Source organism: Camellia sinensis, chromosome 8 (assembly GCF_055761805.1).
Source record: "Camellia sinensis isolate YWXY chromosome 8, ASM5576180v1, whole genome shotgun sequence".
NCBI lineage: Eukaryota > Viridiplantae > Streptophyta > Magnoliopsida > Ericales > Theaceae > Camellia > Camellia sinensis.
In genome coordinates, this window is record NC_138968.1 from 134,055,180 (window position 1) to 134,199,358 (window position 144,179).

General features: G+C 37.8%; 2 protein-coding genes and 1 pseudogene across 2 annotated transcripts; 2 read left to right on the forward strand and 1 right to left on the reverse strand.

Moving 5' to 3' along the window:
* The first annotated feature begins 41,557 nt into the window (after window positions 1-41,557).
* On the forward strand, window positions 41,558-43,483 carry LOC114258233 (putative receptor-like protein kinase At5g20050). Its single transcript, XM_082883530.1, has one exon. It carries the CDS (start codon window positions 41,719-41,721, stop codon window positions 43,192-43,194), a length of 1,476 nt encoding a protein of 491 aa, XP_082739656.1. The 5' UTR covers window positions 41,558-41,718; the 3' UTR covers window positions 43,195-43,483.
* A 2,869-nt stretch (window positions 43,484-46,352) lies between these two features.
* Window positions 46,353-46,856, forward strand: LOC145798067 (uncharacterized). The gene has a single exon (XM_082885532.1). The coding sequence runs from the start codon at window positions 46,353-46,355 to the stop codon at window positions 46,854-46,856; it is 504 nt and encodes a 167-aa protein (XP_082741658.1).
* A 35,173-nt stretch (window positions 46,857-82,029) lies between these two features.
* On the reverse strand, window positions 82,030-82,728 carry LOC145798068 (putative receptor-like protein kinase At5g20050 pseudogene; annotated as a pseudogene).
* Between the last annotated feature and the right edge of the window lie 61,451 nt (window positions 82,729-144,179).

Below are 144,179 nucleotides of genomic sequence, written 5' to 3' on the forward strand. Positions count from 1 at the left end.
AAATCAATGGAAGTTAGAGTGGGCGGAAATGCTTGATAAATATGATGCGCATGAAAATCATTGGTTGAAATTGACTTTTGCGGTAAAAAAAAAATGGGGCTGGCCATATCTTAGATCAACATGGGCTGCGGGAATGAGTACCACATAACTTAGTAAATCTTTTAATGCTTTTTTGAATGATTACATTCGTTTTAATTTTAACTTAAATGAATTCTTCATGCATTTCGAAAAGGTACTTTACGAGAAGCGATACAAGGAGTTAGAAGCAGGATACGCTTTATGCCAAAGGTTGCCAAAGGTGAAAGCAACAATAAGAATGTTAATTCAAATGGGTAATGTCTACACAAAAAAGATCTTTGAGGAATTTCAAAATGAGTACTTTCGATCCATTGAATCGGACATAGAAAGCAATTGAATATGGTGAGGCTAGTACCATTTACACAGTTGTTGATGTTGGTAACAAACATGCAAGGAAAGTGAAGATGGAGAGGGATGGTGTAGACGTCCCCGAACGCCCCCGGGAGGAACGAGTCCCCCCGTTCCGTTCGATATTGGGCTCACTACAGTTCAGGACTCTAAAATTGTCACAGTTCTAAATCTGAACCAAAGAGTCCAAATCCGGCAAATCGTTTTGAGAAAACAGATTTTGAAAGAAGTGCCAAACATGGACTGCTTTGCCAGATCCAGAGTCGCCAGCTAAATATTTTATTTTGGGGGGAATTTAGGAAACCCTGACTCGTTGCCTAAGGCCACGTGTCCGTCATCACCAAAGTTGCCTCGGCTCGGGAACTTGGGTACGATTGGGGAAGGTCACTTTGTGAGCACCCCCGCTCGCCCGATCAAAGATCGGCCTCTACTAACCATGATATCTATTTTTGAAAAACATTGTGTGTTCTTATTCCGGTTATTAGCCTAGATTTACTATGTGATGCGCACAGCATACAAGTATAGACTGGATCGCCTGAATTAGAACAAAACATTTCATGTTTGTTTGTTTGAAAATGGTTTGATGGTGCTACCCGCAAGTAGGCTAAGATGTGGATTTGCCACCCTCAGGTGGGCTTAGAAAACATGATTTTGTCACTATCTAGTGGGCTTAAAACACACATTTGATGAATTGTTCCAATTCAAATAACCCAACCTTCACCTACAGGCATTCAAACAGTTATATCACATAAGCATATAGCCTCATGGTAAGCATGCTATTCATGGCAGTCACTCACACGCATGCAAGGATGCTAAAGCATGAAAACTTACCGAGTACTCCAAGCCAAAACAGAAGCTAATTAAAAATCCATGCATGATCCTGATTATACGGAAATGCCTAATGCAACACATGCAAAAATGCAACTATAGCAGGCTCGGCTATTCTAAACATGGCATATGAAATGCTACAGCTAACATGTATTCAACTTGGAATTGAAAATACGATGCAGTTAGTGTGATGCACCGAGCCCGGTGCATGCAAAACAGATGAATGAATGCAAACATGCTATCATACTGTATGCTAATTGAAACATGCCCTAATCTAACCATCATAAGCGGGTAAATAAAAGAGAGAAAGACGTGGGGTTGGAAGACATACATCACACACACGCACACTTATTACAGTTGTGCCCTCGCTCGGAGGGTCCGAATAAATAATATACAGTCCCAAATAATTACAGTCCAAATATGTACAAAACCCTAATTAATTAACAAATTAAACTAGGTAAGCTGTAAACTAGCATGCAAGCTAGGGACTGCCTCGACGCTGCTTCGGATGATGAATGATGCATGTCCGGGTTGCTTTGGCGCAGAAATCCATCGCGATGCCCCAGTTTGCCTCTGTTTGCAATTGTTCTTGGAATGCGTGCCGAACTCCGGAAGGCTGCTGATTTCTGATTTGCTGCAACAGAGAGCAACAAAGGGGCATGGCAAAGTATTTTCACATATGTATGCATGACTACTCTTCAGGGAGTGTAGTCCTCGATCCTCGTGCCACCAATCACGCATATCGATGCATAATGGCCGAGGAGTCGAATTGCACGACTCAATATGAAATGAATGCACATATAAACACAACAAGACCTAAACTCCATCATGGATAATCCGGAGTGTCGGTGACTGGGAATTGAGACACGTTCCGTCACTCGAAGTACGAAACGTCCCTCGTTTCCCGTGCTCGGGCTAACTTCTATCCCAAGCACAATGCAATATGCATGACATGCATGAATGCAATTCTAACATGCAACCTAGCATACACAATGCTATGAAATGGCATACACAATGCGCGATGTAACATGGCATACACGACGCTCTAACATACAACCTAGCATACGCAATGCTATGAATTGAAATGGCATACACAATGCATGATGGACTTACACCAACACGAGTGGACCTCAGCCACACTTACGTCAGTAGCCATGAGATGAAAATGAGACACTAGAAATGCGTGCACACATGCACGCAAACCGAGGACCGATCCTAAGGCACAAATGCCACTCTAACAAGGCATGGCAGGGCATGGAACATGGTATGCAAACATGCAAGTTTCAGCACTGAAATGTGATGCAAAATGATCCCGAAACATGGAAACATGGCACCCGATGCATGGAATGGCCCCGAAACACAAAACTAGGCATACGCATTGGCCTATAGCTATACAAAACATGCATTATTTGATCATGAAGCATGAAGACAGATGCAAGACAGTCCCAAAACATGCATATTTCCAGTTTATAACAAGTCCCAAAAATGAATGCAAATAGGGCTAATCTATCATACAAGAAAATGCCTAAAATAGAGATTAAACACAAAGGGACAGCAGATGGCCCCAAAAAATGAAGATCCCTTCAACAAAGTTGAAGAGGGGCTCAAAATAATGCACTTTACAGTTTATGACCAAGTCCAAAACAGTGCACAAGTAAGCTTAAAACACTATGCAAAAATAGGCCTAAAAGAAGGTTTAAACACAAAGAGCAAAAAGGGAGCCTCAAACAGCAAAGGACCCTTGATCAAACATGAAGAGGGGGTCAAAATATGACTCTTTACAGTTCAGGTAGGAGCCCAAAAATACAAGCACAAGGAGCTAAAAAAACATGCAAACAAAGGGGCCAAAGGGGGATAAAGAGGCAAGTGATAGAAGGAAGTCCAAAACAGTGAAGATCCCTTCAAAAAAGTTGAAGAGGGGTTCAAAATAAGGCAACTCACAATTTATAGAAAAGCTCGAAATAGTTTACAAATAGGCCTAAAATACTATGCAAGAAAGAGGCCTAAAAAAGGCTTTTAACACAAAGTGTAAAAAAAAAGCCTCAAACAGGGAGAAGCCCTTAATCAAACATGAAATAGAGCTTAAAATAAGACTGTTTTCAGTTAGGGTCGGAGCCCAAATATGCGAGCACAAGGGGCTAGAATATAGATCAAAATAAAGCAAGAAAAGAGGAAAAGAAGACCTACCCTTGAAGAACCAATCTTTGATAGCCTTTGGACCAAGTTTGGGGACTCTTAAGCTCTGGAAATGGCCTTCAAGCTGCTGGAATGGAGTGAGGAGAAGGGGTACTATGGGTTGTAGAGTAAAGGGTGTAGGAATGGTCCAAGAACAAAAGGGTTTTGATGTTTGGAATAGAAGGGAAGAGGGATTGAATGCAAGAGACTTAGAACCAATTTTTGTAATCCTTAAAACTAAAGGGGAGGGGTTGGTTTTATAGGCAAAGGAGTGGAGAAAAGGGGGGAAATTTCAAATTCAAGTTTCCCCCCCAAAAGGCCAAACCCTCGGACATGGGTGAAGTGCAAAACAAAATACATGGCTGGAATGCACTTGGGACAAGGATCATGGCCGGCCAGCTCAAAAGGGCAAAAAAGGCCATTCACCAAATAGGTGGCCGGCCTGCTAGATTTTCTGGCCGGCCTGCTACTTTTCAGAACAAAAAATGATTCTGCCGGAAAAAAAGGTGGCCGGCCGGTGATTGGGAAGTCCAATGGTGGCCATTCAAATGTCCAAATTGAAGCCCCGGAAGTTATCTTTCCAATGGCGTAAACCTTACATTAAAATTCCTCATGTGGAAAAAGTTATGCTAGTTTCTGTGAAGCGGCGCAGATTCGGTCCTACCCGGATCCATGCCGAATTTCTCCCAACCTTGTTTTCTTCTCTCCTCTCCTCTTTTCTTCAAATCCAAACCCCTAAAAAAGGTGTTTTGAAAGATTTTTCAAAAGAGTTCATCTCTCCTTCATTCATTTCCACTTTGTCCTCTCTCGGTTTACCGAAAAGCGCGACATTTAACAAAATACGAGCGTCGGGACATCGTAGAAACTTTATTTCAAAAACGTTTTTGAAAGAGAGGGTTTTAAGGTCTAAAATATTTTGATCAAGATTGTTTTGGTCCAAAAGGGGGTATGAAGTTGAGATTTGACTCTCTCTCCTTGCCGAAGAAATTGAACATTTGCCCTGCACATCTTTCAAAACCATCAGTCGCGTCCAAGTCTTAAAGGCGGTCAAAAATGGGGTGTCTACAGTTGCCCCTCTTTGACAGAACTCGGAAGTCAAGAAGTGACGGGAGTGAATGTCAAAGCCTAGAGACGACCCATTTTTGACAAGGCCGAAGACTTTGGACAAACAAACAAAGTACAGACAAATAAATGGTTGCGCCCGCAAGCTGCCTACGTAGCCCTTTGCAAGGAATCAAACCAGCGTAGTTCAGGGGCAGGATGCAAAATGATATGCAGAAATATTTTGAAGATTGGACTTATATGCTACGCGAAGCCGGTTTGATAATTGGACTTATACGCTACGCGAAGCCGAACATCACTCATGACCATGCAAAGAGAGCTGTAATAAAGTAATTATGTGAAATAAATGCAATATTTTAAGCAAATGCTAGGCAAACAAGTAAACTCGAGCCAAACTACACCTCGTGTAGAAAGGATGTAAGAAAATTATGGAATTCTCACTGCGAATACGGTGTGCATGTGTGATAGATACACAGAGCGAACATGTGATTGACACACAAAAAAGTGAGCACAAAGTGTGATAGATGCACTAAGTGAACAAGTATGATAGATACACAAAGCGAGAGTGTGTGATTGATACACAGTGCGAACGCGTGTGATTGATATACAAAAAGGTGAGCACAAAGTGTGATAGATGCACTAAGTGAACAAGTATGATAGATACACAAAGCAGGAGTGTGTGATTGATACACAGTGCGAACACGTGTGATTGATACACAAAAAGGTGAGCACAAAGTGTGATAGATGCACTAAGTGAACAAGTATGATAGATACACAAAGCGAGAGTGTGTGATAGATACAAAGCGAACAGGTGTGATGGATACACGAAGTGAACGTGTGACAGGTACACAAAGTGTGATAGATGCACTGAGTGAACAAGTATGACAGATATACTGAAGGTGAACACAAAGTGTGATAAATGCACTGAGTGAACAAATATGATAGATATACTGAAGGTGAACACAAAGTGTGATAGATGCACTGAGTGAACAAGAATGATAGATATACTGAAGGTGAACACAAAGTGTGATAGATGCACTGAGTGAACAAGTATGATTGATATACTAAATGTGAATACGAAGTGTGATAGATGCACTTAGTGAACAAGTATGATAGATATACTGAAGGTGAACACAAAGTGTGATAGATGCACTGAGTGAACAAGTATGATAGATATACTGAAGGTGAACACAAAGTGTGATAGATGCACAGAGTGAACAAGTGTGATAGATACACTAAAGGTGAACACAAAGTGTGATATTGCACTAAGTGAACAAGTATGATAGATACACAAAGCGGGAGTGTGTGATGGATACAAAGCGAACGTGTGTGATGGATACACGAAGTGAACGTATGACAAATACACAAAGTGTCATAGACGCACTGAGTGAACAAGTATGATAGATATACTGAAGGTGAACACAAAGTGTGATAGATGCACTGAGTGAACAAGTATGATAGATATACTGAAGGTGAACACAAAGTGTGATAGATGCATTGAGTGAACAAGTATGATAGATATACTGAAGGTGAACACAAAGTGTGATAGATGCACTGAGTGAACAAGTATGATTGATATACTCAATGTGAACACAAAGTGTGATAGATGCACTGAGTGAACAAGTATGATTGATATACTAAATGTGAACACGAAGTGTGATAGATGCACTTAGTGAACAAGTATGATAGATATAGTGAAGGTGAACACAAAGTGTGATAGATGCACTGAGTGAACTAGTATGATAGATATACTGAAGGTGAACACAAAGTGTGATAGATACACTGAGTGAACAAGTATGATAGATACACAAAGCGAGAGTGTGTGATTGATACACAGTGCGAATGTGTGTGATGGATACACGAAGTGAACGTGTGACAAATACACAAAGTGTGATAGATGCACTGAGTGAACAAGTATGATAGATATACAGAAGGTGAACACAAAGTGTGATAGATGCACTGAGTGAACAAGTATGATTGATATACTAAATGTGAACACAAAGTGTGATAGATGCACTGAGTGAACAAGTATGATTGATATACTAAATGTGAACACGAAGTGTGATAGATGCACTGAGTGAACAAGTATGATAGATATACTGAAGGTGAACACAAAGTGTGATAGATGCACTGAGTGAACAAGTGTGATAGATACACTAGAGGTGAACACAAAGTGTGATAGATGCACTAAGTGAACAAGTATGATAGATACACAAAGCGGGAGTGTGTGATGGATACAAAGGGAACGTGTGTGATGGATACACGAAGTGAACGTGTGAAAAATACACAAAGTGTCATAGATGCACTGGGTGAACAAGTATGATAGATATACTGAAGGTGAACACAAAGTGTGATAGGTGCACTGAGTGAACAACTATGATAGATATACTGAAGGTGAACACAAAGTGTGATAGATGCATTGAGTGAACAAGTATGATAGATATACTGAAGGTGAACACAAAGTGTGATAGATACACTGAGTGAACAAGTATGATTGATATACTCAATGTGAACACAAAGTGTGATAGATGCACTGAGTGAACAAGTATGATTGATATACTAAATGTGAACACGAAGTGTGATAGATGCACTTAGTGAACAAGTATGATAGATATACTGAAGGTGAACACAAAGTGTGATAGATGCACTGAGTGAACAATTATGATATATATACTGAAGGTGAACACAAAGTGTGATAGATGCACTGAGTGAACAAGTATGATAGATACACAAAGCGAGAGTGTGTGATTGATACACAGTGCGAACGTGTGTAATGGATACACGAAGTGAACGTGTGACAAATACACAAAGTGTGATAGATGCACTGAGTGAAGAAGTATGATAGATATACTGAAGGTGAACACAAAGTGTGATAGATGCACTGAGTGAACAAGTATGATTGATATACTGAAGGTGAACACAAAGTGTGATAGATGCACTGAGTGAACAAGTATGATAGATATACTGAATGTGAACACAAAGTGTGATAGATGCACTTAGTGAACAAGTATGATTGATATACTAAATGTGAACACAAAATGTGATAGATGCACTGAGTGAACAAGTATGATTGATATACTAAATGTGAACACGAAGTGTGATAGATGCACTTGGTGAACAAGTATGATAGATATACTGAAGGTGAACACAAAGTGTGATAGATGCATTGAGTGAACAAGTATGATAGATATACTAAAGGTGAACACAAAGTGTGATAGATGCACTGAGTGAACAAATGTGATATATACACTAAAGGTGAACACAAAGTGTGATAGATGCACTAAGTGAACAAGTATGATAGATACACAAAGCGGGAGTGTGTGATGGATACAAAGAGAACGTGTGTGATGGATACACGAAGTGAACGTGTGACAAATACACAAAGTGTGATAGATGCACTGAGTGAACAAGTATGATAGATATACTGAAGGTGAACACAAAGTGTGATAGATGCACTGAGTGAACAAGTATGATAGATATACTGAAGAAGAACACAAAGTGTGATAGATGCACTGAGTGAACAAGTATGATAGATATACTGAAGGTGAACACAAAGTGTGATAGATGCACTGAGTGAACAAGTATGATTGATATACTAAATATGAACACGAAGTGTGATAGATGCACTGAGTGAACAAGTATGATAGATATACTGAAGGTGATCACAAAGTGTGATAGATGCACTGAGTGAACAAGTATGATAGATATACTGAAGGTGAACACAAAGTGTGATAGATGCACTGAGTGAACAAGTGTGATAGATACACTAAAGGTGAACACAAAGTGTGATAGATGCACTATGTGAACTGAGTATGATTGATATACTAAATGTGAACACGAAGTGTGATAGATGCACTTAGTGAACGGAGTATGATTGATATACTAAAAATGAACACAAAGTGTGATAGAAGCACTATGTGAACAGAGTATGATAGATATACTAAAGGTGAACACAAAGTGTGATAGATGCACTTAGTGAACAAGTGTGATGGATACACTAAAAGTGGGTACAAAGTGTGATAGATGCACTATGTTAATGAAGTGTGATTGATACACTAAATAAATGAAGTGTGATTGATACACTAAATAAATGATCTTAAAACGGAACTTCTTTGAATGAACCGTACATATAATATCGTGTGTGATTGAGGAAGAAACTTGATAGGTACAATGCATTACAATGCATGATGCTTAAGGAAAGCAATAAATGGACAAAGCGGCGCTTTAGAAAGCACCTCATGAGGTGAGTGGGGATGAACCGCTCTACTCTGATGGGGATCTCCCCTCGTGCTCTTCGAACACTTACCTTCAACTTACAGTACAAAGGCTCTGAAATGCTAACAAGGGTCCTTCACGTAGAACACTTGGGATGCCACTTTTCTTCCTGACCACATTCACAACTTTCCCTATTCTCTAACGGGGTGACAGACTAGGTTGGTTCAGTATCCAGAATTGAGGTGCATACATGCTATCTCAACCTATGGGGCTTCCATACAGATTTCAAGCCGGGGATACACCCTTGGGTATTTAAACCAGACTTTAGTCCCGGAAATCCCGAACCTTTATGTTCTAGGCATCAGCCATTCGAACTCTAGTTTCCACCGTCGCAGCTGGTCTCTTAGGAACTCATTGCAAACACGGCCAAGATGTCCCTGGCACGAAACGGTCCTCAAGGAGAGCACTTCTGATTGCCTATTCTGGCTTGAAGCAGACTTGATCTTGAGCTTGAGGTAAAGGTACATTCATACTTCGGAACATTGGCAAGACCTGAAGAGATACACACGGAATGTAGTCCTGGAACTTACTGAAGTTGAAACAAACTCAGATACTCGACATTTTTCTCTTTTGCTTTTGCTTTGCAGTCCGGAACCATATATAGCTTCAGATAGGTCCTGGTTCTATTGTTCTCACATGACCTGGGTTGAATCCTGTGATTTTATGAAAGAACAAATTCTGTTTTGTACAAATGTGGAGAACGGCACGGCACTCGGAGCACAAAACGATTTTATTTTTGAAATTGAGAGATGAGTTTTCGACCAAGTATTGAGCCTACGATTGAACACAGCAAAACGACTCAACAAGGAAATAAAAGGCACACAACCTAGACACATCGAGTAACACTCGAAACGACTCAAAACAAGAATCGAGATAAAACAAAAAGACACGACACTCAGACGTGCACAGGGAGCCTGTTTCACCAGGTAGTGTTTTCCACCCTTTCTCATTTGTGGTTCTCACATCACTCGGCCCTCAAACTCTGTTTTTTTGAAAAAGCCCTCTTCTCACTTTTCCTCTCATTGCACATCTCTCTATTCTTCAATCTCTCATTTTTCATCCCTCCTCTGGGTGGTTGATGGATAAACAGCAAATTGTGGGCTCGTGCCCCTAGCATTCTGCTAGATTCTCTTTCTTCCGCTCACAGCTAGTGAATTCCTCCCACGGAAAGGTTGTGCTACAACTAGGTGTGTAGCAAATCTGCAGCTAACATCAGTTGATGATGCTTTGCTGGGGAGTTTGGATGTGATAAGATCTGTCCAGATGATGGAGTGGAATATCTTGCCCCATTCTAGTTCATGCTTCACACTTTGCTTGATACCTCGTTGCTTGGAGGATGTGAGAGCTTTCTGCCCTTTGTTGTGCCCTTTTTTGGCGAATACGGTGCCCTTTCCGACAAGTAGAATGCCCTTTCTGGAAAGTATTTTGACAAAGGGGAAAAGACAGAACGCCTGACTCAACTGTGCCCCTAGTTCATCATTTTGACCATTTTTTTGTTTTTGCTTTCTACTATAACAGTTTTGACCAACATGAGAGTTAGATTAACGCGCTTGTTCGATTTTCTAATTTAAAATCATGCAAGTTAGGCCGTGAGCACTGAGAGTTTTCCCTTTTTGGGTCCAAGAAATGGTCCAGTTTTGAAAAATGGAGTACTTTTTGAGAAGATTAGTCAACCTTAGTAAAAATTCTCAAAAACTATTTTTGCAAACGACCATTGCTCAACGAGCACGGAACCTACTCTTGAGATGCACAACCTCGGACCCATAGCAATGGAAAATTGCCCTTTATCTGAAGGACACTGCATGGCAACGGAAAGTTGCCCCTTGTTTGAAATGACACTGCGGCGTTTTGAATGGCGACGGAAAGTTGCCCCTTGTTTGGATAGCACCGCAGCGCATTGTAGTCAGTCCTCAGAGCAACAAGCACAACCAAACTCCCAGATACAGAGAAGACAAAGATGACCAAAACCATCGCATGGACACAATCGAATTTGAAGTGTTTTACGGCTGGACTTCAAAATGAAGTTGCCTACGTATCCCAAAGATGGGAATCAAGCCTCACGTAGTTCGGGGTTAAGGTACACTCGGGTATTTAACCTTCACTTTTTAGGCTCTAACTTTTGCCAAGGCGCCCGTTGCGGGTTTTCGACCTTGCGAGCTTTGTTCTTCTTTTTTCTTTTTCTCAATTTTTTTCTTTCTTTTTTTTGATATTCTTTTTTTCATTCTTTTCTTTTATATATTTTTTGCATTTTTTTGTATATATATATATATTTTTTTTGCCTGGGTCGCCCTTCTGGGTTTTCGGCCCAGCGAGCCTCTCAAAGGGTAAAAGTATAATAAGTCCATGCCAAATGGTTTTGAGATCCCGAAATTATCTGAATCTAGGAGAATGGCTGCTGTTCTAGCTTCGCAAGCTTCTTCTGATGAGATCTAATCTTCTTGACCTGACTTTGGGTGCCTCTTGTTCGAGGGTTGCTTCAAATCTGGCCACACAGGTCTTACATGGCGGTTGATCGTTGAACGTTCTGAATGGGTCCAAGGTTCGAAAACAAATGGATTGAATCTTGAGGCTGAGAACGATCCTAGGCTGCACAATCTCAAGAGCGATTCCACACAAGTCTTCACAGGACTGCGCAAAACATTTTGTTTTTGAAAGTTTTTAAGAAAGTGACAAATCGCTCGCGCCGAAGATAGTGTGGAACCAATCTGGATCAAAGCTAGGGTCCTTCTCAGTACTCACACTAACAAGCATGATTTCATTCATTAAGGGCTTAGCACGCCTCTCTTTCTCTTAGTTTGATCAAAGGTTTGCAAATCCCGAGGAATTCCTTCATCTTTGTTTTCATCGCAACGTTCAAAAAGTTTTGAAAAACTCAGGTCATTACAATGACTTCAAGGCACAGAAAAGGCAGAGTTCTTAGTCAAATACTTCCATCTCATTCAGAACTTCTGGCATAACTGGCATAAGGCAGAAGCAAATACGAGAGCGTGAAAATCACTGCTGTTTCATTCAAAATCTGTCAGCACAACTGGTTCCCTGGCAGAAATAGACTCAAAACAAAATGAAAAGATAAACACAAAACAAAATGGTGACGCCCGAGGTAACACCCCCCGGAATCACCCGACTCCTATACAACAGGACTGACTCGATACAACAAGACAGACCCAAAACAAAAAGAGACTGACTCAAAACAAAAAGACAGACTCAAAACAAAACAACAAGATTGACCCAATACCCAAGTCAGAAAGCATAAAAGCTAGCATTGGCAAATGCTCAAAACAGTGGATGCCATACACCATATCTGAAATAAACTGAACGCCACCCGCAGGTGGTTCATCCATCGATCACATCACATTATCCCCCACAGGTTCACTGGTCGAGTGCCGATAGACTTTGCTGGACTGGCGCGGGGATGACGCTGTTGTCAAACAGATCTTGTACATCATGGCGCAGACGAAAGCAACTGTCAGTGTCATGACCGGTTTGTTGATGGTACGCACAGTACCTAGTATGGTCATGCTTTGAAGGGAGAGGATCAGGTAAAGGCCGTTGTTCCAATGGTTTCAGATGTCCTTTCCGGATTAAGGCCTCTAGAGCCTTTGACAAAGGCATATAAAGTAGAGTGAAAACCCTCTTGACTCGGGGTGGATATTTGGCCGTCTGTGAGCTACTTCCGGATGCACCGGTGAATGGGGTAGCTTTTTTTGATGTGGTGGTGGTGACCATGCCCACTTCAGAAGATCTTGCAGCTGCATCACCACTGGTGGTCGCATTCGAACTGCGGGTAAACGCCCTCCTGGCTGCTCCTTCTCCTGGTCAATGAGGCCCTACTTCATAGCATCCTTGATCTGTACTCCCATCTCATGCAAATCTGAAAAGGTAGGGAAGGGGAGCACGATCATTTTCTGCATTAGTTTGGGTTGGAGGTTGCGCACAACCATCCGTATTTGATCTTTATCCGTTGGCCTAATGGTCATCATTGAGGCTTTGGCCCTCCAGCGGGCCACGAATTCTAAGAAGCTCTCCTTAGGCTCCTGTCTCGTCGTCTCAAGATCACGGGTCGTAATCTCGATTTGGGTATTGTATGAATATTGTGCGACGAAGGCCTCGGCCATCTCCTCCCAGCTTCATTTCACTGAATCCTCCAATTTGGCGTACCAGATGGCCGCAATACCCGACAGGGTCCTGCCAAAAAGGGAAAGCTTCTGTATTCTTGTCAAGCCCATCGGGCGCAGAACATCTGAAAACAAACTCAGGTGGACCATGGGATCTCCTGACCCGTCAAAACGGTCGATGTGAGGCATCTTGAACCTGTCCGGCAGTGTCACAGCTGCGTCGGTGTACCCGTCCTCAATGTCCGGGATGGACTTTACCCCCTGGGATTTCTTGAACAACTTTTCAAGCTTGCTCAACTTCAACGCTGTATGGTCTACCTCGAACTCAAAGGGAGAGTCTGATGGGTTGATTGGTGCTTTAGACAGCTGGGGTAAGATTGGGGGCGGAGCCGGCCCTGTCGGAATGTCCGTACCTTCTTGGACATTTGGCATCTCCCCGGGTATTGGATCTACTGGTGGGGGGGGGAGCTTGATGCGAAGCAGATGCTCCGTTTTGCTGTTGCAATCTGGTGATTAGCTCTGCCTGTTGGGCCATGACTGCAGCCTGCTGTTTGGCAGATTCAGCTTGGCGGACAGCATCTTGCTGCATGAGTTTCATACTTTCTTGCATCTGGCGCATTATTGCCTCCATCCCTGATGTGTTATGCTGATCCATCTAACTGACTGGTATCTATCCCTGCAGTAGAAACTGAGACCTCAGCCTGATTGTTCACTGGTAGGGTGGATAAGGGCCACTGATCTGGTAACTGCTGAACTGGTGATTTGTGCCTGACTGGCCCTTTTACCCTGCCTCTGGCAAAGGAACACTGATTGCCCTTGAACTAAATCTCTGACCTGACAAAGTCTATCAGCACAAGTTCGATGAACCTTGAGGGATATCAGAGCCTTCTGAAGCTATGGTTCCTAGACTACCTAGTAAAAGGAAAAACAGAGAGCATCACAGCCTGATTTCACGATAACCCATATGAGCAGAGCTGAATGACTGTGCCTCTACAGAATTCTGCCCGTAAACTGATACCCTCAGGTAAACTGAATCCCAAAATACTGAACTGGTGCCCAAACTTGCAAACTGATACATGCATTCCTGTAGAGACGCACTCTAAAAGCACATAATAGATAAGTGAGAGCCAAAACACCCCTATGTTGGGGTAGGGTTTCCCTGTCCTATTTTGTCAGGAGCTAGGGTTTCACTACGCACACAGCGGTTTCAAACAACCTATGATCGGGTAAGCAACCTGTCCTAGTTTGGAATGGTCACTATGGATTCCGAATATGCACTAGGTCGAATGGTCAAAAGGGTGCCCCGGTAAAACCGGGGTTTGTGTTCCCATACTGGCAGAGCCCACAACCGGTCAGCCTTATGGTCATGCCTTGACAAGACAAGCCTCCAGCAAACCGTTCAGGAATAGCAGATGGCAAACACGGTGTCCTAGGCGCACCAGTGCAAATGCAATGCAAAGAAACACATAAGTGTAATCAAAACAAGATATCATGAGTTCGAGTCAAGTTCTCTAAATCCCCAGCGGAGTTGCCAGAAACTGTAGACGTCCCTGAACGCCCTCGGGATGAACAAGTCCCCCCGTTCCGTTCGATATTGGGCTCACTACAGTTCAGGACTCTAAAATTGTCACGGTTCTAAATCTGAACCAAAGAGTTCAAATCCGGCAAATCGTTTTGAGAAAACAGATTTTGAAAGAAGTGCCAAACATGGACTACTTTGCTAGATCCAGAGTCGCCACCTAAATATTTTATTTTGGGGGGAATTTAGGAAACCCTGACTCGTTGCCTAAGGCCACGTGTCCGTCATCACCAAAGTTGCCTCGGCTCGGGAACTTGGGTACGATTGGGGAAGGTCACTTTGTGAGCACCCCCGCTCGCCCGATCAAAGATCAGCCTCTACTAACCATGATATCTATTTTTGAAAAACATTGTGTGTTCTTATTCTGGTTATTAGCCTAGATTTACTATGTGATGCGCACAGCATACAAGTATAGACTGGATCGCCTGAATTAGAACAAAACATTTCATGTTTGTTTGTTTGAAAATGGTTTGATGGTGCTACCCGCAAGTAGGCTAAGATGTGGATTTGCCACCCTCAGGTGGGCTTAGAAAACATTATTTTGCCACTATCTAGTGGGCTTAAAACACACATTTGATGAATTGTTCCAATTCAAATAACCCAACCTTCACCCACAGGCATTCAGGCAGTTATATCACATAAGCATATAGCCTCATGGTAAGCATGCTATTCATGGCAGTCACTCATACGCATGCAAGGATGCTAAAGCATGAAAACTTACCGAGTACTCCAAGCCAAAACAGAAGCTAATTAAAAATCCATGCATGATCCTGATTATACGGAAATGCCTAATGCAACACATGCAAAAATGCAACTATAGCAGGCTCGGCTATTCTAAACATGGCATATGAAATGCTACAGCTAACATGTATTCAACTTGGAATTGAAAATACGATGCAGTTAGTGTGATGCACCGAGCCCGGTGCATGCAAAACAGATGAATGAATACAAACATGCTATCATACTGTATGCTAATTGAAACATGCCCTAATCTAACCATCATAAGCGGGTAAATAAAAGAGAGAAAGACGTGGGGTTGGAAGACATACATCACACACACGCACACTTATTACAGTTGTGCCCTCGCTCGGAGGGTCCGAATAAATAATATACAGTCCCAAATAATTACAGTCCAAATATGTACAAAACCCTAATTAATTAACAAATTAAACTAGGTAAGCTGTAAACTAGCATGCAAGCTAGGGACTGCCTCGACGCTGCTTCGGATGATGAATGATGCATGTCCGGGTTGCTTTGGCGCAGAAATCCATCGCGATGCCCCAGTTTGCCTCTATTTGCAATTGTTCTTGGAATGCGTGCCGAACTCCGGAAGGCTGCTGATTTCTGATTTGCTGCAACAGAGAGCAACAAAGGGGCATGGCAAAGTATTTTCACATATGTATGCATGACTACTCTTCAGGGAGTGTAGTCCTCGATCCTCGTGCCACCAATCACGCATATCGATGCATAATGGCCGAGGAGTTGAATTGCACGAATCAATATGAAATGAATGCACATATAAACACAACAAGACCTAAACTCCATCATGGATAATCCGGAGTGTCGTGACTGGGAATTGAGACACGTTCCGTCACTCGAAGTACGAAACGTCCCTCGTTTCTCGTGCTCGGGCTAACTCCTATCCCAAGCACAATGCAATATGCATGACATGCATGAATGCAATTCTAACATGCAACCTAGCATACACAATGCTATGAAATGGCATACACAATGCGCGATGTAACATGGCATACACGACGCTCTAACATACAACCTAGTATACGCAATGTTATAAATTGAAATGGCATACACAATGCATGATGGACTTACACCAACACGAGTGGACCTCAGCCACACTCACGTCAGTAGCCATGAGATGAAAATGAGACACTCGAAATGCGTGCACACATGCACGCAAACCGAGGACCGATCCTAACGCACAAATGCCACTCTAACAAGGCATGGCAGGGCATGGAACATGGTATGCAAACATGCAAGTTTCAGCACTAAAATGTGATGCAAAATGATCCCGAAACATGGAAACATGGCACCCGATGCATGGAATGGCCCCGAAACACAAAACTAGGCATACGCATTGGCCTATAGCTATACAAAACATGCATTATTTGATCATGAAGCATGAAGACAGATGCAAGACAATCCCAAAACATACATATTTCCAGTTTATAACAAGTCCCAAAAACGAATGAAAATAGGGCTAATCTGTCATACAAGAAAAGGCCTAAAATAGAGATTAAACACAAAGGGACAGCAGCTGGCCCCAAACAATGAATAGCCCTTCAACAAAGTTGAAGAAGGACTCAAAATAATGTACTTTACAGTTTATGATCAAGTCCAAAACAGTGCACAAGTAAGCTTAAAACACTATGCAAAAATAGGCCTAAGAGAAGGTTTAAACACAAAGAGCAAAAAGGGAGCCTCAAACAGCAAAGGACCCTTGATCAAAAATGAAGAGGGGGTCAAAATATGACTCTTTACAGTTTGGTTCGGAGCCCAAAAATACAAGCACAATGAGCTAAAAAAACATACAAACAAAGGGGCCAAAAGGGGGATAAAGAGGCAAGTGATAGAAGGAAGTCTCAAACAGTGAAGAGCCCTTCAACAAAGTTGAAGAGGGGCTCAAAATAAGGCAACTCACAGTTTATGGCAAAGCTCAAAACAGTTTACAAATAGGCCTAAAATACTATGCAAGAAAGAGGCCTAAAAGAGGCTTTTAACACAAAGTGTAAAAAAGAAGGCTCAAACAGGGAGAAACCCTTAATCAAACATGAAATAAAGCTTAAAATAAGACTATTTTCAGTTAGGGTCGGAGCCCAAATATGCGAGCACAAGGGGCTAGAATATAGATCAAAACAAAGCAAGAAAAGAGGAAAAGAAGACTTACCATTGAAGAACCAATATTTGACAGCCTTTGGACCAAGTTTGGGGACTCTTAAGCTCTGGAAATGGCCTTCAAGCTGCTGGAATGGAGTGAGGAGAAGGGGTGCTATGGGTTGTAGAGTAAAGGGTGTAGGAATGGTCCAAGAACAAAAGGGTTTTGATGTTTGGAATAGAAGGGAAGAGGGATTGAATGCAAGAGGCTTAGAACCAATTTTTGTAACCCTTAAAACTAAAGGGGAGGGGCTGGTTTTATAGGCAAAGGAGTGGAAAAAATGGGGGAAATTTCAAATTCAAGTTTCCCCCCCAAAAGGCCAAACCCTCGGACATGGGTGAAGTGCAAAATAAAATACATGGCTGGAATGCACTTGGGACAAGGATCATGGCCGGCCAGCTCAAAAGGGCAAAAAAGGCCATTCACCAAATAGGTGGCCGGCCTGCTAGATTTTCTGGCCGGCCTGCTACTTTTTAGAACAAAAAATGATTCTGCCGGAAAGAAAGGTGGCCGGCCGGTGATTGGGAAGTCCAATGGTGGCCATTAAAGTGTCCAAATTGAAGCCCCGGAAGTTATCTTTCCAATGGTGCAAACCTTGCATTAAAATTCCTCCTGTAGAAAAAGTTATGCTAGTTTCCGTGAAGCCGCGCAGATTCGGTCCTACTCGGATCCATGCCGAACTTCTCCCAACCTTGTTTTCTTCTCTCCTCTCCTCTTTTCTTCAACTCCAAACCCCTAAACAAGGTGTTTTGAAAGATTTTTCAAAAGAGTTCATCTCTCCTTCATTCATTTTCACTTTGTCCTCGCTCGGTTTACCGAAAAGCGCGACATTTAACAAAATGCGAGCGTCGGGACATCGTAGAAACTTTATTTCAAAAACGTTTTTGAAAGAGAGGGTTTCAAGGTCTAAAATCTTTTGATCAAGATTGTTTTGGTCCAAAAAGGGGTATGAAGTTGAGATTTGACTCTCTCTCCTTGCCGAAGAAAATGAACCTTTGCCCTGCACATCTTTCAAAACCATCAGTCGCGCCCAAGTCTTAAAGGCGGTCAAAAATGGGGTGTCTACAGATGGCTCTTTGGGCTGTAATTGTACAAAGTTTGAAAGTGAAGGAATCTTGTGTTGTCACTCATTGAAGGTTATTAGAGACATATTGAAGATGAAAGAGGTTCCTCCACAATACATTCTAAAGAGGTGGACCAAACAAACAAGAGCCGAAACTGTGAAAGACATGAAGGGGAATGACATTCAAGTAGATGTGAAATTTCAACAAGCCTCGCGGTATAAGACATTGATGATCGCATTTAGAGCACTAGCAAGTAGAGCTGTTGAAAACTGAAGAAACTTATGATTTTTGTATTGCACACCTTGCTACATTAGGTGCAAATGTTGAAGGCAAGTTAAGTGCTCATTTTGGTGTTGGAAATGAAGTAGGTAATGATGATGACACCCAAAGCTTTGAAGTGGATTGCGAAGATGTGAATGATGTTGTGCAACCAAAGGGATTGAAGAAAAATGTGGCAACTAGTAAGGGCAAAAGGAGGGTAAAAAGTGGATTCGAAGTGGCGTTGGTAGGGAACTCCAAAAAAAAATCCCGTGCTAACAGCTTGGCTTCGTCACAATCTATTGCAAGTCCAACAGTTGCACCTTCTCCATTATCTGTTGGAGGAGATATCTATGTTCGTCAACATGTTCCTCTTCTTCAACCTCTTCCTCCCCTTCATTTTCTTCCTCTATCTTTGCCCATGGGTGGTAATTATATTCCTCCGCCATTGATGTATCCCACATATCATGTAAGTGTTAGTTTAACATTGTATTATTTGTGTGGATATAATATGTAAGTCAATCCATGATTGCGAAGCCTAATATATGACATTGTTGTAGGCGAACAATTTGCGGGAGATGTATGTAGTACTAAATTCTTTGCGAAATTCAATGCCTCAACGGTATTCTGCTCAACCAATATTCCAGTCACTACTTCAACGTTCATGTGGATATGACATTGAGTTTCCATATTTTCAAGAATCAAACAGTCCAATGTGTAGTCAGGTTCGTCGTCGTTGTCTTCTTATTTTGTAGTTGATGAAAATTGTGGCTTTTTAGTTGCTGAAATTTATATTTAAAGTATGTATTTACTTGCTGAAAATTGTGAAAAATTCTGTCTTTTTCTGTTTCAAGCTATGGACAAGCAGAAACACAAGCAAATTGAAGCTAAAATTGGCATTCAAAGTGAAGTCATAGCAGCTCAAATTGTGAACCAAACTGTGTTCAAATGGCTTGTGAAGGAATGGCTTGCTGGAAAGCCAAGCAAACTTTGTGTTCAAATTGTGAAGCACAAAGACCAGCAAACTGTGTGTTAAAATTGTGAAGCAAACTCTATGTACCTGTGTTCATGGCTTGTATTCAAACTGTGTTCAAACTCTATGTACTAAAGTAATGGCTTGTATGTGTGGACCAATGTGTTAATTTAGATGGACCAATGTGAGCATAACATGTTGAATCTTTTAATGTTGGATCTGCTGCTAATGATAGCATAACATATTGCTAATGATGTTAATTTTCACTTAATGTTAATTTACACATCTTTTTCATTTGTTATTAAAAATTATCCCATCTGTTGTGCTGCTGTCCATTTTTTGATTATGTTGGAACTGAATTTAACTGTGTATTGGTTTTGCTGGAACTGAATTTAACTTCTTGTGTTGCTGTCCACATTTTGGTTCTATGCTGGTTCTGGTATGCTAATGACAGCACCGTACATGGTGCCAATGTTGGATATGCTGGTCCTGGTATGCTAAGGACAGAACCATACATGTTGGTGCCAATGTTGGATCTGCTGCCATAGTCATAGAACCTAAATGTGAGAGTGAAACCATACATGTTGGTGCCGTCGGGACTGGTTGCCGGTTCGCCGGTGAGGGTGGGTTCGATGGACGAGCGGCTGAGTGAAAGTGAGAGTGAGAGTGAATGTATAGCCTCACAGAGCTGTGTCTTGTTTGGGCGGGAAATCACCAAAATTTCAATTATTTATTTATTTATTTATTTATTTATTATCTCAGCCGTTGGATGTGCAACGGCTGATCAACCGTTGCAAGTAGGATGTCAAGGAGGCTCCTCAAGGAGGGGATCCGGACTCTTACACTTTAGGATAAATTAGGGATGTTTGGAAAGAGGTCGAGTGTTAAAAAATAAAATATGTTAAAATAATTAATAAAATAAAATGTTATATCTAATTTATAATTATTTTATAATTATAAAATTTATTAAAAAAATTAATTTACTTTCCAAATATAATTATTTTAATCAAGTTAAAATAGTTAAAAAGTCAACTAAAATAATCAACTTCCTAAATAAGGCCTTAATAAATTTTCTTAAATTAAAATTTATTTCACTTACTTCTTTAAATTTCAAACTTCAACAACTAATTATTTTAAACTATTATTGGGTTACATATATCACTTTCTATTAGGATTCTATTATAAATTTAAACAAAATGAGGTCATGAAAGACATAACTCACTTATTCATTTTTTAGGACAACAATACTCATTATCTAATAATCTTATTTGGATTTTATCTCTCTTAACTTAAAAAAAAATTACAAATGGAGTCATTAAATAAGAACATTATTGACGTATAAATTTAATAAATGTGTCACGTATTTTACACTGAAATAGGTTATTTTAATAATTTTTTAATTTTTCACAAAAAAATTTGTAAAAAAATAAAAAGAGTGATTTGATAATTTATAATAACTCTTTGACTTTTTAATTAAAATATGTAGTGTTTAAATTAGGCATTAATTTAGGCTTTGTTTGGGTTAAACTATATAAGTGCATTTTTTTTTGTAAAAATATACTTATTTAAATCACATCAATCAATATTTCATTTATACTTTTCTACACATTTTTTTTATATGTATAAAAAATCAAAAAATCTCAAATCACCCCTTAATTTTTTATTTTTGTTAACCGTTAAATCTTAAAGTTAAAAGTGACACAATATAATAATGATTGAGACATTTTTTTTTTTGAAAACTCCCACAACTTCCTTTTGATCTAAACTATTGATGGTGTATACCCCACACATATATGAATGAATCCTATAAATATATCAATGTGGGAGTCTTAAAAATAAAAAAATGCAGCCTCAAGTATTTTTCGGCAAAATATGAGTTACCCTTTTTAATCGTGAATCGGACGGTCTTGGTCAAATTTTGCTTATCTCGGTGAATGTACAGCCGTACATCCAATAACCATTCAAGTAAGAGTGAAAACAAACAATCACGCATGATTTGATTGGATTGGATTGGATTGAATTGGATTGGATGTTCATGATTCAAATGATTAATTAACGTTTCACATCAGATCACTCCTCATTATTCTACTCAACAAAATGGTGGCCCCTGTTCAATCAGATCCGACAGATCCAGCCGTGCAATGCGAATCATGAGATTCCCTTACACCATTTTCGTATATAATAATCGCATTTTAACATAATCCCTTAATTTCAATTTATCACTGTAAATTAATATCTATCTCGCGACATATATATTTTTTAATTCAATTACAATTTAACCCCTTTATATTTGGACATTTTTCTGCTTGACTCTTGAATATTTTTTTTTTTCATTTTAACTATTCATGTTTTAATTTTTTTCATTGTGCTCTTGAAAGCAATTTTCATTCAAAATTAAACAAAAAATAATATATTAATTGATACATAAAATAAAAATCATATTATTATATTGGAATTTATATTTGTGTCAGAAATATGAATTATCTTATGTCATATGATTGTCAATATACCATTTTATATTTAATTTTGAATATAAGTTTACCTATGCAGTAAATTAAAAAAAAAATCCGAAACATGCAAAACTAAAGTTTAAAAACAAAATAAAAACAAACTTCAACAGTCAAAAAAAAAAAAAAGGAAAAAAAAATTGTTAGGGATATAAAATTATCTATCAAACAATACTCAAGTAAGTGTTTGATAGAAATTTTGATAAAAAAAATTAATTCCTCTAAGTTTTTTGAAAAAATAAGCAAACATGGAAGGAGTAAAATGTAACCTTTGTTTGGGATTTTTTTTTTAAAATTAATTTTTTGACTATTTGATTATTTTTTCCTGATTAAAAAAAGTTATATTTGAGCTGATAAATAATTTTTTATAGTTGATTTGATAATTGTGAAGAAAATTATGATTTATCTATAATATTTTATCTTATTAGCTAAAATATCGGATTTTATTTTTATTGACTAAAAAGTTGTTTGAGAAATGTTAAATTAATATATTTTTAACTTTTTATGAAAAAAATATAAAATGTGAGTTGAGATTGATGTGATAGTAATGTGATATAACTTAAATAAAAGATAATATAACTCAAATAAAATAATTATAATCCCAATAAAATAAAATACAAAAATAATATATACTATCTTAATACATATCAAGCTCTAAATTAGTCTCAACTTTACCTGCCAAGCAACACTTAATATATTCATTTAACATAGAGTTTTTTTTTTTAATATTCTAAAAAAAATAATTTAGAGAATTAACTTACTTTTCAAACTATTTGAGAAATTAACTTATTTTTTAAAATCGCATTTTAAAAATACAATTTTAAATGAAAATTACATTTTTAATATGCAATTTCATCTTAAAATCACATATTGAAAATGTAATTTATGATAACATAGATTTCATTAAGATATATTGCATTTTCAACATGCAATTTCAAGGTGAAATTGCATGTTAAAAATGCAATTTCAATTTTAAAATATAATTTTAAAAAATAAGTTAGTTTTTCAAATAATTGAAAAAGTTAATTAATTTTTTAAATTATTTTTTTTTATAGAATATTAATAAATAAATAAAAAAACTCCTTTAACATAACCCCTTGGATTTGTACTTATCACCGTAATTTGTATCTCGCAATTTCAATTTCTCGCAACGGCGGCGTTGGGGTTGGGCTTGGAGATAGAGAGACACTTATATCATATGTAGTAGAACCCGTTTTCTGCGGTTGCGCTTCGTCGCAAACGGATAAGATTGGCTTGTCTACTGGTCTCTCCGCCGTCGATCCAACGGTTCACAATTTTAACTTCAGATGTGTCATTCCTTTAAACCATCGATTACAATTATTACACAAGACGATTTAACATCACGATCTCTCACATAAAAACCCTTATCAACTCCACAACACTCATCACCCCCACTTTCTCTCTCTTCTGTAACTAAGAACTTGGATATAAGTGTTGAAAAAATTGGTTTATAAAAATTTATTTTGAGTCATCTTTAAACTTAAAATTGAGTGGATCCTGAACATTTTTTGGAGTGAGTTCGAAGAGGTGAAGTGTTTCTTGTCGCGTGGCAAGTCACACGGTAAAGACGATATGTCAAAACCATTTATAAGTGAATGTGAAGTTAACGTCGTTTTCGGATTCGTGGAATTGAACATTTAAGTTTTAAATGTGGGTTTCTTTGTAAGGCTTGTCCCACATTGAAATTTTAAGAGAGTTTTGTTGAGTATATAAGCTCTAGTTTACAACACTTGAGTTAGGCTCCAAGGGGCACCCCAAGTTTGTAGAAGGGAGGAGTTATGGACAAAGTGAACCTTCGCCCAAACCACCGTGCGCTGCCGTCCGGGTGTGGGTGGTGGGTTGGGTTGGGTCTAACATTAGTTTTTTGGACAAATTTTATTTGAATGTTTTCAATAAATTCTTGCAGGAAAAATTAATTTAAATTTTAAAATTTGAATTTGATTTCAAATTGTTGTCCAACAATTATGTCTCTTCCTTTTATTCCATAACAGATTTTTGAACCCGAACCGAACAGCTTACAGATTCAAAAACAACTAGACAGTTAATAGATCTGTTTGAATTGGTTTGCACCTGTTCATTTACTTCTTCAACAAATTTATTTTCCAAACAGATTTAAACTGTTTTGACAGGTTTTTTAACTGCCAGAAATTGCCCAGCAGTTACCAACGGTTTACAGATTAATCTGTGTCTAGTTTTGTTCAAATTTTGAATCTACATCTGTTGAAACAGTGCATTATCTGTTCAGTTGACAAGCTGCACCTGTTGGATTCAAAATAACACCTGTTCAGTCCTATTTATACCTGGGCTGTTCCAGTATTTGATCTTACCCGAAATTCAGTCTGCATTTTTGATATTGCTGTCCAGAATTTTCTCTTTTGCATTTTATTCTTCATTCTAGTTTTAGAAAAAAAATTAAAGAGAGTATTAGAACACAAGGTTCTAGTTCGCCGTACAAATTTGTGTGGAGTGCTACTAAAAATTTGTGAAGATCATTGTATCTTGGGAGATAGACGACACTCAACCGTAAGCACCGTAGCAGGGCGAATATGTTTTAAAGATAGAGTGTCACACACTCGACTTGGTCTTTTATTTTTCATTTGGTTCGACAAAATAAATTCTGTAAGTTTTTATTTTATTTTGTTTGATTTTGTTTCAATTTATTTTATTTACACAGAAGATTGTTCCAACAATCTTAAGACAGAATCGAATTATTCTGTTTAAAGAATTTTTCGTTTGTTTCTTTTTCTCTTTCTTCTTTTAAGAAAATTATTTTATGTGGATTTACAAAATAATATTCTGGTTGGAAAAACAAATAGTGATTATATGTTATTTGACAGGTAGTAGTAATATATTGTCTATTTTCTTTGACAACTAGTAGTAATATACTGGTGTCATTAACAATTCAGAATATATTTTTGTGAAATTTTTTCAGAAATTAATTTTGGTTTTTAGAAATTATTTTATGAGTTTTCATTAATTAAAATTCTATTTTAGTATTTTAATTATTGAAGTGTTACAGAAATTTAATTTTCTGTATGGGATTAATTTGGTTAAATAAAATTTTATTTTATTTCCAAATTAATTGAAAAATAAAAGTTACATTCTTGTTTTTTTTATTTTTACAGAATTTAATTCTGTGAATTTGGATTAATTTTCTGTGTAGTATAAATTCTAATTCTAATTTTGTTTTATAAATTAGAATTAATGGCTACTGAAACAAATGCTCAAACAAGTACTATTGTGGTGGCTGTAATGACGCTGACCCCCTCTCCTGTTGTGACAGTACCGGTAAATCACGATGAAATGCCAGAGAAGTTCTGAGGAACTGATTTTAAAAGATGGCAACAGAAAATGTTGTTCTATCTTACAACTCTGAACTTGGCTCGTTTCCTCCGTGAGGATGCTCCTATTTTGAAAGAGGATGAAACCGATCGGTAAGTGGTTGCTGCGGTTGATGCTTGGAAACATGCCGATTTCCTTTGCCGGAACTACATCTTGAACGGACTTGACAACACATTATACAACGTCTACAGTCCTATCAAGACAGCAAAGGAACTTTGGGAGTCTTTGGAGAAAAAGTACAAAACGGAAGATGTCGGCTCAAAGAAATTTGTGGTTGACAAATTTTTGGATTTTGTAATGGTTGATTCTAAAACTGTGATCAGCCAAGTTCAAGATCTCCAACTCATTCTACATGACATTCATACAGAAGGCATGTCTCTTAGTGAATCCTTACAAGTTGCAGTCTTAATTGAGAAATTACCACAAGGCTGGAAGGATTTCAAGAACTACCTCAAACATAAACGCAAAGCGATGTCTTTAGAAGAATTAATTGTGCGTTTGAGGATTGAGGAGGACAACCGTAATTCTGAAAAGCGGACTGATAAGCATCCTATGGAGTCTAAGGCAAATGTGGTGAAACATGCTTCAAAAACCAAGAAACGGAAGTCTTCTGGAGAAAGTTCATCACAAGGCTCTAAAGGGAGAGAAAATAAAAAGTACAAGTTTAATGACAAATATTACATCTGTGACAAAGAGGGACATCGGGCCAAAGATTGCCCTAGCAAAGGCAAAAACAAAGAAGAACAAGCAAGAAGCCTGCTCAAGGCCATATGACCGAAATGGACAATATTTCCAATGGTGTAGATGACATCAATCTTTCTGCAGTTGTTTTCGAGGCAAATCTTATCGAAAATCCTAAAGAATGGTGGGTAAACACTGGTGCTACTCGCCATATCTGTGCCAACAAAAAGATGTTCACATCTTATTCTACAATGGACAATGGTGAATAAGTTTGTATAGGCAACTCCTCAACTTCCAAAGTTGATGGATAAGGGAAGATTGTTCTCAAGATAACATCTGGAAAGGAACTCACTCTCAACAATGTGCTGCATGTACAGGACATTCGCAGGAATCTTGTTTCCGGATCTTTGTTGATTAAGAATGGGTTTATGCTAGTGTTCGAGAGTGATAAATTTGTACTTACTAAGAATGAGATGTATGTAGGAAAATGTTACATGTCTGATGGCTTTTTCAAGATGAATGTAATAACCATTGTACCCTCAGTTATTAATAAAAATACATCTTCTTCTTACTTGCTTGAGTCTTCAAATTTATGGCATGATAGACTATGACATGTTAATTATGGATCTTTGCGTAGATTAATTAATATGGAATGTTTACCTAAATTTGACATTGATTCAAATCATAAATGTGAAATTTGCGTTGAGGCAAAATGATCTAAAACTCCTTTTCATTCAATTGAAAGAAGTACAGAATCACTTGAATTAATTCATAGTGACATATGTGATTTTAAATCAATTCAAACAAGAGGTGGGAAAAAATATTTTATCACTTTTATAGATGACTATACTAGATATAGTTATATTTATTTAATTCGAACCAATGATAAAACTTTGGAAACTTTCATTCAATATAAGAATGAAGTTGAAAAACAACTTGGTAAGAAAATCAAGAAACTTAGAAGTGATAGAGGTAGTGAATATGAATCACCTTTTGGTGAATTTTGTAAAGAACATGGAATAATTCATCAAACCGCCGCTCCGTACTCACCTTAACAAAATGGAATTGCTGAAAGGAAAAATAGGACTTTAAAAGAAATGATGAATGACATGTTAATCAGTTCTGGATTACCTCAGAACTTGTGGGGGGAAGCAATACTTTCTGCTAATTATATACTTAATAAAGTACCCCGAAAGAAAGTGAATCAAACACTTTATGAAATGTGGCATGGAAGAGTACCATCCTACAAATACTTAAAAGTGTGGGAGTGTTTGGCTAAAGTGGCTATTCCTAGTCCTAAAAAGACTAAGATAGGTCCTAAGACCATTGATTGCATTTTCATTGGTTATGCCAAGAATAGTAGTGCATATCGATTTTTGATTCATAAATCAGAACATTCTGAAATGCATGTAAATACTATTATTGAATCTCGGAATGCATCTTTCTTTGAACATGTATTTCCAAATAAGACTGGACAAGACACTAGTAACAATAAAAGATTTGATGATGCTATTACTAGTCAGGATCAAGAACATGATCAAGAACAAGAGTTAGATCAAAATGAGGAAGATGAACTTAGGCGTAGTAAATGTGTTAGAACCTCAAAATCTTTTGGTCTAGATTTTCTAACATATTTGTTAAAAAATGAGCCTTTAATTTTTAAAGAGGCTATGTCCAGTCCTGAAGCTCCTTCATGGAAAGAAGCTGTCAATAGTGAAGTTGAATCCATCTTGCAAAATCACACTTGGGAATTGGTGGATTTGCTACCAGGTTGTAAACCTCTTGGGTACAAGTGGATTTTCAAAAGAAAAATGAAAGCGGATGGATCAATTGACAAATATAAGACAAGACTCGTGGTCAAAGGTTTTAGACAAAAAGAAGGTCTTGATTATTTTGACACATACTCACCGGTTACTAGAATAACATCCATTAGAATGCTAATTGCCATTGCATCTCTATACATTCTAGAAATTCATCAAATGGATGTGAAAATCGCTTTCTTAAATGGTGAGTCAGATGAAGAAATTTATATGGAACAACTGGAAGGGTTTTCTGTTACAAGAAAAGAAAAGAAAGTGTGTAAATTGGTTAAATCATTATATGGTTTAAAATAAGTGCCAAAACAATGGCATGAAAAATTTGACAAGGCAATGATGTCAAATGGTTTTAAAATTAATGAGTGTGACAAATGTGTTTATATTAAAAACACAGACAAAGGTTATGTCATTGTATGTCTTTATGTAGATGATATGCTTATCATAGGTAGTAATAATGATATGATTAAAACTACCAAGAAAATGTTGAATAAACATTTTGACATGAAGGACATGGGCATTGTTGATGTAATTCTTGGTATGAAAATTACCAAAACATCAGAAGGTTATGCTTTGTCACAATCTCATTACATTGAGAAAATACTTGACAAATTCAGCAAAGATGATGACCATCTTGCTAGAACACCTGTAGATGTTAATTTGTTTCCTTCTAAGAATGTACAGGAAAGTATTTCTCAATGAGAGTATGCCCAAATTATTGGAAGCTTAATGTACTTGATGAACTGCACTTGCCCGGATATAGCTTATGCAGTAAGTAAATTAAGTAGATATACGAGTATCCCAAGAGTAGAACACTGGAAAGCAATTATAAGGGTTCTAAGATATCTTCGATTTACTCGTAACATTGGGATGAATTATACTAAATATCCAGCAGTACTTGAAGGTTACTGTGATGCAAACTGGATATCGGATACAAGAGACTCAAAGTCCACCAGTGGGTATGTCTTTACTCTTGGTGGGGCGGCTGTATCTTGGAAATCTTCCAAACAGACTTGCATTGCTAGGTCTACTATGGAATCAGAATTCATAGCTTTAGACAAAACTGGAGAAGAAGCAGAATGACTTCGCCACTTCCTTGAAGATATTCTAATATGGCCAAAACCGGTGCTTGCTTTATGCATACATTGCGATAGTCAATCAGCGATAGGTAGAGCACAGAGTCATATGTATAACGGTAAGTCACGACACATTCGTCGTCGACATAACACCGTGAGACAACTACTCTCTAATGGAATTATTTCTATTGAATATGTGAAGTCTAAAGACAACATAGCGGATCCACTAACCAAAGGGTTAGCAAGAGAGCTAGTTGAGAATTCATCGAGGGAAATGGGACTTAAGCCTATTAAATAACAGTTACCATAATGGCAACCCAACCTAGTTGACTGGAGATCCCGAGATTTAGGTTCAAAGGGACAACCGAGTTGTGATTGACTCAGAAAGATCACTGGGGAGTCCAACTCCTACCCATTTCTATGATGAAATAGTGATGCATGCAGCGTTTTAAGTTAAGTAATACTTTTAATGATTCTTATATCTAGGTATACCTAGTGGAGTATGGCAGGATACTCTTCATAAGAATCACCTATATGAGTGTGAACTGGGCCGGTTCTATGAGATTTGTGAAGGGCTACAATTCTCTAGAGCACTCATGAAAGACCAGGATGTTCAGGGCCAAAATGAACACAATAGTAAGAACTAAGCTGTGTCTGGGGATATACTGTGTGAGTTCTATTGTCCTGGTTTACACAAACAGCTGAACAGTTCAAGACATTATGTTCACTGGTTAGTTAGTAAATCCGATAGTGTCTCACAAGGGAAGGTTCAAAGCCAAAAGCTACAGATCCTTTGCAGAATATTTCTAATTTCTATACTCTCTGTAATTAGATCATGTTGTTGTATTTTCTCTACGTCAAATTCCATTCATGTGGAGGATTGTTGGAAAAATTGGTTTATAAAGGCTTATTTTGGACCATCTTTGAGCACAAAATTGAGTGGATCCCGAACATCTTTTGGGGCGGGTCCGAAGAGGTGAAGTGTTCCTTGCTGCGTGGTAAGTCACACGGTAAAAACGGTACGTCAAAACCATTTATGAGTGAATGGGAAGTTGAGGTCTTTTTCGGGTTCGTGGAATTGAACATTTAAGTTTTAAATGTGGGTTTCTTTGTAAGGCTTGTCCCACATTGAAACTTTAAGAGAGTTTTGTTGAGTATATAAGCTCTAGCCTACAACACTTGGGTTGGGCCCCAAGGGGCACCCCAAGTTTGTAGAAGGGAGAAGTTATGGACAAAGTGAACCTTAGCCCAAACCACCACACGCGCGCGCGCCGCTGTTGCCGTTCGTCTGGGTGTGGGTGGTGGGTTGGATCGGGTTTAACATTAATTTTTTGGACAAAATTTATTTGAATGTTTTCAATAAATTCTTGCAGGAAAAATTAATTTAAATTTTGAATTTTGAATTTGAATTTCAAATTGTTGTCCAACAATTATGTCTCTTCCTTTTATTTCATAACAGATTTTTGAACCCGAATAGCCTTCTCAAATCTGTTCAAATTTGAACAGTTTACAGATTAAAAAACAACTGGACAGTTAACAGATCTGTTTGAATTGGTTTGCACTTGTTCATTTACTTCTTCAACAGATTTATTTTCCAAACAGATTTAAACTGTTTGGACAGGTGTTTTAACTGCCAGAAACTGCCCAGCAGTTACCAACGGTTTATAGATTAATCTGTGTCTAGTTTTGTTCAAATTTTGAATCTGCATATGTTGAAACAGTGCAGTATCTGTTCAGTTGACAAGCTGCACCTGTTGGATTCAAAATAACACCTGTTCAGTCCTATTTATACCTGGGCTGTTCCAGCATTTGATCTTACCCGAAATTCAGTCTGCATTTTTGATATTGCTGTCCAGAATTTTCTCCCTTGCATTTTATTCTTCATTCTAGTTTTAGAAAAAAACAATTAAAGAGAGTATTAGAACACAAGGTTCTAGTTCACCGTACAAATTTGTGTGGAGTGCTACTACAAATTTGTGAAGACCATTGTATCATGAGAAATAGACGCCACTCAACCGTAAGCACCGTAGCAGGGTGAATCTGTCTTAAGGACAGAGTATCACACACTCGACTTGGTCTTTTATTTTTCATTTGGTTTGACAAAATAAATTCTGTAAGTTTTTATTTTATTTTGTTTGATTTAGTTTCAATTTATTTTATTTACACAGAAGATTGTTCCAACAATCTTAAGACATAATCGAATTATTCTGTTTACAGAATTTTTCGTTTGTTTCCTTTTCTTTTTCTTCTTTTAAGAAAATTATTTTCTGTGGATTTACAAAATAATATTCTGGTTGGAAAAATAAATAGTGATTATATGTTATTTGACAGAAAGTAGTAATATACTGTCTATTTTCTTTGACAACTAGTAGTAATATACTGGTGTCATTAACAATTCAGAATATATTTTTGTGGAATTTTTTCAGAAATTAATTTTGGTTTTTAGAAATTATTTTCTGAGTTTTCATTAATTAAAATTCTGTTTTAGTATTTTAATTATTGAAGTGTTACAGAAATTTAATTTTCTGTGTGGAATTAATTTGGTTAAATAAACTTTTATTTTATTTCCAAATTAATTGAAAAATAAAAGTTACATTCTTGTTTCTTTTATTTTTACAGAATTTAATTCTGTGAATTTGGATTAATTTTCTGTGTAGTATAAATTCTAATTCTAATTTTGTTTTATAAATTAGAATTAATCGCTACTGAAACAAATGCTCAAACAAGTACTACTGTGGTGGCTGCAATGACGCCGACCCCCTCTCTTGTTGTGGCAGTACCTGTAAATCACGGTGAAAAGTCAGAGAAGTTCTCAGGAACTGATTTTAAAAGATGGCAACAGAAAATGTTGTTCTATCTTACAACTCTGAACCTGGCTCATTTCCTCCGTGAGGATGCTCCTATTTTGAAAGAGGATGAAACTGACCGGCAAGTGGTTGCTGCGGTTGATGCCTGGAAACATGCCGATTTCCTTTGTCGGAACTACATCCTTTCCTTTGCCGATTTCCAAGATGCTGGGGGAAATTTTATACAATAAACCATCAATATTACTATACAAAAATCAATACATGTACTATAACTATGTAAATTAAAAGTAAAATAAATAATTCTTAGCTTCTCATTATGGGAGACATGTAATCACTTTTTCAAAAAACTTATTACCTACCCGCGCGATGTATTAAGGAATAATGGATTACTCCAAAATCCAACATATATTACTATTAGTCTTTATGACATTTGCACACATTGAAAAAGGTTTAATAAACCATTTATGATCAAAAAAATATATATGAAAATAATAAATAAATAAACAAACCTAAATTAACATGTTTAAAATTAAAGAGCTTAATGTCTTCTATAGACATTGTAGTGTGTTTCTATTAGTGACACATCCTTAGTTTTAAAAGAACACAATTATTCGTTTGGATTTGAAACTTTTAAAATATTTTCTACAAAAGAAACTTAAAATTTTAGAAACACTTACTTGAACTTTACCATTGAAATAAATTGATGATGATTAAGTTTGAATGACGTCTCCTTAATTAATCTTGAAAAAAAAGAGGATTAATATTTGCACCTATCTTTTTATTTTCACCACCTAATTCTTTGAACTCCCACCCAACAAAATGAGTCCTCACCATTTTCTCTTTGAATCCTAACCTTAATACCAACTATACCTCTAACCCCAAACCCAAACCCAAACCCAAATCTTAGCCCCTACTCCCAATCACCACCTTTGGCACCACTACTATTGCCTCCGGCAGCCAATCTACGGCCCACCTCCGACCATTTTTCTTCTTTTTTTTCTTCTTCACCCCTCTGTCTCAGCTTCGACAAACCACTATCTTACCACCACAATCTGAATCCACTGTCATTTCCATAACCACCCACCCCATCTGTCTCCCCCTCTTCTTCTTCTTCTTCTTCTTCTTCTTCCGCAGATCACGACCTAGATCGTGATCCAGCCGCCATCAGTCCTTCCATTCTTATACCTCCAGTCTCCCATTCCCTTTCCCATCAACTCTTTCTTTGACTTCCTCTCCTCTTCTTCTTTTTCTTTCCTTAAAACCTTAGATATGAAAATGGAAATCGGGTTGCGACGGTGGTGACGGTGATGATAAGGTAGATCGCGATGGCTTGTAGATGTAGGGTCTGTGATGGCAATGGTCAGCGATCTCTTTCTTTTTCTTCTTCTTTTTCTTCTCCCTCTCTTTCTCTCTCTCTCTCTCTCACACACACACACAGACACACAGACACACAGACACATAGACACACACACATACACACACACACACACACACACACACACACACACACACACACACACACACACACACATACATCTTCTGTGATCGATGATGGCGGCGATAATAGCGATGTCGGAGGTGGAATGGTGATCAAAACTTGATTTTGAGCTTACAGTGGCACCGACAATGATGGGTGGTGACAACAACGCTGGTGGAATTAGGGTTAGGGTTTGGGAAATTATGAGAATGAGTGTAGAATGGAATTTTATGTTTGGACAAAATTGGAATTAAAAAAAATAGAGGTAGGGGTCCCTAAGAAAATAGATAGGTGCTAATAACAGTCCTAAAAGAAAGGGAAATTCTATTTTCACATACCAAATTATCTCTATGTACATCTTTTCTCAATTCACACATTTAGTAATTTGATTTTTACTTTTTTATCTCAGTCCACACACTTCACATTCCAAATATACCCTAATCTTCTTTGTATACATCCTCTCCTTACATCCTCACTACAAGGTACGCTGCGATCTGAATGTACTTGTTATCCTCTTTCTCATTTTGGTGGACTTGACTTGATGGTTTCATATTTTTGTTGTTTGATTTTAATTTTAGATGGAAATCTGTCGATGTTTATGTACAGATCTGAAAAGTTAATGAAAAAAGTTCTGATTTGCTTGGATTGATTATGTTTGTGCGTAAAAGATCGATCTTCTTATATTTCGTTTCATATTTCTCCGATCTATTGTTTTGGTTTAGATTTGTGTTTGATTAAATTCAGTTACTACACAGCCCCTCTGTTTTGAATGGACTCATGGTTGAGCTTTCTATTTTATCAATTTATGAGTGATAAGTGTATTGTAACCTTTTCTTCGTGATTAATCAATTCAATTGTCTGATCTGTGTTCCCCGCTTTGTATGGTTGAGGTTTGGGCATGGGAGGCGATGGCTGGCGGTGAAGTAGCTGGTGAGATGGTGGTGGGTGAGCTGCATATGGAAAAATTGTGAGATGTGTGAGTGAGATGGTAATTTTGTTAAAGGATAAAATTGTGATTATGAAAAAATTCATTAAGTGTGTGGAATAAGGAAACTTGGTGTGTGGAAGTAGAATTTCCCTAAAAAAAGTTTAAGTTCCAAACAAAATAGGGTAAATTACATTGATCCCCCTGAGAGAATTAGAAATAATATAGCAAGTTTTATATTTTTGGGATAATTACACCGACTTCCATTTGAATTTGGGACAAGAGACCGAAATGTTACGGATGGTATAAAGACAAAAAGATAAATAAAATAAAATTTGTATTTAGTGCAAAAGATGTGACAATAATATTTTTATTTTAGTTATATGATTAACATATTATTGACAAAAAGAAAAAAGAAAAAGAAACTGAATTAAAATCTTAGAAATGTCCAATATAATTATGTCAAATTTATTTCATTTATTATGTTATTTTCAAATGGTACGAGAGATCCATGAATTGATAATTGGCTAAAATAGCAAAAAATAAAAAAGTTAATACAAAAACTCAACTCATTCTTGTTATTTTTTTATATATCTTTTCGTAATAAGTTAAAAAATTATCAAAAAATTCAATTTCCAAATAAATTCGTACTAAAAAAATCAAATTTGAAAAAAAATTCATGTATGACACGGGTAGAAAATTAGTACGGACAAGTAGACCATAGACATTATCATAGAAACTGCATAGTTGGAAAAAGTTTTGCCACCATGACTTGTTAACATAGTTCTAAATATCGGTCGATACGCTACGTATCAGCTGATACGTATCGGAAAAATAGGACACCGCGACAGACAGGCCGGTGTAACACTGAGATTGAAAGTCGCAAGCATATCGGCCGAGTCCCGGTACGTATGGTCTGTAACCGTTACACATGCCGTTACACAAGCTGCGACGGGCCGATACTCACCGGTTCGGGAAAAAAAAAGCTGAAAAACTTGTGAAATGATTTTTAAATTTCACCGCCGCGACACTCGATTCCTGATACGTACCGATCAATACTACCGATACCGATACTTCGCGATCGATACCATTACGTTACCCGATACCAAAATTTAGAAGTATGCTTGTTAATCGGTGGGTCAACATGTAAAGAAGAATTAATAAATATTTAAAAAGATTAATTTGTCGTGTGCTTCTGTGCATCATACATGGTCGACTTATGACTTACTCTGATTTTTTGTGGGGCTTGGTTAAAAAAAAAATATTATCATTTAAAAAAAAAAATACAATTTTTAATTGGATGGTAACTTATTATATTGGCTTATTTTGAGAAGATGATTAAAAGTTGATTTTTTAATTTTCTTTGACTTTTTTTTTTAAAAAAAAAAAACTTAAAAAAAATGTGAGAAGTGATGATATAACCCAAAATAGGTTAAAAGCTAATTTTTAACTTTTTTAGCTCTTCCCAAAAGATTCAATTTTTAACTTAGTAAAGTGTCAACATTGAGTGAAATCTTACATCATGCATTGTTTGAAAAGTGCAAAATCCAAAGGTGACTTGACCATTAAATCAATTAGACTGTCCACTAAGATCTATAAGAAAATTTTAAAAAAATGGGTAAATTACATTGACACCTCCTGAGGTTCATGTTTATTATAGTTCTTCTCTCACCTTTTAGAAATTACATCCTACTCCCTAAGGTTTAAAGTTTCATTGCAGATTGTTTCCTCAGTTAATTGATTGTTAAGTAAACTAACAGATTTTGCTGATCTCAACAATTTAATTTTTTTAAATACCAATTTTTCCCTCACTAGGTAAATTACATTGACACCCCTCACATTTTAGAAATTACAATCCTCTCCCCAAGGTTTAAAGTAGCATTACCAATTGCCCCCTCGGTTAGTATTAGTTGAAAAAAAAAATTGTTACTTAAAATTTTAAATTTCTATTTAAAAACCAACCTAAACTCATTTTTTGAATTTACATTTTTTCCTCAAATTTACAAACTGAGACAACCATTTATAAACCAAAAAAATTATCAAACAAGTTTTTATGACAGTTTTTAAATTTCTGTAAATATAAATTGAAAACTGAAAACGAAATGGTTATCAAACAGGCCTCAGATGATAAAAATGTCGTAAAATTAACAAATAATTAAATAAGGTACCAACGTAAGAAATGACTTAGTAAAAGATTCTTAGGCTATGTATAATTTGATTTTTAGATTTTTTTTTTAAAAATTAAAAATTAATTTGGTTAAGAAATAAAAAATAAAAAATAATTATCATTTTTATATAATTTTTATATTTCGAGTGGTTAGAAATATTTTTTTACAAATTTAATATATTTCTTCATATTTATTTTTATTAAATTAGTTTTTTTTTTTAAATGTCAGAGGAGGATCCGTATTAAATTGAAACCTCAGGGGGTGTCAATGTAATTTACCCTTTAAAATATATGTAAAGGTTAAGGATAAATATGTCATTTTAATTTAGAAGTTAAGACCGTCAAATAATTATACTGATAACGGAGTTAGTGTAATTTCCTAAATGCAAGTAGTGAATTATAATAAGCATAAACCTCAATGAGTGTCAATGTAATTTATCCTAAAAAAATTTAGTGTTAAAGGCCCTAACCTTTTAAAGACTTATTTAGATAGAGTCTCATTTTGATATTTTATGGCATCTAATAATCTTGAGCCGCTAGTGGTAATATCATAAAATTTCTCAAATTGGCATTTACAAAAGGAAAATGATTTAGAGCCCTAAAATCCCTCCCCCTAATCCCCCTAATTTCCTTTTCTGGAAACTGTTTTCTTTTTTTTTTCTTTTTTTTTTTTTTTTTTTTTACTTAAAATGGATTTTCGGGGGATTCGGGGTCCCCCTTTCGGGGGATGAATCACTTCCCTTTACAAAAATAGGATAATTTTAACTAGTGTGGAATGATTTTTATCATGCGGCCGGTCAAACTCAAAAGAAAATAATGATAAAAAGTTAAATGTTATGTCTGTGCAAGTGCAGTGGACCATAACTTTCCCAAAAAAAGTGCAGTAGACCATAGAAATTCTAGAGTTGGAAAAAAAAAAATTAATGCCATGACTTTTATAACTTTGTTCGCACACTCTTTTTTTAGTGGTTGAATAATACACAAAATAAAATTAGTATACAAATTTAAAATTCATATTTAAAGCAATGTAATGCTTTTATCTTCTACTCATTTATTTGAGAACACTACAATAAGAAAGACCTTTGGTGATAGACTGATTTTATCTCCAAATATCAAAGTTTCATCACTAAAGTGATTTGTGATGAAAAAAATTTGTCACCGCGTTTGTTGCCTATATGTTGTTGCTGAAAGTACCTGGTGACGAAAAACAGTTTCATCGCCTATTTTTTATTTTTGGCGACGAAATATTTCGTCTCCAAATGTTACATTTTTTCGTCCTCTATAACATCAATTTCGTCACCAAAACTAAATAATATTTTATTTTTGTTTTTTGCGACGAAATATTTCGTCACCAAATAGATTTTAGTGACGAAAGTTTTCCTCACTAATGATATAGATTAAGGTGACAAAAAAATTCGTCACTAAAATGAGCAGAAAAGAAAATTCTTCAATAACAAAAAACATTTTGTCACCAAATATTTCAATTTAGCGACGAAATATTCAGCAAATGTGACGAAATTATTTGTTTGGTACTATATCATTAGTAACAAAATTATTCGTCATGTTTTTTGAAAACTAATAGCAAAATTTTTTATTTCGTCACTGTAGACACCCCATTTTGACTGTCCTCAAGACTTGAATGTTCTTGCAGGTACATCCAGTGACAAGTTTGATTATTCGTCGAGCGCTCGAATTTTGCGACGGAATGTCACAGGTTTGAGCTTTCCAAACCCTGTATCCATTCTGCCCCTTTTTTATTATGTTTTTCTTGGTGCACTGCCGGCCATGATAAGGCACTGCTGGCCATGGATTTTAGCCTGCCAGCCATTGATGTGCCCTGCCGACCCTGGCCACCAGTGCATCAGTAGATATTTTCTAATATTTTGGTGCCAGTTGGTTGCACAGATTGGGGCATCTACTTGCACGCGGATGGTTAGATCTTTTCAAGAGGATTTTGTATCTTCTATATATAGGAGTCATCCTCTTGCATGTGGGTGGTTACAAAATTTTTTGAGCAAAATTTCCTCTCTCTCTCTTTAGAATTCTCTCTCTCTCTCTCTCTTTAGAATTCTCTCTCTCTCTCTCTCTCTCTCTCTCTCTCTCTTCCTATTTTGTGCTTGAAAGTGGGAATTCTCTACACATTTGCACTAAGACCTTTGACCAAACACCTTCACCTTGGAGTTGAGGTTCTTGGAGGCCTTGTTTGAGCTTCTATGAGTGGTTTTAGCTCAGAATTTTTGCTGTTTGTTGCTGTGTTTCAAAGGTATAAGGTTTACTCCTTTTAAGCTTTGTCTTAGTTACTTGCTTGGCCACCTTTGTGCTATTTTGAGGCTGGTTTTGGCATGTAAAAAGTTATGTTTTTCAGTCCTAAACGAGGTGGTTTGAGCCTTTGTGAGTTAGGGGGTTGTCCCCTCTTTTTGCTTTTTAGCTTGTTAAGTTTTTTGCACCATTTCTCATCACCTTCAAATCAAAATTTTTGGGCCTTTTTACCATTGAAACTTAGAGGTTTTTCAATGACAAAAACCATGTTTTAAGGTCCAAAATAGGAGGGGTTGGCCTCCCCTCCTTGTCTCTTATTTGCAAGTGTAGATAGCCTAACATATGAGCATGTTTTTCTACCCTTTTGTGATTTGATCTCAGCATGATTTAGCCACTGATTTGGCATGCTTTAAACCTATTTTGAGTTGCCTTGGCCATATGAGCCTAGTTTTGTATGGTTGTAGTGCAAATGTCTTCACTAGCTTTGTGCTTTAAGGCTTCTAACATGTTTTGCATGAGATGATTGCATGATATAGCATCATTTTACATGTGATTTCAGTGCATATACCTCTGTCACACTCTCACTTAGTTCACTCTTTCATTGCTTTTTGAGAGTTGTGTTTTGAGCCTTGTTTGCAAGCTAACATGTGCGCATGATTTTCTTGCCTTTTATGCTGCTATCTTAGCATGTTTTAGCCACTATTTTGGCATGTTTAAGCTTTGTCCAGAGCTGGTTTGGTCATTTAAGCTTGATATTGCATGCCTCTACTGTAGTGTTCTTCACTAGTTTAATGCTTTTGGCTTTTGAGCATATCTTGCATGTGTTGCTTGCATGATTTAGTGTCTTTTGCATACCATTTTAGCACTAAAAGTTTGCAACCTCCCTTATTTCTTCATTTTTCTATTTGTTTTGAGGGTTGGTTAACCTTATGATTGTGTTTAAGCTTGAGATAGAGCTTGTGCTCTATGATTGTGTTTAAGCTTGAGATAGAGCTCGCGCTTAATGGCTTTAACCCTTTTTTGAGGGTTCCTCTTAGCTAAAAGCATGATCTCTCTCATGTCTTGAACCATCCTTTGGTTGATCCCTCTCTCATTAGAGGACACTCATCTTGGACAAATTGACTAAGGAATGACTTGGTAATGCTAAAATGAATAAATAAAATGAATCAAATAAAACATGACCAAGATAAACATATATTGTGTTTGCATTGCATTGTGTTCAACTGGACGTTATGTTGAACACAAGGTGGATTGGTCCATTTCATATTCAAAGTGATGAAATGAGCCAATCTCCTTTGGTCTCCATCACCCTTGATCATGCATGATACGGGGGTGGTCCTTTGAGTCTTTGTTTTGTTTTATTGAAAGTGTACAACTTGGATCTTTGGCCATTATGCATTGAAAATGCTTAATTGGTGGTTTTGGATCCAAGAGTGCCCCTTCTTTGATGTTTTGAGATGATAATGAGAGGTACAGTACAAACATACCCTTGGAAAACCTTCCATTTTCCTCTGTTTGTGTTCTGTTGCAGTGTGGTGATTCAGCACACCAGTGGCCGGCAGTGGCTCACTGATGGCTGGCAGTGGCCCTATCCTTGGCCGGCAGCAAGCACTCATGGCCGGCAGGCCACTGGTGCACTCCTCAGTAGTGATTTAGTAAGATGGTGCAGAAAGTTCTTGGAGAAACCTTGCAAATAGAGCCTCTCAAGAGCAAGCCGGAGAGCTTTTCGAGGCGAAAACCGAATGCATGCATGTTCAACTTCTCAAGGCAGAGCTGTGGCAGTGTGGTTAATGTATTGCATGCCTAGTTAGTGTACACTTGGTGTTGTAGTTTAATTAATTAGTTGTTAATTAGTTTCAGTGTTGTAAGAATTAAGTAGCTTAGCTTAGTTATTTCCTTATTCTGGCTTGTAATAATTAGTCTAATTAGTTTAATTAGATTAGTTAGCTTAGCTTAGCTTAGATTAGTTTAGCTTATTCATTCGGACCCTCGTTCGCGAGGGCACAATATTGTAATAAGTGTGCGTGCGTATGTGCATGTTTTCCAACCCCATGTCTTTCTCCCTTTTATTTATCCTCTTTGATGGTTATAAGTATACATTTCTATTTCATAGTCATTACCTATATAATAAAAATCTTTTGTTATAAACTTGTAATAGAGACTATCAGAGTCCCGATCATTTTTAGCATGTGGGACCCGTTTATTTTTAGAGGTGGAAGGAAAGAGATTCGTAGTGAGGGCATTGAAAGTAAGGGGATTAAGTAAAATTGTGTTTATTTTGATGATAGTTGTTGGTGTAGGGATTATTAAATTATTTTTATATTAAACAATAAAACAAATAAAAAAATACAAAAACATTGAACATTAATGTTCAAAACAAATCCCCAACATGTAAAAAAATAAAAAATAAAATAAAATAAAATAAATAAAACAATAATTTTTACTTAAAAAAATATAAAAAATTAAACATTAATGCTAAAAAATAAGCCCAACATGTAAAAAAATATAAAATAAATAAATAAAAAATAGTCTGACACACTATTTCCTAATACTAAGTCCTAATCCCCTCCTCAAGCGCCATCCTAATTCGGAAGGGATTATAAATCCCCTCTTCATCTTCCAAAACAAATATAATATTAATGAATCTCACCCCCACCTCCACCTCCACCTCCACCTACATCTCATTCTCAATCTCAATCTTAATCCTCTCTCTATCTCCTCAAAACAAACCGTCTGAGTCAAGGAATGTGTGCGCCTGTTTTTGACGTAACAAAAGGAGTGGGGACCGTAAACAACATTTCAAGGACTCTTGCAATAATTCTTGTAATAGTGATTTAAGAGTGATTTGAAATGCATCACTTTCCTCGCTGTTCTGCATTTGCCGGACACTAAAGCTGGAGTTTACAACTCACCTTTCTTCTTCAACCTTCTTCTCCTAACAAAAGAAAACCAAAAACTAGTAGTCAAGAAGAAGAAACAGAGTTCTAAATTCTAATGGATCTGTGTTGTTGTTGCACTATTTATTATTATATCACTGCTGCTGCTATCATCACCTTTTTATTGTCCTCTTCACCTTTCAGCAATGCCCAACCTCCACCTCCTGCTTCTGCTTTACCTTCACCTCCACCTCCAACTCCACCTCTACCTCCAGTTCCATCTCCATCTCCTACTCTTGTTACAAAAAATGCTTCTGCATCTGTTGTTGTTAATAGTCCATCTCCACGTCTATCTTCTCCTTTTGTACTTCTACCTCCATCTCCATCTCCATCTCGATCTCCTGCTATTGTTGTTCCTTCACCTCGAGCTCCATCTCCATCTTCACCAGCAGATTCTTCTCAAAGAAAACCAAGGCAACTCATAATAATCATACTTGGGTCCATTCTCGGAGCTTTCTTTGTTGTTTTTGTTGTGGTTGCCTTCTGCTTTTATCTTTTTAGAAATAAAGGAGAATCCAAGGAACTTGATGAATCCTCTGTCAATCAAGTACCAGGGATTCTTACCAGGTTCTCTTACAAAGACTTGAGAGACATGACATGCAATTTCAACGATGAGATCGGGAAAGGAGGATTTGGGTCAGTGTTTCAAGGGAAATTAAACAATGGCACCAAAATAGCAGTGAAGCATCTCAATGGTTTTGATCATGTTAAGAAGTCATTCTTAGCTGAAGTTAAGACAATAGGCAGCATTCACCATGTCAATTTGGTAAGATTAATTGGATTTTGTGATGAAAAATCAAATCGTCTTCTAGTTTACGAGTATATGTCCAAGGGATCCTTGGATACATGGATCTTCCACAGGCACCAAGACCTTGGGTGGCAATCCAGAAAGAAGATCATCATGGATATAGCCAAGGGACTAACCTATCTCCATGAGGAATGCAGGCAGAAAATACTTCACTTGGATATCAAACCCCAAAACATCCTCTTAGATGAAGACTTCAATGCGAAAATTTCTGATTTTGGATTGTCAAAACTAATTGATAAGGACAAAAGTCAAGTTGTAACAATAATGAAGGGAATCCTAGGCTATTTGCCTCCCGAATGCTTGAAATCAATTTTCTCTGAGAAAGTAGATGTTTATAGCTTTGGTGTCGTGGTCTTAGAAATGTTGTGTGGGCGCAAAAATTTGGATAGTTCTCAACCTGAGGATTTACTAGATCTATTTAAGAGGAAAGCAGAAGAGGAACACCTTATGGATATCGTTGATAAATACAATGATGACATGCAGATACATAGAGAAGAAGTTGTGAAGATGATGAGGGTTGCTGTGTGGTGTCTACAAAGTGATTTTTCTAGGAGGCCTTCAATGTCAGTGGTGGTTAAGGTCCTGGAGGGTTCTGTAGAAGTTGAAAGCAATTTGGGTTATGACTTCACAACTCCTGTGGTACGAAGAGCAAACAGAGTTGCTGGAAACCAAGAGGATGCCACTGGTGCTACTGCTAGCCCATCAGTTTTATCAGGACCAAGATAAGGCAAGTAGTTTTCAACAAACAAATTACAGTTGATTGTTTGAAGTATTGAGTATTTCTTTCTCGACCTTTTTTCTTTTCTACTTTTTTTTTTGGACTAATAAGTATGTACAGTTCTCTGTTCACATCACTCTTGCCTGGATGTGGTTGAAATTTGTACAAGACTTATCTAAGAGTTGTATGTCTGCTTAATTTTGTGAAAGGTCTCGTCAAATACCCTGTTCACACACCCAGAGCCTCGAATGCCTAAATATGTGGTGAACTATAATTCAAGAGTTTTATTTGTGAAAATCACTCCCCATGGTACCAGGATTAATGCTGTTTTAGGTAGCGCATTTTTCACTGATAAAATTTTGACTCTCCCAATAATATTCTTCCTTTTTGGTTTTTCTTCAAGTTCTTCCTTCAAACATTCTGATCAAGTTCTGTAGTAAAAGGGAAAAGTATTGATATTCCGTGAGACGATGTGAGTTTCCCATGATTCAAGTAACAATTCAAGTAAAACAAGAGAATATCAATTATTGGGTTTTTCAAACTTCCTTTCCAAAAGATGTGTAGGACGGAACAAAGCCGGCTTATAGTTTGGAGAAACTCAGAGACATTTTATCACTAAAATTAATTTAATTGATGAAATATGTTCTTGAATTGCCTGGAAAGAAAACATTTTGTACATCTCTTAGTCTGCAGAATGTGCTTTTTATTGTTTTTTTCTTTTGTTTTTGTCTCAACTTGAGCTTGACTGGGAACACAAAAAGTGTGACACATGAACAAAAAATTCACTTTCACTTGCCATGTTTTTCATCTTTGCTTTCCCAGATACTGATCAGTAACAGGGGAAAAAAAAAAAAAAAAAAAAACCCAAAAACCGAATCTGTGTTGTACTATTTTTGTTTCTATCACATTTTATATCATTCTGCACATTTGAACAATTCCCAACCTGTCGAGCATTCAGTGGCCAAACTGTCCACTACATAGATAAAGTGCCTGGAATGCACATTTGATTCTCTTGCTATGAGCTCAAAGTCACTACTGATAATTTCAAAAGTAAACTTTGGCAAGGACGATATGGATTGGTTTTTGAAGGGACTCTTCTATGCATTGGCACCAAAGTTGCAGTGAAGCATCTTGATGGCCTAGGCCATGTCAAGAGTCTTTCGTATTCACCATCTAAACTTCGTAATAAGATTGGTCAGATGTTGAGCAGAGAAATCGCATACATTTAGTTTATGAATATATGTGTAATGGTGGATTTTTAACAGGAAACAAGAGGTTTCTCTGGCTTGGCTAACCAGAAGAAAGATCATCCTTTGACTAGTATATCTCCATGAAGAGTTCCAATAGAAAACTGTTCACTTAGATTTTAAACCCCCAAATATCATTATAAAAATTTGTCACCTTTGTGTCATTTTAATTATTATTTTTTAACAATTAACGCCTTAAATCAGTAAAATTAGTTCACTTTGTTCCAAAATCACATGAATTGATAACTGGTACAAGGAGCAATGAAGGGATATGTAGTCCCTCTCTAGTCCAATTAATACCAATTTTGTAAATGAGATTTGCATATGTAATTGAACTCCGTCCTTAAATGGCCTGATAGCAAGCTAAACAAGCTTGAACAAAAAACAAAAAACAAAAAACAAAAACAAAAACAAAAACAAGAGAAAAGAAAAGGGAATGAAAGCAAAGTCATTTTGAGTTTAAAATGAAATCATTCCACAAAATCCAAGAAATCGTATCATTACACTTTTCCTTGTAGTTGATGTAGATATTATCGGAGAATGATAGTGCCACCTTGATTTGTTCATGTGAGCTTCCATAAAGATTTGTTAACGTCATTAATAATTTGTTACAGAACAAATTAATGCCTTAATTGTTAAACTAGATAGTCCAAAAGATTAATATACTACACGCATCAAATAATGTAAGAAAATGTATCAGTCTGATTTCATGAAAAAAATAAAATGAAATTAGCACAAAAAAATATTAATTTTGTTCTCATTTTCTCCAAACCTAAATTACATTAAAATATAAAATACAATAAATGATTGATCTAAAATAAAATTAGATAAAAAAGTTAGGAATTATAATAAATTATTAAGAATAATTGTAGTTTAACTGAATTAATGTTAGAAATTATAAATTATAGGGTATAACGCCACTTGGCCACAAGCAGCATGCCCTCTAGGGGAACGCAAACATTATAAATTATTGGGTATGTTGTGAAGTAATCTTGATTGTTTGTCAAAAATGGAGGCTGAAATTCAATGCGTTGGTTGCTAACCGTATACGTATTAAATGCTTTCATACTGATAGCTGTATTTGCAATAAATATGTTCACACTGCTAGTTTATCTATATATATAGCTATGTGTGTTGAAAAATTCAAAGTGTGGGAGAAAGAAAGGAAGAGTGCTCTGTTTGTATGTTTTTCCTCAGAATTATTTTGAGTGAATTTAAATTTCAGTTTGGTTCAGTTTTAAACCTCTCATTGTGAATCACCAATAGTGGTTTGCACCCCACTCCCACCAACAATGGTATCAAAGCCGAAGGTAGCTTGAATTTGCAGACATTCTGCAAATTTTTCAAGAACAGAGTGTGTTTTCAAAAATTGCCCAGAAATCAAAGTGGTCGAAATCCATTTTTGATCACATCAGCTTGAAGCTCCCAACGAGACGAGAACAACCGTGAAAACTGCGGCGAAAACGGATCTCGGACGACTCCACACGCGCTACCAGAGGAAGAAGACATGTGATCCCACGCGCAAGCACGTGCCACATGCGCGCGCACCAGAGACCTAACGTCATCAACTGACGTCATCTAAGCCGCTGACCAGCTTTGACCAAGTCGAGCCAAGCCGCCGTTGACCTGAGCCGCTGACTGAGCTGAGCTTGAGTCGCGCCGCTAACCAAGCCGCGTTGACTGGGTTGTTGACTGAGCCGCTGATATCAGCACGCCGAGGATTAATCCAATGTGACGCAGCTAAGGTGCAGCCGCAGATCTGAAGCATCAAAACTATTTTGGCTTGATCTGAGCCATTCGGAGTCTGTTTCTGGTGATCCAATAGTACTTTCCAACTATTTGAAGTATTCCGGACACATCTGTGCGGTCAGAATTTGGAAATTCCATCCTAAAAATTTACCGCTTTTTAAAGACAATCAATGGCCAACACAAACAACTTCTTTCAACCCCAGTTTCCAAAACTCAACAAGGAGAACTATGAAAATTGGAGTATTCAAATGCAAGTCCTACTAGCCTCACAAGATTTGTGGGAGTTAGTGGATCGAGGATATGACGAGCCAGCTACTCTCAAAGATGAGGGAAATTTAAATGACGCTCAGAAAACGGCGTTAAAAGATTCAAGGAGGAGAGATGAAAAGGACTTGTATCTACTCTATCAAGGCATTGATGAGTCAAGTTTTGGGAAGATTTCAGCAGCGACAACCTCTAAAGAGGCATGGAGTATTCTTCGCAATTCACACCGTGGAATTGAGAAGACGATCAGAGTTCGACTCGAGGTGTTATGTGGCGAATTTGAGATATTGCACATGAATGAGAATGAGTCAATTTCTGAGTACTTTAACAAAACATTGACCATTATTAATCAGATGAGAAGATATGGAAAGAAGATGGAATCTCTTCAAGTGATAGAGAAGATTCTCTGATCACTCAGTCCCAAGTTCGAGCACGTAGTTGTAGCAATAGAAGAGTTCAAGGATCTCAGTGCCATGACCACCGATGAGTTGATGGGCACACTTGAGATTCATGAACAAAAGATCAACAAGAAGACTCCCTCAAGTTCTCTAGAGCAAGTTCTTCAATCAAAGCTGTCTTTCAGAGATGATAGAAACGAGCAAGGGGGGACATCACAAAGAAGCCGAGGAAGAGGTCGTGGTTACAATAACCGAACTTCTGGTTTTCGAGGAAGAGGTGGAAGAGGTCCAGCAAGAGGAGGAAAAAGTCAACCACACTTTGCTCCAAGAGGAAGAGCAAGAGGTAGAGGAGGTGGTTACAACAACCGACCAAGATTTGACAACAGTAATGTTCAGTGCTACTAGTGCCACAAGTTCGGGCATTACAGCAATGAATGCCAAAGTAGAGCAACAACAAAAGCCGGAGAGCAAGAAAATTTTTAAAGAGGAGGAAACAAACAAAGTTGGACCTACAGTCCTGTTTGTCCACCATGGAGACACTGAAAACCAAAAAATGTTTGGTATCTAGATTCGGGAGCCAGTAATCACATGTGTGGTAAAAGAGAGTTGTTCATTAAGCTTGACGAGACTGTACAAGCACAAGTCTCATTTGGTGATTCTTCAAAGACTCGAGTGAAAGGAAGAGGTAATATTTTGATCAAGCTCAAGAATGGAGATCATGATTACGTCTCCAATGTTTTATTATGTTCCTGCCATGAAGAACAATATTTTGAGTATGGGACAACTCCTAGAGAAAGGATACGACATCAGCATGAAAGATTGTCATCTTACCATCAAAGACAATCATGGTAATTTGATCGCTCGGGTGAGAATGTCCAAGAATTGGATGTTTGCATTGAACATCCAACATGATGCTGCGAAGTGTTTAAGTGCCATCATCGAAGACAAAGACTGGCTATGGCATTTGAGTTTTGGACATCTCAACTTTGGAAGCTTGAAGCTCTTGTCAAGCAAGAATATGGTGAAAGGGCTCCCTCATATTGCTCATACTAATGAAGTCTGTGAAAGCTGCATTCTTGGCAAGCATCACAGAACTACCTTTGCCAAAGAAATGAAGTGGAGAGCAACAAAGCCGCTAGAGCTAGTGCACACTAATGTGTGTGGTCCATTGAAGCCAATGTCAAATGGACATAATATATATTTTCTCACCTTCATTGATGATTATAGCCAGAAGACATGGGTGTATTTTCTTAAAAGAAAGTCAGAGGTGTTCAGTATCTTCAAAGAATTCAAAGCTTTTGTAGAGAAGCAAAGCGGCTACTACATCAAGACATTGCGATCAGATCAAGGTGGAGAATATACATCAGATGCTTTCGAGAATTATTTCAAAGAGCATGGAATCAAGCATCAAACAACATCATCCTATATGCCATAGCTAAATGGTGTTGTTGAAAAGAAGAATCGCACAATCTTAGATATGGCAAGAAGCATGTTGAAAGGAAAGGGACTGCCCAAGAAATTTTGGGCAGAAGCTATAGCGATCCCGGTTTTCCTTTTTGTATTTGTTGTACTCTGGAACTTTGGTTCCATGGAGTTAGTAGTTGTGTATCTTGTTGTTGTCCTTTAATTCCCTATGTTTGAATTTTAGGATGTGTTGGGCGTGTTTCGAGCAGATAGGTTGAGTTTTGGTCTCAAGTGTTGTTTCCCAGAGTTTTGGTGTTATGCTTGAGCGAGACATTCTGCGCTCGAGCGGAGTTTGCTTTTGGTTGACCGCTCGAGCGGGTCTTCTTGCACTCGAGCGGAGTTTACACACTCCCAGTATTTCGTGCCTCTGCAAAACTTCTGCAGATGTGTTTTTCACGCTCGAGCGTGTTTTCTTACGCTCGAGCGGGCTGTGCTCGAGCGGACCTATTGGCGCTCGAGCGGGTAGTGTTTTGTCTGTGAAAGTTCTGGGAGAGGGAAATCTATGCTCGAGCGGACTGGTTTTCGCGCTCGAGCAGATGTGCTTTATCTCTTTGTCTTGGAGCTCGAGCGGGCCTTCTTGCGCTCGAGCGGACCATGCTTTTTGTTCTGGACGCTCGAGCGCTGTGTTTTCCGCTCGAGCGGACCTGTCGTATATCAGATAGCAGTTGGGGATTTTTGAATCACTTTTCTCTTTTATTCTCTCTCTCTAACTTTTCCAAAATTGATTTTGAGAGCTTCTCTCTCTAGAAACTCCCTTCTCTCTAGGGTTTGATCTAGACAGAGTGCTTCCTTTCCCTTCGGCCTTTGTAAAAGTTGCGTTGATCGTCAAGGGCGTCGTTTTGATCCGAAAAGTTTGGAGTTTGGAGCACTTTGGCTTTGGTCTCTTCTCCGTTTGAGCTCTAACTTCGAGGTAGGGATATCCTACTCCTTCTCATGAGTTTTGTCTTTGAATTTTAGCATTTTGATGAGTTGGGGGTTGTTGGGTAATTTTGAGAAAGTTTGGGCCTTTGTGTAATTTTACAAAAGTTGGGGTTTTGTTTATATAAACTTATATGCATGTTTGGCATAGAGAAATGAGATCAATATTAGATTGTTGGTGAAAATGGAACCTTAGGGTTGTGATGTTAATTATGGGAAATGCTCTAATTACATTGATAAATTAATTGGTATAATTAATTTGAAGAAAAGAGGAATTAAATTCAAAATGTTGGAATTGGATGTGTATGGGATTAAAGGGTGTAGTTTGATTCGTTCATCGCTCACCTAGTTGAAATGTTGATTATATATCCATTTGGTGCATTTATTTTCAGTATAGAAATAACTGCTTTGGGCTATCGGTGGAGGATAGTCTTGATTGTTGTAGACACTGCATGATGATTAGGCAAACTAAAACTAATTGATTGAGTATACTATTGAATATAGCAACTGGAATAATACATTAATTCTATGTATTGATTGATTGTATATGATCTATATTTATATACATGTGTTGTGTGGGAGGAGATAAGGGATGTACTCCACGGTTTAGGGGAAGATAGGGGATAGACATCTAAACCGGATTTTGCATGACATTGATACAGAGCTATAATGTGTATCAAGTGTTGATTATGGAAGTGTTTGAATTGATTTGATATAGCACTAAAATGTATATCGTTATCAATTGTGATGTATAGAAGTGATTCTATGTTATGTTGACACAGCACCGAAATGTGTATCTTTCTCAAAGTGTGGGAATGGTTTATGTGTTATTGATACAACATTAAAATGTGTATCCCTCATAAATTTCGAAAGTGTTTTAAAGATGAGTCTAAAATCTCATTAAGTTATTTGGCTAGATGTTGAGCCTTGTTTTCAAACTCAAAGTTGGAAAAGACATGGGAAATGAAATGTAACATGGACTTAATGTCATGAAACCGAAATGTAATATATATCAATGTATCTGTGTTGACCATCTATCAACTGCTAATCTTTTAGTCATTGTTCATAGCTGGTTTAGTGTATTTCTACTGGGCTGTGGCTCACCCTTTATGGGACATCATTTTCAGGTACAGGTAGCATGCCACTTCCAAGAACATAGCTTGGGAGGCAAGAGGCAGTCAGGCTTTTGTCGTTTTGTGATCTTTTGGATGTATTACATGTAAATTCAAGCCAAGGGCTTAATGTGTAGTTGAGTTAGTACTCTCTTTTTTTGTAACCAAGTGTTAACTTGGAAAGCTGTAAGCCCGTAGGGAATTTGCTTTTGTTGTTAACATGTAACACTCATTGTAAAGAACTACTCTGATGAATAGAAGAATATTTATCTTTTATACCAATGCATGTCTAAGTTGATGGGTTTTAATGTTATTATTTTGAGGGCGTTACAGAAGCCGTATCATGTGCTGGGTATCTACTAAATAGATGCCCAACCAGGAGCCTTCACTCTATGACTCCAGAAGAAGCTTGGAGTTCACATAAGCCAAGTGTCAATCATCTTAGAATATTTGGGTGTGTTGCGTACACCAAGATTCCAGAAGCAAGAAGAACCAAGCTCGATGATAAGGGAGAAAAATGTATCCTTGTCGGATATGGAGACAGAACAATGGGATACAAGTTGTATAATCCCATTACCAGAAAGGTGATCATGAGTAGAGATGTGATATTTAAAAAAGAAGAAGCTTGGAACTGGAATCAAGATGGAGTTGTTAAAGATGCAGAACTCATTCTTGAAGATTAAACATCAAAAGCTGCGGTTGGAATCACAAGAGAAATTCAAGATGAGCCACAAACTTCTCCACATAGAATACCGGCACCTAGATCGCCAGTTTCTCACAAAAATGCTGCATCATCATCATCATCATCATCATCAACATCAACATCATCAGATGATAGTTTTTTCAAACAATCAAGACCAATGAGAAATTTGCAGGACATATATGAAGCTACAGAAGAAGCAGATCTGAATTTGTTCTGCCTACTCGCAGATAGTGATCCACTTACCTTCTCAGAAGCCATCGAAGAAGATAAATGGAAGAAAGTAATGGATGAAGAAATTCATGCCATTTAGAAAAATGACACATGGAAGCTTACTAGTCTACCGGAGGGGCACAAACACATTGGAGTGAAATGGGTATACAAGACAAAGAGTAATGCACAAGGCGAAGTGCAACGCTACAAGGGAAGATTAGTGGAAAAAGGTTACAAGCAGAGAGCTGGAATTGATTATGGAGAGGTGTTTGCTCCAGTTGCCCGGTTGGAGACTATCAGGGTAATGATTTCTTTGGCTGCCTAGCACAAGTTGCAGATTTATCAACTTGATGTGAAATTTGCATTTCTTAACGGTTTCCTTGAAGAAGAAATCTATATTGAACAACCTTCGGGGTATGTTCAGAATGGGCATGAAGACAAGGTGTACAAATTGAAGAAAGCACTTTATGGACTGAAGCAAGCTCCACGTGCATGGAATACTAGAATTGATCAGTATTTTCATGACAATGGTTTTGAAAAATGTCCATATGAGCACGCACTATATTTGAAAAAGGAAGCTGATGGAAGCATGTTGCTTGCTTGTCTTTATGTTGATGATCTAATTTGCGCCCGAAACAATCCAGCCATGTTCAAAGACTTTAAAAGAAGCATGGTCCAAGAATTTGAAATGACAGATATTGGATTGATGGCTCATTTTCTCGGCATTGAAATGGCACAAAGAAAAGATGGAATTTTTATTTCCCAAAGTGGCTATGCTAAGAAAATTCTCAAGAGATATGGAATGGAGAATTGCAATCCAGTGAACACTCCTGTAGACAATAGAATGGAGCTCAGAAAAGGTACGAAGGCAGGTGATGTGGATCCAACTTATTTCAAGAGCCTAGTTGGAAGTCTTCACTATCTTACTTGCACCAGGCTAGACATACTCTATGGAGTAGGACTGATTAGCAGATATATGGAAACACTGGATCAGTCACACCTTTATGCAGCAAAGAGGATTCTTCGCTACATCAAAGGTACAGTCGATGATGGTTTATTATATAAACCAACTGATAATTTCAGTCTTGTTGGCTACTCAAATAGCTACTGGGGATGTGACTTGGATGAACAGAAAAGTACTACGGGATTTACTTTCTTTATGGAAGATATAGCCTTCACATGGTCATCCAAGAAGCAAGCCATTATGACATTATCGACTTACGAAGCTGAGTATGTTGCAGCCAACTCAGCTGTGTGTCATGCAATATGGTTATGGAACATGCTAAAGCATTTGGGATTTCCACAAGAAAAACCCACTGAGATCTATGTTGATAATTGCTCAGCAATTGCATTGGCAAATAACCCAATTTATCATGAAAAAAGTAAGCATATTGACACCCGCTATCATTTCATCCGAGAGCATGTGAAAAATAAAGAGGTGTAATTATTTCCTTGCAAATCTCAAGATCAGCTTGCAGATATTTTCATGAAGCCATTGAAAAATGATCTGTTCAACAAAATAAAGAAAATGCTCGGGATGAAGCCGCATGGAGAATCAAGATTAAGGGGGGATGTTGTGAAGTAATCTTGATTGTTTGTCAAAAATGGAGGCTGAAATTCAATGCGTTGGTTGTTAGCCATATACGCATTAAATGCTTTCATACTGATGGCTGTATTTGCAATAAATATGTTCACACTGCTAGTTTATCTATATATATAGCTATGTGTGTTGAAGAATTCAGAGTGTGGGAGAAAGAAAGGAAGAGTGCTCTGTTTGTATGTTTTTCCTTAGAATTATTTTGAGTGAATTTAAATTTCAGTTTTAAACCTCTCATTGTGAATCACCAATAGTGGTTTGCACTCCACTCCCATCAACAGGGTACAATAAATTATAGGGTACAACGCAAGCAGCATGCCCTCTAAGGGAATTGCGCAAGCATTAAGACCTTACTCTGACACCAATTGTAGGATCTCAGCACTTGCCATCTCACCAAAACCATAGATAGAGTGGTAAAGGCGCAACTTTATTCCCTTAAAGGGTATAGTTCCAAGCGTCACAAGTTGACTGTGACTCAACCTTACCCCGGGCCTCTACCACGGCAGGATGCTAGTTCAAACTCAGGCTAACATAAATTATATGCATATTATTGTAATTTCACATCTATAATTAACTTGGTTAACATCATAGTTTGGTCTAAAATCACATGAGACTTTGTGTCTATATTTGAGTATAATTTTCGACCTCAAATAAAAAAAGGTGAAACAAATTTGGGAAAATATCAAAAAAATGAAAAGTAAAAAAAAGTAATTACAAATTAATGAAAGTACAATAGTTATTTGCACAATTTAGTGTATAAATTATTTGTACTGAGTTTTGTATTATTTTTCCACTTTTCATTTTTTATATTTTCCCAATAAATTTTACCCCAGACACCCGTTATAAAACAAATAAAATAAAATTGACCCTAAAAAAAGGAAAATTATTTTGGACATCTAATTTTGGACCCTTGAACTAAATCCAAATGATGTGTCACAAATCACATCACTTAGAAATCCTACTAAAATATAAAAATTATCTAATGAGTTTTTACCATATCATTGAGAGTCCAAAATTTAGAATCCAAAATGGGAGATGTATCATTACTACTTAAAAAAAAGGTCATCTAATTTGCCCTTTGCCTATGCTTCCTTTCATTACCTCCCAAACATGGTGTTAAGGGCACATGGATTACATACCAGTGGAAGAAAACTTCTGTGATCTCTCTCTCTCTCTCTCTCTCTCTCTCTCTCCTGAAACGCTCTCCTCGCTCCACAATCCTCACTTTCTCCTCCTCCATTACCGTTGGCCCAACCTCCATTTTCTGCCAAACCCCTCCGTGAAAGTTAGGTTGTATTTGATTTAGAAATTTGAGGAGGAATTTAGAAAAGAAAAAAGAAAAAAGTAGGTGAAACACTCAAATCCTCCATTATCGTTGGCCCAACCTCCATTTTCCGCCAAAACCTCTCCGTGAAAGTTAGGCCGTATTTGGTTAGAAATTTGAGGAGGAATTTAGAAAGAAAAAGGAAAAAAGTTGGTGAAATTCTAAAATCTCCCAACCATAACGCTGTATTTAGTTAGGAGATTTGGAAAATGAAATGAAAAATATGTATGAAACTAAGTAAAATATAGATATATTTTATTCACATTTCACATATCTTTTCTCTTTCCAAACACAGTTCATTCATAAATAATTGCACAAATTTTACTTGTTTGGTCTTTGTGGAAATTACACTCTCTTATTACATAGCTCTTTAGTTGGTTTGTGAATTAAAATACATTATTTGACTGAAGAGAAATTTTATAATACACATTTCATTTGAAGTGTACCATACATACATTTAGTTACGATTTTTATAGTTTTTAGTTATAATATATTGTGATGTTGGTTATGATATGTTGATTGTAATATTATTTTGATTATAATCAAAAAAAACTTTTGGTTATACATTATTGTTTTGTTATAACTTTTTTTTTTCCCCCTTTCTAATAAGACTTCTATAAGATTGAGTTATAAAATTTATAGTAATCAAACCTATAAATGTCATAACTTACGTATATAGTACATACATTTTAAGGGTGTATACCATAATCTCTCTCTAAAATCTAAATATAATTTATCTAAAATTTTAAAAGATGAATATAATTCATCTTAATTTTTAACTTGCCTAAGTGTCAACACAGAGTGAAATAGCACATCATACATCTTTTCGAAGGTGCAAATCACTTTGTTTGGTTATTTCTATTTTTTTTTTAAATTAAGTTTTTTATTTTTCATATTTTTTTATTTTTAGTGAATTTTTTTAAATATTTTATGTAAATATTTTATTTTTTAGATATAATAAATTTATATACACTTAAAAAATATAACAATCGTGATTTTTTTTTAAATATAAAAAATATAAAAATTTAATAAATTTTTGTATTTTTTGTTGTATTTAATCATTTTTTAAGTACATCAAGATTTAAGTGGATCTAAAAAGTAAATAAAAAATTGATTAAAATATTTTTAAAAATCATTGAAAATCTAAAAATACAAATTTAAAATTTAAAAAATTATTTTGAAACTCCAAACCAAACTGATAGCATTTTAGAAAAAAAAAATAAATTAAGGCTCTGTTTGGTGGAGCTTTCCAAACAGGATTCCACAACATGATTTGAGTGCTCTGTTTGTTTACAATTTTTAAAAATTGATTCCACACCCACTTTTCAAAACACCTCTACCCAACCATCCTTTGGGACGTCTCCCTCGATGTTCGGCTGCTTGATTGAAACTGTGTTCACGTTTTTTTTTTGGCACATGTTATTTTTATATTTTAAATAAAAAACATTTTGGGATTTGTTTTTAAAATTTTTATGAGTTTTGAATAGAATTTTGAGTTGCGTGTTTGGTTATGAGTTGTAAATTTTTTAATCAATTATCATATGTCACATCACTCAATTCAAAATTCTTTTCAAAACTCATAACCAAACAAATTTTCCACACTTAAATCATAATTTCAAAACTCACAAAGTTAAAATATAACTCTATTATCAAATCATAATTCTAAAGCCCTACCAAACGCAACCTTAATTTTCTGAAATGTAAATCCTGACAAGTGAAATCATCCACTGTGATACCCCTGTTCCGTAATATGTTAATTGGTCCTTAATATGAGTATGATTATGTGTTTAATATGATTTTGTGTGTCATTATGTGGTCTTGAATTTCTATCTATTCACCGTAGGAATATCTGTTTGATTTATCTGCCTCGGAAATTTAATTAGAGGCCTTATCGGCCACAGAACCCGAAATTGATTACGCCATTGGGATTGGCATAATTTTTGGAACCTATGGTGAAATTTAATTGAAAATTGATTCGGGTCAGATTAAATCGATTAAATCGGTGAATTAGAGCCCAATTATCTTATTAATATTATATTGGCCTTAGTGGGTTTTGCTGTGAAGCCACTACACTCTCTATCCTCTCTTTTTCACTTCATTTTAGCTGAATTTGGGACTCAAAATAGAGAGAACCGGCTGTAGAGAGAGAGAAGGAGAGAATTGTGTGATTTTTGGCTCAAGCTTGGGAATTTGAAGATTAAGCTCAAGATGTGGCTAGAACTTGAGTGTTTAAGGCTCCTAGGTGAGTAATTAACCCTTGAATCATGGGTTTTTGTTTGTTATTTGTAAATTCAGAGTTGAATAAGAATAAAGAACATGAATTTAATTGAGTATGATGAAATTGAATTGGTTTTGTTGAATTGAAAACTAAATTGTGCATGCATGTAAGAAATTGTCTTAAATTTGCATGTTTGAGCTTGAAATACATGATTCATGTAGAGTTTTGGTTAAAGCTCATGATGTAATCACCAATTGTATTATCTAAGTTGAGAATCATCACATGCATGTACAAATTATAAGGTTGAATTCATGACATTATTATGTTGGTAATGAGTTTGGTGGAAAATGAGCCATGCATGTGTTTGATTCATGAGATTAAGCTCCATGTTGATGTATTCTAGTGTTAGTACCATGTTAGTACAAATATATGTGAGATTGGAGCCAGTGTATGCAAGAAAAATTGGTTGAAAGTCGATTTGGAGCTCAAGAACTCATTCTGGAAAACCCATAATTTTGGTGTCCGCATGAGCGGGGGGAGGGGGGGAACTACCGCTCGAGCGGGAAATACGTGCTCCCAACACTTTTTGCAGACATGGTGTCTGCTCGAGCAGGGAAGTTGGCGCTCGAGCGGGGAGCTATGTAGACAGGCCTTCCGCTCGAGCGGCCGAGTTCACGCTCGAGCGGGGATTTGATGTAACCAGTACTTTTGCAGGCCCTAAGGGTCCGTTCGAGCGGGGAAGTCCACGCTAGAGCGGGGACCCTATTTTCTGAAATTCTAAAAATGCATTCTGTGTTCTATTTTCCGTTCCCTTTCACTTCTAAGCACTCTTAGGCATACTTTGAGTATTGTAATTGAATTAAAGAGATAAGAATGAAGCCTAAAGAGGAATGTGTGAATTGAAGAACGAATTGAGTTATTTGTGACCCATATATGTTATGTGATGTGTAGGGTCAAGCTCCAGGACAAATCTACAAGTCGATCACTGTGAGTAATATCTTAACAAAAGATGTTTGAATATGTTGTTGTCCTATTGCTTACCTCTATGTAAGCCTGTAAGTTCATTAATTTGAATGGTGGACAATGTCTGATATGAAAGTTTGCAATGGGCCAGAGGCTGCTTTGACAAGAAATAATGAATGGGCCAAAGGCCGTTTTGACAAGCATGAATGAATGGGCCAGAGGCCGTTTTGATATGAATGATTGGGCCAAAGGCCAGTTTGACACGAAAGTGTGAATGGGCCAAAGGCCGTTTTGACATAAACGAATGGACCGAAGGTTGTTTTGACATAAACGAATGGACCGAAGTTCGTTTTGACACGAACGAACGGACCGAGGTCGTTTTGAGATAAATGAATGGACCGAAGGTCGTTTTGAGATAAATGAATGGATCGAAGGTCGTTTTGAGATAAACGAGTGGACCAAAGGCTGTTTTGACATGAACGAATGGACCGAAGGTCGTTTTGAGATAAATGAATGGACTGAAGGTCGTTTTGAGATAAATGAATGGTCCGAAGGTCGTTTTGACATAAACGAACGGACCGAAGGTCGTTTTGACATAAACGAATGGACCGAAGGTCATTTTGACACGAACGAACGGACCGAAGGTCGTTTTGAGATAAATGAGTGGACCAAAGGTCGTTTTGAGATAAATGAATGGATCAAAGGTCGTTTTGAGATAAACGAATGGGCCGAAGGCCGTTTTGACATAAACGAATGGACCGAAGGTCATTTTGAGATAAATGAATGGACCGAAGGTCACTTTGAGATAAATGAATGGACCGAAAGTCGCTTTGAGATAAATGAATGGACCGAAGGTCATTTTGACATAAACGAAAGGACTGAAGGTCATTTTGACATGAATGAATGAATGGGCCAGAGGCCGTTTTGACACGAATGGATGGGCCAGAGGCCGTTCTGACATAAATGAAAGTATAAATGGGCCGAAGGCCAGCCTGATATGAACCACGATCACTTGATTTAAATTGTGTATATATATATGTTAAATAGAAGTATGAATTGGGCCCAAGGCCGTTTGGAGTATGTTGTTCTACATATCGTTTGTATGACTTCTTTATTTGATATTATTCACTAGGCTATCGCTCACACTCATTCATGTGTTTGTAGGTGAGCCAAGAGAGGTCCAAACCCAGCCTCAGTGAAGTTTGTGTGGAACAACCAAGGTTTTGAAGAGTCAGCCCTTGCGTCTCACGAACGAGACACGTCTTCTCCCTTTTGCTATCTTGTGTCATTTTGTCATATTGGCGAGGACTTTGGTTTACGTTTGTATATAGTTTTGCTTGGCTGACTTAGATTCGAATGATCCTGTATGTACAGAGGTTGTGCTAGTACATATTTTGATGTGAGTTATTAATATGTATTTGTATGATTGTTATGATGTGCCATGTAAGCACAGCTCTATGGACAAAGTTTTAAATTGCTTCCGTTTGGCCCCCATTAACTCTGTTAAAATACGTTTGGTTTGGTTTGGTTTGAGGCCGTAGGTAATCTCATTATTACTGGCCGGTTATGTCCTTAACCAATGGGGGCGGGTTTGGGTCGTGACAGAGTGGTATCAGAGCACGAGTTAATGACTTACACACTTGTTCAAATGAGCAATAAGCATCTAGAAAAGATCTAGGATGCATTCATGTGATAAATGTGAACTTAGAAGCATCAAGAATATGCTTAATTGTTTCGATATGAACAGTTATGTGTTATAAATTCGTGAATTTCTTGCATTATAAACCATTGGAATATGTATGCTCTCTAGTATATGCATACTTGTGAATCTTTTGTATAAAGTATAGTGCAAGTTTAATCAAATGGTGAACTTTAATTATTTTCTGATGATATGAAATGACAAGTTCCCTGAAATGCTTTGTTTTGCATGAGTGAATGACTGTTTAAATTTTCTTCGAATGTAATTGTGGTATCCTTAGCAGAAACCCTCGCCCGGGGGAAACAATACCGTGGCTTATGAATGAGATATGTTACCCGGTACCGAAGGTTCCATTATGGAACTTGTTATGCTTGACCAACATGATATGTTACGCTAAAGGAAATACCACACATGATTTGAATATGAGATATGAATTGTTACACTACTGTGTACAATAAAATTTGTTTTGTTATAGTGCACATATATGAACATATGAACCATGAAAAGTTGTTTATGTGCATTCGATTCTGCCAATGGGTGCCTATGTGAAACATGAACATGATTTGAGTATATAATTACTTAGTAAATGTTCAGCATGCGATCTTTGATAAGTATGCAATTATCTGTTACGTATGTGATTTATTGCGTACGATATGTGAAATGAGAATATAACAATGTGCCTATGTGCGAATGTACCCATGTGTATCTGTGTTTATTTTTGTATTGGACATCCCAGTAATTGGCAAGGTTTAATGAGAGTTTGTGTAGAGGGTGGTTAAATTAAGGGCATACGAACTAGAAAGCTCTTCCACAGCCCGACTTGATAGACTGGGAAGAATGGTACAAGAAATGACAAAAATCTTAAGACAACAACGTCAGTTGCTGCTATGGCAAGAACTTTTGCCACCACCAGTGTAAGAAACGCTGAGGGGTCGTTGTCGAATTTTGGGAGCTTGTTATAGGTGTGGTAAAATGGACTATATGGTAAGGGATTGTTCCCGAACTGAGCAATGTGAATAAATGTTCTGCCTCAGCTAGATTCGTACCAGTGGTAGGAATTGCTACTCAGGATAGAGTAATTACACTCATCCCAGAAAGCACTCAGAATATTGTGATTGTTATCCTAGGTATCTATATTGTTTACAAACAAATGCTTATGTGTTGATTGATTTTGAATTAGTACATGTGTACATCTTTGCTTGGGATATTATTTGATTCGAATCGACATATCCTTTCGTATCTACTGCATGTGTATTTAGATTGGTTGGACCCACAAGATCGAGACCGCATTCATTGAATGTGTATGTTCCATTTGGGGAAATTTGTGAAATGCGTATTGGGGTATCGATTAACGCTGCACATGCATATGTACATCTGAATCTATGCTTAGGGTGATTTGTTATATTACTGTTTCAATGGCTAAACCACTGAAAGTATGATTCTGTGATCGTGTGACTGAGTTGAGCACCCTAAATGATGAACTCTATAATTGTGAGACCATGTATTTTGATTGGTAGGAAGTTGACAGGATTAAGTGACTATACTGGGCTCGACTCATAAACCTATGCTTTTGTGGCTAATTTGGAACTTTTGCGTAGCAATCCTATACTATGTGTACCTGAGGAACTCTATTTAATGTGTTACTGTGCACCATGTTCTTGCATATAAGACTTATTTGAGAATTGCTATACTAATTATGATACGTACCTCCCGATACGAATAACTGCATGCATATGCGACTACCCCCGAATTTATGTAGACAATACCGTATTGTACCTGATTTGAAACACTTTGATATGAACTATTGTGGTGAATGATTCTGATATGACCTTGAGAACTGATGAACTTAGGGCAGTTGAGAAACCATCACCCATGTACCTAAGCAGACGAGTATGCCTTACAGAACTGAATGTGCCCTATTTGAGAAAAAATTTATCTGATTCGAACTGATAGAACCTTTGCCTGATATTGTCTTGATGGAACCCTCATTTGATAGAATCTGATAGAACCTTTGTTTGATTTAATTTGGTAACACCTGTGTCAGGATTGGTTTGATAAGACCCTCTATCTAATTTAATTTTGTAAAAAGGGATTGAGGATTGCCTGTAAATAAATAGCCAAAATATTCTTGCCAGAAAAACTAATAGACCCAAAACTTGAATCTGTTTAGAGTACTTGACCTATTTGAAAGACCTTTTGTGGGTTATGACAGATTGATCTAACCATGAACACCATTGAGAACTATCGAGGACATATGCGTTGAAAATGAGCCGAATTGTACAAATCTTGTGATTGGGTGTCTTAAGGAACGATGCTTGTGTATTGTCCCATCCTTGTTGGTTGACGCTATGGGGACAGATGATGGTAGATTGATTTGATTATAAGTAGTACTGAACATTTGTCTTTGACTGATCAGAATATGTTTTGTAAGGGAGAGTAGTTGCTTCAATGTTATCAGATTTTGGGAAATCAGGTTAAAGTAAATGGTATTATGTTTGTTTTGATGACATTCTTGGGGCGTCCCTTCGTGCTAGGGGACGTTAAGCCTATGTAGCACCTTTGTTGAGATATCTCTTTTGCCACCGACGGTCTTGTACGGGTGGGTTTGTCTAATCAATCTCGGGCCGGCCACCGATGGTCGTGAACGGGTGTGCTTTGGTCCCGAGGCAATTATTTGTTTGCTTTGTCCCAAATGTCATCTCTTGAGATCATGTAGATGTTATTAACATCCAAAGAAGCTTTGAAAAACCCTGATTATCCGAATGTGTGTGGATTCAGTACGCCTTGTGTAAATAACTGCTCAGTGCCATTATATTCTGCAATTGGGGCTCTGAGGATGTGTAAATTGTGTTTAACGCGTGTTTGACTATTTTTAATACTACCTTTGACACCGTGGGGATTAAAATGTGAATTGCCTTATGCTTTCGACAACCATCAGATAATATGGAGAGACTTGATGGAACGGGGAATTAAATGAATTGAGAACACGTGTATTGTGTTAAAAGTTGACTGCTTCGATGTTCTTGTGCTTTACAATTGGTGCTATGGGGATATATGAGTTACGTATGTCGTGTAGTGGATTGTTTTGTTGTTATCCTTTGTTGGTTCGGGAATCTGTATCTGGATCCATTTTGTGTTCCTGAAAACTTTTGATTGACCTTGGATGACCGTGATGAGTCACTAAACTAAGTACTGAATTGGACTGTAAATTGCGGGATTATTGAAGAACGAATTGAACTTCTGTGACAAGGAAATGAACCGAACTTCTGGGGTAAAGTTAGTTAGCATTAGAAATAAATATGTTGGCGACCTATTGTGAAGAAGAAATTGTTGAATTAGTGCCTAAATGTTTTCGGTACCAACAAGGCAAAGTTGAATAACAGATATTGGCAAAACTACTGCAATCTCTACCTCTATTTCGGAATGGAAATAGAAATATGTGACTACAAATTTCGTTGTGGGGCTGCCTTGGACGCCCAAGTGTAAGTCCCGTTTGGGTTATTGTGTACAGAATTACTAAGATTGCTCGTTTGCATGGGATCCTAGTGTCTACTGTTTAGACAGGAATCCTAAAATGTGTCTTAATTTTGACAAGCCTTCAAGAGGCAATGGGAACTGAATTATGATTGCTTTCCATCCGAAAATCGAAATGTAACTAGAAAGAACTTTTGGGAGAAATGCTCCAAATACGTGTAGTAGATTTTTCGGGGAGTTTGGGAGATCCATCCATTATTGGCAGACTTTGCTTACAACCATAGCCTACACTTTAGTTTTGGTGTGACACCATACAAGTCTTGTATGGAGGAAAAGTTGAGTCTTTGACTGATTGAGAACAAAGTGTTGCTTGATTTTGAAACTAAGCAGATAACTATCAAAAGATTGGAACCATTGAATAAGAAGGTATTCCGAAGTGTTTTTGGCTAAAGGTAAATTAAGTTTGGAGGACCAAACTTCCTAAAGGGGGGAAGACTGTAATACCCCTGTTCCGTAATATGTTAATTGGTCCTTAATATGAGTATGATTATGTGTTTAATATGATTTTGTGTGCCATTATGTGGTCTTGGATTTCTATCTGTTCACCGTAGGAATATCTGTTTGATTTATCTGCCTCAGAAATTTAATTAGAGGCCTTATCGGCCACAAAACCCGAAATTGATTACGCCATTCGGATTGGCATAATTTTTGGAACCTATGGTGAAATTTAATTGAAAATTGATTCAGGTCAGATTAAATCGATTAAATCGGTGAATTAGAGCCCAATTATCTTATTAATATTATATTGGCCTTAGTGGGTTTTGCTGTGAAGTCATTACACTCTCTATCCTCTCTTTTTTACTTCATTTAAGACCACAGAGTTCCAGACTTTGACACAAGGCAACAAGACAGTGGCAGAATATGACCGTGCTTTTACTGAGTTGGCGAGATATACGCCTCACATGGTCGATGATGAATACAGAAAGGCCAGAAAGTTCGAAAGTGGACTGCGCGAACCAATTCAGGATCAAGTTAACATGCTCAATATGCCAACCTACGCCGGGGTGTTGGACAAGGCCATCTTGGCAGAGGCTAACTTGAATCGATACCAGAACTCAGGAGAAAATCAGAAGAAGAGGCAGAACTATGATAATCGCCGAGCTCCGTTTAACGCCAAGAATAAAGCGAATGTGGGTAGCTCCAGCAACTCAAACCAAGAAGGTAATACTAGGTCGACGTGTGCAAGCTGTGGGAAGCCGCATTCCAGAGTTTGTCGTTGGGCATTGGGAGCCTATTTTGAATGTGGTGAAATGGGCCATCGTGTGAAAGGCTGCCCGAAGGCAAGGACTGATGATGGTAAGAAGAATGGAAGTACCTCGGGCTATGCACAGAGAAATAACATCAGAAGGGCACAGACGAGACAGGGCAGAGTTTTTGCATTGGTACTAGGAGACACTCAGAATGCTGAGACAGTAGTGTCAGGTATACTTCCAATCTGCTCTCAAGATGCATACATATTAATTGATTCAGGTTCCACGCATTCATTTATATCTGCTAAGTTTGCCGAGAAGTTAAATAGAGAACAAGAACCCCTTGATTATGTGTTATATGTGTCTACTCCATTTGGGAGAACTGTGATTGTTGCATCAATTTATAGGGCGTGTGTGGTCGTGATTGGGGGTGTAGAATTGTTAGTCGATTTAATGCCGTTAACCATGGCTCACTTCGATGTCATATTGGGAATGGATTGGTTAGTAGCGAATCATGCATCCATTAATTGTGTTTCGAAGAATGTCACACTGAAACCCCCAAACCAAGCCGAGGTTATTTTCCAGGGTAAGGGAGTAGTACCCCCACCTTACTTAATCTCATCCATGAAAGCCTATAAGTTGATCCAAAAAGGGTGTCAGGGTTATTTGTGCAGTATACTAAGCGATTTGAATGGAAGTGTTGAGTTAGCCGACATACCAGTTGTTAAGGAATTCCCCGACGTCTTTCCAAATGAGTTGCCTGGCCACTTAGTCAATAGAGAAATAGAGTTTACTATGGACATCATGCCGGGAACGCAACCTATCTCCAAAACACCCTATAGGATGGTCCCAGCTGAACTTAAGGAACTGAAACTACAATTACAAGAATTGTTGGACAAGGGATTCATTAGGCCGAGCGCTTCACCATGGGGAGCACCCGTGCTATTTGTTAAGAAAAAGGATGGAACACTTCGCCTTTGTATTGATTACAGAGAACTTAATAAGGTAACCATTAAGAACAAGTACCCGTTGCCTAGGATTGATGATTTGCTCGATCAACTACAAGGAGCACGAGTCTTTTCCAAGATTGACCTTAGGTCGGGCTACCATCAGCTGAAGGTTAAGGCCGAAGATGTTGAGAAGACTGCTTTTCGGACAAGATACGGTCACTATGAATTCCTGGTAATACCTTTTGGAGTGACTAATGCACCTGCAACATTCATGGATTTGATGAACAGAATCTTTAAGCCATATTTAGATGAGTTCGTAGTTGTTTTTATTGATGACATATTGATCTATTCCAAGAGTACAACTGAACACGAGAGTCATCTGAGACTTGCCCTGCAAATCTTGAGAGACAAGAAGTTGTACACCAAGTTGAGCAAGAGCGAGTTTTGGCTTTTCAGCATTTCATTTTTAGGGCATGTGATTAATGAAGAGGGCATATCGGTTGATCCCAGTAAGATTGAAGCCATTGTGAATTGGCTGACGCCAACCAACGTGTTCGAGGTTCGTAGTTTTCTGGGCTTGGCAGGTTATTACAGGAAGTTTGTGATGGACTTCTTAAAGATTGCAGTACCATTGACACAACTAACTAAGAAGGGAACAACGTATGAATGGACCAACGATAGAGAATCAGCCTTCCAAGAGTTGAAGACGAGGTTAGTTACGGCACTAGTTCTTGTACTCCCATCAGGTAATGAGGAATTTCAGATTTTCAGTGATGCTTCACATAAGGGTTTGGACTGTGTATTAATGCAAGGGGCAAAGTCATAGCATGTGCATCTCGTCAGTTGAAACTTCTTGAAAAGAACTATCCAACCCATGATCTAGAGCTAGCAGTCGTGGTGTTTGCTTTGAAGATTTGGCGTCACTACTTGTATGGAGCCTCTTGCCAAGTTTTTACAGATCACAAGAGCTTGAAGTACTTGTTCACCCAAAGAGAACTGAATTTGAGGCAGAGAAGATGGCTTGAATTATTGAAGGATTACGACATGCAGATTAAGTATCACCCAGGTAAAGCAAATTCGGTAGCCGACGCATTGAGTAGAAAGTCAGTGCGAAGTTTGGCATGCCTAGCCATGATTTCAGTGGAGCCGACTACTATTGGGGAAGTAAAGACAAGGCAAATGGAGGATGAATTCCTGAAGAAAGTAGCCGACGAGATTATCACCAGGCCGAGGTCTGGTTACACCCTTGAGAATGGAGTGCTTAAGTTTGAAGGAAGACTGTGCGTGGCCGATGTCCCAGAGTTGAAAGGGAAGATCTTGCAAGACTCTCATGGATCCAAATTTGCAGTTTATCCAGGGAACACCAAGATGTATCAAGATGTAAAACAGACCTTTTGGTGGCCGAATATGAAAAGAGTGATAGCCGAGTTCGTGTCCCAGTGTTTGTATTGTCAGCAAGTGAAAGCAGAACATCAGAGGCTAGCAGGACTTCTTCAACCTTTGCCGATTCCTGAGTGGAAATGGGAACACATCTCCATCGACTTTGTGATTGGTTTGCCGAAGACACAGAAAGGGATGGATTCAATTTGGGTTGTAGTCGATAGATTAACTAAGTCAGCACACTTCTTGCCTGTTAAGACTACCTTTAATGCCGATCAACTTGCTTTGTTGTATACGAATGAGATCGTTAGACTTCATGGAGTGCCGATGTCCATTGTGTCAGACTGAGATCCGAAATTCGTTTCTAGATTTTGGCGGAGTCTACAAAGGGCTTTGGGGACCGAATTGAGGTTTAGCACGGCTTTTCATCCCCAGACCGATGGCCAAACAGAGAGAACAATTCAGACACTTGAAGACATGCTTAGGTTATGTATATTAGACTTCAAGGGAAGCTGGGAAGTGCATTTGCCATTAGTAGAATTCGCATACAACAACAGTTATCAAACTAGCATTGGCATGGCGCCGTATGAAGCCTTATATGGAAGAAAGTCCAGATCTCTGATATGTTGGACCGAAGTAGGAGATAAAGCTTTGATCGGCCCCAATCTAGTTCAAAAGACAACCGAAAAGATCCAGCTTATCCAACAGAGAATGAGAACCGCTCAGAGTCGACAAAAGAGTTACGCTGACCAGAGAAGAAAGGAGTTAGAGTTTGAAGCAGGGGATCATGTATTCCTGAAAACCTCACCGATGAAAGGAGTTTCAAGATTTGGGAAGAAGGGTAAATTGGCACCTCGTTACATTGGACCGTTCGAAATTCTTGAGAAAGTTAACCCAGTTGCCTATAGACTTGCTTTGCCGCCGAGATTAAGTCAAGTTCATAATGTGTTTCATGTCTCGATGTTGAGGAAGCATATTCGGGATCCACTGCACGTGATTGATCATTTTGGGATTGTGGTTAATGAAGATTTAAGTTATGAAGAGAAGCCGATGCGTATTATCGATAGACAAGTGAGGCGATTGAGAAACAAGGCAATACCGATGGTGAAGATTGAATGGAAGGAACAATACGGCAGGGATGCGACATGGGAAATGGAAGAAGAAATGAAAGTCCGATATCCAGAGCTATTCTTGAATCGAGGTAACTCAAGTTTGGGGACCAAACTTCTTTAAGGGAGGTAGGATGTAATAACCCTTACGCTATCCTAACCATACTCATATGCATTCATATGATTCTGTCTTGTTAAACTTGCATTCCTAGTCTTGTCCTTGTTCGCTTATGTGTTGTAGCATGCTTTGTACCTCACTCGGTGCGGGTTTAGCCGAGGTCACCCTGAGCCTAGTTCAGTTTTGGACCTTTTGCACCTGAGACCATCTTTGAATTTACTTTAGTCGACTCCACCTTCGCTCTAACATGTTAGTCGAGATGTCACTATCTAGGCCGAGGTGTTCATCGCCGAGGCCGAGATGTGTATTATCTAGGCCGAGATGTTACCCTTGAACCTAAGTGACCTTACTCCTGGATTGGTGCGACTTAGACCGAGGTGTGGCACAGCTAGGCCAAGGTGTGGCACAGCTAGGCTAAGTGTTGTCCTTTCTAGCCGATGTCCTTGCCCCTTGCTTGTCGAGGTCTTGTTGTTAGCCGATGTCGTTACTTGTCGGAGTGCTCCTGCCGTCTAGCTTGTTGAGTACACTTTGTCATAGTATTGTCTTTTCACTCAGTCACCTTTTTGAGTAGAACCAACCAGCCGTTGCCACATACCCCTACAGAGGGTTAAGTCAGCCGGCAGACCCAGAAAATATACATTTTTGTATTATATCTTTGCCTTGTAGAGAGAGAAGCTCTAGGAAGAAGAACAAGTTTTAGAGTGAGAGAGTGGGCTTTTGAGCTTGATTCCTAGAGATCAAACCGTTAGATTCGCGTATTAAGGTTAGATTCTTGATTTACTTTTGTTGTTCCTTATGTTTATCTAGTTGCATTGCGCGATCGAACCTGTTTTGCATGATTTGCATTGGTTTAAAGTTGGTTTTAGAAAGAGAAGATAGTGTTCATGTGTTTTTGAAGAAAAAGTCTTGTTTGATCAGAAAGTTTGCCTTAAGATTCATGTTTTTGTGTTTGTTCTCACAAGATCCTTGAATATGGGTACCCAGGTCCATGTTTTTGAATTCATAGCATGAAATCTCAGATTTTGTAATAACAAATTATGATCCTTGCATTCATCTTCCTCATGTTCATGCTCTTCATGTTCGTCATGTTCTTCAAGAGAGGGAAACCTAGATTTTTCCCGACTTCATTTCCTTGAATGTGGCCATCGAGGCCACACCTCGGCAAGGAGGTGTGGGACCTCGGCCTAGACCTGGTACTTGCCCAGCATGTTTTCCCGAGATAAGGAACTGTGTTTTGTTTTGATTTGACTTAGTTTTTGAAGAATGCCGAGGTCATTTGCATGCATGCAAGACTTGTTTTGAGTAGTGCATTCAATAGACTTTGCCACGTGTTTGTAGGACTTGGACTTGGACTTGCCTTGACCCCGACGTTTGAAGAACTAGGTGAGTGGTATTTTTAATAAAGTTATGTTATTAAGTTTTGATAAAGTTTTGCCTTGCTTGTTTTGGGAAAAGTATTTTGTGAAGCATGAATGATGATCCCTATTTTGTATATCAAGTATTAGCCTTGTTTTGAAAGACAATCTTGAAAAGTCCATATGTGCTAGGGGACTATAAGCATTTGTAGCACAATCTTGAAAAGTCCGTACGTGCTAGGGGACTATAAGCATTTGTAGCACAACCTTTGTTAACGTCACCCCTTGAAACTTGAAAGACTTTGATTGATGAAGCTTGAGAGACTTGTTAGATGAACTTGATTCCTCCCTTGTTGGTTACAAGCTATGATTATGTATTGTTTTGTTAAAGGTCTCGGATATCATGCATGCAAACCCTTTATTATTTATACCATTCACTGAGTGTCCAAGCTCACCCCTCTCTATATATATGTAGGTGACGAGCAAGACAGCGGTGATGCCTAGATGTACGTGCTATTCATTTTGGATTATGCACTTTTGCCGCATCTTGAAGATTATGCTTCTTAGTTGTGTTTTATTGTATTTTGTATTTGATAGCTGAGAAGCCTTTTGGTCAAGATGTATTTTTGTACTTCATTTTGTTGTATTAAAGCTATGTACGAATGTATGCCATTCCATTTAACTTATGCACTGCTCTTATGGACTACTTAGCTTTGAATTTATTGCTTCCGCATTATAAGACCCATATGTATACTCTGTTTGTGTGTGAATTTTGAAAGTTGGCCTTCGGTAATCTCGGATTATTGGCCATCACGGCACTAAACTATTAGGGGTAGTTTGGGGTCGTGACATGCTTACCAGCCCGTTTTTCAGAATTGCGGTTGTCCTCCTCAATCCTCAAACGCACAATTAATTCTTCTATAGAAATTTCTTTGCACTTGTGTTTGAGGTAGTTCTTGAATTCGTTCCAGCCTTTTGGTAATTTTTCAATTAAGGCTGCAACTTGGAAGGATTCGCTGAGAGACATGCCTTCTGCGTGAATGTCATGCAGAATGAGTTGGAAATCTTGAGCTTGGCTAATAACAGTTTTTAAATCAACCATTACAAAATCTAGGAATCTGCCAACCACAAATTTCTTTGAGTTGGCATCTTCCGTTTTGTACTTTTTCTCCAACGATTCCCAAAGTTCATTTGTTGTCTTGATTGGACTGTAGACGTTGTATATTGTGTTGTCAAGTCCATTTAAGATGTAATTCCGGCAAAGGAAATCGGCATGTTTTCAAGCATCAACCGCAGCAACCACTTGCCGGTCGGTTTCATCCTCTTTCAGGATAGGAGCATCTTCACGGAGGAAACGAGCCAGGTTCAGAGTTGTAAGATAGAACAACATTTTCTATTGTCATCTTTCAAAGTCAGTTCCTAAGAACTTCTCTGGCTTCTCTCCATGATTTATTGGTACTATCACCACAGGAGAGGGGTTTGGTGCAATTGCAACCACCACAGTAGTACTTGTTTGGGTATTTGTTTCAGTAGCCATCAATTCTAATTTATAAAACAAAATTACAATTAGAATTTACACTACACAGAAAAATTAAACCAAATTCACAAAATTAAATTCTGTAAAATAAAAGAAATAAGAATGTAACTTTTATTTCCAATTAATTTGAAAATAAAATAAAATTTTATTTAAAAAAATTAATTCCACAGAAAAAATTAAATTCTGTAAAATAAAAGAAATAAAAAATATAACTTTTATTTTTTTAATTAATTTGGAAATAAAATAAAATTTATTTAACCAAAATAATTTCACACAGAAAATTAAATTCTGTAAAATAAAAAAAATAAGAATATAACTTTTATTATTAAATTAATTTGGAAATAAAATAAAATTTTATTTAACCAAATTAATTCCACACAAGAAATTAAATTCTGTAAAATAAAAGAAATAAGAATATAACTTTAATTTTTCAATTAATTTGGAAATAAAATAAAATTTTATTTAACAAAATTAATTTCACACAAAAACTTAAATCTCTTGTAACACTCCAATAATTAAAATACTGAAACATAATTTTAATTAATGAAAACTCAAAAAATAAATTCTAAAAACCAAAATTAATTTTCTGACAAAATTTCACAAAAATATATTCTGAATTGTTAATGACACCAGTATCGTACTACTAGTTGTCAAAGAAAATAGACAATATATTATTACTATCTGTCAAATAGCACATAATCACTATTTGTTTTTCCAACCAGAATATTATTTTGTAAATCCACAGAAAATAATTTTTCTTAAAAGAAGAAAGAGAAAAGGAAATAAACGAAAAATTCTGTAAACAGAATAATTCGAATCTGTCTTAAGATTGTTGGAACAATCTTCTGTGTAAATAAAATAAATTGAAACTAATACAAACAAAATAAATAAATAACGTACCGAATTTATTTATTGAACCAATTAAAAATAAAAGATTAAGTCGAGTGTGTGACACTCTGTCCTTAAGACAGATTTGCCCCGCTACGGTGCTTACGGTTGAGTGGCGTCTATCTCCCAGGATACAATGATCTTAACCAATTTGTAGTAGCACTCCAAAACAAATTGTTCGGCGAACCAAACCTGTGTTCTAACTCTCTGAATATTTATTCTAAACTAAAATGAAGAATAATGCACAAAAGAAAAATTGGACAGCACAAAGAAACTTGACAGACTGTTTTTTCCGAATCAGTAATTGGATACCAAGACTGCTGGAATTGATGGGTATATATAGGCACAAAACTTAAGACCCGAACAGGTTCCAATTTTGAAGTGAAAAGGTGCATCAATATGTTTGAACAGGAAAACCAACTTTTCAAAGTTAGTTTGACCGTTGCATGTGGAATTGATTTCCTTCCAAACAATTTGAAAAGTAAACCGTAGTGGACCAAGTCAAACCTGTAGCAACTTTATTTATTTAAACTATTGAAATATATATATATATATATATTGAAATATATTAAACTATTTGAATATATATATATATATATATTAAACTATTTGAATAGTTTAATAAATAAAGGAAGAGGTACAAATTTTAGGAAATCACTTAGGAACTTAAAATTTGAAATTAGAAATAAATTAAATTCTCATAATTACAAATTTTAGGAAACCACTCAGGAACCCAAAATTTGAATTTAGAATTAAATTAAATTCCCATAATAATTTTTATTGAAAAAATTCAAAAGAATTTTATCTAAAAAATTAATGGTAGACTCGAAAACGACGTCAACTTTCCATTCACTCATAAATGGTTTTGACGTTCCATCTTTACTGTGTGACTTGCCACGCGACAAGGAACACTTCACCTCTTCGGACCCCACTCCAAAAGACGTTTGGGGCCCACTCAAATTTGGGCTCAAAGTTGGCCCAACATAAGCCATATGAAACACCATTTTTCCAACAACATATTCGTATTGAGTGATGATATACAAATATAAATTTTATATAGAATTTTCAAACACAATGATATAGTTTAATGGTGATCTTTCACTTTAAAACAAAATATCCATAAACATGATTATATTTACAACAATATTACTATCACAACATTTTTATTATTTTTTTATATAAATTTTTATATGTGAATATAATTTTTCATTTTTATTTCCACCATTATATCTAGATTAGATCAATTTAATCTAGATATATTTAAAAAGTATAAAATTTGTATGAATTTTTTTTTTAAAAAAAATCATTGAATATAACAAAATAAGATAATGTATTAATTTATTTTTATTTTTTTATTTGCTAAATGTAAAAAAAAAAATATCATAGAATATTATACTTCTTAAGTATATTTAGATTAGGTGTATCTAAGAAATAAAAAAAAAAATTTAAAATATTAAAAAAATTCAGTAAAAATAAAAAAAAATGTGAAAAATAAAAAAAATCAATTTTTTGTGAGTTAAACTAAAGAATATGATTGTTATTTTTCTTAAAATGACATGAACAAAATATCCGTATTATTTTATTATTTTATATGAATGAAGGCTAAGGGAGTAAACATGTCATTTTAATCTGATAGGGAGGTAATTGTAATTTTTTAAATGTAAGGGAGATATCTATGTTAAACAGAAATCTCAGGAGGTGTCAGTGTAATTTACCCAAGAAAAAAAGTAAAAGTTATTCCATAATTTTCACCCTCCTTAATTTTTAGGATAAATTATAAATATACCCCTGAGATCAGCTTAAAATATGAATTATCACTTGTGGTTTTGAAAATTATATCTCACCCCTTCAAATTTCTAATTACAAAACAAATGAGCAATTTTATTAATAGAAAATAATATTTTTTAATGATGTTAGAAATATATTTTAATTAACAATTAAAACAATTTTATTATTATATAGAAAATTAGTTACAATTTTATTTTGTCAATTATTTTTTTTTTGATCGGTTGTTATTTTTGTTGAATAAATTTTTTTTAATAATGAGCTATTCATAATTTTCAAAATAGTAGAAAATAATTTGTATTTTAAGAAAATCTCATAAGATGTATTTGTACTTTTCCCTAATTTTTATTACAAAATGAATAATATTAGTCACTTAACTTTCTAATGTATAAAAAATAAAAAATATTTAAATATAATATTTTAGTTAATTTAATTTTATTAATATAACAAATTTGAAAACTGACATTTTGAAAAACATATCAAAAATCAAGATTTGAATCGCCTTGATCGGTTTTGAGTTTTGGAGGCAAATTCCTTATCATCCAAAATTTGGATTAAAGCGTGTTCCTTAGACTCATGGGGTCTACCACAAGTTTAAATTTTATAATTTGAATCATTTATTTTATTAGGTATTTTGTATATTTTATTTGCACAAAAAATTAAGTCGATTTGATAATTGTAACTTATTCAAATTAGGATAAACTACCAATAGGTCATAATAGTTAGACTTAATTCCCATTATATCTTATTGAAAGTTAGTCATAATAAAATCAGTACGAAAAATAATTTTGTGTGGCTTTTTTTGCATAGGTCACTAAAAATTGACAATTATTTCCTTTTTTTTTGTCACGATTATTATTAATTGTTGTTAAGACTTACAATTAGTGAGGTTTTTATATGACAAATTTTTTAAATTGTTGTTGAAAGTTGAAAATTAGTGATTTTTTTTTGCGATGATTTTTTTAAACTGCCATTAAAACTTTATAATTGGTGACTTTTTTATGACAAATTTTTAATCTGTCGCTAAAAATTGACAATTAGTGACATTTTTTAATAGTGTTTGATGAAAAATGTCATTAATTATCATATGACCTATTAGACAATAAATCTACGTAACAGGACCTACACGAAAGCCCTCTTCAAATTATCGCGTTTGTAACAATAAAAAATGGAAGACATTATATTTTTAAAAATAAATCATACATTTTTTATTTTTATGACAAACACAATAAATTGAATAAGTTATAATTATCGGATCGACATAATTTGTTGTATGAATAAATTACACAAAATACTTAACAAAATGAATGATTCGGGTCTTTGGATCCTAATGGACTTCATGAACCCAAACAGCACCCTCTAGTTCAAATTTTTTGGAGCGGAGGAATCCTCCTCCTTTAATTTTTTTATTATTTCTTCTAACCCTACACTTTAACCCAATCTAGACTACCCTTATATAGCGGTGTAAATCTGGCCCATCGATCCACGGTCCATCTGAAACCCCCGGGCCCAAAAGATGCACCTTGGAAATACCATTTTTTTTTTTTGGGGTAAAATACTATTTGCACCTTCGCAAGATGTATGATGTGTTATTTGGCATGTTTTTTTTTTTTTTTTGCCTCGATGAAAAATTGGGAGTAGGGATTTGTTTTGCTTTTCTTATTCCCTTTTATTCGACCCCACCCTTGGCCCTACTCTCGTCCCGATCATGTTTATTAAATATATTTATATATATAATTTAATTTTTTTATTATAATAAAATTAAAATACTAAAATATTATACTTAATTTTAATTTTTACTCATTTACTTTTTATCTTAATTTTATAATTCTCATTAAATATAAAATCATTATCCATAATATATTATATTGTTTATAATTTTTATTAATATTCTCATTCTTGAACTTATAAAATTAGCTCTCTGCTGTGGTGCCATCAACACCCTCGATTTTCCCCGCCTTGATGTGATACGGGGCGAAGATGGATTACTATAATCTCATCCCAAATCTGAACTGTGACCATCCTTTGTTGATACTTTGGTAAGTTAAAAACTATGATAAATTAAGCATATCTTTTTTAAAGTTCAAATAAACTACGTGGGTCTAACTATGTATTTCAATCCACAAACTATAAGGGAGTTATGTAATTATTTTCAAATGGTAAAAGGGTAATTTGTATATCGACCAAACCATAAGACTGTAAAGTAAGATTTATCCAATTATTTATGGATGGATAATAAAACTCTACTTTCACAATAAATTATCCAATAGGTCAGACATATATCGTATGTGGTCTACCCTTCTAAGTGTATTGGGTCATGTAATTGATTTTTTCTACCTTATCTCCTACATTTTAGGCAAATTGATTATGTGTCATCTTAAACTTACTTTGGCAATAGGTTAAAATAGTTAAACAATTAAAAAGTCACAACAATAAGGTCAACTCTTCCCCTTTTCTTTTCCACATCTTTTGGTAAAAAGTGAGAAATTCTATTTCCACACATTGTTAATTTCTGTGTACATCATACCTCGGTTGACACACTTATGAATTTGATTATATGTTATTATTCTCATTCCACATACCAAATGTTCAAACTATAACCTTAACTCATAATATGTACCCACATCACTCAAATAAGTTCTTCCACACACTACACCTTTGAACCTCTTTGGAGTCAATTCGAATTGTTTCTCTTTTGATTCGAGCTCTCTGTTCAATCGATTGTTTCATTGAATCCAATTCCTTCTCTTTCGATTGGAGTCCTGCGAAGCTCTCATTGATCGTTTTCTGGACAAAATTATTGTTCCTTCAACAAACCCAACTGTTTCTCTCTTGATTAGAGCTCTTTAAAGTGTTCAGAAGTTTATTTCAATTGTTCCTCTCTGGATTAGAGCTGTTGGAATCGTTGTTGGATAGAGTTTAGGATTGGTGTTGAAAATCTTAATATCTTTTGGAGGTTAATTTTTGAAATCATGAAATTATCTCAGCGGTTAATTTCCAAACATAATGAAAATGTTCACTAGTTTGCCGAATGAAAATCGTGGATAGGAAGAAAAAAAAAATCATTTTTTGCACATAAAACTCACATTTTCATCTTTACATTAGTTGTAATGAAAGGCAATAGAGTGTAGTAATGCAAGAAGTGAGAAACAATAGAAGAACAATCACTACGCCAAAACAGGGCATTAACGGCGGTTTTCATTACCGCCGTTAATGATACTATTAACGGCGGTAACGAAACCGTCGTTAATGTATCTTTAACAGCGGTTTCATTACCGCCGTAAAAAAAACTGTCGCTAAAGTACCTTTAACGGCGGTAATGAAACCGCCGTTAATAAAACTGCCACTAAAGCCCTCTTTTAATGGCGGTAACGAAACCACCGCTAAAGCCCTCTCATTACCACCGTTAATGACGGTGGTCTTTGCCGGTGGAGCTCCGGCAGAACTCCGGCGAGTGGTGACCACGCGCGGCCAGAGGTTGAACATGACCATATACAATAAAGCAAAGTAATGTTTAAATATTTATTTAGGGAATATATATGACGTAGAGTGGTTGTGGTGGAGTGGTTGGTGTGTATGGATTAGAGATTAAGGGTTCAAAACTTGGGGGTGCAAGAAGAGAGAATTATTTTTTTAAAAATTTGAACCTATTTACGGCGGTAAAGAACTGCCGTTTTTGGTCGACTTTTAACAACGGTAATTTACCTTTTTACGACGATTGTACCTTTTCCGACACGAGTATAAACGGCGGTAACGAAACCGCCGTTAAAGGCTTTAACGACCGTTTTGCATCCTTTAACGGCGGTAAAAAACCGCCGCTAAAGCCCAATTTTGACGTAGTGAATGTAGGTTTTAATTTTTTATTTTTTCAAAAGATGTGCATTGAGAATTATTATTTTCAAAAGATATGTATAGAAAAAGCTTAGTTTTAATATTTAGTATGTATATTGATATCCGTTATAATCATTTTGTTTAATGGTAAAATTTTAATAATTTTTTTTTTCCCATTAAGTATGTGTACAGAGATTAAAAAGTTTGTGAAAATAAAATTTCTCGTAAAAGGCTAAAAGGCATAGCTAATTATAAAAAACAACCCTTATTATAAGATAAGCACATAGCTACCTAGTACATGGGTCCTACCAGATAATTTCTTTCTTTGGCGAATCCTCCACTGCGATCTCTCCCTGAATCCCTTCCTTCTCTTCGTATCTGCTATGTTCTGTTGCTCTCCCTGTTCATAGTAGCTTAGAGAATTAGTGTTTAAGAAAAATTTTAATTGTGGAGCCAATCCTTTGCTTATGTGCCAATTCTTGACTAACGTATGTACAAAATGTTTTCTTTCCCAGCAATTCAAGAACATATCCCTTTAACCAAATTAATTAATTAGTCATAAAATGGCTCTGAATTTGGCCAAAAATATAAGCCGGCTTTATTCCTTCTTCAAACTAATTTGTTTACTATCCATCGACACATCTTTTGGAGAATAAAATTTGAATCGTAACCCACTAATTTACAAATTTGATGTTCTCTTGGTTTACATGAATCATCGGAAAACTCACATACTCACAAAACAAAATATATACCCCCTTCACTACAGAACTTGATGAGAATGTTTGAATTAAATAAAAAATGGTTAGATAAATTACAAATACATCCCTTGAGATTTGTTTAAAATATAAATTACCTCATGTGATTTGAAAAATTACAAATATCCCCTTGTTAGAATTTTTTTATTTAACAGAATTAACTAAAAAAATAAAATTCATAATTGTTCTCATATTCATTAATAAAATTACCTAAATTATTTATTGAAACATATTTTTAACATCATTAAAAACTGTTAATTAACTCGATGATTTATTAATAAAAGGGGTGATTTGTTATAAAATTAGAAATCTCAAGGGGTGAAATATAATTTTTAAAATCATAAGAGGCGATTCGTATTTTAATTAAAATTCAAGAAGTGTATTTGTAATATACCCAAAATGGTTAAATCTTAAAAAAGATTATGATGCTTATCAAACAATAATACCACTTCAAGAGTTATCTTAGACTATCAATGAAATCATAAAGAGAGAAAACAACTTCTTATTGGAGAACATTTACATTACACCTCTTGCATTCTCTAGTCAAGAACAATAAATAAATAAATAAATAAAAGGCCTTTTTTATCTCAAAATTATTTTGATTCTAAAGGTTAGGGAAATTGTTATGAATTTTAAATAAAAATTATAAAAAAAAATTACAAAGGGTGAAAAACATTGTTTGATTTGGTTTTTCAAGATTCACTTTTAAGAAAATTGAAACTTTTTGTTATCCGTGTTTTTTATTTTCACTAATTTTTTTTAATATTCTAAGCAATTTTTTAAATTTTTAGATACACCTAACATAAATACACTTAAAAAGTTTAATATTTGTGAAAAAAATCTTCAGAAAATGCACTACATACCAAAAATGCAAAAAAAAAAAAAAAAAAAAAACGAGAATTTAATACATTTTTCATATTCTTGTGTATTTATTGATTTTTTAAAATATTTTTTTATAAATATTTTACTTTTTAAATACATCCAAGTATGGTGCATCTAAAAAAGTCAAAAAAAAAAAAATTTACTTAAAATTTTAAAAATATTCACTATAAATTAAAAAAAATTATGAAAGATAAAAAAAACTCAATTGAATCTAGAAAATTGAAATCAAACACGGTGAATCAACTCAGATTTCAATTTATCCATTTCTTGTTATAGATCAATAGGTTCAGGAAAGCAAAGGGGGGAAAACATGGCAAGTAAAATTTGAATTTTTTTGTTCATCATGTGACAATCTTTTGGTTTTCCTAGTCAAGCTCAAAATGAGGGGGGGGGGGGAATGCACATTCTGCAGACTGCAGACTAGGGGATGTACAAAATGTTTTCTTTCCTAGCAATTCAAGAACATATCCCATCAACCAAATTAATTAGTCGTAAAATGGCTCTAAAATTGTCCAAAATATAAGCCGGCTTTGTTCCTTCCTCAAACTTAATTTACTATTCACTGACATATCTTTTGGAGAATGGCCCACCTCAGTTTCATCAGTTCCTCTTTTATTCGTTAGAAACTATCTATGTATGTTACGACTCATACCCGTCCCTAAAGGTTTAGACTGTGACCAACCAGTAATCTCAGATTACCTTCGGTCTCAAAGACAAAATCAAATTATAATATAATAAACGAGGCTTAGCGGAAACAATATTAAAATAAAGATAAGTCCATTGAGTGATGCATGACAAATTTCATAAGCATTTAAAACTTCACTCTTTATACATAGATACACATCACAACAAATTTAAACTTATATTACATAACATCCATTCACTAAAATTTCCAAATAATAAAAGAACAAAACAAAGCAAAAGGGTTGACAAGCTTGGCTCCACATGAGTCCAAGTATGCTCCATCACGGAGGCACTCCAAAAACTGTTTGACATAAGGGTGGACTCTCGACTTCTAGTCTTAGCATCCCACTTGCTCACCTACATATATATAATTCTAGTCTTGAATTAAAATACTTTTGAACATAACTTTATAAAGATACTACTCACAGTAGATTGGCACATATGTTATGCTTTGGTTGACCACCTACACAAAACACACAATAAAGGCACATATTGAAACACTTGTCTTAATCAAATGTTCTTTCTTAATTCATTTCCCTTCAATGTATTTCTAACTCATTCCCTCATTAATGACGTCTAACCAATGCCTAAGAATGCTAACAAGAGTATGAGGATGTAGATATGCACATGGGAGTATTTTTCAAAAATGCTGAAAATGGGACAGTTCGCTCGAGCGTACCTTTGGTCGCTCAAGCGGTGTGGTCTGTCTGCAAAAGTACTGGATGGTGCTAAAGTGGGCTCAAGCCATAACTTGGTCGCTCGAGCCAAGTGCAATGCAAAAGGTGGGTTCGCTCGAGCACCCTTGGTCGCTCGAGCCAGATGTAAAGGTCTGTAAAACTATTGGGAGTATGCAAAGTGCGCTCGAGCGAAGTGGTCGAATTCTGGGTTTTCCAGAATTAAGTTTTGAGTTCCAAAACATGAGTTTCATACCCAAAAGCTTGCATGGCTAATAGAAACATGAAAAAACACTTTATAAAACATGAATACTTGATAATTATCAAACTAAAGTCTCAAAATGTCTTTCAATTTTCCAAAACAAAACTCAAAACTTTATGATCTTGCCATTCATGTAATAAATTCAACTCTTTTCTTTTCAAAACATGAATTTATGAAATGGTGAGTGTAAATCATGGAGAATTTTCAAAGATAACAAGTATAACCTCATGCATGTAAGGATTTTGTGGAAAATCAAGCTTAAGAATGATGAAATATGCATGCATGCCCCAATTCAAACCATTTTTTTGCTAAATTCAAAGTGATTCTAGCCATTTCTTTACAATTACAAGCAAATGATCCTATATATATGATGCATTCGACTTTTACATGGGTTATCTACAAGAATTATTGTTGTAATTCATACCTAAAGCTTGAATTTTATGAGTCTTCACAATTCTCTTCAATTCCCTTCTTTTCCTACTTAATTCTTGATTTCTCCTTTGCAAGGATAAACTCTCTTCCTCCCTCTCTCTAAATCTTAGCCAAGAGTAATGAATGAGCTCAAAACATGTTTAGAACACATATTTATACCTAGGATTAGTGAAGACTAATTAATTAGGCTTAGGGTTAATTAATCTAGCATAAGTCTAATTAATCTTACTCAATTCTAATTGATTTATTCTAATTATTTTGATTCGAAACAAATTTTAATCAAACTTACCATATGAATCTCAATATTCTAATCAGTATATTGAGCTAGTCAATTTCGGTTTTTGAATCCATATGGACTTTCAATTTCAGATTCAAAGTTGGTATTCTAACAAATATTAAGAAAATAAACAGATAAGCACAAAATTAAATACATAATCATGCAATTCTCTTAATAAAATAATATGCAAAAATAATATGCAAGTCGGGATCGTCACACATAAACTGAGGAAAAAGAAAATGCTCCAAGGCTGGATACCAGTTTGATTACAAATCTGATTGTTGACTTGACTTGCACTTTATATTGACCTTCATTGAGATAATCTCTGTTAGTATATATAAAGCATTTCCACTTGAATTTTTATTGGACACTTCACTTGAACAAAACAGAGCAGCCTTGCAAGAGCAGTTACTTAAACAGGTTGCTCACAACTACTCTCCGTGTCTGTGTATTCATAAGTATGTAACTTTGTTTAGCTCTATGAGCTTCTGATATTTTGAAGCTTTGCAGGATAAGTGAGTAATTTCAAAACATCAAAGATTATGATGCTTATTATTTATATGCTTAAAATAAAGCAAGTGCAGTCCACACTTGCCACGCTATCGTACCATATCTACTACAAACTAGTGGTGGTTTAAGGGGTAAAAATGTGGAAAGTGAAGGAATGCTTGTCGTTTTCCCTCCATCCTAAAATATTAGTCCCTTTTAGGGAATTCACCTTTTTTAGTAGTACAATTATTACACTTCAAAAGTATTAAATTTTCAAAACTACCCTTTGACTTCTTCTTGGGAACATCAATTGTCATAATTAATGAATTTAAAAGAAGGGCAAAATAGAAAATTCATTTTATTTTCGTCCTTGATTTGTGAAAAAAGACTAATATTTTGGGACAATGAAAAATAGAATAAGCTACTAATATTTTGGGACGAAGAGAGTAGATTATTTAGGGCCCTACTTACTATACCTTCACTATATTATATTAGATATACATAAAAGACCTTAGAGGATCTGGGTAAATGAACATGCAATTTTACCAAGAACTTTCACTAAATTAGGTAGAAATACAACTCTTAGATAAGTTTTGTACAAATTTCAAACCGCAACCAGCTTGTTAGATTTACTAATGAAATTTGCACAAGACAAAGTTAGAATGGTGTGAACAGGGAGCTTTACTAAGCCTTCATGGCATGTTTTGACAATTTTATTCCATTGTGTTGCAATGTTCCTAGACTAAATCCTAAAACTTATCAGTCCAAGAAAAAGAAAAAAAGGACAGAAAGAAATAAAAAAGACTCAAACCAATCAACTGTAATTTTTTTGTAGTATATTTTCATTACCTTGGTCCTGATAAAATTGATGGAAATAAAGTAGTAGTAGCACCAATGTGATTCCCTTGGTGACCACCAATTGTGATTGCTTTTGGTGCCAGAGGAGTTGTGAAGTTATAATCCAAATTGCTTTGAACATCTACAGAACCCTCCAAGACCTTAACCACCACCGACATGGAAGGCCTCCTGGAAAAATCACTTTGTAGACACCACACATCAACCCTCATCATCTCCACAACTTCTGCTTTATGTGTTGCATGTCATCATTGTATTTATGAACAATATCCAGAAATCGTTCCTCTGTTGCTTTCCTCTTAAACAGATCTAGTAGATGCATATCTTCTTCAGGTTGAGACCTATCCAAATTTTTGCTCCCACACAACATTTCCAAGACCACGACACCAAAACTATAACCATTTGGGAGCCAAATAGCCTGGTGTTCCCCTCATCATTTTTACAACTTGGCTTTGGTCCTTATCAATTAGTTTTGATAATCCAAAATCAGAAATTTTTGCGTTGAAGTCTTCATCTAAGAGGATGTTTTGGGGTTTGATATCCAAGTGAAATATCTTTTGCCTACACTCCTCATAGAGATAGGTTAGTCCCTTGGCTATATCCATAATGATCTTTCTCTTGGATTGCCACCCAAGAGTGAGCTCCTGGTGCCTTTGGAAGATCCATGCATCCAAGGATCCATTGGACATGTACTCGTAAACTAGAAGCCGATATGATTTTTCAACGCAAAATCCAATTAATCTTACCAAATTGACATGGTGAATGTTGTTGTCTCAACTTCAGCTAAGAATGACTTCATAACTTGACCAAAAGCATTGAGACGCTTCACTGCTACGTTAGTGCCATCAATTAATGTCCCTTGAAACACTGACCCAAATCCTCCTTCTCCAAGCTTTTTATCAAAATTGCTTGTCATGGCTTTCAACTCTTCGTAAGAGAATCTAGTAGACATCCACAGTACTTGATCGACAAAGAACTCATCAAATTCTTCGTGCAAAACCTAAGTGATTCGTGATTAGATCAAGATTTAATTGTTCTAATTCCCAACCAATTAAAACTCATAATCGAAATCATCAACACATATGAAAGTGATTTAGATTGTTGTTTCAGAAAATAATAAATCGACACAAATGATTTTTACGTGAAAAAATCACAATTGAAGCACCTCTAATTGTGATAAAAAAATCACAAGCGAAACGCCACAAATCAATCCACTACTGAAGAAATAAAGATTACAAAGATACCAAATAAATTATCCAAATGCTTCCAATTTGTCTTCAAAACTTCTATATATCTTTCACCGTAACCTTCGTCTCGAAATTGATTAGATTGATGTTGAATCAACAACATCCATTGTCGAATCAACGACTGCACACATCATCAAACTCCTTTGATTACTCTGTGCTAGAATCTTCGGATTCCACCGAAGAAGAATACTCTCAAAGAAAATCAACCAAACTCCTTGATGTGTGCTTATAAGAACATGAGTTCAATACTTAATCAAACATCAAGGAAAACCAGAAAAATATCCCCAAAAGAAAACCCTAAAACCCTTAAAGAAGATCTAGAAAATGTAACCCTAGATTTGGAGCAACTTGAGGTTTTATAGAAACTGAGATCGCAAGGTCTGCTCAAGCGTGGGAATAGACGCTCGAGCAGGGACTCTATATCACGTGTTCCAAAACAAGGTTCATGCTCGAGCGTAATAACACACCACGCAGTATATTTTGCAGACAAGAAAAAATACTGTGATGGTGGAATCTCCGCTCGAGCGCCACTTTCTCCGCTCGAGCAGGAACACCAAAAACATAAGAAAATTTCAACTCAATTCAACCCAAGATTGTCCATGGAATTTGACAACAAGTAGGGTCCTAACAATCTCCCCCTTTGTCAAATCCCAGACAAAACTATTCTAACAATTTTCCTAACAAACAAACCCAAAACACACTAACTAACACAATCAACAACCTCGACTTTAACGAAAAAAAAAAAAAAAAAAACAAAACCACTACAAAACCACAAGAGCTGAATGCAAATATGAAATACTTATAACTTGAGCAATCCACCTGTGGAAACAACCATACAAACCAAAACTGTGGAATCAGATAAATAACCAAATATATATCTAAACAGAATTCAAATATATATCTAAACAAAAGTCAAAAGTATGCCAATATCCATGTATCAAAAACATCTCAATATCCATGCCCAAAACCCAACACTTATCCAAGCAAAATGTAAAGTATCTCCAAAAATACCCCTCTTTTTCTTCTGGAGGAAAACATAAGTAAAAATAGAAGTAAAAAAGAAAACAGATATCACATAGCTGGTGGTTGTGGAGGTGGCTGCATCTAAAGGAAGGACAGGATCTGGGAAAGATGAACGGAGGACTGAGCAACTGACTCCTCAATGCCCCTGGATGAGGCCTCCAATGCTGTGAGCCAAGCATCGGCGGTAGTATCAAGATCAGTAATCCTGGTCTCGAATATATCCATCCGGCCCTCCAGACGATCAAAATGTGAGAACATGGACTGCTCGAACTGACGTAGCTGGCCTCGGATAATATGAATTGGAGGAAGCTGCTTCCCTTCACTGGCAGCCTCACCTGTAGCAACTGCATCATACTTTGCCTCCTCGACCACAACAGCATCCCCTGCACCTGCACTAGAACTACTCACTCTAGAAGGGACCCCCTTGACATGAGATTGACTTTGAGAGACAGCCTTTTTGGTGAAAGGCCGGGAAGGAGAAGAAAAGTCATCCTTATCAAAAGAGAGAACCTCAAACTTGGTGAGAAGCCGGTTAATAAGGCAATCGTAAGGAAGACCAAGGTTATTGCGCTCAAATGCAGCAACCATTTTTTGAATGGTCAAGGTGGCAAGGTCGATAGATCAGTGGTGACCAATGCAATAAAGGACAAAATCTTGTTCTTGATTTATCTAGGAGCTGTGGGTGGTTACAATGATGTTGGCACAAACAATGAGATTGAGTAAACAAAACTAGGGAAGAAGCTTATTTTGTTTGATCAAATAACCCTGGAGCCACGAACGAGACGTACCACATAAAGCAGTGGCCACCTCGTCGAAATCACATGTGGGTCGAACAGGGAAAGGATAGTAAATAGGAAAGACTGTACTAATACCCAATAGCTCATGAATAAGGTCAGGAGTAATAGTGATAGACTTAGACCTGACCCATGTCTTGAACAAGGACCAACATCATCAATCCCGGCCATATTACAGTAAAATTCTCGCACCCAATCAAGATTTTGACGGCCCGAGAAAGAAAGAACCAAATCCCCACCCAAAGGATCAAATAAAGGGCGAATGTGGATGGACTCAAAAGTGTTTGGCTGGACATTGCTTTCAAGATGAACAATCCTAGAGGGGTAGGACTCTCTAAACAACTTGGCTTTTTCAGCTGAGGGAAACCAATCTGTATTAAAAGAGGGGCGAGAGGCAATTGACTTCTTACGTTTAGAAGTGGACATGATTAAACCAAGGATTACCCAAAGGAAACAACCACAAACCCCCCCAACCCAAGACAAGAATCAAAACCAAAAACACACAAACAAACCATTAGTAGCAAAGTCAAATCCGTCAAAATTAAATAGCCAAGAGCAGTATGAAAATTGATATGACCAAGCCTCAATAAGATCACAATATATCATAATGCAGAATAGAACAGCCAATGAGAACATAGTGACCATAACCAAATAGCCAAATATATATAATGAAAAAACACTAGAACAAAAGGCAATAATCATACTAACTACACAACTCAATATCTCATAACTCATGAGAACACAAGACCACAGATTCAAGAGAATGATAAAAGATAATCACATTATAACCAAAAAAAAAAAAATAAAGAAAATAAATTAACAAACGAAGATAGAATCATACCTGAGATGACGATAGAGTAAGAGAAACAAGGAACTGAGAAAAATCACACACGCAAGGCAATCCAAGACACAAGAGGAAGGAACAACGCCACAATGAAAGCCCTAAGAGAGAGAGAAATTTTGGGAAAAAATGGACTGAAGAGTCGAGGAAAGGGTTTTTAAATCAAACCAGTCCGCTCGAGCGTGGATTTGAACGCTCAAGCGCACGCTAGAACACGCGTGGCTACGCTCGAGCAAGGAATTAGATGCTCGAGTGCCAAAAACAACCGCTCAGAAGTTTGAAAAACTCTACAAAAATGCTAGAGGGATGAAATCTACGCTCGAATGTGAGAGTTTCCGCTTGAGCGACGACTAAAAACACCAATGACCAAAACACCTTTTTTGAGAAAATAAAACCAACTCGCACTGAGAAGTGTGACCTGTAACAAAATAGAGGTGAGCATAACAGCAAGAATGTGACACTAAGATGAGATAATCCACAAACCATGAAGCCTGCAAACTCACAAATTTTGATATTATGAACCACAAAATCATGAGCAAATCAGATAAAATTTAATCAATGATCATAAGCTACATGAGAATGCACAACTCAAAAGCAAACATGAGAGCTCACATAATGAATGTATGTGTGTGTGCAATCCTTGAGAAGCCATAGAGCTAGAGTTAATCCTCATAGTGATTTGATGGCTGGACCTCCAGCAAGAGTAACGAAACATCATAGAGAAAAGTCAAACCACTAGGAATCAAGAGGTATTTGTTGAGTAAACGCGGAGGCTCCCCCTCAATCAATGAGTCCCCCTTTTATATATATATATATATATATATTGTGGCTTTTCTTTTCTGTGGGAACTCACTGGTGGCTTGCACGCTCAAGAGTATGGAGACCAAACCAGAGAAGCATGAAATTAGAAAGGATGGCTTGGTTGGTGCCTCTGAGGTAGCCTTTTCCTAATGACTAAACTTCAATGAACAGGGGGAGGAACCGTGAAAGTGAAAAACAATGGTAGATGGTTAAGAGACTCAACATCACCCATGATATGCCAGTATAGGTCAATTTTGCCAATAATGTAAAAGATACACTGTTAGTGTTCCATAGAGAACTTTAATCACTTATGCGGAAACCCCTGCAACAGTTTATCTCAAGAATGTGTACATAATGAGATCATGAAGTCAATGAGCATAGGCATTTAGAATAAGCTATGAACAAAGAAGAATGAAATCTTGCAAGCAGCATGAGAGGTGTTCATATACGTTTAAATGTAGGGATGACAGGAATCAATAAAAATGAGATTATAGCATCCAAGTACACATAAAAGCAAACACTCATGCCCACTCAAGTAACAGGTAACACCCTAGTAACTAAGCACTATACCCAAGGTTTTTCTAAGGAACTCAAACCTAAGAAGATCAAGGGGTTTTGTTAAAATATCAACTTTTTGATGCTCAGTGGGTATATGTTCAAGAACAACAAGGCCTTCTTCCACTAACTCTCGAATAAAATGATGACGAATGTCAATGTGTTTGGTGTGAGAGTGTTGGACAGGATTTTTAGAAATATTAATGGCACTTATGTTATCACAGGAAAGAGTGAGAGTGTTTTGGTCAATTCCATAATCATGAAGCATTTGCTTCATCCACAACATTTGTACACAACAACTCCCTACAACATTGTACTTAGCCTCAACAGTCGAAAGAGAAATGGCATTTTGCTTTTTTCTATGCTAGGCAACCAAATTATTCCCAAGGTAAAAACACTCCCCAGATGTGCTCTTATGATCATCAGCACACCCTGTCCAGTCGGCATTAGAAAAACCAGTGATTTCAGCAGTAATGTCGGTCGGGAACCAAATCCCATAACCCAATGTCCCATTCACATACTTAATGATGCGTTTGACAGCAATCAGATGAGACTCTTTTGGACAGGCTTGGTAATGGGCACAAACACCTACACTAAATGCAATGTCAGGACAACTGGCTATGAGGTACAAGAGACTCCCTATCATACTCCTATAAAGGGTAGGATCAACATCAGTACCAGAGGAATCTTTGGAAAGGTGAAGACTGGTGCTCATGGGAGTGCGTACATGTTTGGCCGACTCAAGACCGAACTTTGACACAACGTTTTTGGCATACTTAGTCTGAGAAACAAACATACCTGAAGGAGACTATTTAATTTGAAGACCTAAGAAATAAGACAACTCTTCCATCATGCTCATCTCAAACTCATGTGTCATGTAATCCAAAAAGTATTTAACAAGATGATCAGCAGTGGATCCAAACACAATATCATCAACATAAATCTGAGCAACAAGTATATGAGACTTAGTATGTTTCACAAATAAAGTCTTGTCCACACTACCCCTTTGAAAATCATTATCAAGTAAGAAGGTAGAAAGTTTATCATACCAAGCCCGAGGGGCTTGTTTCAAACCATACAAAGCCTTGTCTAACTTGTAGACATGGTTTGGACATTTAGAGTCCTTAAACCCTTTTGGTTGCTCAACATAAGCCTCTTCTTTTAAGTACCTAATTAGAAAGACACTTTTCACATCCATTTGAAACAGTTTGAAACCAAGAAAGCATGCAACACCAAGTAAAATACGAATAGATTCGAGACGTGCAACTGGGGCAAACGTCTCATCATAATCAATACAATCTACTTGTGTGTAGCCCTGAGCAACCAACCTAGCTTTATTTCTAACCACAGTACCATTCTTATCAAATTTATTCTTAAAGATCCACTTGGTACCTATCACATTCATGTCTTTAGGTCTGTGAACAAGAGTCCAAACATTGTTACGTTCAAATTGACCTAATTCTTCATGCATAGCATTGACCCAACTATCATCTAGTAAGGCCTCTTATATATTCTTTAGGTTCAATTAATGAAATATAACACATATGAGATACCTCCTCCCGAATTTGTCTTCGGGTTTTTATTCGATTCGAGACACTTCCAATCACCTATTGAGTTGGATAATTCAGTTTCATCCTTGCTGATGGTTTGAACTCTACACTTGTGGTGACAGAAACATCAGAAGTGGTGTCCCTTTGTGCACTCTTTGGACTCTAACTTACCTGAGAAGTTAGTGCCGTCTCAACTTCTTGTGCTTGGACCTCAACTTCTCTTTGACTTTGTGGTTCAGTATCCAGGATTGGAGACTCGCCATTTTCTTCCTCGTTTATCGTTGAAGTAGGAGAACCTGTGTCATCTATGACCACATCGATCGATTCCATTAAAGATGAAGTTCGCAGGTTATAGACACGAAAAGCTCTATTAGTGGTTGAATGCCCTAGAAAAATACCTTCATCATTTCAGGAGTCAAATTTACCCAAAGGCTCTCTATCTTTGAAAATATAACATTTGCTCCCAAACGTTTTGAAGTATTATACATTAGGTTTCAATCCCTCCCATAATTCATATGGAGTTCGTAAAATGTCGGGCCTTAAATACACATGATTTATGACATAAACAATAGTATTTAGGCTTCAGTCCAAAACTGTGGAGGAACTTTCTTACTAAAGAGCATGACCCCAACCATCTCTTGAACAACTCTGTTCTTCCTCTCAACAACTCCATTTTGTTATGGAGTAATAGGTGCTGAAAATTCATGCTTAATTCTATGCATATCACAAAATCCGAAAATGAACTATTTTCAAACTCACGACCATAATCAGTTTGGATTTTTATGATGCGCCCAATAAAAACACTCCGTTCATTTTGGATTTTAAGGACTAAAGCCTGGAAAGTATCAAACGTATCAGATTTTTCTCTTAAAAAATTTACCTATGAAAAACGAGTAAAATCATTAACGATTAAAAAAATGTATCTTTTACCTCCAATGCTTTCAGTGCGAGTAGGTCCCATAAAATCCATATGAACCAATTCAAGAGGACGTTTGGTTGTAAAACTGTTCACCTTTTTATAAGGGGCATGGGTTTGCTTCCCAAGTTGACATGGTCCACACACATGGTTCATACTCTTACCAAGTTTAGGAACTCCTTTCACAAGCTCTTTGTTGGCAATCTTAGTTAGGTCTTTGAAATTCATGTGACCTAATCTTTGATGCCACAGATCAATATTACTTATGATGGCTGAATGACAAGTGAGATCATTAGTGGTAACAATCCCATAGCAGTTATCAGATGTGTGAACCTCATGCATGACAGTATTTCCCCTTTTATCTAAAATTTCACATTTATTTTTTGAAAATAATACTTCATGGTGGGAATCACACATTTGACTGATACTCAAAAGATTTTCTTTAAGGCCATCAACAAGTAATGCATTTTCGAGCTTGGGAAGACCAGCCACACTTATAGAGCCCTTACCAATGACTCTAGAAGTGCCACCATCTCCAAAGGTAACAATTCCTCCTTCATATTTTTCAAGAGAGGTGAAGTAGGATTTGTCACCTGACATGTGACGAGAGCACCCACTATCAAGGTACCGCATGTGTGAGTCACGCGCTTTTAGAGCAGTGTGAACAACAAAACAAGTTAAATCATCCTTTCTCACCCATATCTTTTTGGTCTTAACAAAATCAGGACTGGCGGTCTTGGTAAATGTCTTAGCGTTATGAACACCCTCATGAACCTTGGTGTTTCGCCTAGACATGTAAGGTTGTCTCCTAACCCAAAAAGTATTAGAATTTCTACCCTTTTAAGACACCTTACCAAACAACTCAAAGCAATAAGGATGAATGTGGCCATACCTGCCACAATGATGACAAATAAAAATAGGTTTTACCTTCCTTTTGTTGATCTTACCCCTGTTAGGTAGATGAAGAGAGGGATCACCCTGGTGCACCTTCAGCTTTCCCTTTGCTTGAGTCTTCAAGTCATGTGATGTAGAGGCCTGTCCCTTGTGAGTTGCCGCATTACCATAGCCTACCCTACTTTTGTCACAACCTATTTGTTGAGACCCAAGGATGTCTTCTAATGACATGGATCCTTTGTTCCACATGGTAATTGTGGCTCTAGCCTCTCTGAGTTCTTCATCTTTTTGACCAACCATCTCTTCTAATGTAGCTTGTGACATCTCAAGGCTTTCAATCTTCTCTTCATATGTGGCATATATTTTCAGAAGTTCATTCCTTTCGGTCTCACAAGATGGAAGTTTCCCACATAGGTCTTACCTGTCATTAAAAATCTTGATGACATTCTGCTTGGCTGTTACAATTTCTCTTTTTAGCTTGACATTCTCGCTTTCACATGCTTTGAGCTTAAGAGTGAGTTTGTCATTGATCTTGGACAAATTCAGACATTCATCGTAAAGCTTTTCGTAAGCTTGTTGTAGATCATCACCATCAATCTCATCATTGTTTTCTGATGTTTCATCATCTTCTTTTTGCTCCTCTTTCTCCTGGACTTCATCTAATCGGGCAACTAAGGCAGGAAAGGTGATAGATGGTGGTGACGATGGCTCTTCTCTTTCATGAAATTGACTCAGAATATCCCATGCATCTCTGGTCTTTGTGCAGTAAGCAATCCATTGCCGTTTTTCATCAGAACTTACTTCACGAATGGTAGACAGAACTCTTTGATTGCTCTGATTATCAGTGCTCTCAACATCCTCTTCAATGGCTTGCCAGCCTTCGGGGTCGTTAGCTCGCAAAAACATCCTTATTCTGATCTTCCAGAACAAGTAATTACTCCCATCAAACGTAGGAGCATTGTGCAGATTATGACCACGAGCAAATTGCACTGGCTTTGGAGGAGGTTGAGTGAAAGTGGACCAGAATGCCATGAAAGCACTATCTCCGTTTTCACCAGATTCGGTTTCTCTGGGTTCTTGCTCTGACCTGCTTTCATCATCCCAAGTAACTGTATAGACTTTCTTCCGATTCTTTTTCGATGGACATTCAAGAGCAATATGTCCAAACTCTTGACATTCATAACACTTGACCCCTTGCCCTTTCACAATCTTCTTTTCAGTTTTTAGAGCAAGTTTTGGTGGAAAAGTTTTGGGTTTTTCATGACTTTTATCTTTTGAAATAAGGTCTTGAAATTAGGCTTCTTTTTCTTTAATTTTTTTTTTTGAACTGTTTAGTAAACATAGCCGTCATCTTGAACTCTAGATTAAACTCAGTCTAAGGAGTTTTTGCAGTCTCATGAGTACTAGTGGAAGCCACACTATCTTTTTATTTTTTCTTAGAAATCTGGTGGGCTTCATAAGTCTGCAAGTTTCTAACCAACTGATCAAGCTTGAGGGTATCAACATTCTGAGCCTCCTCAATAGCTGTCACTTTTGATTGGAACCTCTTGGGTAATGACCTCAAAATTTTTCCAACAACCTTAGCCTCAAGGATTTTTTCACCGAGTGTGAAATAGGAATTCACGATGTCACTAAGTTTAGCATAAAAATCATCAAACGTCTCATCATCACGCATAAAAAGAGTTTCAAAGGCAGAGGTGAGACGTTGAAGTTTTGACTTTTAATAGAAGTAATACTCTCGTGAATCGTTTCAAGAATGTCCCAAACCTCTTTTGCTACCTCCCACGTGTAAATACGATGAAACTCTTCAAGTGTGACGAAGCAAAAAAGGAAATTGAGAGCCTTACTGTTTGAACTCGAGTTTTGATAGTCGAATGCGTCCCATTTATCAAGGGGTTTGGGAATATCAACACCATCAATGGTGACAATAGGTTCACTCCACCCATAGATCACACAGTGCCAAACTTTCTCATCGATAGATTTTAAAAAAGCTTTCATACGAGCTTTACAATAAGAATAGTTTGTACCATCAAGTAACGGAGGTCTATGGGTCGAGTTAGCTTCGTGAATTGAATCCATATCACCAATCACACAAAATCAAATACTCCTATAGTTTTGATAAAAACAAAGAGTGACCTGCTCTGATACCAATTGTAAAACCTAAGTGATTCGTGATTAGATCAAGATTTAATTGTTCTAATTCCCAACCAATTAAAACTCACAATCTAAATCATCAAGCACGTACGAAAGTGATTTAGATTGTTGTTTCAGAAAACAATAAATCGACACAAACGATTTTTACGTGAAAAAATCACAATTGAAGCACCTCCAATTGTGATAAAAAAAAACCACGGGCGAAATGCCACAAATCAATCCACTACTGAAGAAAGAAAGATTACAAAGATACCAAACAAATTACCCAAACGCTTTCAATTTGTCTCCAAATCTTCTGTATATCTTTCGCTGCAACCCTCGTCTCGGAATTGATTAGATTGATGTTGAATTCACAACATCCATTGTCGAATCAACGACTGCACACAGCATCAAAGTCTTTTGATTACTTTGTGCTTGAATCTTCGGATTCCACCGAAGAAGAATACTCTCAAAGAAGATTAACCAAACTCCTTGATGTGTGCTTATAAGAACATGAGTTCAATACTCAATCAAACATCAAGGAAAACCAGAAAAATATCCCCAAAAGAAAACACTAAAACCCTTAAAGAAGATCTAGAAAACGTAACCCTAGATTTGGAGCAACTTGAGGTTTTGTAGAAGCTAAGATTGCGAGGTTCGCTCGAGCATGGGAATGGACGCTTGAGATTCCCACGCTCGAGCGAGGACTCTATATCGCGTGTTCCAAAACAGGGTCCACGCTTGAGCGTAATAACACACCACTCAGTATATTTTGTAGACAAGCCAAAATACTGTGATGGTGGAATCTCCGCCCGAGTGCCACTTTTCCCGCTTGAGCGGGAAGACCAAAAACATAAGAAAATTACAACTCAATTCAACCCAAGATTGTCCACGGAATTTGACAACAAGTAGGGTCCTAACACTTCGGATTTTTGTTTCTTTGTGAAAAGGAAAAAGTAGAAGGCAACCATAAAAAATACGCCAAAGAAAGCTCTAAGACTGGATCCCAATATCATTTTGACACACGTTGATTTCTTTTGAGGAGAATCTGTTGATTTGTGCACTTTAAGAAATACAGTAATGTTATCAACTGCTCCATCATTATTTATAAGCGACAATACTTCAGATAGTAATAACCAACCTTTCTTTGAATCATATCCCACATGATATGCAAAGAAAGCAGCTTTGTACAAACAATTTTTCAAGCAACTCATCTTGCAACCCTCTAACTCTGTTTTTCTACCCAAGTAGTAAATGTTTTCGCATGAGAATTTGTATTTTGAGTTGAAGTTGAGGTAACTAGTATTCTTAAGCACCAAAAGGGTGTGATATTGAGAATGGTAACAGGGGAACATCTAAGGATGGGTTGCTTATAATTTATTTGCCTGAAAGTGCTGCTTCCAGTGCCTTCCTCAAGACAACCGCACTGCCCATTTGCAGAACAGATACCGTAATTGCCACATGACATGGGATACCCACACTCACTATCACGAATTTGTGAAGTTAGGAGATCCGCCACCACAGTCCAATTTGAGTCTCCTAATTGATACACCTTCAAATGCCCATCAGGTTCCAACCGCATAAACTGAGGTGATGATGTTGATACAGTAGGGACTAGCTGCCCGTTGAAGCTTCCATGCTCGAATTTGACATAATTTATAAAAAATAAATATGATTCAAAATAGGGCAAGGGTGGATTGGATTCCACATAAGCCAATAGACTGTAATCCTCAACTGTAAGAGAATACAAACCACGGCTCCAGTTGGATGCAGATGTGCTGGAGGTGAGCTTCTGCCCAGGAACCAACGTCTGCCCAATAAGTAAGGAATCAGTTGGGTGATTGTTGGCTTTTTGGCTTTTCGAAGGGTATTTTTGTAAATGTGAGCGTGCCAGCAAGGATCAATCAGTCCTTACAGAAATTGTGATTGCCAACCAATTATCAGACGATTGTGTTTTAGTTCTTTTCAACCTCAATGAAGAGGACTTTTACTGGTGGCTTGACTTAGGAGAAATTAAGAGAAATAACAGTAATATGAAGAACAATTGAAGTATTTCATAAAAATGAACACTTACAATGGTCCGAACTCAGCCTCGGAGAGGTTTACAACAGCAATCTACTTGAATCTACTTGAAGCTACTCCTATGAATCGAAGTGCAGTGCGGGTATTTAAAGTGCAGGTATTTAAAGAACAGGTATTTAAAGACTGGAAATGTAAAAGACTGGAAAAGAAAATATATGAAGTAAATGACTGATTTTTATGATCTGAGTTCCGTCCTTTTTCCTGGGGGCTGCCCTGCTATTTATACTCGTCAGTGATGACCTTCGAACTGCACTTCGAACCGTCGAACTGCTCCTCCATGATCGCTGATCATGCTTCCTTACAAGTAGCTCCATTACGCCATTACTGGCAGTTGAGCTTCCCTCTTGTACTTGAATTTGAATATGAGTAACCGTTGAAGCTATGTCATCTTGCATCCCGTTATTGATCTAGTGTTACTCAGATCATGTGAGGACCAATATTTATTGCCACGTGTACGATCAGGATTGAAGGCTTGAATAACCTTCCTTTATTACCCTTACTCTGCCACGTGTCGAACTGTAACTGGCTTTTACAAAATACGTAGCCAACATTACCCCCCGCACTAATATACCCAATACTTGGCGATATTAGTGGATTACAGTTTTCCCGCGCCTCTAGAACGTGTATGGAGTCCAAATTCTGGAAACACAACCGTCATCCATTTGGTGATCATTTGCATTAACTCGTCGAACATCCCAATACCTTAGTATTCGAACAGGCTATGGCTGCATCAACTTCCCTTTCTACTGATCAAGCATATGAAGAGCCTTTGAGTGATGTTGTTCCCCCTCGAAAGAACCTCCACGCATTCATTAGCCACCTTTACCCGCCCTTCTCTATTCAGGTAATGGAGGTTTTTGCAGATTATAAACCTTTGGACTACGAACACATTGCCTTTAATCCCTTGGTTTACAAACTTACAGATACAAGGAGTTCTTCCCCTAAGCTCCCTTTGTATTTTGACCGAACTACTCTCAAGCCTTTGCTTCGACAAGTTGCAAATATGGACTTAGGAAACTCTTCTTCACAGACCTCTGCATGGGATGAAGCTGTAACCTCTTCACCCTCTGGGGCTTCTGGCTGGACAAGCTGGTCAACTCCTGAGACTTATGATTTAAGGGAGCGAATCAATCACCATTTTGTTGAGTTCACTGACCCCTTGGAGTTTCCCTCCTACGCTCGAAGCTCAGTGGTCTACCCTTACGTGCCCATTGACCTTCGACGTAGCTTGGAAGAGACTCTGCTTGTGGCTTGGTATACTTCTTCCATGCCTACAAAGATAATGCACCCTGCCCAGCGTCCAGAAGAAGCACAAGGGTACACCCCTTCATTCTTAGCCAAGAAGGCGAAGATTTGTTCTTCTGATTGGCTTGATTACATTAATGCCTTTGTCCCTTCTGCTCCCGCGCCATCTCCCATGATAGAGGCATCCACACCTTCTTCTGTATCTTCTGAGATAGAAACATCTGCTCCCTCCCCTTTGTCTTCTGAAGCAGAGCCATCTACTCTCTTCCCATCTTCCGAAGCAGGACCATCTTCTCCTTCTCCTTCTCCCATTCTTTCCTGGACAGAGAAATTAAGACTTGCCCTTCCAATGGACAAATTTTTTCCACCTTACCAACCTCCGTCACCCCCTTCTCCAGCCGAGCGAAAACAAGCTCAACTTTTGCTCGCTGCTTTCTTCCACCTGCCCTTTAATGTTCTTGAGGATGACATTCCTCTTAAGAACTTTGAATGGGCTTGTGATGTCCTGACTAGGGGTTATGTCCTCAACCCTCTTGCCCAAGCAGAGCTTCATTTGTTTTTGGACCAACTCCCAGTGCTCCTCTACTGGCATCGGAATTCTAAGATCACCATCCAATCTCTGGATCAACTTTTATCTCTCCGAATTCATGCCCAGTATGAAGCAGAGAATTTTATCGAAGAGTTCGATGACTTCAAGAATAAAGATTCTGCGTACTGGGATGATTTGGTTGTAGATAAATTGGAACAAAAATCGAGGGAGGAGGCTTTCGAAACAAAGGCTGAAGAACTCTATTATGAAGTGAGAGTTCATCAGCTTATGCAACCAACTTTAGAAGAGATAGAATAAATAATAAAGAAAGAACAGAAACTTATTGACCATTGCTGGACAAAATTTCATGACCTTGTTATTTATTCTATTCCTTATTTTTATGAACTTGAATTTGTACCCAGATAGGGTTACTTAATATAATCGTCTTGGCTTTAATATAAACAAAGTCTTTCTGTATTTAACACCGTTTGACTCTGTTTCCTTTTATAAAAGCTAACTCATAACTTCGAATTGAACAATCTCATCCTTCGAGTCAATTGTTTTAATGAAGTACTAAAAGAACCAACATGTCTTATTCCAATTTATGGAGTAAAATTGACAATTCTGGCCGATATCGTCTGGAATTAATGCTTTAAATTTCAACAATATTACCCCTCAAAGCCAATTACAACCAACATATGGTCATGGTTAATATAATCAATCAATTTCAAATTGACCATTTTTTCTTTCGAAGAGTAATATGTATAAAAAACCAACAATTGGTTTTGATGCTTTGAACAGTGTTTCTCATACTCAGAGAATACTAGGGTTTGCTCCGAAGGTCGTTACCTTGATTCATAATCCCTAAACAGGTCTTTAAACCCTTTGAAATAGACCAATAATCAAGCAATTTAGCACCTTTACGCATATAATGGGCTTCGAAGCCGGCTTATGTATTTCGAAGCCGTTGTTATTTGATTTTTTTGGCGCCAACATCTTGTCTTCGAAGCCAAATATATCATTTCGAAGCTGGCCCCAATCCCGGAATAAGCTCTTCCCTCCAAAACTATCAATATTGGAAGAGATTCCTCGCATTCGTACTTTTAGTACTTAACGACTCACGGGGTATAATTTCGGACACATAGATTTTAAAACCCTCTCGTTTCGTGTTCCGAAATCTCTTGCCTTTTACAAACCCTTCTCTCTACTGGTTCCTCTTTGCTTCGGTCTTCATCTTTTGAAGAGTGTATCATCAATGGCTTCTTCTTCACAAAAAGTGCCAGCCCCAGAGCGCGTAGGCTCATCTTTAGCTTTGAAGAGGCTTATTGACGCAGAATGTGAGAAGTACAAGGCTGGAGAGAAAAGCGCTATCGATGGGCGTATCTTCGTCCCTCGTCATCATGAGCAGCAGAACTACGTGCTCGGACCAATTTTCAAGGAAGTCCTTACTGAGCTCCCAACCTTTTATCCGCGTCTGGTGGACCAACGTCTCCTTTATGAAGGTGGCCTTGACTGGAAGAACTGGAAAAGCAATCGTCCTCATCGATGCTGGCCCACAATAAGATCGGAATGGCAAGAATGGTATGATCGGATCATTCCTGCTAAGACACTGGATCTCCAAGAGCTCTGCCTCCTCGATGCCCTTCGACTATCTAGGGTAACTATCTCAGAGGACCCTTTCCTAGTTCCTACTGCTTTGTACTTTTGGAACCCCGTCTTCAATTTCTTTCAATTCAGATGTGGGATGATGGCCCCCACTGTTCTTGATATTTGCCATCTATTAGGAGTATCCCCCATTGGTACCCCCATCACACCAGATTTTCCTGACTTAGCAGTCCCTTTCTCCCTCCCCTCTCTCAATTCATCTTACAGTGATTTTGTTAGAGCCGAGAACAAAAGAGTGGGTCCAGTAACTGATAGGGAATTCTTTTCCTTTTTATTATATTGGCTTTGCAAATTTCTTTTCTGCACCTCCTCCCAAAGAATCATGCCTGAATTTGCTCCTCTTGCCAAAGCCTTGGTTTTGCAGAAAAGAGTAGCCTTAGCCCCATACATTCTGGGTCATGTATATAGAGTTTGTTCCCTCTTTTGTGAGAAACCCTTAGATGCTAATCAAGGGGGACCATTTTGGATCCTTCAGCTTTGGCTCTTTGCCTATTTTACTGAACTACAATCCAAATGTCTTAAATTTTCTGGGCTACACTGTCTTACTCATGGCATAAAACTAGCCAATGCTTCACTTTATCCAGCTACTTTTGCCTTTTATTTCTCCTTCTTTCATCAACTACCAGCTGCTCTACCTGATCACCGTTTCCGTCCCTTCGAAGCTAGCATAGGTCTAGCCTGGTTGAGCCACTTCCTCAGTGACAGGCTCTGTGCCTTGCCTATTCACAAAGATATGTGGGTTTCCCTATTGATCCCTAGAGAACTGTTTATTGGGACCACCAACCCCAGAGCCTATAAATGCATAGCTGAGCCTTATTGTCCTGCTCAATTTGCTAGACAATTTGGCCTCACACAAGGAGTTCCAATACCTCTCTGCAGCAACACCAACCTAACTCTGACCAAGAGAGATTTGAAGGTTCGAAAGTTAAGGCTAGAAGAGGCAACCTTCAAGTTTATGGATGATCTGGCCACTTTTGAGTACATCCCTTTCATACCTCAAGGCACCTTTTTGAAGAGATATCAGAGTTGGTGGGTGAGTAATATGGAAGTTTATTTAGTTGAAGGTGACCAGAAACAAAAGAAGCAGAGACTGCTTGAGCCTGAGAAGAAAACAATTAAGGTGCAAGAAGAAGAAAAAGAAGATGCAAAAGATCAAGAGCATGAGTCACCCTTGATGAGGAGGAAAAGGGCGATGGATTTGCCCCAAGAAGAGACAACCACTAGGGAAGTAGAGGAGGAGGTTATTTTTAAGGAATCCGAACCTCAGGCTGAAGGAGTTGAGAAAACAATTGAGGAGCAGACAATGCCAATTCAAAGAAAAAAGAGAAGAAAGATTACTGTCTCTTCTTTTGAGTTTGATATCTCCCCTTCCAACTTTGATGAGGATTCTGATTCTGAGACAATTGCCCAAGCCATAGGAAAGAGAAGGAAAATGACTGCTTCAACTACTGTCTTGATTGAAGATCCCCTTCATGAGGCAGCCGCCAAGGCCGTGGAACAAGAACATTCCAAAGCCATAGTCGTCTTTGAAAGGGCTGAGAAAAGACCGCAACAACAAATTTTAAGAGAGAGAGCTGCTGCTGCTGATGCATTGCAAAGGGAACTAGCCAGAAAACAACGGACTGCTGGACACTATTCTCTCCGCAGTTCTCCCATCAGTACCAGTGCCTCTGGAACAAGTAATTTCTTTCATACCTCTGCTGTTTTTTACTTTGTCAGCTTGTGGTATTGAAGTTTAACATTGTTCTGTATTTCTTCCTTTTGCAGCGACAATTACTGCACTCACCTTTCCAATAAGGCCTTCCTCAATTTCGGTTGGGGTTGATCAAATGCAGAATGTCAGGGTTGTTCGAGTCGTACTTCCACTTCCAAAGCCTATATTTGACGTACCTTCCTTAAGTCCCAGTATTCCTGCATCTCCTTTTCTTGGATTAAAGCCATACCTCTTTTTTTTGGCTCGTGACCTACCTCAGTCTACTTTTCCTTCGAGCCTTGCTCTTTTTCCGTCCTTTACAGAAACTCCAACTGCTGCTCCATTCCCAGTGGCAGTTGATTCTTCCACAGAGGACACTGGTAGCTCTTCAATTCATGGCTCATCACCAATGCCCACTTCCAGCCCCTCTTCACTTGATTTGCTGGTGGCCAAGACCATAGAGGCTGCCAAAGATGCTCCATCCATTTCTCCCATCCCCATGCAGCCCTTTGTGTCTTCCACCACAACACTCTCTATGCCCTTCATGTCAAGGAACGAGGTAGACATCTTTGAAGGAAGACTAGCTAGTCTCTTTGACATACCTTCTACCTCTCCCACCTCTACTGCTGAAACTGAGCCATTAGCCTTGGCTGACTCTCTACTGGAAATCTTCAAGAGTTCTCCTTCCTCCAGCAACGAGCCTTTTGCACCTTCAGTAGATTTGGACATATGCTTGCAACTGTTGACTTCTTTTTCAAGGATCCCTTTCGAGGCTCTACAAAGGCCTATCATCAGGAATGGGTTCCTTCAATGCTGTAATATTGCTGAGCAGTCTGCCATGAGTGTCTCAAGTCATCTATCTCAGGCTGCAGCTACTATTGATTTTTATCTCAACATTTGCCATGCTGCTAAGACTGCGGATGAGAAGCTGGCTAAGGACCAGAGTTTTGTTTCTCAAGTGCATACTGAAGTATCAACTCTGAAAGAGCAACACTCTTTTGCCTCCCACTTTCAAGTCCAACTTCTGGAGAAGAAAGCTCAGCTTGAAGAGGAGTTAGCCGCAGTAAACCAAGCCTTGGTTCGAACTGATAAGAAACTGCACATCACCAATCAAGGGCTGGCTAATCGAAAAGAAGACATGGCTGCAGCTATTCAATTATTTCCTTCCCTTAGCAATATGAAAGCTATTGTACAAAAACAATTAAAGCATTGTAATGATTTTTGGGCCAATTTGTGGCACAATGTACTTGATTCTTTATGAAAGCACAATATTTTGTACATCATTTGAGCAAGCTTGTGTTTTTGCATATGGTGTTCACTCTATCCCTTGTGTTTCCCAAATGGTTGGAAAATAAAGTTTTAAATATCTGCCATTAATCTTTTTGGGATGTACATAACCATTCAAATTTCTTAAATGGTATGCTCCAAAAGGCAGAACCCTATGAATTTGATATGGTCCTTCCCAGTTAGGTGACCATTTGCCAAACTTATGGCTTTTAATTCCAATTGGGAGTATTGTCTTCCATACCAAATCACCTTCATCAAAGCCAATGTGTTTGACTTTCTTATTATAATTCTTGGCTGCTTTCTTCTTTTGGAAAAGAATGCTATTTAATGCCAAAATTCTGGCTTCATCTATGCCTTCTAATTCTAAGCACATACTTTGATGGTATTGTTCAGGATTCAATTGATCTTGACATCTTACTCTCAAAGATTTAACATTAATCTCTACTGGTAAGACTGCATCATGTCCATACACCAAGGCATAGGGAGTGACTCCTGTGCTTGACCTCGGTGAGGTTCTATATGCCCACAGAATATCCAATAATAGGTTATGCCAATCCCTGGGATTGTCATCCACAACCTTTTGTATTCCTTTTTTCAAGGACTTATTGGATGACTCAGCTTGACCATTAGCTTGTGCATAATAGGGTGTGGAATTAACAAGACTAATTCCAAATTCTGCCACAAAAGACTTCACCACCTTCCCATCAAACACAGTTCCATTATCAACTGTTATGGTTTGCGGGATGCCAAATCTATGGATCAAATCTTTAATAAAACCAATAACCTCTGTTTGGTCTACAGCCTTGTATGGCTTAACTTCGACCCATTTAGTGAAGTAGTCAGTGGCCACTAGAATGAAACAATGATGTTTCGAAGAAGGTGGGTGTATTTTTCCCATCATATCCATGGCCCACCCTCTAAATGGCCAAGGCTTCACTACTACATGCAGGTCAATTATGGGCACGTGCCTTATTGTGCCATGCTTTTGACATGCCTGACACCCCTTTGCATATTCTATGTAGTCTTTAAGGATGGTTGGCCAATAATAGGAATGCCTTCGAAGCAACCACCTCATTTTTACACCAGGTTGATGAGCACCACAGATGCCTTCATGAACCTCAGCCATGGCTGTTAATGCTTCTTTCGGGCCTAGACATTCTAACAATAAGCCATCTCCCCCCCTTTTGTAGAGAGTATTACCATATATCATATATTGCATAGACTGCAATTTGACTTTTCTACTGGCCTTCGAAGATGGACCAGCCAAGTACTGCATTATTGGATGCCTCCAATCTTGTTCTTGTAAGTCATTATGATTGACTTCCAAGATCACATTTCTTTTATTCAAAGGTTGTATTAATCTCTGATATGTTGTTTGGCTTATGTCCCTTTGGGTATTATCCCTTCTCTTGAAGTTCAAAGCTCTCTGAGCCACATCATTGGCTCTATTGTTCAAGAATCTTGGAACATGGGTTACATTTGCTATTTGAAACTGAGAAAGCAAATGTAATCCAACAACATAATATGGCAAGATACTTATGCTTTGACACTTGAAAATTCCTTTCACTTGGTTAACCACCAATTGAGAATCTCCGAATATGTCAACTGCATGTACTTGTAATCCAATAAGAATCTCTAGTCCCACAATTAAGGCTTCATATTCAGCCTGGTTATTGGAACAAGTAGCTTCATCCACTCTAAAACCATGGGTAGTTTCTGTCCCCTGTGGAGACTTGATTACAATCCCAATTCCAATTAACCCATTTGCTTTCGACCCATCGAACCACATTTGCCATGGCTCAACACTGGCCATACCAAGTTCCATTATCTCCTGGCTCTCTGTTTGAGATGGATGATCTGCCAAGAAATTGGCTAAAACCTGCCCTTTTACTGCCCTTTGAGGGACATATTCTAGATGAAATTCTGATAAGGCAAGTATCCATTTGCCAATTCTTCCCCTCAACATTGGTCTAGATAACATATATTTAACCAAATCTGTGGTTGCAATTACCAAGACAGTTGTAGGCAGAAGATAATATCTTAATTTTATTGCAGCAAAATACAAAGCAAGACACAACTTTTCAACAGCTGAATATTTACATTCACAAGAATTTAAAAACCTACTAAGGTAATAAATAGCTTGCTCCTTGCCTTCTTCGTTGTCTTGAGCTAAGAAAGCTCCCAATGAATCCTCTACTGCAGCTATGTACAACTTCAAGGGCTTGTTCCCCATTGGTGGCATCAGCACTGGAGGGTTAGCCAAGTAGGCTTTGATACCTTCGAAAGCAATTTGATGCTCTGCTGACCACACGAATTCTTCTTCAGCTTTCAGCCTTAACAAGGAAGAAAATACTTTAGTTTTTCCTGCAGTGTTAGAAATAAACCTTCGAAGAAAGTTAACCTGTCCAAGGAACTTCTGCAATTCTTTCTTACTTGATGGAGGCCTGGCTGCAATGATGGCTTTGGCTTTGTTCTGGTCAATCTGTATTCCTTTCTTGTGTACCACATAACCCAAGAAGTTTCCAGATGATACGCCAAAAGCACATTTAAGAGGGTTGAGCTTTAATTTGAACCTTCTCATTCTTTCAAAGGCTGCTTCTAAGTGAAACAGGTGCTCTTCTATGGATTGGGATTTAACCACAATGTCATCAATATAACATTCCAAATATCCTCCAATAAGATCATGAAAGATAGTGTTCATGGCTCTTTGATATGTAGCTCCAGCATTCTTTAGACCAAATGGCATTTTAACCCATTCAAAGGTGCCAATATTCCCAGGACATCTGAATGCTGTCTTGTGGATATCTTCCTCTGCAATGCAGATTTGGTTATAGCCGGAATGCCCATCCATCATTGACAAGACTTGGTGACCTGCTGAACTGTCCACCAACAAATCCACTATAGGCATAGGGTACTCATCTTTGGGAGTTGCCAGATTTAAGTTTCTGAAATCGATACATACCCTCATTTTGCCATTCTTCTTGACTACAGGCACAATATTAGATAGCCACTCGACATACCTGGCTGTTCTAATAAAACCTGCCTTGAGGAGTCTAAGGATCTCTTCCTTGACCTTCTGAATTACTTCTGGACTCATCCTCCTTGGTTTCTGCTTGTAAGGCTTGAAATTAGGCTTCATGGGGAGCCTATGTTCCACTAATGACCTATCCAATCCTAGTAGTTCATTATAAGACCATGCAAAGCAATCTTTGTATTTCTTCAGAACAACCAATAGCTGGTTTCTGTCCAGAGCATTCAAACAAGCACTTATATAAGTGGGCTGTTGTACAGAACCTTCCCCTAGATTTACTTTTTCTAAAGGGTCTTGTGCCTGAGGACTTACCAAAGCTTCTTCCTTGATTCCTTCAACCTTCGAAGTAGCCCTCTTGCTTTGTTCTGCTCCTAGGTTCTTTAGTTCAACATCCTTGCCCTCCTCCTCATAGACAAAATCTGTCCATAAGGCATCCTCCTCCTGCATCTCCTGGACTTTTGTCTCAATGTCCAATGCACAATATTTCCCAAGGGTCAAAATTCTGACCTGTTGCTGTTTCTGCTTACAGCCGAGTATCATGACCTCCCTTTCTTGCTCCTGTACTCTCTGGACTATAGCTTCTACATCCAATGTTGAGAATTTAATCAGAGCCAAGGATGTGGCTTCTTGCTTTTCACTTCTTTGCCTATAACCAGGCATCATTGTCATCCTTTAGAACGACCTCTTCATCAACACTTTCTTGGACTAAGTGCTTTAAGTGTGCCACTTCCTCATCAGCCGTCACTTCGGCTGAATCGTCATCTTTCATCAGTATACTGAGCGGTGTCACTCCCTCAATATACAATTTAGCCTCCGCAAAGTTTGCACAGGCTATGAAGGGTTGAGGATCTACATCGATTTCCTCTGTCTCTCCATTGCCTAAAGCCATCATGATTTTCTGATGCAAGGAAGAAGGCACACATTTGTTAGTGTGGATCCAATCCCTTCCAAGTAAAGCATTATATTTAGCATTACTGTCGATTACGAAGAATGCTGTCATGCAATCCCTGGTTCCCACACTTAAATTAACGGGTAGAATCCCCTGAGCCATTTGCTTATCTCCAGCAAAACCAGCGATGGTTGTGCTGGTTGGGAACAACCTGGGATTCCTTTTCCCTAGTTTCTTCAAAGAAGATTTTGGCAACAAGTTTACTGCTGCCCCATTGTCTATTAGGACTCGATTCAGTTGTATCCCATCGAAGAAAGCCTTGATGTACAAAGGCTTAACATGTTGTGTCATGGAATTCGAGGGATACTCGAATGGATACGATAGGTTGATGCTTACCACTTCCTCGCTCTCATATTCATCTTCCATCGGGGTAACCATTTCGAAATTATCTTGCACCATACTTGCTTGTGAGTCTTCACTAGAGATCTAAACTGGATCAGCTTCCGGCCCCTCTTGATTCTCATCTCCAGCTTGGAATTCCTGTGGTAGTATGTGTACCATGTTCACTGATACTGGGGGAAACGAGCCAAACTGGATGGCTGGCTGTACCTGTTTCCCCTCTTGGTCACTTTGATCGACTTCCTTAGAAACATCCTGCATGATGCATTCTGGTATTTCATTGCTAACTGATCCCTTCGAAGGATCTTTCTTAACTGGCTCTTCAGTCAGAAACGTTTGTTCAGCCATGAAGGCTTTGAACATCTCTTCTTCCATCATTTCTTTCTTTTGGCTTGTGCCAATCTCTTCTTCTGTCTCATTATCACTCTTCATCAGAGCCTTCTCCAATCCAGCTAAACTAGCCTTCTCTCTGGCTGTTAGTTCGGCATGAACCTTAGCCAATTGTTCTCGGCTGCAGACCACTTTGCTCTGTGGAACCGGCTTTGGAGCATGGTCTGACTTTGGGTTCTTCCTTCCTTCCGTTTTGACTGGTGAAGAATTTTCTCCACCTTCCTTCAGATCTTTCTGGTACTGGGTGTACCTGCGCTGAATTTTTCTCCTCTGTGATCTTGAGATGACTGGGACCATGTCTGGTTCCCTCGTCTTTGGATGTTTAAGCAGCACCCAGTTATTCGGAGCCACCATAGGAGGCTTGATCATCCTGCCTTGGTTTACAACATCTCCATAAGCAAGCACTTCCCTAGGTTTGTTTTGCATTACAAACCAATCCAGGACTCCAGGCACCTGTAACAAGCCCGCGGGGGGCCTCGCTACAGCTCGGACTCGACTTTGTAGTCACGGTTCTAAATCTGAACCAAAGAGTCCAAATCCGGCAAATCGTTTTTAGAAAACTGATTTTTTGAAAGAAGCGCCAAACATGGACTGCTTTGCCAGATACAGAGTCGCCACCTAAATATTTTATTTTGGGAAATTTAGGAAACCCTGACTCGGTGCCAAAAGGCCACGTGTCCGTCATCACCAAAGTTGCCTCGGCTCGGGAACTTGGGTACGATTGGGGAAGGTCACTTTGTGAGCACCCCCGCTCGCCCGGTCATAGACCGGCCTCTACTAACCATGATATCTATTTTTGAAAACATTGTGAGTTCTTATTCCGGTTATTAGCCTAGGTTACTATGTGATGCTCACAGCATATAAGTATAGACCGGGTCGCCCAGATTGGAACAAGACATTTCATGCTTGTTTTTGAAAATGGTTTGCTACCCGCAGGTAGGCTTGAAACATTTGATGATTTATTCCAATTTAAGTAACCCAACCTTCACCCACAGGCATTCAGGCAGTTATATCAGATAAGCACATAGCCCCATGGTAAGCATGCTATTCATGGCAGTCACTCACACTCATGCAAGGATGCTAAAACATAAAGCTTACTGAGTACTCCAAGCCAAAATAGAAACTTCATTAGAAATCATGCATGAATCCTAAGTATACAGAAATGTCTAATGCAACACATGCAAAATGCAACTATAGCAGGCTCGGCTATTCTAAGATGGTATATGAAATGCTACAACTACCATGTATTCAACTTGGAATTGAAAGTGCGATGCAGTTAGTATGATGCGCCGAGCCCGGTGCATGCAATACAGATGAATGAATGCAAACATGCTGTCATACTGTATGCTAATTTAAACATGCCCTAATCTAACCATCAAAAGCGGATAAATAAAAGGGAGAAAGACGTGGGGTTGGAAGACATACAACACACTCACGCACACTTATTACAGTTATGCCCTCACTCGGAGGATCCAAATAAATATACAGTCCAAATGTTACAGTCCCCAAATAAAAGAATATTACAGTCCAAAATATTACAGAATTCTAATTAATTAGTGAATTAACTAAGAAAGCAAATAAAACTGGCGTGCAAGCCAGGGACTGCCTTGCTTCTGATGGATGATGCATGTCCGGATTGTCTTGCGCGGAAATCCACCGGAATGCCCCAATTAGCCTCTGTTTACACCTGTTCTTGAAATGCGTGCCAAGCCCCAAAAGGTTGCTGATTCCTGATTTTGCTGCAACAGAGAGCAGGAAAGGGGCATAGCAATGTATTTGCACAGATATATGCATGTCTCGATCCTCGTGCCACCAATCGCGCATACCGAGACATGATGGCCGAGGAGTCGAAATGCACAACTCAATATAGGATGAATGCACATGAAACTACAGCTAAAACCTAACTCCATCATGGACAATCCGGAGTGTCGGTGACTGGGGGAATTGAGACACATTCCGTCACTCGGAGTACGAAATGTACCTCGTTTCCCGTGCCCAGGCTAACTCCTATTCCGGACACGATGCAATATGCATGGTATGCATGAAATGCAACTAAGATATAATCCTAACATATTCAATGCTGTGGAAAATGAGATGTCTCGAAATGCGTGCACACGGGCACGTAAACCGAGAAGATGACAAAATGCAATCTAAGATACATCCTAGTACACATAATGCTATAAAAATGATATGCCTCAAAATGCGTGCACACAGGCACGCAAACCGAGAAAATGGCAGAATGCAATGAAAATGAGGTGCCTCGAAGTGCGTGCACACGGGCACGCAAACCGAGGCGATGACAAACGCAATGAAAATAAGATGCCTCGAAACGCGTGCACACGGGCACGCAAACCGAGGCAATGGTAAATGCAATGAAAATGAGATGCCTCGAAACGCGTGCACACGGGCACGCAAACTGAGGCAATGCATACGCGATGCAAATGACATGAAAACATGATATGGGCTTATACCAACATGAGTGAGCCTCAGCCACACTCACATAGGATGCCAATGGCAGAAAATGAAGTGCCTCGAAATGCGTGCCCACGGGCACGCAAACCGAGACGATAGTAAAATGCTATGAAATGACATGGAAATGAGAAATGGGCTTACACCAACATGAGTGAGCCTCAGCCACACCCACATAGGATGCCGATGGCAGAAAATGAAGTGCCTCGAAATGCGTGCCCACGGGCACGCAAACCGAGGCGATGGTAAAATGCTATGAAATGACATGGAAATGACAAATGGGCTTACACCAACATGAGTGAGCCTCAGCCACACCCACATAGGATGCCGATGGCAGAAAATGAAGTGCCTCGAAATGCGTGTCCACGGGCACGCAAACCGAGGCGATGCCAAAACGCAATGAAATGACATGGAAATGACATGCAATCATTCTAATAGAATTTCAGCATTAAAATATGGGGGAAAACAGTCCCGAAATGAGGCGAAATGACATGAAATGCAAGGAATTGTCCCGAAATGTGAATTTAGGCACCCGAAATGACCTATAGCTATGCTAAACATGCACAATATGGACATGCAATGCAAAGGCAGAAGCTAGACAGTCCCAAAAGATGCACTTTCACAGTTGTAAACATGGCCAAACAGCAAGTATAGGTAGGGGAAAAATAGCATGCAAGAATAGGGGTCAAAAGAGGGGTAATGAAGCAAGTGATATAAGCAAAACTCAAACTGAAAAATTTCCTTCTACAACACTGAAGAGGGACCAAAAATATGAACATTTATAGTATATGGCAGACCTCAAATCAGTATACAAACATGATAGAAATGTGATGCAAAACAAGGCTCAAAAATGGCTATAACATGAGGTATGCAAAATAATCACCAAACAGCCAAAGACCCTTAACAAAACATGTAGAATGGACCAAAATAAGCACTTTTCTAGAACTGTAAAATGGCCAAAAACAAGAGCATGGTAGGCTAACTAAACATGCAAGAATGGGGAATAAAAGAGGGATATAACATGAAGTGACCTATGGAGACCCCAAACCATGAAAGGACCTAAATGAAACATGAATTATGGACCAAAATAAGCACTTTTCTAGAACTGTAAAATGGCCAAAAACAAAAGCATGGTAGGCTTCCATTGCATGCAAGAATGGGGAAGAAAAGAGGAGTATAAAGGGAGGTATAACATGGAAACCCCAAATGATGTTGAGCCCTTCTTCAATGTTGAAGAGGGGCTCAAAATAAGCCTCATATCAGTTTACCACATGCTCGAAAATAAATTTCTCATGGGTCAAAAATAGCATGCAAGATTGTGACATACAAGAGGGTCAATGAAGCAAGTGTATTATGGAGGGCTCAAACAGGGTTGAGCCCTTAATGAAAAGTGAAGATGAGCTCAAAATAGGGCCCTTTTCTGTTAGGTCCGGAGCTTGAAACAAAAAGCAAATGGGGCTTAGAAATAGATCAAGAAAAAGGGTCAAAAGGGTAAAAGTATTACTTACCCTTGAAGATTCAAACTTTTGTTGCTTCTTGGATGAATTTGCAGCTGCTTTGGCCTTCAAGAATCCTTCCTTGTTGCTGGAAATGAGATGGTGGTGGTAGAGCTTGGTGGTGTAGAAGGAATGATGGTTAGGGACTTAGGGTTTTTTGAAGAATTGAGAGGGATGAAGATGGAGTTCTATATGGGAGCTTGAAGAAGAGTTTTTCTAACCCTTGTAAGTGAGGCCACCAGCTGGTTAAAAGGGTTCAAAAGGGGGTGTAAAGGTGGGGGAGAAGGAGAGCAAAACTCCCCCACAAAATATCCCCCGGATACAGATAATATCTGGGGGATATTGCCCCACAGCTGTAAAGTGCACAGTGCAAGGAACACGGCCGGCCTAATACTTTTGCTGCAGGTGGCCGGCCGACCACACCACCTAGCCGGCCGGCTAGGGGTCAAAAGGTTCAATGAGATTTTCTGGCCGGCCAGCTACTGGGGAGGTACTCCTATGTGTGTACAACACAACCATGTGGTTGAAAGTTCAAGAAAGTGGGTCCAAGGGGTTCAACATTGGCTCGGAAAGAGGGGGGTCAAAAGGGTCAAGTTGAATTACTGGCCGGCCATGAACTTTTAGGGGCCTCCCAGGTGTGTACATCATAGATATGTGGTTGAAAGTTCAAGAAAAAAAGTCCAAGGGGTTCAACATTAGCCCGGAAGAAAGGGGTCAAAAGGGTCAGGTAACCTTAATGGCCGGCCACCAACTTTTAGGGGCCTCCCATGTGTGTAGATCACAGATATGTGGTTGAAAGTTGGCAACACTAACCCTAGGGTGTTCAACATTAGCCTGGAAGTTGGAAAAACGGGCGTCGGGAGGCTCCGGAGGAGAGATAACTGGCTGCTGCAACAATTGCTAGCCTCCCACCCTTCAGTGACCTTCCCTGTGATAAAACAGAGGTACCTGCCAAAAATGAACGAAAACCGTTGCAAAACGAATGTTCGGGGGCCAAAACGCGCAGTTCGGGATCCCGAAAATGGGCTGTTAAACACCGAAAGTGGCGTTCGGCCACGAAGTGGGTTTCTGGGACCCCAGTGTCCCTCAAAAGGGAGAAAATAGGAAGTATGCCAAAAATCAGAGAAAACGGAGATGGTTAAGCGGTCCCGAACCGAGGCACACGGCCTACGGCTCCGAAAACCGGGAACCGGGCTCCGAAATGGGCAAAATGGCCTACGGCCACCAAATGTAGCCTACGGACATTGAGAGATGGTCTACGGGACCTCTCCCTCCCCTCAGGAAAAGAAACAGAGAGAACCGAGTCTGGTTCGCAAACCGAGACAAGGCACAGAAAAGGGTTCGGAAGTCCGGAGGCAGGGCTCACGGCCGCGACTTTGAAACTTCTGAACGAGTACATTATGCAACATCACCAAGCACTCAATCGGTGACGTCTGAGTCTTAAGGTCGGTCAAAAATGGGGTGTCTACAGCACCCACGAACCTACTGATCCAGACGTGGAACTGTTCCTTTCTACCTTCGAAACCGCCTTCGAAACTGGCTGTGAAGGTAGATGCTTGTTCCTGACTTCATGTCTCGAGTCTGTTTCTGGCCTTTGATGAAAGTGGCCACTTTCAGTTCTGCGTGAGGTTAGTCTAGGAGGCCAATCCCTGGTTTTAATCCCGTAACCTGAACTCTTCCCCAACCTTTTTTCAGAATGGTTGCTCTCTACTCTGTAGTAGTTAGGTGGTCTAGACTCATACAAGGACCTCTTGCCTTTAGCATGCATTCTGTCCACTGCAGGTTCAACCATTGATGGTCGCTGCCTATCACTACCTGGATACGGCCTTTTGTTGTAAGCATTGGTTGGCTTAGAATGTCTTTGAACATCTCTGTAGTATTGCTTTCCATCAATTGGAAGCCCCCTCAACCATTTATGACTCAGTCTGCACCTGGGACACATCCTCTGCATTACAGCTGCTTCCAAGGAATTGTCATCTAGTGCTTCTTCGTCAGATTGCTCCTTCTGATGTGAGAAACCTTGTCCAATAGCTGGTGGGTTTCTAGTCTCTTTCTTAGCAGTTGTCTGGTTGGCAGTATGCATTTGCACGTTGACCTCTTCCAACTCCTGCAGAGATAGATTCTGGAAGTTTGGTACAACCACATTAGCTGTGCCTTCTCCAACTTCTGGAAACGGGTTACTATCAATCCCCATGATCTTTTCTGTTTTGGTTGGGAATTTCAGACTTCCTTTCCGAATCTGCTCCTGGATCCTGTCTCGAAAAACAATACAGTTTTTAGTCGAGTGAGACCAAGAGTTATGTCATTTACAATATATTTTTCCTTTAAGTTCATCTAGAGATGGCAGTTTTACTCCCTTTGGTAACTTAAGGAAATTGGCTGCAAGCAGATGGTCAAAAATGTCATCTGCTTTTGCCAGATCGAAAGAATACTTTCTGTGGAAATCTTTCTTTTTAAACTGCTGGTCGATGGTGGTGTCTTTATGAATCAATGCTTCACAAATTACAGGTTCTTTGCCCACAATCTCTGCTGCATCGATTTCATAATTGGGATCTCTATAATATGTCTTATACGAGGCATTATTTCGATCTTGTTCTTCTTCTAATAATGCTTCATATCTAGACACCTTATAGGTTAATTCGACCAAATCCCTGAACTCAGTTGAATCAAACTTCTTTCGAAGCCTGAACTCTAAACCGTTTTGGGCCAATCTCACAAACTCTGGCTCTGGGAGAATGACTCTACATTTATTCCGAGCCCTTTTAAACCTGGCAATAAACTGAGTAGCCTTTTCCTCAGGCCTTTGACTCAATCTAGCCAAGTCTGCCATGGAAATTTCTGGCTCTGATTGGAAGAATTGGGCATGGAATGCCTCTTCCATCTGTTGCCAATTTTGAATGGACCCAGGTGTAAGGTTGATGTACCATACGAATGCTCCTCCAGTCAGAGAATTTGGAAATAATCTCAATTTCATATAATCATGATTAGTGAATTCACCGCATTGAGCAGCAAATCTAGCAATATGCTCTACAGTTGACTGATTTCCAGTTCCATAAAATAGAGTAAAATCTGGTATTCTGAATCCTCTTGGGTATTCATGTACCCTATCTACCCATTCTGGGTATGGTTTTCTGTATATAGGAGTCTGGACCCCCGAGCCATTGGTCCACATATCTCCCTAACAATATCAGCAATCTGGTCTCTAGGGACCATATTTTGTGCCTGCTGAACCACTACTGGAGGGGCAAACACAGGATTTGGTGGACAAACTTGTGCTTGTGGTCCTCTTGGTCCATAAGGTGGTAAATTTGGGGCTGGTTGTCCTTGCGGTGCAGGTTGCTGTTGAGGGTATGGGTAACCCCTTTGAGCATGACCTGCGAAAGGACCTGCGAAAGGACCTGCAAAAGGTGCTGGAACAGGTGTTGTATCTCTGCCATTTGTAGGAAAACCCTCCAACCCCCCGGGTGTAAATTCGAATAAGGGATTAGTGTACCCCCTTGTGCCAGGTATGGCTTCGAACATGGGATTTATAACCATTCTTATGCCAGTTTCTTGTACTTGGCCAGATCCACCAACTTGTGTGGCTTCATTATTAAGTACTGAGGCATTTTGGCCTGCCATAGGCCTTGAAATGGGTTCATACCAAGACTGAGGTGATGGTCTTTCAAAGTTTTGGGTACTACTTTGACCATTAGAATGTCCATTAACTTGCATAGGCTGTTTTTCTCTAGCCAATCTTTGTTGGGGGACATTTACAACTTCCTCCGTCTGTCTTGTGTTTGTTGGTTGGTGGTTATTCATTCGATCCAAAAAGGATGTTGCCCACCTTTCCATTGTGTTCATTAATTGTTGTCCCATGGCATCTACTAAACCATCCCATGGATTTGTTGGTTGAGTAAATGGCACAGTGGATGCTCCAATTCCTTGGTTTCGTCCAATAATATGAACATATGGTTCTTGTCCAGAAGTACTGGTCTGTTCGACCATAGGTTCTGACAATATAGGAGTTTCCACAGGATGTGTTACCACATTATCCTCTGGATTTGGTATTTTTACCTCTCCTTCCACGTCTTCTTCCAAGCGTTCATTTTCTCCTTGTCGTCTTCTTCTAGCCATTTTTAATTATGTCCCACCGGGCGTGCCAAAAATATATGTTGGCTTTTTGGCTTTTCGAAGGGTATTTTTGTAAATGTGAGCGTGCCAGCAAGGATCAATCAGTCCTTACAGAAATTGTGATTGCCAACCAATTATCAGACGATTGTGTTTTAGTTCTTTTCAGCCTCAATGAAGAGGACTTTTACTGGTGGCTTGACTTAGGAGAAATTAAGAGAAATAACAGTAATATGAAGAACAATTGAAGTATTTCATAAAAATGAACACTTACAATGGTCCGAACTTAGCCTCGGAGAGGTTTACAACAGCAATCTACTTGAATATACTTGAAGCTACTCCTATGAATCGAAGTGCAGTGCGGGTATTTAAAGTGCAGGTATTTAAAGAACAGGTATTTAAAGACTGGAAATGTAAAAGACTGGAAAAGAAAATATATGAAGTAAATGACTGATTTGTATGATCTGAGTTCCGTCCTTTTTCCTGGGGGGCTGCCCTGCTATTTATACTCGTCAGTGATGACCTTCGAACTGCACTTCGAACCGTCGAACTGCTCATCCATGATCGCTGATCATGCTTCCTTACAAGTAGCTCCATTACGCCATTACTGGCAGTTGAGCTTCCCTCTTGTACTTGAATTTGAATATGAGTAACCGTTGAAGCTATGTCATCTTGCATCCCGTTATTGATCTAGTGTTACTCAGATCATGTGAGGACCAATATTTATTGCCACGTGTACGATCAGGATTGAAGGCTTGAATAACCTTCCTTTATTACCCTTACTCTGCCACGTGTCGAACTGTAACTGGCTTTTACAAAATACGTAGCCAACATTGATCAAATGACTGCCAAACCGTTGCATGTTTCGATCAAAGAGGACCAGGTTTCCCGATTCGATTAATTTCAAGCCGAAGACGGACTTTCTTAAGGTATTGGTAGACCAAACAAATGTGCCATCGGAGTCTTCCAAGATCAAATCTCCATATTCAGTGAATTGTAAGGTGGCGTTAATTCGAACAGGGTGGTCCCGATTAGCAGACCAAACAAATTGCGGTGCATTTGCCGTGTAATAGGTGTTGTTGCTATCATCATATAAAACGCTGTCGAAGATTAAAACACCAAAGAGGCACGAAGCATGAATTTCTTGAGTAGGGCAATAGAAGCCACAAAAGAAGTGTGGGGCTGAGTCATCGTATAATCTCTCGAGGACAGGTGTCAGTTTTAAGCTGTCAAATTGGGTGTACATAGTGTAAATTGAGGGGTGTTGATGCAAAAAAATGGAGGAGATAGAGATAGAGGTTGAGCATTGTTGAAAGGTGAAGAGGATATGAAAAGGTGATAATAGCAGCAGCAGCAAAAATGTATGACATAGCTAAAAATACGTAATAGAATATAGAATTTCCTGTACTTTGTAATCTCATGGAATAGATTCAAAAAATTAAGTAATTTTTTAGAATTTCATGAAAATGACCCCCTAAATTATATAGTTGATGTCAGCTCTATGGGAACTCCGAAATAAGATACCTCTTTTTTTCCAATTTATTTATTATTTATTATTATTATTATTATTATTATTATTATTATTTTTTTTTTTTGCAGTATGTCTTGCGTAGGAGAATCTAAAAAGTAAATGAAAAAGCCAAAATAAGCACAAAAAAATCTACTATTTTTTGCTATTATCATTATCATTATTCTTTTCTTCTTTATTTTTTGAAATTTTTCTGTGACAATTCTCTGAATTTCTCTGTGATCATAACACATAAATTTCTCATTCACTCTGAATTTTCTCTGTGAAATTTCTCGGAATTTCTCTTCACAGAAAAATTTGTTTGAATTTTGTTTGTGAACCAAAAGTTCTTTGTGCAAAAAATTTTTCTGTGCTGAAATTTTTCTGTGAAAATGTTGAGGGACCCCAACTATTATGAAAATATTATATACCTTTGATCTTATAAAATCTTAATATGAGGGACTTTAAACTAAAAACCTCGAAATTAATAAATTGAGTTGTTATGTGTATTTTTTATTTTTTATTTTTAAATATAAAAATTAAAAAAATTGTAAACTCAAATAACAAATTGTAGATTTGTTTTTAATTTTTTTTAAAAATATCTTTGTTTTCTTTGCGTGAATATGGTTGTATTTTTTTTTCTTTTTTTTATTTATTGAATTTGTTTGTGTATATTTTTTGCAAACAATATCATTTATTATGAGTAAAACGAAATTGAGAGATGTTAAAAATAAAAATACAGAAAACATGAAATAGATAACAATAGATAAAATTTGTGTGTGAAATTTGTTTCAAACCTGTAAAATAATAATATAAATTTCATAAATTCGTGTGGGAATCTTGCCTATTCTTTTACTTTACTCACTATTCTTTCGTTTCCAATCTTTATATCTTATCTATTGATTCATCTATTTTATATTTTTGTTAAAAAATCATTAGCTCAATATAGATTGATTAGTTACAGATAGTGATGATGGCTAACAAAAAAAAAAAAAAAATTTAGAGACATAGATTAGTTACATATAGTGAAATAGTTCTAGATAGATATTGGATTTTTCTACTTTACAGGTATATATAAATAAAAGGGTAACACTTTATCCCTTTATGTGTTGTCATTTTTTTTATTGTAGCCGTTAAAATTTATTTTTTCCTACATTGACTTTTCATGTTTCAAGATTTTTTTTAATTTACTTTTAATTACCACCTTAACTACCACATAACATAAAAAATATATTATCACATAGAGATTTGGGTTTGAGTAATAAAATTGTCTTATGTCACGTGCCTATTAATGTGTTATTTTTTTTGTGTCTAATTTTAGATATAAATTAGCTTTTGGAGTAAATTAAAAAAAAAAAATTAAACATGAAAGGCCAGAATAAGAAAATGGCCAAATATAAAAAGAACAAAGTGTAATTTATCCATAAATAAATCACAATACAAACCATAAATTATGCGATAGAGTTGGCAATTATAAATTATAAATTTTATTGGTTGATGGGCTAACTAATAAGATTTAAAAAAATAAAACAAAAAAACAAGAATTTTTTTTTCTACGCCAATAAACTAATACATATATTCCATTTTAAAATATAATGAATTTTTTTATTATCAATAAAATCATTAATTTTAACAATTTTAATAATCAAATATGCATACTTGATGTGAATTTGAAGTTTTGATATAATTTTTTTCTAGAGTTGATACACTTATCTTAACTTATTGTTTATTTATTTATTTATTTAAAATCTAGTTCATTATAAAACTCATAAATAATGAGAAATTTATATTGTGCCAACTTTAAATTTAAATTAATAGATTACGTGCCATATTTATTAGCTCTCAAATTTGAATTTTTAAATAGATTAAATTACTTTTCTAAAAGCCATAAATCAAGGAATATTGAATTTTTTTTAATGCTTAAATGAGAGCTAGCCAGTAGAATTTTTGTTTTAATTATTTAAAATAAAAAATTAAGAATTTTAATTTGAGACGTTAGAGCTATAAGAATACTTCTCCTTAAAAATCCTCTTTTACTTAATATATGTACGAGCAAGAAATAATCTTCTCGTATAATCATGTTGATCAAGTCTACGCTTCTCCGAACGTCATCGTTTTACTCCCTGAAAACACAAACGTGAGCTAGCCGGGGGGTGTGTGTCGGATACCTCTCCGATGCCTAAGTCAGAAAAATAGATAAATAGACAAAAGCTCTGTATATTCGGGAATCAAAGTTGTGTTACCTCTCCATACGTGATGTTATAAGCTTTTATAAGTTCCGCGTGGCACAATCCAAGTAGGACTCTTACTCCTCTATGTAGAGTCCTCCTAGAAATCACTTTCCTAAAAGATAATGCTTATCCTTCAACACCCCCATCACTATTTAAACCAAGTGAGATGGTTCTACCACGGTTGGATGTCAATACGACCGAGCTAACATGGTCATACTAAAGCCGCAGACTAGACCGCGCTCCCACTAGCTCGGTTCTTCCTTTCACTGCGTGTACCTCGATTTGACATCCCAACTGGGTTGTTTGAGACCACACTAATCACATCGAGCTTGGATCGAGCTAACCAATAGCAAGGTTCTGAAGAAAGCTCAACATACTTCGGCTCAATATGGTATGACCGAGCTAACTGTAACCGTTCTGAGTGTGGTGACCGAGCTAACTGCAGAGCTTTCTTGGACCGGGCTAACTTCTAGGCCTTTTTCCTCTGCCCTTCTTACTGTGGTCCACAGAATGGCCCATTACCCAGCTCGGCCCAATTTACACATAAATTACCCTCTCAATTGCCTCTTAATTCCATCTGCGCAGCATGATAGGGATTACCTGTTACCAGCCGAGCTAATCGAGGTAAAAAGCTTTAGCCTTCTAACCGAGCTAAAAACTTTACCCTTCCAACCAAGCTAAATTCACATCGTGCTACCAATTTGTCCGGTCAAAATGTCTCTTCAGTCTCTATAACTGAATTGGTTTCCATTCCTTACACACGTGGCAGACCCTTATTGGCCCAATGCAGCTGTCACGCTGCCCTTGTACCTCGCAACTTTTGAATAGTCCCACCAAAAACCAAGGTTTGTACAAAAAGCCCCATTTCTTCAGATCACAATACCCTTGTTCATTTTCCCTCTCTCTCTTGCTTTAACCTTTATTTCTCCAAAATACTGTGCCTGAAAAAAATCGTGTTCTTGTTGAAATTGCTTCCATCCTCAATCCCTTCACCTAGAATTGGTATGTAACTCAAATCTGTTTCTTTTCCATTGATTTCGTTCTTGTTTGTATAGCATGCTTAGTTATATGTTTTTTTTTTTAAAAAACATATGCCATGTTTGCTTCCATGTTTTTGTGAAAAACCATGTAACATAACCACTGCCTATATGAATAACCCAGGAAATGGTAGTTTTGATCCAAAATCACATACCAACCGAACTAGGATACTGTTTGTATTAGGTACCACCCTGGCCGAACTAAACAACCGGACTAAAACTTCACGCCATACTTGTAGTTTCACTAGATCTTAAGTACCTTCTGCTTCAAGTAGTCGAGCTAGCGCACTGCCTTAGTTTTGCGCACTACCGCGCTAGAAAGCCTCAACCACCGACCGAACTATGACTCGGGGGTAAACCAGCTTCCTTGGTCAAAACCGAGCTAAGATTGCTGCCCCAATAGCCTTATCCACCGACCGAACCATGACTTGGAGCTAAACCAGCTCCCTTAGTTAAAACCAAACTAAGAATGCTGCCCCTATAGTTCAACCGGGCTAAAGGCCCTTGCTCAAACCGAGCTCTATATGCATAATGGCCCACGTAACCGAGCTAGGACTTCATTTATCTCTGCCTTTGTTTCTTTTAGCACGGTCCAACAATCTGTGCTTAACACCTTTCTTTTTCACTTTGCAGACTCTGATTAGGTTGGCCAGGCACTTCCTTGCACGTCCAACCGAGATACCCATTATCTGCTTGGCGCCGAGCTAATAATATTCCAGGCTAATTTATACATAATTTAAATCCTTATGGGTAAATATAGGTTTTTAGTGAACTCACCAGGTGTTATGACCAAGTTCCGAAGGGACTACCATATCCCTGATGATGTTCATCTCACTTAGCCGAACTAGATACCATACCCTGGGGAAACCCTGGCTTTGTTCCCTTTACACTTCTTTCCATTGTAGAAACCGGACTAAGATTCCCTATACAGCCCCTTCTATGCGAGTTCCTCAGACAAACCAATCTTTGCCCTACCCAACTTTCCACAAATTCATACCGCATAATAAATGGCATCGCCGAGCTAAACCGCCGGGCTGGTTTTAACCTCGGTTTAGCCGAGCTTTTCCACTAATACTCCATAGGATCAAATGAAGATGGCTGGGTTTACTATTTAAGAATAAGGCGCCGACGTGAAAAGATAATAAAAAATACCCCGGATAAGGATGTCAACGATGATGATTTTTTCTAGGTTTCTGGGAATTTTGAAGATCATGAGGCCCAGATCCTAGGTGACCGAATAAACTGGGACAAAGGAGTCACCGGTATAATTACCTCGGCTTAGTTTTATGTTTTCTTTTACCTCGATTTTCTTACGCTGAACCATACTGACTGTTATCTTTTTTACTTCTTGTAGATTTAAACTTTCTCAAGTCCCAGTACAACTACCCCAACTTAAACACACTTCGCGCCGCGCTGCGATATCTCAATAGAAGTTGGGCCGAACTACTGGATTTTGAACCAATGTATAGACATAGTAGTAAACGAAAGACCCGGGTAACTGGCTTTCTGTTGGAAGCCTCTCCTGAACCGGATCCGACCTTGCCTCAAATCAACCTGATCCCACTGACTATTGAACAAGAAATGGCCAAGAAGAGAGCCGTAAGGGCACTCCTTACTGAGACAAACCGGCTCAAGGTACCACAAGCCGGTCAAACCCAGGAGACCGTGGTAGCCCTGCCATCCCATCAACCTGAATCATCTCAGACTCGTAAGCGCGCTCGATCTTCCCCTACCGAGCCATGCCTCGTCGATGAGGACGAGCTTGTGCTTCCCCTCACCGAAGTACCGAGCCCACAACCTGAGAGCCTAGACCGAGCTAACTCTTCTGATTGGGCACCGAGATTAACACATCAGAACCGAGCCATCAGATGAATAGATTCAGTGGTGGCAGATAAAGATCACATACTGGCCTTCAACCTGGCTAAGAGCGTGTGTCTGCCCCCTGATTGATCACCATGGGAGCTGAAAGCTATCTGCTCGGCCACCAAATCAATGGTGCTGGTGAGTACCATTTCCTTTGTTTTCTTGTTTTGTGCAACTGTTAGCTCGGTTCTCACTCAAAATTGCTTACCACATTTATGCAGGCCATGCAGAAGAACCATATTGCTCATAAGCATGTGCTAGAGCTACGCAAAACAACAAGGCAAGCTTTGGCAGAGGCTGATAAGTAGACGGCCGAGCTACAATCTGAGGTCACCCGCCTCACCGGCCTAGTTGACTTAGCCGAAGTGGACAAACAGAAAGCTTTTGACCGAGCTGAAGGATCATTACTTGTGTGGGCTTGCCACTGTTGAGCAGAATAAGAAGGCCGAAATAACTGAACTTAAGAAGAAGATTGGCGATGCAGAAGACCGCGGCGTCAAAGAAGGTGAAGCAACCTACATTCTACAGTGCGAAGCTGCCAAGGATCTATTTTTCAAGTGCGGGTGGAAAGCGGCGGTGGAACAGCTCGGTCACGGTCCGAGACTGAGGTTTTCCTGAACCCTCCATCGTACTTCATATCGAGCTGTATGGCGGAGTATGCAGCCGCCATTCAACAAAAATTCCTTGAATCTGAGGATGATGATGAAGAGACTGTGCCTAACAATGCTCCGGTCATCAATGAACCTGCCATCCAGTCAGCATGGGTTGAACCACCGGTGGAAGACTTGACAACCGAGCTACCCACTGAAACTGGGCTCCAAGTTGAATTGGATGTTGATCTTGACGACCTGTTTGCGTGACTTTGTATTTTTTTCTTTTCTACTTTTGGAAAGAAAACTGTAACCGGGCTGAAATCCCACCATTTTGTAACTCTTGATTTGTATTCTCAATGAAATCATCTCTTGTTTTCTTCAACTGTCTGTTCGGTTTGCTTGTATGATATAATCTGAATGAAGTAAATTCTCTGGCCGAGATATTTTATCCCGGTCTTAACTTTGCAATCTAGCTATCCATACCTGCCAACCTCCTCAGCCTAGATCCTTATCTCGGCTGAAGAACAATAAGTGTTGGTTTTTCCAGCCAACCTCTTCAACTTAGATCCTTATCTCGGTTGAAGAACAATAAGTGTTGATTTTTCCAGCCAACCTCTTCAATCTAGATCATTATCTCGGCTGAACAACAATAAGTGTTGGTTTTTCCAGCCAACCTCTTCAGCCTAGATCCTTATCTTAGTTGAAGAACAATAAGTGTTGGTTTTTCCAGCCAACCTCTAAGGTAGTTATTCCTGCCAACCTAGCGTAAAGTGTTTGGTTATTCTGACCAAATGTCCTGCAGCCTGGATCCTTATCCTGGGCTTAGGAGGGGTGTTGGTTTTTCCAGCCAACCTCTAAGTTGGTTATTCTTGCCAACGTAGAGTAAAGTGTTTGGTTATTCCAACCAAACGTCCTGCGGCCTGGATCCTTATCCTGGGCTTAGGAGGGGTGTTGGTTTTTCCAGCCAACCTCTAAGTTGGTTATTCCGGCTAACTTAGACTAAAGTGTTTGGTCATTCTGACCAAACGTCCTGCAGCCTGGATCCTTATCTTGGGCTTAGGAAGGGTGTTGATTTTTTCAGCCAACCTCTAAGTTGGTTATTCCGGCCAACTATGCTTTCAGTGCGCCTAACTCACTAAAACAATCTTTTACAGAAGGAAACAACTATACTGAAAAGGAACTACTTGTTTTATTGAGAAAGAAAAAATTACAAATACTTGAAAGAAAATTTAAAAATAAAATAGTTTGAGATTGACAGTGTTCCATGGCCTGAGAATGGCTTTGCCGTCCTCGTCTTCCAAGTGGTATGCCCCTTTGCTAGCTAATCCAACCACTTTGTAAGGTCCTTCCCAATTGGGCCCTAACTTGCCATCTCCGGGTACCAGGGTGTTCCCCATCACTTTGCGCAGTACCCAATCTCTGATTTTGAATTGCCTTGGATGTACTGTCTTGTTATACTTTCTGGACAGCTCTTGCTGGTACGAGGCGATGTGAACCAGTGCTCTTTCTCTTCTTTCTTCTACAAGATCAAGCTCCAATGCTATGGCTCCCCCATTTAAGTCTGGATCAAAATTTTCGCTTTTGATGGTGAGGAGGCCAATTTCTAGTGGGATTACTGCTTTTATAAAAAAAATTTCTAGAGTTGATACACTTATCTTATCTTATTGTTTGTTTATTTATTTATTTATTTTTTTAAAATCTAGTTCATTATAAAACTCATAAATAATGAGATAGATACTTATAATTTTAAATTTATATTGTGCCAACTTTAAATTTAAATTAATAGATTACGTGCCATATTTATTAGCTCTCAAATTTGAATTTTTAAATAGATTAAATTACTTTTCTAAAAGCCATAAATCAAGGAATATTGAATTTTTTTTAATGCTTAAATGAGAGCTAGCCAATAGAATTTTTGTTTTAATTATTTAAAATAAAAAATTAAGAATTTTAATTTGAGACGTTAGAGCTATAAGAATACTTCTCCTTAAATATCCTCTTTTACTTAATATATGTACGAGCAAGAAATAATCTTCTCGTATAATCCTGTTGATCAAGTCGGCGCTTCTCCGAATGTCGTCGCTTTACTCCCTGAAAACACAAACGTGAGCTGGCCTGCGGGTGTGTGCCGGATACTTCTCCGATGCCTAAGTCAGAAAAATAGATAAATAGACAAAAGCTCTGTGTATTCGGGAATCAAAGTTGTGTTACCTCTCCATAGGTGATGTTGTAAGCTTTTATAAGTTCCGCGTGGCACAATCCAAGTAGGACTCTTACTCCTCCATGTAGAGTCCTCCTAGGAATCAATTTCCTGAAATATAATACTTACCCTTCAACACCCCCCTCACTGTTTAAACCAAGTGAGATGGTTCTACCACGGTTGGATGTCAATACGACCGAGATAACATGGCCATGCTAAAGCCTCAGACTAGACCGCGCTCCCACTAGCTCGGTTCTTCCTTTACTGCGTGTACCTCGATTTGACATCCCAACTGGGTTGTCTGAGACCACACTAATCACATCGAGCTTGGACCAAGCTAACCAATAGCAAGGTTCTGAAGAAAGCTCAACATACTTCGGCTCAATATGGTATGACCGAGCTAACTGTAACCGTTCTGAGTGTGGTGACCGAGCTAACTGCAAAGCTTTCTTGGACCGGGCTAACTTCTAGGCCCTTTTCCTCAGCCCTTCTTACTGTGGTCCACAGAATGGCCCATTACCCAGCTCGACCCAATTTACACATAAATTACCCTCTCAATATATATATGGTATACCATTAAAAAAATAAAATAAAATAAAATTGTAGCTAGAGGTTCTAAATGTATTGAAAAAATTTACAAGAATCTTGAGAAAGAAATAAAATTTTCAACTCACAAAATATAACATCTTTGGCTTTTCAAGATCACCTTAATATATTTGAATTAATTCTATCTGAAATCTACATTTTGAATTAAGGCATAAGCGGTTCGGTTTGGTCGGACAGAGAAAAAATTTAGGCTAAATTACAAATACACCTCCTGAGGTTTGCTTAAAATACGAATTGTCCCTTGTGGTTTGGAAAATTACAAACACCTTCTTGTCAGAATTTTTTATTTAACAGAATTAATTGAAAAAGTGAAAATTTTAATTGTTCACCCATAGAATAATAAAATTATACGAATTATTAATTGAAACAAAATTTTAACATTATTAAACACTATTAATTAACTTAATGATTTATTAATAAAATGGTGTATTTATTATGAAATTAGAAACCTTAGGGGGCATAATGTAATTTTTAGAACCACAAGGGATAGTTTGTAATTTAATTAAATTTCAGGAGATGTGTTTATAATTTATCCAAAAATTTAATATTGAACCAAACCACTCAACCATTTGGTTTTGTTGGTTAATAACTCAAGTACACCACATACTACTATTCGGTTTTGTTGGTTTGGTATAAAGAAATAATTCACGAGATTTTTACGGGTTTTACAAAAATTTGTAAAATTTTACATTGAAAATAAATAAAGAAAAAAAAAGTAAAATTGTTCTATAAATGTCTTCCTTTACAAAACATATATTATTAATCACTTATCTTCTAATGTATAAAGAATTAAAATCTAAAAATATTTAAATATAATATAATATTTTAGACGATTCAATTTATATCAATGTAAAAAATTTTAAAATCAAAATAGACCGCACATTTTGAAAAATAGGACTGTAAATCAAAATTTTAATCAATCTTAAATGGTTGATTTAGTTACTTTTAAGGGTAAAACACCAATAAATCTCAAAATGTGATCTTGTGAACTATTTGTCCTCCTTTTTTTTCTTATGAACTCAAAGGACCTATTAAAGTGGAAATTACACAAAAGCATAGTCACTCACATGTTTGGGTTTAATTTTTTAAGAATAAAAGTAGGTTTCTCTAAATGTAAAATTACACATTTGGGCAATCCACACTATAGAGGTTTTGGATTTTCCCTCCTCGTGGAACAAATCCCACATTAAGAACAAAAACGTAATACTCCAATGTAACACACTAAAAAAATTTCTTGGTGTACTTTTCCCAAATGTAACAACGTAACACTCAAAAAAAAACTCTTTAGTGTATTTTTTTCCGAACGTAATACTCACAGTTTGAAAATGAATTTTTGTACTATTTTGGAATGGTTTGAAAATTTTTACATCTTTTTTTTTTTTTTTTAGTGTCATATTAGAATATTACGTTTGGGAACACAAGGAATATAGCGATCCCGATTTTCCCTCCGTTGGTTATTGTATTCTGGACTCGGTTCCATGGACGTCTGTTGTTGTATATGTTGTATTTCCATCCTTTAATTCTTTGTATTTGAGTTTTAGGATGTGTTGGCCAGGTTTGTAACAGGTTGGGTGTGTTTTGAGAAAAATGGTTGCTGCCCAGTTTTTGGTGTCTTCGCTCGAGCGAGCTCTGTGTTTTAGTCCCTTTGTTCGAGCATGTGTCTGTGTCTAAGTTTGGACCTGAAGGTTGTGTTTCTTGGCTCGAGCGAGATTTCCTTCGCTCGAGCGAGCGAGGATTATGTTTTGGGTTTCTTCGCTCGAGCGAGCATTCTTGTGCTCGAGCGTGCTTCTGGGTTGCAGACCTGAAGCTTCGTGTTGTTAGCTCGAGCGAGGCTTTCTACGCTCGAGCGAGGTTTCTTTGTGTTTGGTCGCTCGAGCGACCATTCCTTCGCTCGAGCGAGGGTCGATTATATCAGTTCGCAGCAGCAGCTTCTTCCTCACTTTTTGATTAACTTTTATCTTCAAACCCTAGATCCTGCTGCTGCTCTCTCTCTCTACATACCTTCTCTCTACAGATACTCCATGTTCTAGGAGTCTTCTACCCTAATCCCTTTGTAAGAAAGGTAGAGCTTGGTGTGGGCTACGTTTTGATCCGAAAATCATTGGGTTTGGAGCATCTTGAGTTTTCTTCGTCTTCCCTATTTAGTCTCTATATTTGAGGTAGGGATAACCGACTCCTCTTTATGAGTTTTGACATAAATGCTGGGTATTTTAGATAGGTGGTGTTGTTTGGGTAATTTTGGGAAGTTAGGGTTTGTTTTAAAGATTATAAAAAGGGGGTTTTCAATTCTTAAACTCCATGTGGATGTGAGACCTTGAAAAATGGAATTGTTGTTAAATTGATGGTATTGAGCCTTAGGGTTGTTATTTGAAAATGGGGGAAAATACCCTAATTATGCGTGGATAATTAATTTGAATAATGAATTTGGGGAAATGTGAAATTGAGTGCAAATCATGAAATTGGGAAATTATAAGATTGAGTGGTGTGGTTGGATTGATCAATCACTCACCTATGGAAATGTTGATAATTTATCTATTAGATAAATTTATTATTTGTATAGAGATAACTGCCTTGGGCTATCGGTGGAGGATAGTCTTGATTGTTGTAGACATTATATGTTGATTAGGAAAAACTGAAACTAATCACCTGGAATATGCCATTGAATATGACGGTTGGCATAATGCATTGAAAATGTGTATTGATTTATCATTATGTATGATAAGTGTTTAAATACATTGTATATGTATATTGTTTGGGAAGAAATAGGGGATGTACTCCATGGTTTGAGAGGAGATAGGGGATGTACTCTCAAACCTGTTTGGAAGGAGATAGCGGATGGACTCCATTGATAACTAAGTTGGCCGGAGTGTCCAGGATGAAAGTCCTGAAATCCTAGTTACGTTTGCATAACGTAGATAATTGAAGTATTGAAATGTTTCAACATAAGTTGTAATCTCATTTGAATTGTGGGTAATGGAAGTGTTTTAATATGAGTTGTAGTCTCATTTAACTATTTGGCTAGATAATGAGCCATGTTTATGAATTTTAATTGGATAAGTAAAGGAAAGTGGAATGAAATACGGACGTATTTGTCATAGAAGCAGGAAGTGTTGCAAATTGGCTTACAAGTGTTAACCATTTATCGAATGCTAATGTCTTAATTATTTCTCATATTTGGTTTAGTATATCTCTGCTGGGCATTGGGTCACCCTTTATGGGACATTATTTTCAGGTGTAGGTGATATGCCACCTCCAAGGACGTAGCTTGGGAGGCTCAGAGGCTGAAAGATCTTTTTGTTGTTATCTTTTGTATTACATGTAAATCAAGCCAAGGGCTTACTTTGTATAAAGAGTTGGAACTCTTCTTTTGCTGAACCCAAGTGTTGACTTGGAAAGTTGCAAGCTCGTAGGGCATTTACTTTTGTTGTCAACATGTAATACTTTTGTACTTAATACTTTGATGCATAGAATATGATATCTCTTTCTTGTATCATGAATGTATGATTTATGGGTTTATTTTGAGGGGGCGACAGCTTGGTATCAGAGCGTACTGGGTTTGAATACTTTGGGTACGTGAGAAGTGGTTAGTACCACAATGGGTTTGTCTCGATTGTTAGAGACTTATGCATGGTGTTGTATGTTTATTTGATAACATGCTTATGTGACTATATGGGTATGGGATTAAGTTTCTAGGATGTTGATTGGATCCTTGGGTTTCTAGGATTCCTGTTGGAAATGTACTTGATCAATGCTATTTCTAACCGAACTCTAGCAACGCCACGGTACTGTCATTATCCAGAAATGAAATTCGTAAGTGCTTATGTGATTATGTGCTTACGTGGAATGAATTACTGTTGTCCGATGTATTTGAACACAAGTGAAATAGCTTCGGCACATTTGTGAATGTGCTAATGTCTTTGTTACCTTTATTAGGATGTCAGGATGAGGACGTGGTGGTAGGCGAGGTAGGCTTAGGAGGTAGGAAATGCCTATACCGGATGAGATTCTGGTGCAGCAGGAGGGTGTTGGTCAGGCCAATGTGGCCGAGCCAGTAGGTCAGCAGGCCATGGGCGCCTTAGCTAGCGAGATGGTAGTAGCATTGAGGGAATCCATGAACATTCTCAGAGCTGAGAATCAAGTCTAGGTCGATGTTGCCGAGGTAGGGCCTTCTTTTCTGAAGAGGGAGTTTTTTCAGTCTAATATGGATGAGTATCTAGGGGATCCTAAAGAGCCACTTAAGGCTGATGAGTGGCTTGAGCAGATGACGAAGACGTTTGAGATGCTTGGCATCGAAGACGAGGCCTTGAAAGTGACCTTGGGGTCTTTCCAGTTGAAGGGAGACGCGGGTCAGTGGTGGAAGTTCGTGTGGGGTCGTATTGGAGGGACTTGGGAGGCTTTCGTTGATGCCTTTCAGGAGAAGTTTTTGTCTCCCACTGTCAGAGAAAAGTTAAGGGATCAGTTCTGTCAGCTCAAGCAGCTGAATACATCAGTGGCCGAGTTTAAGGCTGCATTTACTAGCTTATTGAGGTTTGCCCCTGAGTTAGTGGCGTCTAAGGAACGCCGTTGTCTTGAATTTGAGAAGAAGTTAAGGACCGGGCTCAAGCTTAGGGTTGTTGGGTCCATGACTCGGGAGTATGGGCGCCTTGTGGATGCTGCGGCCCATCTTGAGATTATTATGCATAAGGAGGAGGAGAGGATGAGGGGCTCCAAGAGTAGTCAGGATGGCCAGGGGGATGGTAGAAGGTAGAGGGGTTCTAACCCTCAGTAGTCCCAAGGTGCGTTTGCGAGGTCTATCTTTCCAGTGCCGAGTTCAGGCTCTGGGAGAGGCAGTCAGGGAGACTTTACTTGTTACAAGTGTGGTCAACTGGGCCACAAGTCTCCAGCTTGCCCATAGAGGGGAGGAGGATAGAGAGCAGCTTCATCTTCGGCTCGTCCTTAAAACCAGAGTCAGGGCAGAGGCCAGCCGCTCTCTTGTTACCAGTGTGGTCAGGCAAGGCACCTGAAGAGGTTGCCCGCAGTTGAGTGGCACATTTGGTGCATCTGGTTCGAGGTAGACTCAGAGCCATCAGCCAGCTTAGTTAGTTCAGGCCTCGAGGGCCAATCAGGGAGCCTCTTCGGTTCAGTCGGTGCAGCAGTCTTATGCTCCGAGAGGTGAGTAGGTAGATCAGAGATCTTCAGGGCGTGTGTATGCTATTACCGCGCAGGACCTTGAACTGGCTCCATCTGTTGTGAGAGGTACCTTTTTGTTTTGTAACTCGGTTGCTAATGTGTTGATTGATTTGGGTGCATCCCATTCCTTTATATCTGCTACATTTGCATCTATTTTAGGGTTGGAGTTGGCGCAATTGGCTTCTCCTATTTGTGTTATGTCACCCATTGGAGGTGAGTTGATTTTGAAGCAAGGGTGTAGAGGCTGTGATATTGAGGTCGCCAACCACCGGCTTCTATTTTCTTTTGTAGTTATGGCTATGTCGGGTTTTGACGTGATTTTGGGTATAGATTGGTTATCGTCATACCGGGCTGTTATAGACTGTTACCGCCAGCGGGTTACTGTATGTACCTTGAGCGGGGATTGTTTTCACTTCTTGGGAGATCGGGTTGGTAGTGTTTTGCCACCGATATATGATTCGCGAGGGCAGAGTGAGGTTAGTTGCCTTCTCGCCAGCTGTTTGAGTAGTGAGAGTGATGAGACCCGGACTGAGTTGTCGAGAGTGGTTTGTGAGTACTCGGACGTCTTTCCTGAGGATCTTGTTAGTTTAGCACCTCATCGAGAGATTGAGTTCTCTATTGACTTAGTGCCTGGCACGGCACCGATTTCCATGGCACCGTATCGTTTTGCCCCAGCTGAGTTGAGTGAGTTGAAGATTCAACTCCAGGAGTTGCTAGATAAGGGCTTTATTCGCCCTAGTACTTCGCCGTGGGGAGCATTAGCCCTCTTTGCTAAAAAGAAAGATGGGGCTTTGAGACTTTGTATCGATTATCGAAAGTTGAATCGGGCTGCGGTTAAGAACAAGTACCCTATGCCTCGTATAGATGATCTGTTTGACCAGTTGAAAGGGGCCCGTTGTTTCTCCAAGATGGACTTGAGATCAGGTTACCATCAGTTGAGGGTCAGGAAGGAAGATATCCCAAAAACGGCATTCCGTATGCGGTATGGCCATTATGAGTTTCTGGTGATGCCTTTTGGGCTCACCAATGCACCGACAGTGTTTATGGACTTGATGAACCAGATCTTCCAGGAATTCTTAGATCATTTTGTGGTCATTTTCGTGGATGACATTTTGATTTATTCACCTTTTGAGGAGGAGCATAAGGAACACTTGAGAGTGGTGATTGAGTTACTTAGAGCCCATAAACTGTATGCTAAGTTTTGGAAGTGTGAGTTTTGTCTAAGAGAGGTTAAGTTCTTAGGCCATGTAGTCTCCGGGGAAGGGGTGTCTGTTGATACATCCAAGATAGAGGCAGTGCAAGATTGGGCACAGCCTAAGAGTGTTTTTGAGATCTGCAGCTTTCTGGGATTAGCTGGGTATTACCGCCGGTTTGTGAAAGATTTCTCCAGGCTAGCTTCACCATTGACTAGATTGACGCGGAAAGGGGTCAAGTTTGTATGGTGTGAGACTTGTGAAAAGTCGTTCTGAGAACTTATGGTTAGACTCACCACCGCTCCAATTTTGATTATTCCGGAGAGAGGTTTGGGTTATGCGGTTTATTGTGATGCTTCACGAGAGGGTTTAGGTTGTGTATTAATGCAAGAGGGGAAACTCATAGCCTATGGCTCACGGCAGTTGAAAACACACAAGAGGAATTACCCTACACATGACCTAGAGTTAGCAGTTGTGATTTTTTCCTTGAAGATTTGGAGGCATTACCTGTATGGTGAGAGATTTGAGGTGTTCTCAGATCATAAGAGTCTGAAATATCTATTTACACTGAAAGACTTGAACTTGAGGCAGAGAAGGTGGATGGAGTTTATTGAGGATTACGACTTCGAGTTGCATTACCATCCGGCAAAGGCCTGTAACGGCCTCAAAAAATAACATTAAACCCAACAAATAAGACATGCATTGATATGTAAAAGTTCCACATTCTTCCATTTATCAGAATTCCATTAGATAAGTATTACATGTTAACAACAAAAGCAAATGCCCTAAGGGCTTACAGCTTTCCAAGTTAATACTTGGTTACAACAAAGAGTACTAACTCATACACATTAAGCCCTTGGCCTGAATTTACATGTAATACATCAAGAAGTAAAACGACAAAAGTATGTCCGCCTCTAGCCTCCCAAGCTATGTCCTTGGAGGTGGCATGCTGCCTGTACCTGAAAATGATATTCCCATATAGGGTGAGCCACAGCCCAGTAGAAATATACTAAACCAACCATGAACAATGACTAAAAGATTAGCAATTGATAGATGGCCAACACTGATACATTCACATAAATCACATATTTATGTCATACGACTTATGAGTCCAAGTTACCTTTCATTTTCCCTTTTTCAACGGACAGGCATATAAGCACTACCCATATTCTCAACAGATATGTATAACAACAATATCCACATTCTCAGATAAGCAAATAAGCTATATCCACATTCTACAACAGATATGTATAACAACAATATCCACAGATAAGCATATAAGCTATATCCACACTTCACAAAGATAAGCATATGAGCTCTATCTTCACTTTACTAGACAAGCATATGAGCTGTATCGACGGAGTTCATCCCCTATCTTCTCCCAACACTATCCGGTTTAAAGGTACATCCCCCATCTTCCCCTAAACCGCGGAGTACATCCCCCATCTCCTCCTCTACACATAACGTATACAAACATATTGGTTCTATATACAATCACTCAATACATGTAGTTAATGTATTCTATCAATCGTCAAATTCCATGACACATTCCATTGATTAGTTTTCGTTTGCCTAATCATCATGCATTGTCTACAACAATCACGACTATCCTCCACCGATAGCCCAAAGCAGTTATTTCTATACAGAAAATAAATGCACAATAGATATTCAATCAACATTTCATTTCCTCATTCCTCACAATTAATCATCCCAATTAATTAAACAATGTAATTAGGTCAATTCCCATAATTAACATTTCAACCCTGAGGTCCCATTTTCATCAATGATTTAACATTCATTCCATTTCTCTATGCCAAACATGCATCTAGGTTTATTATGAATAAAATCCCAACTTTTGTAAAATAACACAATAGCCCCAAACTTTTACCAAATTACCAAACCAATCCCAACATCTCAAAATACTAAAATTTAAAGACAAAATCCATAGAGAGGAGTAGGATATCCCTACCTCGAAGTTTAAGCCAAAAAGGAGATGAAGACTCGAAGATCAACGTGCTCCAAATCTAAACTTTTTCAGATTAAATCAAAGCTCTCAACGCCCTCTATCTTATTAACAAAGACCCTAGGCTAGATTCACACTCTAGGGAGATCAATTCTTAGAGAGAATGTAAGTTTAGAGAGAGAGAGCCTCGGATCTAGGGTTTAATCAAAAAGAAGGTGAAAAAAGTGATGTTCAAAATCGCTACTGTCTGCTGATATAAAACACGCTCGCTCGAGCGAAGACTTGGTCGCTCGAGCGACCAGACACAGAAAACTCTCGGTCGAGCCAATAAGTTCTCGCTCGAGCCTAAAACTCAAAAGTGCACTCGAGCGAAAGAATGCTCGCTCGAGCCAACAACTCAAACCCTCAGGTCTGCAACCAGAAGCACGCTCGAGCGACAGACCTCTCGCTCGAGCGAAGAACAAACTAGACCGCTCGAGCCAAGAAAAGCTCGCTCGAGCCAAGAAATACAACTCTCAGGTCCAGAACCAGACGCCATCGCTCGCTCGAGCGAAGCTACTCTGGCTCGACCCACCAGACACAAACTCAACTCTCGCTCGAGCGACAGACTCCTCGCTCGAGCGAAGGTCCAAAAATCTAGGCAGCAACACTAGGCTCCCAAACACAACCAACCTGAAACAAACCTGCCCAACACATCCTATAACTCAATATACCAGTAAAGAGGATGCAAACAAGATAATAAACAACTACCAACATCCACGGACACATGTCCGGATCACTGTACAACAAGGGTAAACCCGAGATCGCTATAAGGCCAATGTTGTGGCCAATGCCCTTAGTAGGAAATTCATTAGTGATGTTGCTTGCATAGCCATCCGGGAGTGGGAAATGTTGGGTGCACTTGGCTAGTTTGATTTGTTTCTGGTGAATCTGTTGAGTCTGCGGCTTTGTTTTCTGTAGTTACGCAGCCTACGTTTGTGAATCGAGTGTTAAAGGCACAGAGGAGTGACCTTGAGGTAGAATCCCTCCGGGAGAAGATCTCCACTGGGAAGGTTGAGAAAGGTTTGTCTGTGTATCCCGACCTAAGTGTGAGGTACCGAGATCGCCTGTTTGTGCCACAGTCTTGCCGAGAGGAGGTACCCCGAGAGTTTCACCATTCACGCCTTGCGGTGCATTCGGGAGACACTAAGATGTATCGTGATTTGGGTCGCTAGTTCTGGGGGCGGGGTATGAAGAAGGATGTGGTAGTTTTTTTTATCTAAGTGCCTTACTTGTCAGCAAGTGAAGGCCGAACATTAGAAGCCAGTGGGTTTGTTGCAACCCTTGCCTACAGCCGAGTGGAAGTGGGAGCATGTCAGGATGGACTTCATTGTAGGTTTTTTGAGGACTCAACGGGGTAGTGATGCTATTTGGGTGGTTGTGGATAGGTTGACTAAGTTGGCGCACTTTATCTCTATGTGCGTGAGAGATTTGGTAGATCATCTTGCCGACTTATATATTCGGGACATAGTGAGGTTGCACGGAGTGTCGATCGTCTCAGATAGAGATCCGCGTTTTACTGCTAGGTTGTGGTAGAGTTTGCAAAATGCCTTGGGCACTAGACTGACCTTTAGCACGGCTTATCATCCTCAGATTAACAGGCAGTCCGAGCATATTATTCAGATCCTTGAGGATATGCTTCGAGGCTGTGTCCTTGACTTTAATGGGTTGTGGGAGAGGCACTTGCCCTTAGTGGAGTTTGCCTACAACAACAGTTTCCAATTGAGTATTGGTATGGCACCATTTGAGGCCTTGTATGGCCGACCGTGTAGGTCTCCAGTGTGTTGGGCCGAGGTGGGTGATGCACCTTTGTTGGGCCCGGAGTTGGTTCGGGAGACGACAGAGAAAGTTGAGCTTATCCGTAAGAGACTTGTTACAGCCCAGAGTCGCAAAAAGAGTTATGCCGACCGTAGGAGGAGGCCTTTGTCATTTGAGGTGGGTGATCACGTCTTTCTGAAAATATCACCTAGGCGGGGTTTGATGAGGTTTGGGAAGAGTGGGAAGTTGTCCCCTCGGTTTATTGACCCTTCTGAGATCCTTGAGAGGATTGGTGAGGTTGCCTATCGATTAGCCTTACCGCCGTAGTTGTCCGGAGTGCAAGACGTGTTTCATGTTAGTATGTTTCGGAAGTACGAGTCGGATCTATCACATGTATTAGATTGGACCGACTTAGAGGTAGATGGGGATGCCTCGTATGAGGAGAGACCGGTGAGGGTCTTGGATAGGCGGGAACAAGTCTTGCGAGGCAAGATGATACCCTTGGTAAAAGTACTATGGAAACATCACGGGGTTGAGGAAGCCACTTGGGAACGGGAGTTGGAGATCCGTGAAAAATATCCGGACTTGTTTGTTAATGTTTAAGCATGTATTGGAAACTTTGTTTTGTTGATAAACTCTAAGAACATTGTATATGTTTTGGTTTATGGAAGTATTGTAATGGTTGAGTATGCCTTGAAAATGGAAGTTTAATTTGACATTATATATGTTGAATGTGTTGTAGAAATGCATGTTAATAACGCATATTGTATCATATATTGTAAATTGCCTCTTGAAAAGAGATGGGATGACCGGTAATGGGTCAAGATGTGGAATATTGAATCGTAATATTGTAGAAGATTGAAAAATCACAATTTTGAAACTTGTAACTAATTTCGGGGACGAAATTCTTCAAGGGGGGAGGTTATAGCAATCCCGGTTTTCCCTCCATTGGTTATTGTATTCTGGACTCAGTTCCGTGGACGTCTGCTGTTGTATATGTTGTATTTCCATCCTTTAATTCTTTGTATTTGAGTTTTAGGATGTGTTGGGCAGGTTTGTAACAGGTTGGGTGTGTTTTGAGACAAATGGTTGCTGCCCAGTTTTTTGGTGTCTTCGCTTGAGCGAGGCTTTTGTCGCTCAAGCGAGCTCTGTGTTTTAGTCTCTTTGCTCGAGCCAAGGTCCCTTTGTTCGAGCGTGCGTCTGCGTCTAAGTTTGGACTTGAAGGTTGTGTTTCTTGGCATGAGCGAGATTTCCTTCGCTCGAGCGAGCGAGGACTATGTTTTGGGTTTCTTCGCTCGAGCGAGCATTCTTGCGCTTGAGCGTGCTTCTGGGTTGCAGACCTGAAGCTTCGTGTTGTTGGCTCGAGCGAGGCTTTCTGCGCTCGAGCGAGGTTTCTTTGTGTCTGGTTGCTCGAGCGACCATTCCTTCGCTCGAGCAAGGGTCGATTATATCAGTTTGTAGCAGCAGCTTCTTTCTCACTTTTTGATTATTTTTTTATCTTCAAACCCTAGATCCTGCTGCTCTCTCTCTCCCTCTACGTACCTTCTCTCTACAAATACTCCATGTTCTAGGAGTCTTCTATCCTAATCCCTATGTAAGAAAGGTGGAGCACGGTGTGGGCTATGTTTTGATCTGAAAATCATTGGGTTTGGAGCATCTTGAGTTTTCTTCATCTTCTCCATTTGGTCTCTTCATTTGAGGTAGGGATAACCTACTCATCTCTATGAGTTTTGACATAAATTCTGGGTATTTTAGATAGGTGGTGTTGTTTGGGTAATTTTGGGAAGTTAGGGTTTGTTTTAAAGATTATAAAAAGGGGGTTTTCAATTCTTAAACTCCATGTGGATGTGAGACCTTGAAAAATGGAATCGTTGTTGTTAAATTGATGGTATTGAGCCTTAGGGTTGTTATTTGAAAATGGAGGAAAATGCCCTAATTATGCATGGATAATTAATTTGAATAATGAATTTAGGGAAATGTGAAATTGAGTGCCAATCATGAAATTGGGAAATTATAAGATTGAGTGGTGTGGTTGGATTGATATTAATCACTCACCTATGGAAATGTTGATAATTTATCTATTGGATGAATTTATTATCTGTATAAAGATAACTGCCTTGGGCTATCGGTGGAGGATAGTCTTGATTATTGTAGACACTGTATGTTGATTAGGGAAAACTGAAACTAATCACTTGGAATATGTCATTGAATATGACGGTTGGCATAATGCATTGAAAATGTGTATTGATTTATCATTATGTATGATAAGTGTTTAAATATATTGTATATGTATATTCTTTGGGAGGAGATAGGGGATGTACTCCATGGTTTGAGAGGAGATAGGAGATGGACTCCATTGATAACTAAGTTGGCCAAAGTGTTCAGGGTGAAAGTCCCGAAATCCTAGTTATGTTTGCATAAAGTAGATAATTGAAGTATTGAAATGTTTCAACATGAGTTGTAATCTCATTTGAATTGTGGGTAATGGAAGTGTTTTAATATGAGTTGTAGTCTCATTTAACTATTTGGCTAAATAATGAGCCATATTTATGAATTTAAATTGGATAAGCAAAGGGAAGTGGAATGAAATACGGACGTATTTGTCTTGGAACCAGGAAGTGTTGCAAATTGGCTTACAAGTGTTAACCATTTATTGAATGCTAATGTTTTAGTTATTTCTCATACTTGGTTTAGTATATCTCTGTTGGGCGTTGTCTCACCCTTTATGGGACATCATTTTCAGGTGCAGGTGATATGCCACCTCCAAGGACGTAGCTTGGAAGGCTCAGAGGCTGAAAGATCTTTTTGTTGTTATCTTTTGTATTACATGTAAATCAAGCCAAGAGCTTACTTTGTATAAAGAGTTAGAACTCTTCTTTTGTTGAACCCCAGTGTTAACTTGGAAAGTTGCAAGCCCGTAGAGCATTTACTTTTGTTGTCAACATGTAATATTTTTGTACTTAATACTCTGATGTATGGAATATGATATCTCTTTCTTGTATCATGAATGTATGATTTATGGTTTCATTTTGAGCGTGTGACAAGGAATTTTTTTGTGTGTTACATTAGAGTGTTACACTAAGGGGTTTTTTTGGAGTGTTATATTTAAATGTTACCTTTGATAAAGGTATACTAAGGATTTTTTTTTTTTTTTTGAAGTGTTACATTAGAGTGTTACATTTGAATATTACATTGGAGTGTTATAATTTAAAATTATTCATTTGTCCAAAGCTTACTAAGGAGTTTTTGTACTCGTTTTGAAATGTTTGAATAATCTCACATCCTTTTGGAATGTTTGAAAAATACCATATTTCAAGTCATTTTTATACTCATTTTGAAATGTTTTCCAAATAAAAAAAATTCCCATATAAAAATTAATCTCAAATTTAATTATCATAAATTGTGTATCTTACCTTTCTAGTGCAAAAGAAAAAAAAAAGGAAACATAATAAAAATAAGGATATAACTGTAAATTCAATTTTTTAATAATATATTAAATCTACATTTTCTAAATCAACGGAATTAATTGGTTTATAAAAAAATCTTAAAACTAAATAGATCATCATTTCTCAAAATGGGATTTATGGATAAATTTTCCTACTTTTAATGAGTCTGGACTACTCTTAAAACAAAATGACATGTTACACTTAGATTGACCCACCACATTATAAAGAGCATGAACTTGTTCACCCTATGAGTATGTCAACAAGGCATGCTTTTTGGTATAAAATAGTAAGGATTTGTCATTTTTCCGTAGTCAACCGAAAACAAGTCTGTATAGGCAGAAAATATTTTTACTTTTAAAAGGCAGAAAATGTTCTTCGAACTAACTAATGTCACTACATTCCACTGATACTCTCACCTCCACCAGCACACCATACAACCATCACAACAGCCACTTCACCGCCGCCACCGCGTCACCATCTCCACCTCCTTTTTCATTTCACCATCATTTAAAAATGTTTTTCACTCAAATACACGGAGAGTAAGATAAAACCAATACATTGCTTTAAATATGAAGTTTAAATTTTTATACTAATTATATTTTGTGTATTATTCCACCAATAAAACCAGTGTCTGAACAAAGTTATAAAAGTCATGTGGCATTAATTATTTTTTCCAACTTTAGAATTTCTGTAGTCTGCTGCACTTGCACAGAAATAACATTTAAACTTTTTTATCATTATTTTCTTTTGAGTTTGACCCACCATATGATAAAAATCATTCCACACTAGTTAAAATTATCCTATTTTTGTAAATACTAATTTGAGAAATTTTATGATATTATCACTAGTGGCCCAAGATTATTAGATGTCTTAAACTGAATATGAAAATAAGATTTTATCTAAATAAATCTTTAAAAAGTTGGAGTCTTCAACACTAATTTTTTTTTTAAAAAAAATTTCTTATGGACCTTAGTCTACAGTTTAATTGATTTAATGGTCAAGTCATCTCTGAATTTTGCTCCTTTCAAGCAATGCATGATGTAAGATTTCACTCATTGTTGACATTTTACTAAGTTAAAAATTGAATTTTAAGTTAAATATGATAAGTTACCATCCAATTAAAAATTGTACCTTTTTTTTAAATGATAATTTTTTTTAAAAAAAAAAAAAAAAAACCAAACCCCACAAAAAATCAGAGTAAGTCACAAGTCGACCATGCAAGATGCACGTCACAAATTAATCTTTTTAAATTTTTATTAATTCTTCTTTTTATGTTGACCCACCGATTAACAAGTCATGGTAGCAAAACTTTTTCCAACTATGCACTTTCTATGATAATGCCTATTGTCTACTTGACTAACAAGTCATGGTAGCAACTTTTTCCAACTATGCAATTTGACTAACAAGTCATGGTGGCAAAAATTATTTGAGAAAAAAAAAATTTAATTGAAAAAAAAAATTTTATTAGTCAAAATTTTAAATTTCTGTTTAAAAACTAATGTAAACTCATTTTTTGAGTTTACATTTTTTTTCTTAAATTTATAAACTCAGACAACTATTTATAAATCAAAAAAATTATCAAATAAAATTTTATGACAGTTTTTAAAATTTTTATAAATATAAACTGAAAACTGAAAATAAAATGATTACCAAACAAGCTCTAAAAGTTTGTGATTTCTCAACAAAATGTTCCACCAATCTCGCCAAGCTTAGATGGTGAGTGCTGCCTATTATCTTGACTTGTTTAGCTAAGAAAAAGACTTTTTGACATGGCCTAAGCCATCAAGATGCTTCACTGCAACTTTGATTTTGCTGTTGCTTAGAAGAGTTCCTTCAAAGACCAATATCCATATCATCCTTGCCAAAGTTTCCTTTTGAAATCATATCAGTCAGTGACTTTGAGCTCAAATCTATAAGAGAATCTCATGGGCATTCCCGGCACTTCTTGATCTAAATAATCCTTCTTGATTTCATCAGTTCCTCTTTTTTACCTTGGAACGGAAAAGGGTAACTTACAAACACACCCCTTAAGATTTACTTAAATTACAAATTATCCTTATAGTTTTAAAAATTACATTATGCCCCCTAAGGTTTCTAATTTCATAACAAATAGGTCATTTTATTAATAAATCATCAAGTAAATTAACAATTTTTAATAATGTTAAAATTTTATTTCAATTAATAATTCATATAATTTTATTATTGTATATGTGAACAGTTAGAAATGTTACCTTTTCAATTAATTTTGTTAAATAAATAATTTTGGCAGGGAGGTATTTATAATTTTTCAAATCACAGGAGATAATTCATATTTTAAACAAATCTGAAGCAGTGTAGTTGTAATTTACCCAAAGGAAAACAAAGATGAAAATTATAATAACGAGACCAGAAAAACGCTCCAAGTCTAGATACCGGTTTGATTACAAATTGATTATTGACCACACTTTATATTTACCTTCATTGAGATGATCTCGGTTAGTATATGTAGAGCATTTTCCACTTGAATTTTTATTGGAAACATCACTTGAACAAAACAGAGCAGCTCTGGAGTAGCAACTACTTAAACAGGCTAGCTTGCAACTACTCTTCATGTCTATGTATTCATAGCATTTGACATGTTAGCCTCAACAATGATGTAGGTAACATTCTTTAGCTCTATGAGCTAGTGATGTTTTAAAGCTTTGCAAAACAAAGGAATAATTTCAGAACATTCAAGATTATGATGCTTATCATTTATTTATCTGTTTAAAATAGCTTATTTGTATTGCTATTAGTCACATTTGAGTAACTGCGGTCCAAACTTGCCATGCTATTGTACCATATCTACTGCAAACTTGTGGTGGCCCAAGGCTAGGCGCTCTATTTAGGAGGGCCCTATTTACTATATATTCACTACACAATATATATACATAAAAGAACTTATACTAAAAATAATTCTCAAAAAAAAATAAAAATAAAAACACTAAAAATCTCTCAGTAAATAAATAAAAATGATTAAATCTTAAATTATCAAACAAGAAAAACACTTCATGAGTTATCTTAGACTATCAGTCAAATCATGAAGAGAGAAAACACCTCTTTCATTCTCTGGCCAAGTCAAAAAAAATAAAAAAATAAAATAACATGCCTTTTTATCAAAATTATTTTGATTGTAAAGGTTAGGGAAATTGTTAAGAATTTTAAATAAAAATTAAAAAAAACAATATTACAATGGGCCCCAATTATATTTTTCGCCTTCATTCAAATAGTCTTGATCTGTGTAGTGCACAGTTTAGCCATTAAATGCACAACAGTTTGGGCATTGATCTAATGTGCAGAATCGATGTAAAAAATGTCACTCCCCCAAAAATAACATAATAAATCCAACTCATGAATAAAAGAATATCATAAATAAAGTACTTTCATTCATCAGAGTTTGTATTATAAAAGGCAACACATGCATTATACATTCATAATTATACATCCTGAATCTATAGCATGCAATGCCAGTTAATGACCAACAAAATAAATGCCCTACGGGCTTATATCTTTCCAAGTCATTACTTGGTTACAATAAAAGAGAGTCATAAGCTCTGCACATATAAAGCCCTCGGCTTGAATAAACATTTAAACACAAATAACAAAATAGAGCCTCTAGCTCCTAGGTCCTCCCAAGCTAAGTCCTTGAACGAAGCCTGTCACTCGTACCTGAAAATGGTTTCCCAAGGAGGGTGAGCCAAAACCCAGTAGAAATAATCTAACACAGTATATGAGAATTTACAATATCTAAGTATGATGCATATTTTCATCGTCCTACAACAAGTCTTTAAATCTTTCTTCACAACCATGGTATGCCAAACTTACATTTCATTCCCTTCATTTCAGTCCAATAGAAACATTCACAACATTTAATCCACCCAACAAAGGATATACCTCACAAGTTTCCAACAAATTAAAATCAATCACATCATGTATTCACTTCTACTTGCCATTTTAAGGAAATTTCATCCACGAGAATCGGCATCCATGTATACAAATGGTTTTCGGGACTTTTACCCTGGACACATAGGCCAACTTAGTTCAATGGAGTCCATGTCCTTTCTTCTCCTCAAAACATGGAGTATATCCCATTTCTCCTCCCAAATATCATACATATACAATGTATATCATTCATAATCATATTCAATGATAATGATTAAATGATTAGTTTCAATTCGCCTAATTCACATACAATGTTTACAACAATCATGACTATCCTCCACCGATAGCCCAAAACAGTTATCTCTAAACAGATATGCAATCTTTATAACAAATAATTCATCAAATTACCATAGGTAAGTGATTAAACAATTCCAACAACACCATTCATGTCTATATCCTCCCAATTTCACATTCCCCATACTAATTTCATTATTTGCACAAAATAACTATCCAAGACATTTTAAGGCAAAACTCCTTAATTTCCCAAATATCAACCCAAAGGTCAAAATCGACTATTTTGACACATCATAATCTCATATCCAAACCCTATAATCATTTATGTAACACCCACATAGGAAACCCTCTTTTCAACCCTGAACCCAAACCCTAAGTTTGCTCAAAACATCCCCAAATCCTACCATTTTCACACAACGACCTATACCCAAGTTAAAACTCATATTAAAGTGTAGAGAGTCCCTACCTCAAGTTTAGAAGAGCAATGGAAGAGATAGAGAATCTTCAAAGACATCGAAATCAAACTCCAATCGGACCAAAAGGAAGCTCTTGAGATGCTCTAACTTTTCCTCAAAGACAATATGGTAGAGAACCCAAAGGATCTAGGTCAAATGTAGAAAGAGAGTGCATTTTAGAGAGAGAGGGTCAAGATCTAGGTTTTTGGAAAGTTTTAGAGAGAGAAGAATAAAAAAGTGATATAAATGTCGTTTTTGCGATCTGATATACACACAGTCCGCTTAAGCAGAAGAGTTGACGCTCGAGCGTCAGACACAATAAGTTGTTCCGCTCAAGCACAAGAAGTCTCGCTTGAGCGCAGAATACACACTCACAGTACTTTTGCAGACAATAAACAAACCGCTCGAGCGTAAGAAATACCGCTTGAGTGCCCACCCGCTCGAGCGTAGAAAACGTCGTTCGAGCATGAAAAACACCCCTCCAGTACTTTTGCAGACATGCAAAGTACTGGGACTTTGCAAACACCGCTCGAGCGCAGAAAGGGCCGCCCGAACAAAGGACCAAAATTCTGGGCAACACCAGGTTTGAAAATTAAGCAACCAACCTGTTCCAAATACATTCAAAAGCCCAAATAACCAAATGTAAGGCGGAATAAAGAGCAAAAGGCAATGAGCAACATTCAGAAACCATAAACCCGAGTCCGGGCTACCACAAGTGTCAGGTCAAAACTTAGATCGCTATAACCTTCCCCCTTTGAAGAATTTCGTCCTTAAAATTTCAAATTAAGTTTTAAAACACAGATAAAACTAATTACGATAATGATAATCATTTAATTCCATCACCATGACCTCCGGTCATCCATTCTCAACAACAAGTTAAACAATATCTCAAGATTGAATATACAATTCACACTTTCCCAAATCATGTGCAATGATTAATCGAAATCTAAGTTCTTTTTTTGAAATTTGTTGGGCATATACAGTGCTCCCAAAAGTGATACAACATACACAATATTTCATATTCTTAAAACATACACAATTTTTATATTGAACTCATGATTACAGATTCCCATAACATATACAATGTTATTACATTCCATTAACATAATCAAAATCTCAATACATGTTCAGGTACCCACAAATAAATCCGGATAATTCACGCTCCCAAGTTGCTTTCTCGACCCTGTGATGTTTCCACAATATCTTTACTAAAGGAATTGTCTTGCCTCGCAAGACTTGATCCCGGGTATCCAAGACTCTCACCGGTCTCTCCTCATACGAGGCGTTCTCGTCTACCTTTAAGTCGGTCCAATCTAATACATGCGATAGATTTGGCTCATATTTCCGAAGCATGCTAATATAAAATACATCATGGACTCCGGAAAGTTGTGGCGGCAATGCCAAACGACAAGCAGCCTCTCTGACCTGCTCAAGGATCTCAAAAGGCCCAATGAACCAAGGGGACAACTTCTTACTCTTTCCAAACCTTATCAAACTGCTCCTAGGTGATATTTTCAAAAACACATGATTTCCCACCTCAAAAGACAAAGGTCTCCTGCTACGGTCGACGTAACTTTTCTGACAACTTTGGGCCATAATCAACCTCTTATAGATAAGCGCAACCTTCTCCGTCATTTCCCGGACCAACTTCGGGCCCAACATAGGTTCATCACCCACCTCAGCCCAACACACAGGGGACCTACATGGTCGGCCATACAAGGCCTCAAATGGTGCCATGCCAGTACTCGACTTGAAGCTATTGTTATAAGTAAACTCTACCAAGGGCAAGTGCCTCTCCCACGAACCCTTAAAATTGAGGACACAACCCCAAAGCATATCTTTCAAAA

What these genes read in the sequence shown, in the direction of transcription:
- LOC145798067 (XM_082885532.1), top strand. Translation starts at nt 46,353, where the DNA reads ATGGCCAACACAAACAACTTCTTTCAACCCCAGTTTCCAAAACTCAAC.
- LOC114258233 (XM_082883530.1), top strand. Translation starts at nt 41,719, where the DNA reads ATGGATCTGTGTTGTTGTTGCACTATTTATTATTATATCACTGCTGCT.